Here is a 128,154-nt window from a genome sequence, read left to right on the forward strand (position 1 = left end):
CCCATTTGTAAGTGGTCCAAGCTGCACTGTCAAGGTGGGAGCTTGAGAATGGGCGACCTCACCTGCCGATCCTGGACTTGCCAGCACAGGTCTCTTCTCACCTTGCCAATCTGCGGCTTCCTTCCCTCCGGCGCCCCCTGGCTACGCAGGCTTGGAAACGGCTCCTTAGGGATCCAGCTGAACCGCCTCTGGGCTTGGGGTCTACCTCCCAGTGGGAGGGTCTGGCCTGGGGTCTGAGGGCCAGGGGCAGTGTGGTGGGCGGGGTGTGTCTAGCATCCAAGAATCTACTCCAAATAAGGGAAAATATGAAAGAGCTGGATTTTGGCTTCCCAGGACTGCCCGATCTGGGGGCTTTGGGATTGGGCGACATCTGGTGGTAATACTATGTCCTCCTAGGGACCAGTACCCTCTACACGCCCATTCCTTGTTTCCTCTAAATAGGGAAAAGCTAGGGCTGGAAGACAGGACACCCACCTCCTGACACCCTTTCTGCTGCAATTGACTACTGGTCACTCTGACCCAGTTTCTCTGAGCTCTGAAGATTAAGGAATGAGCCCAGACAACCCAGCTCAATGGTCCTTAGTGGAGAGAGAGTCAATTTTTGATGGAATTCCGTGCCTGGGAACTTGCTTTCCAGCGGGACAGGGGGACCGGAAGGACAACTTCGAGTCCGTCTTGAATGGGGCCCAGGAGGGAGGCGTCTGTATGGCATCCCCCTTCCCAGCCCCCGTCCCACCTCCACCCCAGCTCCCAGACGTGGAGATGCACTTGGTGCAGATGTGTCTCCAAGTGATCAGGAGAGGGGCCAATTTACACGGGTTGGCCTCGGTACCACCACCACTAGTGGGAAAAACCAGTGGGGCCACAGGCAGACCCGAAGTGAATGTGCTGGGCAGATCACAGCCCCACCACATGTCTTGTAGACACCCAGGGTGACAGGAGAGTCAACCATATTTGGGCATGACGTGGTGGCCAACCCAAGGCCTCCTCCTCTCACTGGTCTTTAGCAGATAAATTAATTATTACTAGAATTGAGCAGGAGGGACACAGACCTGCCTTCCTAGAAAAAAAACACATAGAGGAGGAAACATTCCGGAGACGGGAGGTACCCAGGACTAGGAGGGAGGGAGTGCAGAGCCGGGGAGGAAGCCATAGGCAGGCTGGCTTCTTCTGACTGAAGAGGTTAGCAGTCAGCGTCCCCAACAGTCCCCTGGCCCCGGTCTCCATCTCAGCACAGCAGCCTCTGCACCATCTTGAGTTATCTACCAGAAAATTTTGAGTGAATAGCCCCCACTGATCTGGGGACACAATCCCCCAGGCCTCCTCTGCACCTGCCACCACACCTGAAGCCCACCCAGCCCCAGATGCTCAGAGCCTGACAAGCCTTATGGTAACCTCTAAGCAGGCCCCTCTGGGTCTGGAATGCCATTCCCGTCTGCCCCTTGCCTGGCCACGCTGGGCGGGGCCATTCCGACCGGAGAGGACGCCCCGATTCAGCCCCCACCAGTGCCCCGGGTGAACGGCATCAAGGGTTAGCCGGGCACACGTCGTCTCTACACGCATTGCACGGCGCCCTCTGCCCGCGCCCACTGGCGTACCCGTTGGCATGCGCGGGCCCCTTCGAAGGCTGCTTGCTCCTGGAGTGCTGGCGACCTTCTGGCCCAGTGCCCCATTTCCTCCCACGTGGAGGGAAGCAGAGAGGGAGGCGGTGGGAAGCAGGGGGCGCAGGTGCGCGGGCGAGGGCCCTGCAGACTGGGAAGGCGGGCCCGTGGCAGGGGGTCTGCGGGGCCTGCGTAGGCGCAGGCCTTGCCCCGCAGTCCCTTCCCAGGTGATGCGCACACAAAGCGCCCTCGGCAGTGCCTGGCCCGGGGCCGGCGCTCTCCAAGAGTTCGCTCTTGGGGTCTGCCCCTTCCCGCCGCTGCCGGGCTGGCCGACCGGGATGCGGCCGGAGAACCCTAGGCCCTGGGGCTCGCGGAAGGGGGACGGTGGCAGGGGATAGGGATGTGCAGGGATGGGGAGGAGCCCAAGTGACTTAGGGACGAGAGCCACCCCCCCCCCGGGGGCCTCGGGGAAGGAAAGTCCCTTGTAAGGCCCGCCGGCTGCAGGCCAAGCAATCCCGCGCCAGACACTGCTCAGCCTTTCCTCGCTCTGGGGCGCGTTTCCTGTAGCGCCGACACGAGGCCGCGGAGCTGGGAGCATCCTTGCCCACTCCAGGGTCCAGCGACCCACCCAGGAGCCCGGGTTTCGTGTATGATCAGCCGAAGCTGGGGGCCTAGTGGGAGCATTCCAACGGGCGGGGAGGGGTGGGGCAGGCGCGCCCCCGAAGCCCCACCCCACGGCCCCTCCCCGCAGGAGGCCCGCCCCTGGCCCCGCCCTCCGCCCGCATTTAAAGGGCTCGCTCTCTCCGCAGTGCAACCTCTGCTCCCTGCCTCGCCTCCCGCGCGCCGAGGTGCCTGCGACTTTAATTAAAGGGCCGTCCCCTCGCCGAGGCTGCAGCACCGCCCCCCGGCTTCTCGCGCCTCAAAATGAGTAGCTCCCACTCTCGGGCGGGCCAGAGCTCGGCGGGCGCTGCTCCGGGCGGCGGCGCTGACACGCGGGACGCCGATATGCCGGCCACGGAGAAGGACCTGGCGGAGGACGCGCCGTGGAAGAAGATCCAGCAGAACACGTTTACGCGCTGGTGCAACGAGCACCTGAAGTGCGTGAGCAAGCGCATCGCCAACCTGCAGACGGACCTGAGCGACGGGCTGCGGCTCATCGCGCTGCTCGAGGTGCTCAGCCAGAAGAAGATGCACCGCAAGCACAACCAGCGGCCCACTTTCCGCCAGATGCAGCTCGAGAATGTGTCTGTGGCGCTCGAGTTCCTGGACCGCGAGAGCATCAAACTGGTGTCCATAGGTGAGGGTGCTGGCGCCCTGAAGCGCGGTCGGGCGGGGGCTGGGAGTCCATACGTCCTTCGATCCCCCTCTTTGCAGACCCCCTAAACCACCCCCTTCTGGGCCGCGGCGCAACTCCCGAGGCCCCCGGCTGCTCTGCTCCACGCGGGCCTGGAGAACAAAGGCGCGCAGGCTGCCTGGCCGGCGGGGCATGCAAACCGCTACGCACCCCCTCCTGCTGCGCCCCGCCTGGCCCGCGCCCAGACTGAGCTCACATCCTCCACAGGCCGCGCCCCCGCGGCTTCGCTCGCGGTGGAAGAGGGCCTGGGAGGTCGGGCACTGGGCAGGCTCCTCGCCCTGAGTCCCAACCCGGAGGAGGAGGAGGCCCGGGCTTTACCCTTACAGCGGCTTAAAGAGGGCCCTCTGGCCTTCAGAAACCCCTTTGGTTCTCAAGTGTGGGTTGGAGCTCGTGTGTTCCATTGTCTAGGGCTCTGGGCTCTTTCTGCCCCTGGAGGATGGGTCGCCCATCGGAGATGGCTCCAACCCCCAGTTAGATCTACCCCCACCGCAGGGAACTTGAGGGCATAGTTAGCTAAACTGCACCCGCTGTGAGTTGGGCCTGGTTGACTGAGGGACCTGGCTTGTAGACTACTTGGACGCCAACTTTTCTGTTCATCTTAGGCCAAACTCTGGCTTCCATGTAGGCCTTGCTTTTCTGTGTGTGGCACGGAGGAGTTGCTTGGTACATGTTCCAGCTTGCGCTGTGCCAGCCCAGTGTCTGTGTCACTGGACTGGAGAGGCTGGCATTGACTCGGCCTGCTGCAGCATCCCAGTTTTTTCTCAAGATAGGGGCTGCTTGGGAGGGCAGGCACCAGAACGGGTGACTTTGGGGTGATGTCGAACAGGGGGAGGAAAGGGATGATTCTTCTGTTCTTCAGAATTGAGAGGCCTTCCAGTTATCCCTGCAGCCCTGGAATGGCCCTTGCTGAACCCAAGAAAGTGAGGGACCAAGACTTGGGTGCCCCCAGCCACTCAGAGGGCAGGTCCCAAGAGCCGAAGTTCTTTCTTTGGAATGGCACAGGCCCACCGCCCCCCCAAGTCCCAGGCTCATTCTAGCCAAGCTGAGTCATCTCTGAGTCCTGGATGGGGGGGCGACCGGATGTGGGGAGGCGGGCCACACCCCAGCTCTTTGGGGGGGTCTCCTCCCTCCTCCCAGCTCCCCTCCTCCTTGTGAGCTGGCTGGAGCAGGCCTAGTTCCCAGAGCTTTGCCATATAAGGCAAAAAAATGTTGGAAAGCAGCGGTGATTAGGGGAGGGAGGGGGCTGGCTGGCCCAGGGGCTGGGGAAAGGGGGTGGGATGGGGCGGGGCCATGCAGCCAGGCAGTCTCCCAGGCCTGGGCCCTGGTCCTTTCCACCCTCTTTTGGGAGGGGGATGGGGACGGTGTAGGCTGGCCTAACATGGACCAGGGGGAGGGCCCAGCCCTACCTCCCAGGGCCGGTGGGCCTGGTTGCTCCACCTGCTGAGGTCATTGAGGGGTCTCAGGCTGGACTGGGGTGGGGGCCTGATGGGAAGGCCTGGCTAGCCTTGTTCCCTGGCCTTGCACGCTCGGTCCTCTCTGAGCCCCCCTCCCTGCTGCCATCTGGGAAGAGTGAAAAGCAGCCTCTTGGGGCCAGGACCAGCCTGGGAACTGGGGAGGCCACTCTACTTTGAGCGCCTCACCTGGCCCTCAGGTGCTGTCTGCTGGGCTGGGAAGCAGCTGCCATGGAAGGCCCAGCCCCTCCTCAGAGGCCCACCCCCTAGTTGACTCACCAGACAAGTATTTTCTCTGATTACAGGGGAGGCCGACGGGGGTTTCTAAAGATGAGCTTTTAGAAAGCCCAAGCTGCCCTGCTTTGAGGAGCCTGAGGCCCAGCAGTAACATTGGGTGGGGCCCGGAGCCCAGCAGGGTTGCCATGGCGATGGGGGGTGCCAGGGACCTGCCCTAACCACTTCCCCTGTGGCGAGCCTGCCAACGCCCAGAGGCCCGTTAGGTGGCAAGGGGGCTTCCCACAATGTGTCTTGCCTCCCGATGGGCCCCAGTGAATCAGGGCCATGTGGCTAACTGCTGGTTCCTTTGGGCTCTGGGCCCCACCCCTGGCCAGATCTGTGGCCTCCCTGGCTCTTCGAGATGGAGGAGGAAATAGGGGTGGAGGTGGGGGTCACACCCCTTCACCCAAAGGGTATTTGCCCAACACCCCCACTTCCCCTGTGTCACCCCGCCCACCTTGGAACAGCAGTTGTATTTCCCAACCACCCGGGGCCACCCGGCCTTCCTCTTCCTCAGCCCCAGCCCCACTCCAGATCATGGGCCCTCGCTTCTGGGCCAGCTGGAGCCAGCCTCCTCCTGGTTCCCCGTAGGCCGCCGAGGCGGGTGGTGGACTGTTGCAAACTCATCCAGCTGTTCTCCAGAGCTGCCCATCTGCAGGCTGGGTCTGCCTTCTGCCCTTCCTCTGGGCTGGGGGCTTCTGGCAGTAATCACGCCCTATCATCGTGTGTCTGTGGGTGTCTCCCCTCACTCCAAAGTCTTCACCTCTGAACACCCCCTGGGTCACTGGACAGAGAGGGCCTGATCCGCATCCTACCACTGGCCAAGAGGGGGCGTCTCCCTCCTCCTTGCCCCCCACCCCCACCCCGAGCTGCCAGATCGTGACCCCGCAGCCTGTGAGCAGCCCCTCCCGCACAGCTGGGTGCCTGGCACTGCTACTCTTCTCACAGACAGCAAGGCCATCGTGGACGGGAACCTGAAGCTGATCCTGGGCCTCATCTGGACTCTGATCCTGCACTATTCCATCTCCATGCCCATGTGGGATGAGGAGGAGGATGAGGAGGCCAAGAAGCAGACCCCCAAGCAGAGACTCCTGGGCTGGATCCAGAACAAGCTGCCACAGTTGCCCATCACCAACTTCAGCCGCGACTGGCAGAGCGGCCGGGCCCTGGGCGCCCTGGTCGACAGCTGTGCACCAGGTAAGGGGGCGCAGAGGCAGGGGAGACTGGGCTAGGGTCGCCCATGGGTGGCCTTGAGGGGGTTCTGTGGCCCCCCAGACTCACAGCCTTCCTTGTGCCGCAGGCCTGTGTCCTGATTGGGACTCCTGGGATGCCAGCAAGCCTGTGAACAATGCGCGGGAGGCTATGCAGCAGGCTGATGACTGGCTGGGCATCCCTCAGGTATACCCGCCCAGCCCTGCCTGCGGCTCTAGGGGACCAGTCGGTAGCGGGGAGAGACTCGAAGGACCGATGGCTCCTGTTTGCTGCTCCTGACAGGTGATCACCCCCGAGGAGATTGTGGACCCCAATGTGGATGAACACTCTGTCATGACCTACCTGTCCCAGTTCCCCAAGGCCAAGCTGAAGCCAGGGGCTCCCTTGCGGCCCAAGCTGAACCCAAAGAAAGCCCGTGCCTATGGGCCAGGTGAGTGAGTCCAGCCTCCTGTCTAAACGGGGAGGTCCCGAGAAGTCTTGGGTTACATGGCAGTTAGGTGATCAAGCCACCCGAGAGTCAGACAAGAGTAGACAACAGGATACTAGAGGTTCCTTCAGTCATAGACGCCTGCCGCGTGGGGTCCTGGGGTCCTGGGGGAGGTGGTACCCAGCGGACTTTATTATAAATGGAGCTGAACCAGGTCTTGGTAACAGTGCGGTGAGAATCAATGTTCCAGAAAACAGGCACGGGCCTGTCCCAGCAGCAAGAGCACAGCTGGGTCCCGAGGCCAGGCTCTGTGCCGCGGCTTGCCCAGTTTGGAATGTGCCCGACTTGGGGGCCAGCAGGGAGGGGCACTGAGCCTGCAGAGGCCTGGGGGCTGGCATGGCACCTGTCCTCTACCCGTCTGCCTTCGCGTCCGGGTGGAGGGGTGAGGCTGTGACCCTAACAGCTGGCCCGTGGCTGGCTCACCCTCCTCTGCCAGGCATTGAGCCCACAGGCATCATGGTGAAGAAGCGGGCTGAGTTCACCGTGGAGACCCGAAGTGCCGGCCAGGGAGAGGTCCTGGTGTACGTGGAGGATCCGGCGGGACACCAGGAGGAGGTAGGGCCGCCTGCTGGCAGCCGAGGGCCTGGCAGTGCTCCCTTTTGGTGGGGCTGCTCTTAGCAAAGGCTCATGGGCTCCTTCCTACTGCAGGCAAAAGTGACCGCAAATAACGACAAAAACCGTACCTTCTCCGTCTGGTATGTCCCTGAGGTGACGGGGACTCATAAGGTGAGCACTTGGCTAGCGGGGAGGCTTGTGACCTCAGGCAGTGGCTAGAGGCCCCCAGCCCCACCCTCACGGCCCACCCTTCTGGGGACAGGTCACTGTGCTCTTTGCTGGCCAGCACATTGCCAAGAGCCCCTTTGAGGTGTCTGTGGATAAGTCACAGGGTGACGCCAGCAAAGTGACCGCCCAAGGCCCCGGCCTGGAACCCAGTGGCAACATTGCCAACAAGACCACCTACTTCGAGATCTTCACGGCAGGTGAGGGGAGGCTGCCGAGGCCTGGCTGGTCTGTGGGGAGAGCCGCACTGGGGCATGGGAGCTGAGCAGGTGCGTCGTGGCAGGCGCTGGCACGGGCGAGGTCGAGGTTGTAATCCAGGACCCTACGGGACAGAGGAGCACCGTGGAGCCTCAGCTGGAGGCCCGGGGTGATAGCACCTACCGCTGCAGCTACCAGCCCACCATGGAGGGCGTCCATACGGTGCACGTCACATTCGCTGGTGTGCCCATCCCTCGCAGCCCCTACACTGTCACTGTTGGCCAAGGTAGGCGTGGCCCTGGACACCCTCTGCTGTGGCGCTGCAGCCTGGGCCTCCCACTGGAGGGGGAGCCCCCTGGGCCAGTCTTGCTGCAGCCCACCCCGGGACCCCATCTTTGAGCTTCACTGTCTGGGCACCCGCTGTCTTTCCTCCCTGCTGGGCCCTTCCTCCTCTCCTCTCGGCTCCTCGCCCCTCCATCTCTCTCCTCTCCACGCTTTCACCTTCGGAAGAGCTCGCTCCAGCTGTCTAGAAAGCTACCTGCTGCTCTCTGCTCTGCCCACAGGGTCAACGGTACTTGGATCTGTCTTCTTCTTGGAGGGGAGGGCTGGGGCCTCTGGGCTGGTGTGGGGCAGGTGGGAGGAGGCCTGCCATGTCCTGGCCCAAGCCACAATTCCTGTGGTCACAGTCCTTTCCAGTTCTTTCTTGCATGTCCCTCTCCAACCAAGCTCTGAGGGACCTCCAATCCTGACAGCCTGGCCCTGTGGGAGGCCGGGGAGGGGGTACCCAGCCCAGCCGTCAGCGCTCAGCTGGCCCCTGTGCCTACAGCCTGTAACCCAAGTGCCTGCCGGGCGGTCGGCCGGGGCCTTCAGCCCAAGGGTGTGCGAGTGAAGGAGACGGCTGACTTCAAGGTGTACACAAAGGGTGCTGGCAGTGGGGAGCTGAAGGTCACTGTGAAGGGCCCCAGTAAGTTGGCCTGGAGCTAGGCCAGGGTGGGTGGTGGCAGCCCCCAGGGTCACTGCTGGGCAGGCCTGAGGTCCTCCTTGTCTTGGCAGAGGGAGAGGAGCGTGTGAAGCAGAAGGACCTGGGGGATGGCGTGTATGGCTTCGAGTATTACCCCACGGTCCCTGGGACCTACATCGTCACCATCACGTGGGGCGGTCAGAACATCGGGCGCAGGTGAGAACCCCAAGCGTCCCTCTCCCAGCCCCGGCGGGCTCTCCAGCAGCGTGGTGATCCTCGGTGTTCCCCGTGTGGCTCTCCCATTCGCAGTCCCTGTGAGGTGAAGGTGGGCACGGAGTGTGGCAATCAGAAGGTGCGGGCCTGGGGCCCTGGGCTGGAGGGCGGCGTTGTTGGCAAGTCAGCAGACTTTGTGGTGGAGGCTATCGGGGACGACGTGGGCACCCTGGGTAAGTTGGAGACTGCAGCGTGGGCACGTGGGCACAGACAGTGGCGAGGACAGCCCACCCTGAGGCTCCAGGGCACTGAGGGGACTGGTGGCTGTTATCAGGCTTCTCGGTGGAAGGTCCGTCTCAGGCCAAGATCGAATGTGACGACAAGGGTGACGGCTCCTGTGACGTGCGCTACTGGCCGCAGGAGGCTGGCGAGTACGCTGTTCACGTGCTGTGCAACAGTGAGGACATCCGCCTCAGCCCCTTCATGGCTGACATCCGCGACGCACCCCAGGACTTCCACCCAGACAGGGTAAAGGGCAGCCAGTGATGGCCTGTCTCAGCCTGCTGCTTCGGCTTGGGGGCCCAGTGGGGGTGGCACAAGCGCCTTCCAATCAGCCAGGCGGGGGGGCCTGGGCACAGGCCCTGGGTTGGTATCCCCAGCAGTGTTCCTGGCACTGTGTCTCTGGCCGCCCTGCCTGGGTTGTAGCTCTGGTGGCCTATATCTGTTCCTCTGAGATCTGGCTGGTCTCCCACTAGGTGAAGGCACGTGGGCCGGGATTGGAGAAGACAGGTGTGGCTGTCAACAAGCCGGCAGAGTTCACAGTGGATGCCAAGCACGGTGGCAAGGCCCCGCTCCGGGTCCAAGTCCAGGTACCGCGCCTGCAGGTGTTGGGGGCAGGGCAGGCATGGGTTCCCAGGCCTGGGCACTGACCAGCAGGCCGCCTGCTCCTACCCACCTGGCAGGACAATGAAGGCTGCCCTGTGGAGGCGTTGGTCAAGGACAACGGCAACGGCACTTACAGCTGCTCCTACGTGCCCAGGAAGCCGGTGAAGCACACAGCCATGGTGTCCTGGGGCGGCGTCAGTATCCCCAACAGCCCCTTCAGGGTGAGCCAACCTCCACGGGCCATCTCAGTAGCGTTCACATACCACACGATTTGTGCATTTCAAGTGGACAAGTCAGTGATTGTAGCACTTCCAGAGAGCTGTGCGACCATCACCACCTAAGTTTAGGACGTTTACATCACCCCAGAAAGAAAGTCCATGCCATCCTGACTCCCCTCTCCCACAGCCCCTGGTGAACACGTTCTGGAGACAGACTCACATGCCATGTGACCTTTTGTATCTGGCTTCTTTCGCTCACCACGAAGTTTTCAGGGTTTTCCTTCATGTTTAGCATGCCTTGGCAATTTGTTCCTTCTTTTTTTGAGATGGAGTCTCACTCTGTCACCCAGGCTGGCGTGCAATGGCGCCATCTCAGCTCACTGCAACCTCCGCCTCCTGGGTTGAAACGATTCTCCTGCCTCAGCCTCCCAAGTAGCTGGGATTACAGGCCCACACCACCACACCCAGCTCATTTTGTATTTTTAGTAGAGACGGGGTTTCACCACGTTGGTCAGGCTGGTCTCCAGCTCCTGACGTCTCAACCTCAGGTGATGCGCCCGTCTCGGCCTCCCAGAGTGCTAGGATTCCATGCGTGAAGCACCACGCCCGGCTGCTTCATTCCTTTTTATGGCTGCATAGTACTCCGTTGTGTGGCCAGACCACATTCCGTTTGTCCGTTCACTTGCTAGCGGACATCGAGGATGAGCTTAGCTTTGGTGATCATGAACAGCGGGTCCAGGTGTTTGTGTGGACATTTGCTTTCGTTTCTCTTGGGTAGTTACCTCGGAGTGAACCAGAGCATCACATAGTGTCTCTGTGGTCAACTAAGGAACTGCCAGACTCTTCCCAAGGCAGCTGGACCATTATGTGTACCTGCCAGCGTGGCTGAGGGAGCCTCTGACTCTCCTCCAGGCTGGTCATGCCCTTGCCCTTGCCCCTGTGCCCTGCAGGTCAATGTGGGAGCTGGCAGCCACCCCAACAAGGTCAAGGTGTACGGCCCAGGAGTAGCCAAGTCAGGGCTCAAGGCCCACGAGCCCACCTACTTCACTGTGGACTGCACAGAGGCTGGCCAGGGTGAGGCCTAGCTGTGGGTGGGAGGGCAGGTGGGTGGGGTGTCCCTGCAAGGTCTCAGCCTCTGCTCCTGTCCCTGTCTCAGGGGATGTCAGCATCGGCATCAAGTGTGCCCCTGGAGTTGTAGGCCCCGCTGAGGCTGACATCGATTTTGACATCATTCGCAATGATAATGACACCTTCACGGTCAAGTACACGCCGCGGGGGGCTGGCAGCTACACCATTATGGTCCTCTTTGCTGACCAGGTGGGTGCTGCGCTTCTGGCCCCTAAGATGTCATTGCAGATGATGTCTGCCCTCCTCTAAGACCTCCTCCTCCCACCGCCTACAGGCCACGCCCACCAGCCCCATCCGGGTCAAGGTGGAGCCCTCTCATGACGCCAGCAAGGTGAAGGCTGAGGGCCCTGGCCTCAGTCGCACTGGTGAGGACAGGTACCCCGTGGCAGGTTGTTGGGCACTGAGGGTAGGAGGGGCAGGGGCAGGGTGCCCCTACACGGTCAGTGTGTGCTCCTCAGGTGTCGAGCTCGGCAAGCCCACCCACTTCACAGTCAACGCCAAAGCCGCTGGCAAAGGCAAGCTGGATGTACAATTCTCGGGGATCACCAAGGGGGATGCAGTGCGAGACGTGGATGTCATCGACCACCATGACAACACCTACACGGTCAAGTACACGCCTGTGCAGCAGGTAGCCACGCCCTCCATTGCAGTCACCCAGTCCCCAGCCTCCTCACACAGAAGTCTGGGGGACAGCTCCGAGGGACTCCTGCCCACTCTCATTCCTTACCTGGGAGAGGGCTGGCATGGAGGCCCAGGAGGGGTCTGGGAAGCAATTCTGGTGTCTCTAAACACCCCTTCCCTTCTGCACCCTTCCCAGGGTCCAGTAGGTGTCAATGTCACCTATGGAGGGGATCCCATCCCCAAGAGCCCTTTCTCGGTAGCAGTATCTCCAAGCCTGGACCTCACCAAGATCAAGGTGTCTGGCCTGGGAGAGAGTAAGTAGTTGGAGCCCTTGTCACTTAGGGACCCCCAGCCCAAGTCTCATCCCACAGACTGGCCGAGCAGGGTATCATGGCTCTCCGCTTTCTGTCGTCACTTCTACAGAGGTGGATGTTGGCAAAGACCAGGAGTTTGCAGTCAAGTCCAAGGGTGCTGGTGGCCAAGGCAAAGTGGCATCCAAGATCGTGGGCCCCTCGGGGGCGACGGTGCCCTGCAAGGTGGAGCCGGGTCTGGGCGCTGACAACAGCGTGGTGCGCTTCGTGCCCCGTGAGGAAGGGCCCTACGAGGTGGAGGTGACCTATGACGGCGTGCCTGTGCCTGGCAGCCCCTTTCCTCTGGAAGCTGTAGCCCCTACCAAGCCCAGCAAGGTAATTTGGGTGTGGGAGGCCCTGGGGTGGACCCCGTTGTGCTCTCTGAGGGCCCAGAGGACACCCCGTCTTCTCCAGACCTGCCCTCATCCTCCTTTCTGTCCTTATGACTGATGGATGGCCCATCCGGCAGGCAGCCTGGGCCCACCCGTGTCCCTGTGTGGTGGGGACAGGAAGCACGGGCAAGGTGAGGCAGGCGGAGTGGCAGGCAGGAGGCCCGGCATCGGGCATAGCATGGCCTTGATTCCTGTCGCCTTCTTCCTCCAGGTGAAGGCGTTTGGGCCAGGCCTGCAGGGGGGCAGTGCAGGCTCCCCCGCCCGCTTCACCATCGACACCAAGGGCGCCGGCACAGGTGGCCTGGGCCTGACGGTGGAGGGCCCCTGCGAGGCACAGCTCGAGTGCCTGGACAACGGGGATGGCACATGCTCTGTGTCCTATGTGCCCACTGAGCCTGGGGACTACAACATCAACATCCTCTTCGCTGACACCCACATCCCCGGCTCCCCGTTCAAGGCCCACGTGGTTCCCTGCTTTGACGCATCCAAGGTCAAGTGCTCAGGCCCTGGGCTGGAGCGGGCCACCGCTGGGGAGGTGGGCCAATTCCAAGTGGACTGCTCCAGCGCGGGCAGCGCAGAGCTGACCATCGAGATCTGCTCAGAGGCGGGGCTGCCGGCCGAGGTGTACATCCAGGACCACGGCGACGGCACGCACACCATCACATACATTCCCCTGTGCCCCGGGGCCTACACTGTCACCATCAAGTACGGCGGCCAGCCTGTGCCCAACTTCCCCAGCAAGCTGCAGGTGGAGCCTGCAGTGGACACTTCCGGCATCCAGTGCTACGGGCCTGGGATTGAGGGCCAGGGTGAGTGGCCCTGCTGTGGGGTATGTGGCAGTAGGGGCACAGGGACCAGAACCCCAGAACCCCAAGCCTCCTCCCTGTGTCCCTTTGCAGGCGTCTTCCGAGAGGCCACCACCGAGTTCAGTGTGGACGCCCGGGCCCTCACACAGACTGGAGGGCCACACGTCAAGGCCCGCGTGGCCAACCCCTCAGGCAACCTGACAGAGACCTATGTGCAGGACCGCGGTGACGGCACCTACAAAGTGGAGTACACCCCTTATGAGGAGGGTGCGTGCCAGGGCTCCTGCAGGCCGGCGGGCAGGGTTGGGTAGTGCAACCCGGGCTCCTCCTGACCCGGTCTGCACTCCTCCAGGACTGCACTCCGTGGACGTGACGTACGATGGCAGCCCCGTGCCTAGCAGCCCCTTCCAGGTGCCTGTGACTGAGGGCTGCGACCCCTCCCGCGTGCGTGTCCATGGGCCGGGTCTCCAAAGCGGCACCACCAACAAGCCCAACAAGTTCACTGTGGAGACCAGGTGAGGGGGCCCCGGGCGCCCGTGTGGCCGCTGGGCCTGGGAACCCTGGGAATGAGCGGCTGTCTCTTTGGACCAGGGGAGCTGGCACGGGAGGCCTGGGCCTGGCTGTAGAGGGCCCCTCCGAGGCCAAGATGTCCTGCATGGACAACAAGGACGGCAGCTGCTCAGTCGAGTACATCCCCTATGAGCCTGGCACCTACAGCCTCAACGTCACCTATGGTGGCCATCAAGTGCCAGGTGAGGATGTGGCGGCCAGCGCAGGGCTAGGACTATCTGCTCATCCCCACCCTGTCTCATATAGCCACCATCCCTTTGCCCCACCCCTCAGGCAGTCCTTTCAAGGTCCCTGTGCATGATGTGACAGATGCGTCCAAGGTCAAGTGCTCTGGGCCTGGCCTGAGTCCTGGCATGGTTCGTGCCAACCTCCCTCAGTCCTTCCAGGTGGACACAAGCAAGGCTGGTGTGGCCCCGCTGCAGGTCAAAGTGCAAGGGCCCAAGGGTGAGTGTTTGCATGCCTGGAGCCGGGAGCCGGGAGGGCAGCGTCCTCTGAGGGCCGGGAAAGGAGACTGCAGGCGCGGCGTGCAGAGGTGCTGCTAGTGTGCAGGTGTTTTTGGAAGAGCCTCAGGTGAGAGTGCAGCCAAGAGGGGGACTGGGAGGAGGTAGAACAGATAGGACTTCGTCACTGAGCACATGTGGCAGGAAGGCACGCAGGCAAGGGTCCCAGCTGGCACCCAGATGGGCGTCCTTTGTGCCAGAGAGGGTCAGGGCCATTCCCAGGGTCGGGCGGATGAGGACAAAGCAGGCTCTAGGCCTGGGGCTGAGTCCTGGCCATCGTGAGGTGGGGTAGCAGTGGAGGCCCAGGAGATGAGCTGAGGCTCTGTCCCTGGGGCTGGGGCCAGGCCTGGTGGAGCCAGTGGATGTGGTGGACAATGCTGATGGCACTCAGACCGTCAATTACGTGCCCAGCCGAGAAGGGCCCTACAGCATCTCAGTACTGTATGGAGATGAAGAGGTACCCCGGAGGTAAGAGGCAGGGCCCGCAGCCCGAGGGGAGGTCCAGGCCGGATGCCTAGAGCCTATCTAACTGCTCACGACACCCATGCCCACAGCCCCTTCAAGGTCAAGGTGCTGCCTACTCATGATGCCAGCAAGGTGAAGGCCAGTGGCCCTGGGCTCAACACTACTGGCGTGCCCGCCAGCCTGCCCGTGGAGTTCACCATCGATGCAAAGGATGCCGGGGAGGGTCTGCTGGCTGTCCAGATCACGGTGAGCTCCAGGCACAGGCAGGGGAGGCAAGGGGTCTGGGCCTGGGTGGCTGGAGTGTGCGCTGCGGGTGGCGCGGGCTGGCATCTGGTCTCCCTGGGGCACTGCACCAAGGAGGGCAGGGAAGGACAGGGCCCCAGCCTTTGGCTTCCTAAGGTTGTGACCAACTTAGTTTCCCCACCTGTAACATTCTCATGGGGCAGGGAGAAGCCTGAGATCACCCAGGTGCGCTCCTCCTAGTGCTGGACAGGCCCTGGGGCTGAGGAGGGGTGCCAGGCTCCCTGGCCGCGCCTGTTGTCATGGGGGCTGTTGGGAAATAAAGGGCAAAGCCAGGTGCCAGCAGCCCTTTTGGGCCGTAGCAGTTGAGAGGCCTGAGGCCCAGAGGCTGTCCCCGTAGCAGCGGCGCTGGCCACTCCGGGAGGCCAACTGTCTCCCCTGCCTGTGCCACACAGGACCCCGAGGGCAAGCCAAAGAAGACACATATCCAAGACAACCATGACGGCACGTACACAGTGGCCTATGTGCCAGACGTGACGGGTCGCTACACCATCCTTATCAAGTACGGTGGTGATGAGATCCCCTTCTCCCCGTACCGCGTCCGTGCCGTGCCCACCGGGGACGCCAGCAAGTGCACCGTCACAGGTGAGCCAGCCTGCGTCGGCCGCCGCTGCGCTCGGCACGGGGCTTGGGTCGTGCCTGTGTGCCAGGGCTCGCTGCTTGGGGCGGCGTGTGGGAGTGGGGGCCGCCCCCCTGAGTGACTCACCTGACCTTTGTCCTTGCTCTCTGCCCTCTCACCTCAGTGTCAATCGGAGGTCACGGGCTAGGTAAGCTGCTTGCTGGGGCCACTCCCAATGCCCCTCCTGTCCAGAGGGGCAGCTTCCTTTCCTCTTGGGGCCAATTCCCAGGACAGTTCCAGCTGCAGCTCTAGGCAGAGATAGAGTGGGGGTGGGGGGTGCAGAAGATGAGGCCATGGGCTGGAGGGCGAGGGCCCAGGGAGGCTTCCGGAGCTGAGCATGATCGCTCCAGCCCTCCCCTCTCTGGGCCTCTATTTCCCCATCTGAGAACTCGGGTTGCAGCTGAGAGCTTTGGGGTGAGGTGCATCCTGAGAGGCACCCCGCTGGGGACTTTGGGGTCTCGGGATCTTGGCACCCAGGGAATCACAAGGGCTCCTGCGTGGGCTGAGGGAACAAGGGGTCTCCCCGACTCAATGAGAGCCCCAGCCCTGGCCAGATCCACAGACTCCCATCCCCACCTTCCAGGGGCCTCTGCGTCCCGGGCTGGGGGAGGTGCATGAGCGGGTGGGGCTGGCTGGTAGTGCAGTAGCACCAGTGTCGACTGCTTGGGCGGCCAGCATGGCGGGGCCCGGCCCAGCCTCAGAGCCCCAAAGTGCATTCTGTGGCCCGTCTCCCTCCTTCCCCCTCCCTGATCCCCCAGCAGTGACGTTATTCAGACATTCAACAGGGATACCCAGGGATGCTGATAAGAGTGTGCAGGCCTGGCACTTGGGCAAGGTGGCCAAGGAGAGGGTTAGAGGGTGGCTAGAGTTTTGTGGCAGGAGCGAGATGGCTTTATAGAGCAGGCCATGGGGTCTGAGGTGACAGGTGTGTGTGTGCAGGGGAGGGGAGGCTGAGGGTTGCTGATGGCAGGGCCTTGAGGGCCAGGGGGTGGGAGCAAGACTCAGTAGCCTCAGTTTCCCTGGCTATTGTGTGCAGAAGGGAGCCAGGGAGCCCAGCGAGGGGCTGAAGTTGCTCTCAGGCAAGCCAGAGGGCTGGCTTGGTGGCCATGGGGCTTCAGTGAGCACCAGAGTAGGAGGCATAGTTTGAGGATGGGATGGCTGAGACCTGTGGCTGGTCTGGGGGCTGGGCCGGGAAAGCAGGGAGAGTCGGGTACCCGTGAGGTTGGGGCGCAAGCCACTAGCTAGATGGCACGGGGTGGGCATGAGTGAAGCCTCCCAGGGCAGCGTGGGCAGCAGGCAGCCAGGTCTGGAGCTCGGGAGAGGTGCCTGGCCACAGCAGGCCAGCATGGAGCCTAGTGCAACAGGAGCCGTCGGCTGACAGTGGGACTTGGTGGCAGGGCCCCTCAAACTTGGCCCTCAAGTGGGTTTCGTGCTCCTGGCTGCTTCCCTGGCAGGAGGCCAGGCTGCGGGGTCATCTCACTGCCAGGTCTCATAGGCCTCACAGCCCCCACGCCTCCACGGCGGAGCCCCAGATCATAACGTCACTGTCCCTCCCCTTTCCTCGGGCACTCTGGGACCCTGGAGCCTGCTCAGCTGCTGTGCCCTCGCAACCCAGCAGTGGTGCCTGTAGCTTGGGCCTCCTGTCCCCTGTCTCCCTGGGTGCTGCTCCCGCTCTGCCAAGCCTGCTGCGCTGCTCAGGTGCTAACCCCGCTGCCTCCCGCTTCCCCGCTCCCACTCCTGCCTGCACCGGGCTGCTTTTCACCACGAGCCTTCTCAGTTGTCAGGAAACTCCGGTTTCACCTTCAGGCCTGGGGGGTGGGGAGGCAAGTGTCACGTCCCCCCACGCTGCCGCAGGACTCCGCCTCACCGCGTCCACACACAGCAATGGGGGCCCGGGCCAGGCCACAGGGGCACAGGCAGCCGTGTGCCCAGCCAGATGCTGGCGTTCAGCAGTGTGGGCTGTGGTACTGGGTGAGGCTGAGTAGGCAAGAGAGTGGCTGGGTGAGGCTGCGAACACTTAGGCTGGAGTGGGCCCTTCCTTTTCCTCCCAGGCACCTGGGTGCCGACGTCGGGCCTCTCCCACGTGGGCGCTTGAGGTGGTCAGGAGAACCCTTCCTGCCTTCTGAGAAACCACTTGCCATCCCAGCTTCGAGGGGCAGGGCGGGGTGGGACAGGAGGGCTGGTGGCCTGGCGGCCTGGCTATGCTTGGTGGTGGCAGTGAGAGGCCTGTGTGGGCGGCAGGCGGATGGAAGCAACCTGAGCCCCAGCTCATACTCCGGCCCCCCTTCGGGGTCCCACCCTGCCCCACCAGGTGCTGGCATCGGCCCCACCATCCAGATTGGGGAAGAGACGGTGATCACTGTGGACACGAAGGCAGCAGGCAAAGGCAAGGTGACCTGCACCGTGTGCACGCCTGACGGCTCGGAGGTGGATGTGGACGTGGTGGAAAATGAGGACGGCACTTTCGACATCTTCTACACGGCCCCCCAGCCGGGAAAATACGTCATCTGCGTGCGCTTTGGTGGCGAGCATGTGCCCAACAGCCCCTTCCAAGTGACGGTGAGGAGGGGTGGGGGGAGATCAGCAGGGGGCATCTGGAAGGTCCTGGCCTATCCCCTTGGGGCCTCTCTGTGACAACAGATTCTCCAGCTCTGTGCTTTGCCTTGCAGGCTCTGGCAGGGGACCAGCCCTCGGTGCAGCCCCCGCTACGGTCTCAGCAGCTGGCCCCACAGTACACCTACGCCCAGGGCGGCCAGCAGACTTGGGTACGGCCTCGCCAGCTAGGGACACTGGGGCTGGCCAGCTGGGTGTTCTGTGAGGTGCTATCATACCAGGTGTGAGGAGGGGCCCCAGATACTCCCACTGCCCCTCACCCAGACCCTGTGTCTCCACTGCAGGCCCCAGAGAGGCCCCTGGTGGGTGTCAACGGGCTGGATGTGACCAGCCTGAGGCCATTTGACCTCGTCATCCCTTTCACCATCAAGAAGGGTGAGATCACAGGTGAGTGGGGACTGGGAAGAAGCCCTGGGAGCCAAGGAGGCCAGGTTATGCCGACAAGCTGCCCTGACCTCAGCCCCGCTGCCCCACAGGGGAGGTTCGGATGCCCTCAGGCAAGGTGGCACAGCCCGCCATCACTGACAACAAGGACGGCACTGTGACCGTGCGGTACGCGCCCAGCGAGGCCGGCCTGCATGAGATGGACATCCGTTACGATAACATGCACATCCCAGGTGGGCCTGCCCTGCCTCCGCCCACTGCTCTGTCACCACCTCACAGAAAGACGGGGCTGGGGGACACACAAGGCTGCCATTCCACAAGGCCCCTCTTCCTGCCTCAGGAAGCCCCTTGCAGTTCTACGTGGATTACGTCAACTGTGGCCATGTCACTGCCTATGGGCCTGGCCTCACCCACGGAGTAGTGAACAAGCCTGCCACCTTCACCGTCAACACCAAGGACGCAGGAGAGGGTGAGCAGTAGCTCTGCGCCTGGGATGCCCTCACCAGGTTAAGGGCTGGACCCGGGAGACACTCCCAAATGGGGCTCCCCGCCCTGCTGCCCTGGCCTCTACCTGGCTATTGGGGAACAACTGGTGTGTCCCCAGCACAGTTCCCACGCTTACCCACGGGTCTGTCCAGGGGGACTATCTCTGGCCATCGAGGGCCCGTCCAAAGCAGAAATCAGCTGCACCGACAACCAGGATGGGACATGCAGCGTGTCCTACCTGCCTGTGCTGCCGGGTGACTACAGCATCCTCGTCAAGTACAATGAACAGCACATCCCAGGCAGCCCCTTCACCGCCCGGGTCACAGGTGGGTGGCACTGGGAGCAGTGACAAACAGGTGGCAGGGTGGGCATGGTCTCCCGTGGCTGGGGACACAGTGATGGCTGCCCTGTTCCATGCCAGGTGACGACTCCATGCGGATGTCCCACCTAAAGGTGGGCTCTGCCGCCGACATCCCCATCAACATCTCAGAAACGGACCTCAGCCTGCTGACGGCCACCGTGGTCCCGCCCTCAGGACGGGAGGAGCCCTGTTTGCTGAAGCGACTGCGTAATGGCCACGTTGGTAAGTGGCTGAGGGGGTCCGGGTCCAGGGGGTTCAGAAAGGAGGCAGTCTGTGGGGACCCACGCCTTCCCTGACTGGCAGCCGTTCGCTGTGCCCAGGGATTTCATTCGTGCCCAAGGAGACAGGGGAGCACCTGGTGCACGTGAAGAAAAATGGCCAACACGTGGCCAGCAGCCCCATCCCGGTGGTGATCAGCCAGTCGGAAATCGGGGATGCCAGCCGCGTTCGGGTCTCTGGCCAGGGCCTCCATGAAGGCCACACCTTTGAGCCTGCGGAGTTTATCATTGATACCCGAGATGCAGGTAGGCAGTCGCTGCCCGCCAGCTGGGGCGGGAACACTGTGCATGGCACCCAAGCTCAGGGGTCTCCATCCCCCAGGCTATGGTGGGCTCAGCCTGTCCATTGAGGGCCCCAGCAAGGTGGACATCAACACAGAGGACCTGGAGGACGGGACGTGCAGGGTCACCTACTGCCCCACAGAGCCTGGTAACTACATCATCAACATCAAGTTTGCCGACCAGCACGTGCCCGGTGAGTGCAGCAGTGCCTTGGCAGCGCCCCCTCACCACACCAGGGCCCAGAGGCAGTGTGTGACTGGAGGGCATGGGCCATGCTTTTTTCCTACAGGCAGCCCCTTCTCTGTGAAAGTGACAGGCGAGGGCCGGGTGAAAGAGAGCATCACACGCAGGCGTCGGGCTCCTTCAGTGGCCAACGTTGGCAGTCATTGTGACCTCAGCCTGAAGATCCCTGGTAGGGGCTGTGGGGAGCCTGGGGAGGGGTCCTGGGGCTCAGGCAGCCCCAAGAGGAGGGGTGGAGCCCAGGGCTGCTGCTCACCAGCCTGTCACCACCCTGCAGAAATCAGCATCCAGGATATGACAGCCCAGGTGACCAGCCCATCAGGCAAGAGCCATGAGGCCGAGATCGTGGAAGGGGAGAACCACACCTACTGTATCCGCTTTGTTCCTGCCGAGATGGGCACACACACAGTCAGCGTCAAGTACAAGGGCCAGCACGTGCCTGGGAGCCCCTTCCAATTCACTGTGGGGCCCCTAGGGGAAGGGGGAGCCCACAAGGTCCGAGCTGGGGGCCCTGGCCTGGAGAGGGCTGAAGCTGGAGTGCCAGGTAGGCCTGCTCACCCCCGAGCGTTTGCTCTCCTGCGTTGGCAGGGATGGGGTTGGGGGTGGAAGAAGGAGCTGGCAGGCATGCCTACCTTGGCTATGCCTGGAGGGGGCCAAGGCTGGTGGAGCAGCCTTCAGTGAGGATGCACTTCTCCCACAGCCGAATTCAGTATCTGGACCCGGGAAGCTGGCGCCGGAGGCCTGGCCATTGCTGTCGAGGGCCCCAGCAAGGCTGAGATCTCCTTCGAGGACCGCAAGGATGGCTCCTGCGGCGTGGCTTATGTGGTCCAGGAGCCAGGTACTGGGAACCGGCTGGAGGGGAGGTGGGGTTGGAGGAGGTGGGGACTTGGGGTGGGCATTGGACCCAGGGGTCGTACAGGTGGCCCTGGCTGGCCTCCACCCTTCACCTGGAGGTCCCAGGGCCGCCCAGGCTGCTGAGCTGGTCTTATGCTCTTTCCCTGCCCAGGTGACTACGAAGTCTCAGTCAAGTTCAACGAGGAGCACATCCCCGACAGCCCCTTCGTGGTGCCTGTGGCCTCTCCGTCTGGCGACGCCCGCCGCCTCACTGTTTCTAGCCTTCAGGTGAGGCGCTGAGAGAAACCGCCCACCTGGGGCTCCTGGGCCCGGACAGACCAGAGCCACCAAAGAGCAGGCCTAGGCCCTATGTCGAGTGACCCCCCTGGCCCAGCTCTCGGTTCCAGGCCTCTGCTCTGGCCGGGTGCAGCCCACACTTGGGGTTGGCAGGAAATATCCTGCCCACCACGTGGAGTTTTTCTCGTGTCTCAGGTCTAAAGGCTTTGAACAGAAGCCTGTGCCCCTTGAGCACCAGGGCTGTGGTTTAAAGAGGGACAGCCTTCCAAGGCTGGGTGCTGCCTGCTGGGTGCTGCCCACAGGGTGGGGCTGCCCTCCCTTCCTGCCACCTGGGTGTGTGTGATGGCAGAGCATGGGGGCGGGGGCAGGGGCACGGACTTGTGCCTTTGGCTTGCTGCCTCTTGCAAATGAGTGGCTCTCCCTCTTTAAACCAAGTTGGACGCCAGATGGGTAAGTGCGACCTCGGGCCTCTCGCTCCTGGGGCCCTCTTCCTTCCTCCCTTGCCCTGGCCCAAGCCCCCCATTTAACCATGTCTGCTGTGCTTCCAGGAGTCAGGGCTAAAGGTCAACCAGCCAGCCTCTTTTGCAGTCAGCCTGAATGGGGCCAAGGGGGTGATCGATGCCAAGGTGCACAGCCCCTCAGGAGCCCTGGAGGAGTGCTATGTCACAGAAATTGACCAAGGTGAGCCCCTGTCCCTGCCCGGCCACCCTGCCCTGCTGGCTGGAAGCAGGCTGAGAGTACAGAAGGAATGGACCGCTTCTGTAAGCAGCCAGGACGGGGCCCCAACTCCTGGGCTCCGTCTGCCAGGCCACCCTTTCCCAATTGGTGACCCAAGCCCTTGCGGATGTGGCTTGTCGGCCATGGCCATTAGGAAGGCCTCCTGCCTACGGTACTCTCTCCACAGGGAGAGACCCAGAGTCCAGCCTCAGTGCTGCCCGGCCCTTTAGCCGCAACCATGGGACTTGCGGACAGGCCCGGGGCAACCTCGGGGGTAGGAGGAGCCCAGTGGGCTTTGTTTCACAGCCTAGTCCTGCCCTTCCCAGCTGCGTGACCTGAAGCAAGTTCCTGCCTGTCTCTGAGCCCGTTAACACACAGGGGATATGGTATTCACTGTAACCTTTCTTAGCAGGCAGTGAGGCCTGGGTGTGGCCTGTATAAGGTTTCTGTCCCAATGATCCCTGACAGCGGGTGGCTTGAGTGTCTAAAGCTTCGGGCCTGAGGAAGTCTGCTGCAGGGTGCAGGTGCCCAGCACAGCACCAGAAGAAACAGTGGGCCCCACTGAGCTGCTGGGCTCACTGACTGTCCGGCAAAATGGGAAGGGTGAGGGTTGAGGCTGTTCCTCACAGATACCATTTGCTGGTTTGAGGAGGGGCCCCAGGCCCACAGCATGGCTCTCTGCTCCTCAGATAAGTATGCTGTGCGCTTTATCCCTCGGGAGAATGGCATTTACCTGATTGACGTCAAGTTCAACGGCACCCACATCCCTGGAAGCCCCTTCAAGATCCGAGTTGGGGAGCCTGGGCATGGAGGGGACCCAGGCTTGGTGTCTGCCTACGGAGCAGGCCTGGAAGGTGGTGTCACAGGTGAGTCTGTGGACCCTGCCTCCAAGCTCTGGGCGATAACAGGAGGCATCTGGAGGTGACTAGCCTGTGCTGGGTGGCCAGGGACAGGGAGGCAGGCCAGTCTGGCTCTGCCTGACCTCCTGTGCTCCCAGGGAGCCCAGCTGAGTTCATTGTGAACACGAGCAATGCGGGAGCTGGTGCCCTGTCGGTGACCATTGACGGCCCCTCCAAGGTGAAGATGGATTGCCAGGAATGCCCTGAGGGCTACCGCGTCACCTATACCCCCATGGCACCTGGCAGCTACCTCATCTCCATCAAGTATGGTGGCCCCTACCACATTGGGGGCAGCCCCTTCAAGGCCAAAGTCACAGGTGAGCCTGGGGCCAAGCTGTTGGCACCTGCCCAATGCCTGGCACTGCGGCCACCTCTTAGCCCCACCCACTCTGTCCTACAGGCCCCCGTCTCGTCAGTAACCACAGCCTCCACGAGACATCATCAGTGTTTGTAGACTCCCTGACCAAGGCCACTTGCGCCCCCCAGCATGGGGCCCTGGGTCCTGGGCCTGCTGATGCCAGCAAGGTGGTGGCCAAGGGCTTGGGGCTGAGCAAGGCCTACGCAGGCCAGAAAAGCAGCTTCACGGTGGACTGCAGCAAAGCAGGTGGGTAACCCAGGCCCTCAGCCCAGCCTCCCAGCAACACGAGGACAGAAATCACAGGATGGCGTCTGGGGGAGCAGGGACCATCTTTGGGGCATGGTTGTCACTTCTAGAGCCACCTCCTGGACCCCTCAAACAAAGGCCCGGGAGGAACTGGAATCTGCTAAGCCAGCCTGGGTCGGGGAGGTGCCGGCAGCTCTTTAGGAAGAGAGAGCTGTCACCCCAGAACTGGCTAGGGACAGGAGAGGAGAGGAGGGAGGACAGCAGCGGGAGGAGGGGTTGGTGCAGTCCCAGCAGAAGGAGCGGGGCTGGGACCTATGACTGAGGGCCCCTCTTGCCTCAGGCAACAACATGCTGCTGGTGGGGGTTCATGGCCCGAGGACCCCGTGTGAGGAGATCCTGGTGAAGCACGTGGGCAGCCGGCTCTACAGCGTCTCCTACCTGCTCAAGGACAAGGGGGAGTACATGCTGGTGGTCAAGTGGGGTGACGAGCACATCCCAGGCAGCCCCTACCGTGTTGTGGTGCCCTGAGCCTGGGGCCCATGCCATCCAGCAGCCCCCGAGCCTGTCCCACTACCCAAGCAGCCCTGCCCTCCTCCCCTCTGTCCCAGCCCCTGGGCTACCCTGGTCACCTGCCCATCACTGCAGCCACCCCTGCCCTGCACCATGCTGCGCTCACCTGCCTCCCCCAGCCAGCCGCCGACCTCTCGGCTTTCACTTGGGCAGAGGGAGCCATTTGGTGGCGCCGCTTGTCTTCTTTGGCTCTGGGAGGGGTGAGGAATGGGGGTCCTGTGCACGACCACCCACTAGTTCTCGTCTCCAGCCAAGAGGAATAAAGTTTTGCTTCTATTCTCCTGTGGGTGGCTGTAGCTTTGTGGGGGCGGGGGGGGACCAGTCAAGGCCAACCTGACAAGGGTACCAATGGACAGATCAAAGCGCGTGGGCCAAGCACAGGTCACCTCCCTCCAGGAGGCCCGCTCCTGCTGCTCTATGGCCCGGGGCTCCTGCTTCACCCTACCCTGACTTCAGAAGACTGCATCTACACTTGCTTCCTCTCTGCCTCCCTGGGTTCAAGCCAATGCGAGGAGAGGGACGTGTGGCAACCTGGAATGGAGTCCAGGCTGCAAGGAGGCAAAGAGCTGGGCAGGAGAGTCCATTGCTGGGTAGGGTGGTGTCAAGGAAGGCTCCCTGGTAGGGGTGGCCAGATGATCAAGGCCCCTTTAAGCAGTCCCGAAAATCACAGCAGGCCCTGGCCACCTGCCAGGTAACTTGAACATGCCACCACTCCCCGCAACGATGGACTGGGCTGAGGCCCTCTCCCCAGGCTCTGGGTCTCAGGGCCACTCGGTGAACAGGCGGCAGTGGGCAGAGGTATTCAAGGTGCCGATCCCAGGTGCCCTGGGCCCCCTGCTGAATACCCCTCAACTGTGCCCCTGCCATGGACTCCCACACCAACCTATGTGTTTCTGACTGTGCAGACTGCCCCCAAACACATCCCAAGCCGTCCTGGCTCCTGGTGTGCCTACATGCTGTTTGGACATCCCCACTGCAGCCCACAAAGCTGCCTGCTCCCTGGTCCAAGGGCTGCAGGTGGCTTTGGCCCTCAATCAAACCCCTGACAAGGATACCACCATCCCAGACATCTGCAGACAAGGGCCAGGAGCCAAGGCTCTCGGGGGCAAGGCTCAGCTTTCACGCCAGGTCCTCCCTCAGCTCTACAGCATCTCACACGAAGCCCTAGGGGTCCCCATGACCTCAGAGCACACAGCCCAAGGCCAGGCACATGAGCGAGGAGGAGAGGACCAGGCCATAGCCTGCAGCCGTCGCACACGTCAACCCCAGGCCTCCTGAGAGCTCAGCACCCTGTGTGCCCTCGATCCCTGATGAGGGGGCAGAGTAGAAAGGGCAGCAGCAGCTCAGGCAGAATTGCTACTTTTCTGACTGAGGCTGGGCAGCTGGCCCCAGGCTCAGGGCATTATTGTTAAGGTAAAAGTATGAACATATCTTACAGACACTAAGATACAGATCATGGAACATGGTTATGTTTATAAAAGGTATGCATTGCCTGTTTAATCCAGAAATAGCAATATTCTGATCCCCTCTCATGTGTTTCATAATTAATTTAGTTACAATTTGAATCATGGCTATCTATGCTTAAGTTATCTCTTTGGTAAGTAGCTATGCACGATGCTCTTGTTAGCTTCCCAAACCTCAATTACTGACGTTTTTGCACCACAAGCCCAACACCAACCATGCGGAATACACCCTTTTACCCACAACTGGTGCTGAAGCAGCGGAATGAAGGGTGCCGTGTCCAGAGGCTGTGGAGAGCAGCAGGGGCCCTGGGCCCAGCGAAATGTGTCCCACCACATTTGGTAGGCTACTGCTCCACCTAGAATTTCTTAACAGGGAAATGCGCCAGTAGTGGGACCACGGCTTCCAAACACCATCATTTTAGTGTCTGTGGCCTGCTGTCTTACTTTATGTAGGTTGAGGATTCTAGTTCTTTCGGTCCTTTCAGTTGCTCACAGCATTGGGTGAGTTACAACCCACACCGCTATGAGGTATATGGCCTGGAAGTGGTGATTTTGATGTCTTCATTTTGGAAAGAGCGTCACTGTCACATACATACAATGAAGATCTTTTTATTTCATTTTATTTATTATTATTTTGGAGACAGAGTCTTGCTCTATCCCCCAGGCTGGAGTGCAGTGGCGTGATCTCAGCTCACTGAAACTACCACCTCTGGGATTTAAGCGATTCTCCTGCCTCAGCCTCCTGAGTAGCTGGGATTACAGGTGCCTGCCACCATGCCTGGCTAATTTTTGTGATTTTTTTTTTTAATAGAGAGAAGGTTTTGCCATGTTGGCCAGGCTGGTCTCAAACTCCTGACTTCAGGTGATCCTTCCCACCTCGGCCTCCCAACGTGTGTGGATTATAGGTGTGATCCACTGCATCCAGCCAACACAGAACTCTTTATATGCCCTTCTACACATTCATACACTCCAAGAAACATCAAGCCCTTTTCTTCCTCTCCTGTGAGATAAAATTTTAAGAAGAAAAATGGTCCCCAAGAATCAGACCTCCCCTAGTCCTTAGTTACAATGTCTGGCTAACTGTTAACCTGTGGGTCTGTCAACCAACCCTACAGAACCTCACACCCCTCCCTTACCAAATGCCTACTTCTCCCCTCCCATCTTCCCTACCATCAGAAAACAGGCAGAGATATACACAGTCGGTGGCTGACGTTTGATTTTATTATAATCATCATCATCAGTGGTGATGATTTGTCCACTTTGGTTTCTGTCAGCGGATTAATACTCCACATGCTCCTCTGAACTTTCTTCAGAGGAGTTGGCTGCATCTTCATCCTCTAGTGAAGATGTTTCCTGGAAGTCTGTATCTTCCTCCTCCTGGGAAACTTCTTCTTTAGATGAGTTTAGGTCGTCTTCATCCTTCTTCTTCTCTTGGACTGGATCAGCGTCTTTCTCTTTTTTCTGGTCATTCTCCAGTTGATTTGAATTTATTTTCTCATCCTTCTTGTTTGATATTGTTGAATATTTTGTTTTCTTGGTCTTCTTCAGACTTTCTTCAGTATCTAAGTCTGTTTTCACTGTCTCCTGCTTCTGGTAAGAAAAGAGGGGGAGGCCAGAAAGCCATTATTTTGGGTGAATAGAGTAGAGACTGGATAGCAGGGAGGGCTTTGTGAGGAAGAAGGCAGTTTGAGAAAGGGGTTTGTGCCAGAGAAACCGAGGTGAAACCATAGGGTAGGGATCTATGGGGAAGAACAAGAGGAGCATGGCTAGGGTCATCTGTGTTAGTCCAAACTGCGCCATTTTGTAAGCTCTTGGCTATTTTACAGGCCTTGTTCAAAGTGAAACATTCCATGGGGTTCAGGCCATGAGAAACATCCTGCCTAACCACCTGAGCACAAGGCAGACAAAGGCCCGACTAAAGAAACATCCCTATCACATCTTGCTTGGCAAAGCTCTGAGGAACACCACAATGATATACCACCAGAAAAAGGGCCAAACCACCTGATCATAAGAACATCTCATAAATAACCTGCTGGTCAGCAAACCATGCTGCATAGATCCCTCCCACCCATGTCTATAGGTACCCCAGCCTGTAAGCGGCGGTGGGCTATGACATTAAGCTGGCCCCCCACTTCCACAGGTTTCTGCAATATTTCTGTGCTGCTATTTGAGCCGCCCCCTCTCTATGTGTCCTTCTTTCACCCTAGCCTTCCCTACAAAACTGAACAATCTTACCTCATCACTTCCTTCATCACTAGATGCACAGGGACGCTTCCTCTTCAGCCCGCTAGAGCTTGGGGTTGAATCTCCCATAATTACGGCTGCTTGTAGGATGTCTCCTACTGTGCTCTTTTTTAGGGTAAATAAATCCCCAGCTATACTGAGGCTTGCCAGCGGGTTGTCCCAGAGCTCTTGCCCTCCCTATATATGCCCTCCTGGTGACAAGGCAGAGCCACGCCCTTGAGCTTTGTTTGATCATACAGGCAGTGTCCCAGCCAGTGGCAGTCCTGGGATGGCTCTGACATCACAAAGTGCCACCCCTGACAACTCCCTGGGCTTGGAGGGGTTGGGGTGAATGGGATGTAGAGAAAACCAAATGCTGCTGTTGTTTCACTTGAGCCCAGGAGGCAGAGGTTGCAGTGAGCCTAGATCACACCACTGCACTCCAGCCTTGGCGACAGAGTGAGACTCTGTCTAAACAAACAAATATATCTCACTTGGCACAGCTCCCAGCAAGTGCCTGCACATGTGCCCATCAAGCCAGGGCTGGGGCTGGGAGCTGCTCCTGACCATTTATCTTGGCTACATCTTAGTCTCAAGTGTATTTTTGGTCCTAAAATACTGCATGGTCCTTGTGCACAGAAAACATGCAGAAAAGAGTTGATCACTGCTAATTTTCTTACCACTCACAGTTTTAGCCTTTCTTGTTTGACTGCTATAAGCTCCTCCTACCTGGCTGTGTGGACTCTCTAAGCCCCTGCCCTCTGCCCCTCACCATCCCAGGCCCAATGCAAGGGACTGATGGCTGGCCCTGCAGCAGGCGAGAGACCTGGATGGTCCATGGCGGGTGGTAGACATGGGCAGGAGATGCCACCTCCTCACAGGTCTACCTTAGAGACCTGATGGTCCCATTAATGAACCTGTACCTGGGGGTAGAACAAGCAGTCAGTTTGCTACCGCCAGGACCCTAGAAGGACACGGTGACAGAGCCTTGTGTTTCAGCAGCTGGTAAAAACCAAGTACACTGACAGCAAGAACCGAACTCACCTCAGTCCAGTTCCCCCAGGAAGCACTCTACCTGGGACTGCGGCTGGACTGCAGCCCAGTGGGGACTGGACAGAGGCAGATGAGGCCTAGCAGGGACCTAAGTGGGACCTGGGGTGGTGGCAAGGTTGACATCCCAAAGCTCTGGAGTAATAGCCGGTGTCAGGGAGATGGGGGATGTGGAGTTGGGCTTGGGGCATCCCAAGGAGGAAAAAGAGATCTGGGCATCAGGACGAAACACTTTTCTAGGCCTTAGGTCAGGTCCTGGATCTGTTCCAGGTGAGGAGAAAAGAGGAAGCTGGGTGTGCTTGGCACCACCATGGTGTGTGGCATGAGGGAAGAGAGGGAAGGAAGGAAACAGCCACGACACCCTCACATAGCTTGCCCCTTTTCATTCATTCCAAAGGGGCTCCCAAGACTGGATGGAAGAGGGCTCCCAGAGTCCCCACCCCAGTTCCCCAGGGAAGGGAAGGACAAGCACTACGAGACTCCCCCAGGACTCTGCTCCTGCCACCTCCCTGAGCTCCCCCTGGACTCCTGAGGCCTCTCACTTGGGCTTGGTCACCAATCCCCAGGGCTCCATGGGCCTTGGAGTACTCCCTGTTCCAGTGCTCCTCAGGGCTCTGCCCACCCAATCAGGTGATCTGTCCAATCCCCAGGGCTTCGAGCCCCACGAGGGATCCCAACTGCTCTGAACACAGCCAAGTGTGCTGGGTGCCCCAACCAGAACCAGAAGGATTAAGAAGGTTCCATGGGCCTCAAGGGGCTCCAGGCCTCCACTTAAATGTTCTCCAGAGCTCTGAGAGGCCACTGTGGCCCCACTTTAAAAAGCTTCCAAGGAATCTGGGGTCCCCCACAGGGCTCCAGCAGTGCTTAGAGACACAGCAGGGGGCGGCAGCTGCCCAAGGTCCTAGCGGGAGGCCACTCTGGGCACTGTACAAGAAGACACTGGATTTTTTTCCTTCCCTGCCACCAGGCCCTGCCAGACCAGGAAGGAGAACCAGCTGAGGGGGCTAGGAGACTGTTGAGGTGGCCAGTGGAGAAGGGGACTGTGTAGAGGGCCCTGCAGGGCCAGGGTCCAGAACCCATGGTCCTGGCAAGGCCTTCAACCTCAGCCCCAAAAGGTCCAAAAGAGGAGAGCACAAAGACTGGTCAAGAAGGACACTTGCCTTGACCCTCATCTGGGGTAGAGGTAGGAAGGGTGTTTGCTGGGCCACCACCACCTCCAAGAAGAGAATGCCAGGGGTGTAGAACCTGTGACTTCATGAAGATGGCCGACCCCTGACTCTGATGGCCTAAAAGACAGGAAAATGGCAAAGGAGCCCTCCTTGATTTCCACCTGGGGCTGGGCTGCTGGCCCCAGGCTCAGGGCGTCCACTCACTGGGAGACACAAGCAAGCAAGACACAGAAAGGGTCAGTCCCACCCTCAGCCCGGGCCACTCTACTGCTCCCACTGGGCCCAACAGCATAGAGGCAAAGGGGCCAAGCACGCTCTGGAAGCCTCTAGAAGCCACCAGCTGAATGGGGGTGGCAGGCAGCAGAGCCAGGCCCAGAAAGATCCAGTGCCAGTGGGGAGGACGACAGGTCCCCCTGAGGCCCCGACCTGTCGGCTCAGCCCACGGTGTGCCCAGGACTCTGAACCTCTGGGGCGCCCCCTCCTGCCCCGAGTCACCCAGAGTCTCCTGCCCCCTCCCTGTGGCGGCTCCATCACATCCTCTCCCAAGCACGTGCCTGGCACGGCCACCGGGAGAACTGCCCTGGGGCTGGGCTAGGTGAACCAGGGGTACCCGTCCCCCAACCCTCCGGATGATACCCAGGCTGCAGGGACACATGTGGGGCGGCAAAGGCGGAAGATAAACTGGGGGATCCAGGCTCCTGGGGCCGGCCCTGGCGCGAGGCCACAGTCCTCACGGGGCAGTGAGCTGGAGGTCACCCAGGCAAGCAGGCAGCAGGGAAAGAGATCGGCATGGTCCTGGCCAGGGGCCTCCCCGGGGAGGCCCAGCAAGTAGGAGCAAAAACAAGAGCACGGGCCCCCACCCTGCTGGGGCTTACGGCCTGCGGACCCAGCCACACTGAGGAAGACCCGGGAGGACCCGCCACGCTACTAGGAGGACATGAAGGGTGCACAGGCCCCCAATCTGGAAGATGTGTCTGGACTGAGTCCAAGGAAGGCAGGGAGGGGGGCGGCCCAGCTGACCTTCCCTCGCCCCAGCCACGCCCCTGCACCCCAACCTTCCCTTCTGCCTCTTGACAGCCCCATCCCCGCTCTCCCAGGAAACTGGGAGGGGGCCTGGAGAGGAAAGGGAAGCAACAGCCCCTCAGAGCGGGGCTCCCCGAAATCTACGGCCAGGGACTGAGTCCAGCACTCAGACACCGTTGGGAACCCTGGCCAGGAGTCCCTCGGGGTTCCGGTGCGGTCCCCAGCACAGGGAGGCCTGGCCTCCACTCCAGGGCTCTGGGCTCCTCCGGGCGGACCTGGGAATCTGCCCGGGAAGCTTAGGGGACCGGCCCAGCACAGGGAGGGGCTCAGGCTGGAAACCAAGCAGACAGGGTACCCCCAGACCTGGGGCCCAGGAGGACAGGAAGCAGGTGACTATGGGAAGACCCCCGCCACCACCCACCCCCAACTCGGCACACAAAGGCCCAGAGAGGCCCCCAGACATCACCGTGGGGGTGTCTGCAAACACCCGCAGAGGGGCCGGGTGTCCCGGGCACACGGATGGCTTGCAGGGCCCAGCTGAGTCTAGGACAGCAGCAGGTGGTGGCCAGGAGGTGACCGACCAGGGCCCCAAGCTGCGTGGGGGGAGGGGGGCAGGCCCGAGGCAGGATCCCTCCGAAGAGGCGCCGTGCCCAGCCAGGGCTCCCAGAGACGCTGGTGGTGGGGCCGAGGGCCCCTCACCCTGTGCCTGGACCCCAACAAAGGGCAAGCATGTATCCTCCTCGGACACAGTGTCCAGGGCAGGGCACTCCCAAACCGGGACACCCCCTAGGCCAGAGGACCCCCAGCCCCAGCTGACAGCAGCCGGGGGTCTGGGGAGGCCCCCAGGAGGCAGGGCAGCAGCCAAGAGGAGCAAAGTCCCTGGGCCCACTCTCCAACTGCAACCAGGGCCCGGTCCCCGAAGGCACCAGCTCTTCCTGGGGGCAGGACCTTGATCCTGGGCTGCTGGTAGCTGCCGCGGCCTGAGGGGTCCGGAGTCCCCCAGGGTGCTCGGGGGCAGCTCCTTTGGGACCCTGAATGGAGCCAGTAAGTCCAGGAGGGCGCCGATCCGTCCAGGTGGGTGCACGGGCCGGGACAGGGTCTGGCTGCTGTCGTGACCATGCCCATCTGCGAAACAGGCTGCTGGAAGAGCATTCCCTGAGCGAGGGCACTGGGCAGCCGGGGGAGGGAGGACGCAGTCCCCGTCCAGGCCCCCAAGGCCCCCACAGCAGGGACAGTCGGCCCTCCTCACTGTTCCTTCCCGGGGGACCAGGCCGGCGCCTCAGCTCAGGGGAGAGAGGGGTCACAGAGGACAGCCAGCAGGCAGATGGCCCAGGAGCGTGGGGGTTCAGGGGGCCTGACCGTGTCCTGCGGTGCCCCAGGACCCTCTACCCAACACCCTGGGGGAGGGGCTGTCCCCACCTGCCAGGAACACATTCCTCAGGGAAGGCCCGGCAACCTGCTCTCCTCCAGTTCAAGGAGAGCCAGGCGGCTTTGGAAGGGGCCAGGAGCTGTCACCAAGGGCCCCCGTATTGCCCAGAGGCGATGGCGGCCAACAGGAAAAGCACTCGCCGCCCACAGAACCTCGGTGACAAATTCAGAGCCGCCGAGAGAGCGAGAGCGTCATCATGAAGTCACCTGCCAGTCCCAGGGGGAAGGATGGGGCGCGTCTCCAGGGAAACGAGATGCCAAGGTCCTCCCGGGGCCCCTTCCGGAACCCACCTGGCCCTCCACATCCCACCCCCCGACGACCAGGGGCTGCCCCCACCCCCCCAGCCCAGGATCCGGCAACCCGACACGTCAGGGAAAAAAGGAGCCGCTCTGCCTTCACCATGGCAACACGGCACACCCACACCCCTCCCTGCGCCAGCCCCTCCCCTTCAGGGCTGCATGGGGGAAGGAGAGGCCTCCTCTGTCTGCAGAGCGAGGTCCCCCACCTGGGGCAGAGAGGGGGCGGGGGCAGGAATGAGCCCCCGGGGGGGAGGGCGTTGGAGGTGCGGGGCACATCCTGCCACCCAGGCTGGCGTGGGGCACTCACACCGCGCAGAAGGGGCTGAGGTGACCAGAACGGGCCTCCCGCGGGCTCCTGGGGATGTAGGACCGGGACTCCCGGACCGGGGCTGGGAAAGACTTCCACGAAGGGCCAGAGAGCACACGGCGCAGACCCTGTGGGGCACACGGGGTCTCTGTGACAGAGTCTCCCTTCTTGGGGTTCTCTGTGATGGGTGTTGCAACCCTTTCAGGACGTCAAAGCACGCTCCGCCCTCAGAAATGCAGGCCCCGGCCCAGTGTCAGCCCCAGGAGGTGGCCTGCTGCTCCGGCTGACACCAAGGACACGCCCTTGAGGCGGCCCTCCCTCTGGAGGCCTCCAGCAGCCGACACAGGTCTACACGTGCAAGGTGCAAGGACGCTTCTGACTCGCAGCACGCAGGAACAGCCTCCACCCTGAGCATGGCGCCCTCTCCAGCGCGCTCCAGGGTGGACCTGTGAGACCACTGAAAACCACAGAGGAGGGAGGAGGTGAGGCGAGTCACTTAGGCTACCCGGTCACACACAGAGACTGTGGCCGGGTCTGGGGCGCCCTCTCCTGCTGGTTCGATTGGATTGCAGGTCTGCGATGGGGAGGAACTGAGGCCTCCTGCCACAGCCTCTTCACTCAGTCAGATAGGACGGCTGGGCCCCAGTGGACACCTTCACCGAAAGCAGCCTGAGCGGGACCCTGGGCCATAGTCCCTGGCTCCCCGAGAGCCCTCCCAGAGCCGGTCCCTCGGAACCCTGGGGATTGAGGAGCACCAGGTGGGGAAGGACCAAAACGTGGGGTCACCTGTTACCCAGCAGTCGGAACTGGTGCCCACCAGCCAGGGGCAAGACACGGTGTGAGCCAGAAGGAAAGAAACGGACAAGAACCCCCAGAAGCCGTCAGGAAAGCCTGGAGCTTCAGATGACACGAAAACTAAAATCCCCTGTCTGACCAAGCACAACCCGCAAACCACACAGTCAAGAGACAAGTGATAACATGGGGAAAAAATAGTAGCGAGAAGTGACTAAGGGCTCGCGTCGGTCACACACACACACACACAGAGACCCGGACACACGAGTGGACAAGGCAGAGTGCAAGGACAAGGGAGCCAGAGGGGGCGGAGGAGAGGAAGGGAGAGGTCGGGAAGTGTCTTCTCCACCGGGATGCAATCCCCTGGGGCAGACACCCAGCAGGGTCGCCAGAGCCGCCGCGGAGACGGGAAGTCACACCAGGCCTCGGAGCCCAGCAAAGAGGAACCAGAGCAGACGGGCCAAACCCAGCGGCCGGCTCCCGGGTGGGTGCCGGCGCTGGGGGGAGCCGCCTGGGCAGCATCGCCAGCAGCTGGGAACCCTCCTGGCGCGGGAAGGGTGGAGGGAAACGCGGGGCTTTCCCGGAAACCCTGGGCGGGGCCCCGCGGTCCCATGGGTGCCGGAATCCTCCCGCGGGAAGACCGGCCGGAGGGATGGCTCCGTCGAGGGAAGCCACCGCCTTTTCTGCGGGGCTCGCCTTCCCTACCTCCGCGAGGAGCCAGTCTGGCGGGAAGCGCCCCAGCCCACGGCCGCCCGCAGCAGAGCAGGATTCCCTCCCCGGCGGCCACGGCTGTCAAGGGACGGGGAAGACTTTGTTACCCCACCGCGCGCCACCCGCGGAATGGTGCACAGACACCTCTAGACGCCACCTCCCCCAGGACGCCTGACTGGGTCCGCTCTGCCCACCTCTCCCTGGACGCTGCCCAGTGGGCGGCTGGGGTCGGCCCTGCTTCCCCAGGACCCCCCAGACGCGCCCCGAGGCGCTTTCGGAGCACAGTGGCGTGGGAAGGGCGGGGCGGCCCCTCGGCGGCGCCCAGGCGAGAGCGGCTCACGGGGTTTCCCGGGCCCTGACCTCGGGGGACGCCTGTCCGCCAAGTCCCCGGCGGAGGACAGTGACCACCGGCCTGCGCCGGAAAGGGACTCGGCGCCTGCCCCGCAGGGCCGGCCCGAGGACCCGCAGGCGCGGAAGGCGGGGCCGACGCGGGAGCGGAGCGGGGCGGGACGGGACCGCCCTCGCCTCCGCCCGCCGGAGCCCACAGCTGCCTCGCTCCCCGCCTCCGCATCCGTCGCTCCTCTCAGCCTCCAGGCGCCCACGGGAAGCTCCGCCCCGCCCCGCCTATCCGGCCTCCTCTTCGCCTGTCGTCGCCAATGACCATGCGCAGGTTGAACGGAATTCCCGCCCCTCGCCCTTGACGGACGCCCCTGCTGCCCAATGGGCGCCACCCCGTCGCGTGCGCGCCGCTGCGGCCCTGCGGGGCGGGGCGCGTCCCTCTCTGGCTCCCAGGCGTCCACGGGGCGAGGGTCGGGACGCTGGCCGCAGAGTCGCGCGAGACCCTCCAGCCGTGCACGCGCAACACCGCCGCCTGGTGTTTTCAGTGTGGACCTGTGCTTCTCTAAGCGTTCCATTCCCGAGAACGGGCGAGAAACGTCCAGAGGCCGTGGCACCTGTCGGCCGGTGCCGGAGCGTTGGCCGTGGGCGCAACTGAAGCGCCCCGGGAGCGCGGCGCGACGTCCGCGCCCTCCGAGGGCCGCCCGGGTGTCGCCGTGGTGCGCGCGGGAGGGCGCGGCCGTGGGCATTTCCGCGCTTGCGCGGGTTCCTGTCCCCGGCACCGGCCCCTCCCTCCCGTGGGCCCGCGGTAGGCACGCCCCCTCCCTCCCGCGGTGCAGCGCAGCCAGCGCTCTGCTCCGGGACTCATCGAGTCCGTCACCGCGGAGCTTTATCTCCGCGGAGCCACGCGCTGTCCTCCGCTGTGGTGGGCCGAGTCCCCTCCGCCTCCCGCTCGCGAGATCCATCCCAGCCCTTGGGGCGGGGCCCGTGGTTCTTCCCGCTCACGGCCAGGGAAGGGTCCACGCTCGTGGAGCCGCAGGCTGAGCCTTTGCCTGATGAGGGACGAGGTTGCAGCTTCCCGTGGCTGGTGGCCCTTACGGAGGAGCCAGCTGGGAGCGCGCACGTGCAGGGTTTCCTGTCATCGGGTTGCCACGCCCGTCTTGAACGCTCGAGTCCACGCAGAAGTGAATGTGTAGCTTTATTTGTATTTGTATTTGTAATGGGTTTTCCTGAGGCAGGGTCTCACTCTGTCGCCCAGGCTGGAGTGCAGTGGCGCGATGTGGGTTCACTACAGCCTTGACCTCCCCACCCGAGCGACGGCCTCCACCTCCGGCCTCAGCCCTCCAAGTAGCTGGGACTACAGGCACACGCCACCACCATGTCCGGCTAATTTTTAAAGTTTTTGTAGAGATGGGGTCTCGCTTTGTCGCCGAAGCTGGTCTGGAATTCCCGGGCTCAGGTGATCCACCCCAGCCTCCCAAAGTGCTGGGATTCCAGGCACCGGCCGTCGCCGCGCAGGGCCTCGTGTAGTCTCGATGGAAACAGCAAATTCTTCAGGCGAATCACTGAAGGGTTTTTGAGGCCGGGCGCGGTAGCTCACGCCTATAATCCCAGCACTTTGGGAGGCCGAGGCGGGTGGATCGTTGGAGGTCAGGAGTTTGACACCAGCCTGACCAACAAAGTGAAACCCCGCCTCTAATAAAAATACAAAATTAGCCGGGCGCGGTGGTGCACACACCGGTAATCCCAACTTCTCAGGAGGCTGAGGCAGGAGGATCGCTTGAACCCAGGAGGGAGAGGTTGCAGTGAGCTGAGATGGCTCCACTGCACTCCAGCCTGGGTGACGGAGCAAGACTCTGTCTCACCAAAAAGCACCCAAAAAGTTTTTGAAACGACTTGAAGCAAGTTATCCCATGTGTAAAAAGTATAGTTATTTACTCTATTTTTCTGTGCAGTCACCCATATATCACACAATTTAAGACCCCTTATGCTACACATTTTGTAGCGACTTTCCTTTTTTTTTTTTTTTTTTTAGCTTTTTTATAATTTCAACTTTTTATTTTGTTTTTGAGATAGAGTCTCGCTCTGTTGCCCGGGCTGAGTGCAATGGCACCATCTCAGCTCACTGCAACAACCTCTGCCTCCCAGGTTCAAGGGATCCTCCCACCTCAGCCTCCCTAGTAGTTCGGACTACAGGTGTGTGCCACCACACCTGGCTAATTTTTCTATTTGTAGTAGAGGTGGGGTTTCACCATGTTGGTCAGGCTGATCTGGAACTCCTGGCCTCAAGTGATGCGCCTGCCTCAGCTTCCCAAAGTGCTGGGATTGCAGGCGTGAGCCACCACGTACAGCCTATAAATTAGATTTTTTTTTTTTTTTTAAGACAGAATCTCACTCTGTCGCCCAGGCCGGAATGCAGTGGCGTGATCTCGGCTCACCGCAACCTCCGCCTCCCGGGTTCAAGAAATTCTCTGCTTCAGCCTCCCAAGTAGCTGAGATTACAGGCGCCTGCCACCACGCCTGGCTAATTTTTGTATTTTTGTTAGAGACGGGGTTTCACCATGTTGGCCAGGCTGGTCTTGAACTCCTGACGTCGTGATCCACCCACCTCGGCCTCTCAAAGTTCTGGGATTACAGGCGTGAGCCACTGTGCCTAGATTTTTTTATTTTTATTTTTTGAGACGGAGTTTCACTCTTGTTACCCAGGCTGGAGTGCAATGGCGCGATCTCGGCTCACCGCAACCTCCGCCTCCTGGGTTCAGGCAGTTCTCCTGCCTCAGCCTCCTGAGTAGCTGGGACTACAGGCACGCGCCACCGTGCCCAGCTGATTTTTGTATTTTTAGTACAGACGGGGTTTCACCATGTTGACCGGGATGGTCTCGATCTCTTGACCTTGTGATCCACCTGCCTCGGCCTCCCAAAGTGCTGGGATTACAGGCGTGAGCCACCGCGCCCGGCCTTTTTTTTTTTTTTTTTTTTGAGACGAAGTCTCGCTCTTGTCCCCCAGGCTGGAGTGCAATGGTGCGATCTCAGCTCACCGAAACCTCTGCCTCCTGGGTTCAAGCGATTCTCCTGCCTCAGCCTCCCAAGGTAGCTGGGATTACAGGTGCCGGCCACCACGCCCAGCTAATTTTTGTATTTTTAATGGAGACGGGGGTTTCACTGTGTTGGCCAGCTGGTCTCGAACTCCTGACCTCGTGATCCACCCGCCTCGGCCTCCCAAGGCGCTGAGATTACAAGCGTGAGCCACTGCGCCCGGCCAATTTTTGTATTTTTGATAGAGACAGGGTTTCACCATGTTGGCCAGGCTGGTCTCGAACTCCTGACCTCGTGATCCACCTGCCTCGGCCTCCCAAAGTGCTGGGATTACAGGTGTGAGCCGCTGCGTCCAGCCTTGTTTTTTGTTTTGTTTTGTTTGTTTTTGTTTTTGTTTTTTTTGAGACAGAGTTTTGCTCTCGTTGCCCAGGCTGAAGTGCAATCGTGCGATCTCCGCTCAGCTCACCGCAACGTCCGCCTCCCAGGTTCAAGCGATTCTCCTGCCTCAGCCTCCCGAGTAGCTGGGATTCCAGGCATGCGCCACCGTGCCGGGCTAATTTTTTTGTATTTTTAGTAGATAGAGACAGGGTTTCTCCATGTTGGTCAGGCTCGTCTCGAACTCCCGACCACAGGTGATTAGCCTGCCTCGGCCTCCCAAAGTGCTGGGATTACAGACGTGAGCCACCTCACCCAGCCTGATATACTTTTTATTTATTTATTTATTTATTTATTTATTTACTTGAGATGGAGTTTCGCTCTTGTTGCCCAGGCTGGAGTGCAATGGCGCGATCTCAGCTCACCGCAACCTCCGCATCCCAGGTTCAAGCAGTTCTCCTGCCTCAGCCTCCCGAGTAGCTGGGATTACAGGCACGTGCCACCACACCCGGCCAATTTTTTATTTGTATTTTCAGTAGAGATGGGGTTTCTCCATGTTGGTCAGGCTGGTCTCGAACTCCCGACCTCAGGTGATCTGCCTACCTTGGCCTCCCAAAGTGCTGGGATTACAGGCGTGAGCCACAGTGCCCAGCCTGATGTACTTTTATTTAAACAACGACAAAAAATTTTTTTTGAGCAGAGTTTCGCTCTCGTTGCCCAGGCTGGATGGAGTACAATGGCGCAATCTCGGCTCACTGCAGTCTCTGCCTCCCGGGTTCAAGGGATTCTCCTGCCTCAGCCTCACGAGTAGCTGGGATTACAGGAGTGCGCCACTGCACCTGGCCCCCATTTGATGTAGTTTTAAAGCATTATTATTCCTACCTTCCATTTACTAGGAACACAGCGTTGAACATGCATCCATCTCTCTGTAGGATAATTACCTGTGAGCGGAATTGCTGGGTCCAGATATATGTACATACATTTTTTTTTTTTTTTTTTTTTTTTTTTGAGACAGGGTATCAGTCTGTGGCCCAGACTGGAGTGGAGCGGCTAGATCACCGCTCACCGCCGCCTCAACCTCCTGGGCTCAAGTGATCGTCCTACTTCAGCCTCCTGAGTAGCTGGGACCACAAGTGTGTGCCACCTCCCCTGGCTTTTTTAGAAAGCTTCTTTTTGTAGAGACGGGGTCTCACTGTGTTGCCCATGCTGGTCTTGAACCCCTGGGCTCAAGCGATCCTCCCGCCTTGGCCTCTCAAAGTGCCGGGATTACAGATGTGTGCCACTTTCTGTGGCCTGCATTTAAAATTGTAATAGACACTAGGGAATTGCCTCCCTAAAAGACCCTACCTTTGATACTGTCCCTTCCCCACACTGTACCCTCAGTGTTTACCCACAGCCTCACCAGCACCGTTTGGGCTAACAACTCTTTAGGTGTCTCAAAATTGGCTGGGAGAACAGTAGCTTTTTGCTGTTTCCTTCTCCCGGTTTCCTAGTCTCCCTCCCAAAGGCGCTGTGGTGCTTAGGACCTTCCATTTCTACAGATCCTTGTGAAATATGTGGTGTCATTTGGCATGTGTTCATTCAATTTTATTTATTTATTTTTGAGACGGAGTCTTCCTTCAAGCAATTGTCCCACCTCATCCTCCGGAGTAGCTGGGACTAGGCACGTGCCACCACGCCCAGCTGATTTTTGTATTTTTAGTAGAGACGGGGTTTCACCATGTTGGCCAGGCTGCTCTTGAACTCCTGACCTCAAGTGATCCGCCCGCCTCGGCCTCCCAAAGTGCTGGGATGGCAGGCGTGAGCCACCGTGCCCGGCTGCTTTCCCACTGTCAGTCTCCTCCATACCATTTGTCACACACCGCCTTTCCCCCATGATCGCACTGCCGTACTCCCGCTTAAACGTGCAGGCATCTGTGGTCTCCTCTGCACTGGTCCTTCCAGGGAACAATGCCGTGAGCCTCGCTTTGCATCTCGCCACACCTAGTGCACCTGCCAGCTCCCTTCGAGGGTCCTTGCAGACGGCTTCGCTCATTCTTGGGCATTTTCTTCTCCACGTGAAGTTTCCCATCATCTTCTCCGGGACCATTTGACACCCACATCCCTGGCTTCCTGGGACTCTGCTGGCGTGACGGGACGAGCCCACTTCTCAGCATTGCTTCTTTCGAGAAGACCGTGGCCTTAGTCCAGGCGGCAGGAGTGGACTTTGCCCTGCTGGCCTCAGCTCGGCTGGCAAGGGATACCTGCAGTCTGGGGCCTGGAGGTGGAGCGCTGCAGACACGGTCCCTTCCTTCTGGGAGTTTCTTTTTCGTGGGTGAGCCATAAGCAAACAGCTCATCCCCCAGTTCTGAGGGCCTGGGTGGGACCATCGCCCCGGTCCAGGTAAGAGACCGTGGAGTCCAGCCAGGCACGCTGGCTCTTGCCTGTAATCCCAGCACTTTGGGTTAGGGTTAGGGTTACGGCGGGAGGATCACTTGGCTCCAGCAGCTCAAGACCAGTCTGGACAACCTAACAAGGCCCCACCTCTACAAAAGAAAAAAAAAATTAGTCAGGCATGGTGGTGTGCGCCTGTAGTCCCAGCCAATTGGGAGGCTGAGGCAGGAGAATCCCTGGAGCCCAGGAGTTCCAGGCTGCAGTGAGTGTTGATCATGCCACTGCACTCCAGCCTGGGCAACAGAGCAAGACCCTGTCCCAATTAAAAAAAAAAAAAGACAACGGAGTCCTAGATGGCGAGGGTAGCAGTGGAAAAACCCACTTCAATTTCTTTGTGCCAACGGTTCATGTATTGGAAGGATTCCAGTGGGAAGGTCAGGAGGCAGAGGAGCCAACGGGTGGAACGCTGCCAGTCCCCCGTCCTCACCGTGTAGGGCTGCAAGATTCCTTGGGTGCCCGTCTGGGCTCCAGGGCCCCCACCCACCCGTGCAGGCTTGTGTGTGGATCTGCAAGACGCACTCTGCCCTCTGGGCAGGTATGTGGCTGGAGGCGAGGACACGGGAGGGATTTCAGCCCACTCACTCCCCAGGAAAGTGTCCTTGTGCAGAGAATCCAGCCTGCACAACCTTCTTGGGTACCCAGGCTTAGGCTGTATCCTCCCTCTGCCCAAAGTGGCTACAGAAAGTTCATCTAACACCCACTAGAGAGTGAGGAGACTGTCGGTGGAATTTCTTGTTTTTCTTTTTTTCTGAGACAGAGCCTTGCTCTGTGGTCCCAGGCTGGAGTGCAGTGGTGTGATGTCGGCTCACTGCAACCTCCGCCTCCCGGGTTCAGGCAATTCTCCTGGCTCAGCCTCCAGAGTAGCTGGGATTACAGGAGTGCACCACCATGCCCAGCTAAGTTTTTGTATTTTTAGTTAGAGAAGGGGTTTCACCATGTTGGCCAGACTGTTCTCCAACTCCTAACCTCAAGTGATCTGCCCACCTCAGCCTCCCAAAGTGCTGGGATTACAGGTGTGAGCCACCACATGTGGCCCTGTAGGCAGAATTATATGTGCCTGTCAGTCCCACTAGCCCAGTCAAGTGTGGCTTGGGGTCCAGATCACATGAGCCAGCACTGACTAGACAACTGGGGAAGCTCCCAGTCTCCCAGCCTCCCTTGGTGGTGAAAGGGCCTCAGCCTTCCACATCTGGGGGACTGGTGTTTCTTTGCTGAAGAACTCTGTCACAACTTTACCTGGGCAGGAACCTTGGGAGGGGACACTCCCCAACTAGAACATGAAACCCTCCATTAGACCCAGAACTAGTGTCCAATCTCACTGCACTCTAAGGAGAGAAACACAATGTCTGACTTAGTAGAAAATACCTGCGGCTGGGCGCGGAGGTTCACGCCTATCATCCTAGCACTTTGTGAGGCTCAGGCAGGTGGATCCCCTGAGGTCAGGAGTTTCAGACCAGCCTGGCCAATGTGGTGAAACCTCATCTCTACTAAAAGTACAAAATTACCCAGGCGTGGTGGTGTGCCTGTAATCCCAGGTACTCAGGAGGCTGAGGCAGGAGAATTGCTTGAATCCGGGAAGCGGAGCTTGCAGTGAGCTGAGATAACGCCATTGCAGTCCAGCCTAGGTGACAGAGTGAAACTCCATCTCAGAAAACAAACAAACAAACAAACAAACATAAAAGAGGGCCGGATGCAGTGGCTAATGCCTGGAATTCCATCACTTTGGGAGGCTGAGGTGGGCAGATTACGAGGTCAGGAGTTCAAGACCAGAGTGGCCAACATGGTGAAACCCTGTCTCTACTACAAAAATTAGCTGGGTGTGTTGGCGCACATCTATAATCCTAGCTACTCAGGAGGCTGAGGCAGAAGAATCGCTTGAACCCAGGAGGCAGAGGTTGCAGTGAGCCAAGATCGTGCCACTGCACTCCAGCCTCGGTGACAGAGTAAGACTCCATCTCAAAGAAAACAAAGAAAAAAAATAGGTGCCACATCAACAAGAATTTCTTTTTTTTTTTTTTTTCAACAAGAATTTCAAGGATTTGCCTTTGATTTAGCATGAGAACCCTAGGGAAATATATGTAGGAGTGGATTATCAGGTGCTTACACTAAGAGAGTGAACCGCAAGTCTCAGTGCGCTGGATGCGCTGATAGGTGGCCACTCACTACAGACTCCAGTTTCAATGTGTGTTCATGCAGATGGCGGTAACGCTAATAGTGCACTTGCCTAGGTGACTGCAGCTTGAACTCAATGGTGGCCTGCAGTTCATGGGTTTGGTGGACCTGGTATGAGGTAATGGAGGAAATCCAAAGGCTTAAGGAAAGACTAGTGTTCGAGTAGATTCATCATATGCAAATTTTCCCCCCAAATGTGTTTTCTGGGAAGGTCCAGAAGATGCTGTCTTCACAGACACACTGAGACAGGCAGTAGTGTAGGAGTACCTGCATCCTTGTAAAGATCTGCGGTGCTCTCCTCTGTAGGCTATACTGAAGTGGACTCCCTGAGGGGATGACAGAACCGTGGTGTAAGGCTGGGCACAGTGGCTCACATCTGTAATCCCAGCACTTTGGGAGGCCAAGGCAGGTGGATCACGAGGTCAGGGATTGAAGACCAGACTGGCCAACATGGTGATACCCCGTCTCTACTGAAAATACAAAAAATTAGCTGGTCGTGGTGGCATGCACCTGTAATCCCAGCTACTCTGGAGGCTGAGGCAGGAGAATCTCTTGAAACCAGGAGGCGGAGGTTTTGATGAGCGGAGATCACGCCATTGCACTCCAGCCTGGGCAACAGAGCAAGACTCTGTCTCAAAAAAATTAAAATTCAGAACCGTGGTGTAGAAGAGAGCATGTCACAACTCTAGCCTGCCCAAGACAAAGTGGCCATGTCTATCATAAAGGTGAGCATGGACATAGATTCAGTCAGAATGCCTTTGCCCACAGACATCTCTGGGAAGGGCTGACTGAGCAGTGTCTCTAAGGATGAAACAGAGTGGTGAGCTACTACAGCATTGCTTGAGGTATAACCTGGAATGTTCTAGGTCTGGGACCCCAAATACATGACTTTTTTTTTTTTTTTTTTTTTTTTTTTGAGACAGAATCTTGCTCTTTTGCCCAGGCTGGATTGTAGTGGCATGAGATCAGGTCACTGCAACCTCCACCTCCCAGGATTCAAGCGATTCTCCTGCCTCAGCCTCCTGAGTAGCTGGGATTACAGGCTCGCCACACCCCGCCTGGCTAATTTTTGTCATTTTAGTAGAGATGGAGTTTCACCATGTTGGTCAGGCTGGTCTTGAACTCCTGACCTCATGATCTGCCCACCTTGGCCTCCCAAAGTGTTGAGATTACAGGCGTGAGCCCCCGAGCTCGGCCATTTATGACTTTTTTGAGACAGAGTCTCGCTCTGTCACCCAGGCTGGAGTGCAGTGGTGCGATCTCAGCTCACTGCAATCTCTCCCTCCTGAGCTCAAGCGATCCTTTCACCTCAGACTCCTGAGTAGCTGGGATTAGGTGTGCCACCAAGCTTGGCTAATTTTTATTTTTTATTGTATGTAGAGGTGGTTTTTCGCTAAGCTGTGCAGGCTGGTCTCAAAATCCTGGGCTCAAGTGATCCACCCACCTCTGCCCCTCAAAGTGCTGGGATTACAGGTGTGAGCCACAGCGCCCCGCCGCAATCCCTGACTTGTATTGCCCCAGTGGTGTTACAGCCTCGAATCCAGTCACCTAAGTCACCACTGGGATCCAGAGACTCATGACGGAAAGGGAGGCTAGGTTCCCCTGGGAAGGACCTTGCACAGTGGCTGCAAGTGCACACCAGAAACCGTCCCAAGGTTTTCTCAAAGGGACCTGCAGCCAGTTATTGAAGCGACATATCATCCTGGAAAACAGGTGCGTTTGAGCAGGATTCCCTCCCATCCTTCTGTGAAAAGACAGGAAGACATTGTTACCCCACCTGCAGAATGGTGGACAGACATCTCCAAACGCCATTTCCCCCAGGATGCCCTCCCTCTCTGCGCACCTTTCCCTAGATGCTACCCCGTGGGCGGCTGGGGGCGGTCGTGCTTCCCCACGACCCCCAGACGCGCCTGGAGGCACTCAGAGCAGTGGAGTGGGAAGGGCGGGGCGGCGTGGAGGCGAGAGCGGCTCACGGGAGGCGGTGCCCGAGACGCAGCTGGCCGGGAAGAAGCGGGTCAGGGTGGGCGGAGCGGGCCTAGTGATGCCCCCAGGGTCTCCCAGGCCGTGGCTCTTTGTGGAGACTTCTCGGCCTCTTACCCGCGACAATGTGCGAACCCTGGGTCTCCAGGAATCCGGGGATACGGGGCACGGCTCCTAGCCCTTCCTCTCCGGTCGGGGAATGGGTCTGGGGGGCGACTCTGCTGCTCCGGCCTCCCGGGCTGACAAAAGGAACGCCGGCCTAGGGCCCGGTACGGCGCTTCACCGCCAGGCCCTCTAGCCTAGCAAGAGGCACCGAGCGCGTGTCCGGGGCCCGCGCAAGCTCGGGGATACCTCGCGGTCGCTGGGAGGCCCACCCAGGGGTACTTTCCTTTTTTCCATTCTCGGAAATATAAGTCTGTCATAGTTAACAGCAAAGCCTAGGGCAGAAGTTCTACGCCCAAGATGGCCAGCCGGAAGCGGGCTTCTCGTGACCAGGTGGCGAAGCCCCATTCGTCAGCTGGCCGCCCCGGCCCCGGTAGCCAGCCACCTCTCTGCGCATGTACTAGGCTACGCCCGCGTCTATGGTCATGACGTCTGACAGAGCGTCCATCCGCCTTCGCCAGGACTCTATGGTTCTTACGCGGGAAGCTAGACCGTCTATATAAAGCATGCGCAGGCGTAGGAGCGCCTCTTTTCCTTCGGCACGGTGAGTAAGTGTGCTCGTGTTATCTGGCCGTGCCCTTGCGGGTTCTGACCCCTTGGTTTTAGGCCTGTTCTCGTCTTCCATTCCAACTCTCTCTTTCGTTTCAGCCACTGAAGATCCTGGTGTCGCTATGGGCCGCCGCCCCGCCCGTTGGTGAGTTTTGAATCCATGTACTTTCACGGCTGGGAAATGAGCGGGGAAGGAACTGTCTTTGGCCCCTGAAAGCACCTGCGAGGTGGAGCCCGCCCCCCGCGGCGGCCCTGTCTTGGGAACTGACCCTGTGTTTTGCCTCACATCCCCCGATTCTTTTTCAGTCTTAAGTATTATTGTCTGTTGCTTCATTCCCGTGTTGGTGTAGAAGCGACGGTCCCCTCATATCTCTCCCTCTGTCCTGCAAGCTCGCCGCATTTTCGGACGCTAGATACTCTCTCGGGGCCTTTGTGTGCGTTCCCTGTCTTATTTCCGGGCGACGTGCCGCGTGCCTTCTCGGACCTGAAGGGCAGTCCGGGGAAGAGGGGTGCAGTCGCCTCGTGTGCCCGACAGGGGGCGGGCGCCAGACGCCTTGCCACTCGGCTCGGAGGTGGATTTAGTGCCACGTGCCCAGAAGTCTTCAATTGGGTGACCTGAGCTGTGGAATGATGATGCGGCGAATTTGTAGTGCAGTGTCTGAGAGAGCATGTTTAACTAGGAAAACTTGTTGCAAAGTGCTTACTTTCTAGGAAGTGTAAGGCAAAGTAACGGAAAAAGCTGGCTTTTAGGTTTCTACTCGGGTGCTCTCTGTGCTGCAGCAGCGAAGTGTTGCTTTGGAGCTCATTTCCCTGAATGGAAGCAGCTTAGAAGTGGACGTGCATTCCCTCGTTTGGGTTGATGGTTGAGTTTTCTGTGAACCTCACCTGACCTGGGTTTTCCACTCCCCTGCAGTTACCGATATTGTAAGAACAAGCCGTACCCAAAGTCTCGCTTCTGCCGAGGTGTCCCTGGTAAGTAGTGGAAGAGCGGCTGCACCAGCTTGGCCCTACTGACCCAGCATCCGTCTGCGACACCCCCTGCACACTTAACCAATCCTTTTTTAGATGCCAAGATTCGCATCTTTGACCTGGGGCGGAAGAAGGCAAAAGTGGATGAGTTTCCACTCTGTGGCCACATGGTATCGGATGAATATGAGCAGCTCTCCTCTGAAGGTAAGGCCGGATTCTCTGTGAATCACCCCCAGTTGTCGTCGTCCCTCAGCCCCATTCGCATGCACTGCACTGGTATTGGGAGTTTGAGCCTTTTCACAAAACTCGGCCAACACATTTCCCCCGAGCTGGAGATGCTCATGGTGGATGTTTCTCTACTGTCTTCTCTCACTTTGCTGCTTTCCTTCCCCACTACCTAGCCCTGGAGGCTGCCCGAATTTGTGCCAATAAGTACATGGTTAAAAGTTGTGGCAAAGATGGCTTTCATATCCGAGTGCGGCTCCACCCCTTCCACGTCATCCGCATCAATAAGATGTTGTCCTGTGCTGGGGCTGACAGGTGAGCTTGGTCTGGGGCTTTTGAAGCCAGTTATCCCATAATTTGGAGTCTCTACATTATTAGGCTTGCATTAATTTGTCAGAGCATAAAGGTGGCCCCAGTGACTCGGCCACCATGGCTGACTACTAGAAAAGCCAGGACACAGCTGGCAAGTGACTTCCAGTGGTCACTCAGTAGGACTCCTTCCTGTGGACAACATGAGTAAGTTTTAGCAACCTCTTAGTCACGGCTGAAGGGAAACACTTGTAGTGGGAATGGCTTTCCTTGCTTTGAGCTTGATGACAGCCGTCTGCCAGCAAGCAGGTAGAGCTGGCAGAGGAGCCCAGTGGTGCCTTGCAGGATGTATCGGTGGTTCTTGGGATCCTCCGCAGCCAATTAAGCCGACTGGGTTCCTTTCCTCATGGGGGCCCAGTGTGCAATGGCTGCAAACAGCAGCTTCCTTGGTAGTGTATGCAGCCTGTTTCTTGTATGGGTTGCTCTAAGGGACCTTGGAGACAGGCCTTCCAGATGTATGTTCATGTGTCTGACCTTGCACTGCTCCAATGTAGGCTCCAAACGGGCATGCGAGGCGCCTTTGGAAAGCCCCAGGGAACTGTGGCCAGGGTTCACATTGGCCAAGTGATCATGTCCATCCGCACCAAACTGCAGAACAAGGAGCATGTGATTGAGGCCCTGCGAAGGGCCAAGTTCAAGTTCCCTGGCCGCCAGAAGGTATGTGGTGCTGCAGCCCCCTTCTCCCACCTTACCTTGCCGCAGGCCTCCTGACTCTTTGCATTGCCCCCTAGATCCACATCTCAAAAAAGTGGGGCTTCACCAAGTTCAATGCCGATGAATTTGAAGACATGGTGGCTGAGAAGCGGCTCATCCCAGATGGCTGTGGGGTTAAGTACATCCCCAATCGTGGCCCTCTGGACAAGTGGCGGGCCCTGCACTCATGAGGGCTTACACTGTGCTGCCCCCCTCATAATATGAACCAATAAATTTACTTCCTGTCCACCTGTGTGTTTGTATCTGCATCCTTGAGGGGAAGGAACTGGGAACCTTGGAGTCATTGTTGCCCTTTGACTTCAGAAACTGGTTAACAACTCGGCCCTGCTCATGAATCAGCAGCAAAGCCTGCAGAGGGCTAGGGCTGGTGGCCTTGTGTCAGTTGTCTACTCTGGAACTTGACTTGGACCTCCCCAGGTCCTAGGCAGTAGGTTGAAAAGCATTGACGTCCTTTTCATAAAGCACAGCTGCAGCGAAGCCTTGCAGTCCCGGGCCGGAGTCAGCCTCTGATTGTGCTGCTTATTACAACACATGGGGATGAAGAGAGCTTGTGGGCTGGAGGCTGACCAGCAGCAGCCTTTATTATTTAGCAAGGGTAGATGAGTGTGTAATGCTGGGCGTGGTCTCAGCCATCTGGTTTAGCTAGTCTCCCAGGTGATGGTGTCACCTGGGATTTGTGTATCTCTGGCAGCCTCCTGAGCCCCATGCACCTACCATTTCTAGAGCCTGCATTCCCAGAACCCTCAACACCATTTGGTCTGGGCTGACCTTTGCTCCTTTGTAACAAAAAGACCTGGGAACAGATAGATGTGGCATGCTTTGGCCTGGGGATTCTGGATGTCTGACCTTGGGGAGCAGCGAAACGAGAACAGTGCTACGGAGGAGGTCTGAGCACCTGGGCCCGGGGACAGGAACTCCAAAGGCTTCTGGTTCCAGAGCTGGTGTATGGTGGCCCACTTGGCCCCAGCCCCCAGCCTGTGGCTCCCAAGAGGCCTCTTTTTTTGTAATCTCAATTTACAGCCATTTCTAAGGTTTTTAATTACCTTCATTTATTTATTTTTTTGTCAAACATACCTCGGAATACCTTTATTTTTGTTTACCTTGGGGCAATGGTTTCATACCGTAAATGTGATCTGAGTTAATACATGGCCTGTTAACTGCCCTTTTTGGGCAGTGGCAGGTGGGGAGGGAGGCCTCGGCACGCTGCTCACATTTTATTCTGTGTCCTGCAGCCCCTTTCCTGGGGCTCCCGGGTTCAGATAGCTTTTTAGATTACATAACTTTTGTGTGCACCTGTTGCCTTAACCAGCCTTGGCTGGACCTTGCCAGACAGGCAAAAGCCTGTGCCAACCCAGACAGCACCTGGGTGGCACAAGCACGGCTGCGTGACAGTTATGACAGGCCTGACTGCAGTGCTCACCGGATTACAATGAGCTGGAACATTTCCCGTTGTTTGCTGGTTTCAGGGAAGCGGTTTGATGGAGTGGCTTAATCGCCTTCCTTGTAGCTACTGGGGCTTCATGGTTTCCTGGTGATTCTTCCCAATCCACAATAAAGATGGCCCATGGGCATATGCACTAGTGCCATATCTCACCCATCGGGAGTTTTGTTCTCAGTAACTTTCCTTGTCATAGAAAGTCTTGATTCCTCTTTCTGAGCCCTCCCTTCCCCTCCCCCAACCCAGAGCCCACTCTGTCTCCACTCCTGATACTACACTACCTGGCGGGTGGCATGAACCAGCCTTGGAGACCCTGGATTCCTCTCCTAATCTAGGAACAAGCCCAACCAAAGAACAAGAGCCAAATCAAACAAAAGGTGGGGGTGGACTGCAGTCACAGGGTCGGATAGATGGGGAGGGGGGACACTGGGGTTTGAGTCCTAAAAGGCAGCAGGCTCTAGAGGGGGGACACTTAGGTGGTAGGGCACAGTTGAGGGGGCAGGAGTGACAGCAGCAACAGAACAGCAAGGCTGAGAGGCTGGACACTGTGCGCCTGGCTCAGCTTCAGCTCCACCTCCACGGGGTAGTGGTCACTGATGTCGAGGGCCTAGGAATGGGTGGTGGCGCAGTGTCAGTGATTGGGGCCGAGGGGCTTCCCGGTGACCCAGCTCCTGCCCTCCCTCCTTGGCCTCATCCCTTCACCTCCTCCTCAGTGAGCTGGAAGCTCGTGGGGAAGTCAAAGGCCGCCGCGGTGTGCAGCAGGCTCCGGCAGCGCTCCCCGTGCAGCACGATGCGGTCATAGGCGCAGTGGGTGCTGGCCCGCACCGTGGTGTCCTCCCCATCGGCAATCACCCAGTGGAAGCCTGGCTCCGTCCGCAGCTCCAGCTTGTCTAGGCGCTTTTTCGTCAGTGACGCACAGTCAGCGTTGAAGTCCCCAAGCAGGATCACATCCTAAAGACAGAGCAGCCATCGGGCTGGCCACTGAGCGGCCCTATCGTCCCTCCCCTGCAAACTGCCCAGGCCTACTTACCTTGGTCTGCCAGTGCTGGGAGACCTCCAGAAACACATGGTAGAGGGCGTTCAGCTCCTTCTCCACGGCCTTAGGAGTGGTGTGCAGTGGAACCAACACCAGGCTGGGAAGGACTGCAAGGCCCAGGGACTGAGGGCTGCCATCCACTCCTGGCCCTTCTTCCCTAGCCCCTCTGGGTGAGGAAGTCCCCAGTGGAGCCACCAGACCCCACCCTTCTGCTCCCACATACCAAGCCCACCCTTCTTCCCTTCCTACCCTTGCTGGGCAAAGAGAACTGGGCCACAAATGGCTCCCGGGCGAAGAAATCATCCTTGTCGTTGTACACGTAGAAACTCAGGACCTGTGTTTTATGTGACCTGGGAGGACCAAGGGATGGGCAGCAGTGGCCCCACGTCACTGATTTTGGCTTGCAAGTGCCAAACGGCACTCAGGGAGTGGCCTGTCTCTAATCTTAACCCTCCACCAACATCTGCCATGTGGCACAGCCCTCCTAGCCTGTCTCTAGAACTTTAAAAAAACAGACATAATTCATATGCCATAAAATTCACCTGCTTCAAGTATACAACTCATTTTTTTTGGACATTCACAAGGCTATGCAACTATTGCTACAATCAATTTTAAAACATCATCACCCATTACCCCTAAGAAAAACATAACATCCATTACCAGTTACTCGCCATTCTCCCTGCAACCACTATCTGTTCTCTATCTTGTACATTTGCCTATTCTGGATATTTCATACAAATGAAATCAGATCATCTGTGGCCTTTCGTTTCCTGCAATGTATTCCACGTTCATCCATGCTGTCGCACGTGTCTGTGCTTCATTCCTCTTTCTGGCTGAATAATATTCCGCAGACTGGGTATAGTACATTTTGTCATTTGGACACTTTGATGTCATCTTTTTTTTTGGAGACAGGGTCTTGCTCTGTTGCCCAGGCTGGAGTGCAGTGGCACAATCATAGCTCACTGCAGCCTTGAACTCCTGGGTTCAAGTGATCCTGCCGCCACAGCCCCCAAAGCGCTGGGATCACAGACATGAGCCACTGTACCCTGCCTACCCAGTTATTTTGGAGCAAATACTGGACCTCATGTAATTTTATTTATATAAAGAATTAGTTCTTCCCTGCAGCCTACCTCCCTTGCCCTCTGGATCCCGACTCCAAAGGGCTCACCACCAGCCTGTCCTCCCAGGGACTTAGGAGCTCTGATCTACCCAAGGCCCATAAGTGGCCCGCATGGAGCCTCTTGCCAGGAGCAGCAGCTACCACAGGAGAGAGGAGGAGGGACCCCATGTTTGTGCTTGGAGAAGGAAGGCCTCCTGCTCTATGGACACTCTGTTGGGGATCAAGGATGGGAAGAGCCCAGAATAAAAGGTGTTGAGAAGAGAAAGCATGCTAAGCAGGTGAGGCTGTCCCAGGATGGGGGGCCTATGGCCCTGGGGACTAATGAGCCACCTCACATTAGGGCCAAGGACACCCCTCCCCCCATGCCCCACTGCACTGCCAGCTCCATGCTTACCGATAGAAGTACACGTAGGTCTCCATGTAGGTGCTGCGCCCCAGCTGGGGGCTGCTCAGGGTGCTGTAGGGCCCAGAGCCATCAAATCTGCCGACAAAGGGGGAGGCGAGGTCAGGGCCTCGAGACTCTGGGTGTGCCCCTCATTAGACCCACAGAGCCGTCCTCACCGATTGAGCTCTCGAAGCAGGAGAGGGATGGCGCTGCCAGAGGAGTCCACCACCTCCTGCAGCACAGTGATGTCACAGCGAGCCAGGATCTGCGAGACACCGGGAAGGCCAGCCCGACTCAGTGCCAGCTGCCCTGAGAGGAGGCCGTGGGCCCAGGAAACTGGCACTGTTGTGGCCAAGAATGTTAAGGCTCACTGGCTGCAGCCCACAGAAAGCAGTAGGACTGGAAAGGCCCCAGAAGACTCATCCCACCCACACACCGCCTGCTTCACAGAGGAAGCGACTGAGACCAATGGCAGCCAAGCACCTGTGCTGCATCTCCAGGCCACACCTCTTCCCTCTTCCTGTCCCCTCTTCTCTGGGACATACCCCTGGCCAGGCAGGGCTGGGGACTTTGGGTCATGGTGATTAGGTACACAGCTTCCCTGAAGCGATGAACCTACCCGCACTAAGGTGTCCATCACCTGCTCCCTGGCCACCTTGGCCAGCGTCAGCCGCTGGGCATTGAAGGCGCAGATGCGAAAGGCCTGGGCCCCATTGGCCAGGATGAGGAAGAGGAGTGCAGCTGGGTAGTGCATGGCTGCGTGTGGCTGCTGGGCCCCCCCAGGAATCCAGGCTGCGCCAGGGTAAACTGTCAGCTGGGCTCAGTTCTGGCTCTGGAAGCGCAAGGATATGGAACAGAGAAACGGGCACCAGCTGCTGCCCAGCACCAGCCTCCCTGTGGCCGCCTGCTGATGTGCGGGTATGGCTTGACAGCATTTTCTTTCTTTTTTTTGTTGAAACGGTGTCTCACTCTGTTGCCAGGCTGGAGTGCACTGGCGCAATCTCGGCTCACGGCAACCTCCGCCTCCCAGGTTCAAACGATTCTCCTGCCTCAGCCTCCCGAGTAGCTGGGACTACTGGTGTGCACCACCATGCCCAGCTAATTTTTTTTTTAGAGAGAGTCTCACTCTGTCGCGAGGTGCCAGGCTGGAGTGCAATGGCACAATCTCGGCTCACTGCAAACTCCACCTCCCAGGTTCAAGCAATTCTCCTGCCTCAGCCTCCCCAGTAGCTGGGACTACAGGCGCACGCCACCACGCCCAGCTAATTTTTGTATTTTTAGTACAGACGGGGTTTCTGCATGTTGGCCAGGCTGGTCTCAAACTCCTGACCCCGTGATCCGCCCGCCTCGGCCTCCCAAAGTGCTGGGATTACAGGCATGAGCCACCGTGCCCGGCCTGACATCTTTTCATTTAAAAATTGTTTTTGAGGCTGGGCACGGTGACTCACGCCTGTATTCCCAACACTTTGGGAGGTTGAGGCGGGCGGATGAGGTTAGGAGTTTGAGACCAGCCTGGCCAACATGCAGAAACCCCGTCTGTACTAAAAATGCAAAAATTAGCAGGGTGTGGTGGCGGGCACCTGTAATCCCAGCTACACAGGAGGCTGAGGCAGGAGAATCACTTGAACCTGGGAGGTGGAGGTTGCAGTGACCTAAGATTGCGCTACTACACTCTGGCATAGGTGACAGAGCGAGACTCTGTCTCAAAGAAAAAAAAAATTCTTTTTGAGACAGAGTCTCACTCTGTGGCCCAGGCTGGAGTACAGTGGTGAGATCTCGGCTTACTGCAACCTCTGCCTCCCCCGTTCAAGCAATTCTTGTGCCTCAGCCTCCTGAGTAGTGGGATTACAGATGTGCGCCACTACGCCCGGCTAATATTTGTATTTTGTTGTTGTTGTTTTGAGACGGAGTCTCGCTCTGTCACCAGGCTGGAGTGCAGTGGCGCGATCTCGACTCACTGAAACCTCCGCCTCACTTGTTCAAGTGATTCTCGTGCCTCAGCTTCCCAAGTAACTGGGATTACAGGCATGTGCCGCCACGCCCAGGTAATTTTTGTATTTTTAGTACAGACAGGGTTTCACCATGTTGGCCAGGATGGTCTCCATCTTCTGACCTTGTAATCTCCCCACCTTGGCCTCCCAAAGTGCTGGGATTACAGGCGTGAGCCACTGTGCCTGGCTAATTTTTGTTTGTTTGTTTTTTTGAGACAGAATTTCGCTCTTGTTGCCCAGGCTGGAGTGCAATGGTGTGATCTCAGCTCACCGCAACCTCGGCCTCCCAGGTTCAAGTGATTCTCCTGCCTCAGCTGGGATTACAGGCATGCGCCAACACGCCTGGCTAATTTTTTGTATTTTTAGTAGAGACAGGGTTTCTCCGTGTTGGTTCGGCTGGTCTCGGACTCCTGACCTCAGGTGATCCGCCCTCCTTGGCCTCCCAGTGTTGGGATTACAAGTGTGAGTCATCGTGGCGCCTAATTTTCTTTTGTTTTGGTTTTGGTTTTGTTTGAGACGGAGTTTTGCTCTTGTTACCCAGGCTGGAGTGCAGTGGCGCGATCTCAGCTCACTGCAACCTCCGCCTCCCGGGTTCAAGCAATTCTCCTACATCAACCTCCCAAATAGCTGGGATTACAGGTGCGTACCACCACACCTGACTATTTTTTTGTATTTTCAGTAGAGACAGGGTTTCACCACGCAGGTCAGCCTTGTCTCAAACTCCTGACCTTGTGATCCGGCCACCCTGGCTTCCCAAAGTGCTGGAATTACAGGTGTGAGCCACCACGCCCTGCCTTTTTTGTTTTTGTTTTTGAGACGGAGTCTCACACTGTCATCCAGGCTGGAGTGCAGTAGTTCAATCTCCACTTACTGCAACCTACACCTCCCAGGTTCAAGCAATTCTTCTGCCTCAGCCTCCCGAGTTCAAGCTGGGACTACAGGCGCACACCACCATGCCCGGCTAATTTTGGTATTTTTAGTAAAGTCAGGGTTTCAGCGTATTGGCCAGGTTGGTCTCAAACTTCTGATCTCGTGATCCTTCGCCTCAGCCTCCCAAAGTGCTGGTATTATAGGTGTAAGTCACGACACCTGGCTTAGTTTTTGTAATTTTAATAGAGATAGGGTTTTGCCATGTTGACCAGCTGGTCTCAAACTCCCAACCTCAGGTGATCCGCCCGCCTTGGCCTCCGAAAATGCTGGGATTATAGGCATGAGCCACCAAGCCTGGCCTCTTTTTTTAAATTGTGGTAAAATACACATAGCATAAAATGGACCACATTCATCATTTTTAAGTGCATAGTTCAGTGGCATTAAGGACATTCATAGTGTTGTGTGACCATCGTCACCATCCATCCACAAAACTTTTTCATCTTCCCAAACTCTGTCCTCATTAACTACTAACTCCCCATTCCCCTTCTTCTAGCCCTTGGCACTCACCATTCTACTGTCTGTGTCTGTGAACTTCACTATGCTAGATCCCTAATAGAAGTGAACCGCCCCCCACAAAAAAAAGAAGTGAAATCTGGTCAGGCGCGGTGGTTCACACGTGTAATCCCAGCACTTTGGGAGGCCGAGGTGGGTGGATCACCTGAGGTCGGGCGTTCGAGACCAGCCTGACCAACATAGAGAAACTCTGTCTCTACTAAAAATACAAAAATTAGCCAGGCATGGTGGCGCATGCCTGTAATCCCAGCTACTTGGGAGGCTAAGGCAGGAGAATCACTTAAACCGGGAGGCAGAGGTTGCAGTGAGCCAAGATTGCGCCACTGCACTCCAGCCTGGGCGACAGAGCGAAACTCCATCTCAAAAAAGATTTTTTAAAAAAGAATTAAAATCCTACACAGCCAGGCGCGGTGGCTCACGCCTGTAATCCCAGCACTTTGAGATGCCAAGGCAGGCGGGTCACTTGAGGTCAGGAGTTTGAGACCAGCCTGGCCAACATGGTAAATCCCTGTTTTCTACAAAAACCACAAAAATTAGCTGGGCATGGTGGCATGCACCTATATTCCCAGCTACTCAGGAGGCTGAGGCAGAAGAATCAGCTTAAACCCAGGAGGTGGAGGTTGTAGTGAGCTGAGATTGCGCCACTGCACTCCAGACTGGGCGACAGAGTGACTCCGTCTCAAAAAAAGGTGAAATCCTACAGCATGTGCCTTTCTGTGACTGGCTCATTTCACTGAGCAAAACATCCTCAAGGGTCATTCCTGTTGGAGCACATGTCAGAATTTGTTTCCTTTTCATGACTGAATCATATTCCATTGTCTGGGTAGACCACATTTTGTTCATTCATTCATCCATCTGGTTTTCACTGTTGTTTTTTAAGTAAAGACGCAGTCTCACTATGCTGCCCAGGCTGGTCTTGAATTCCTGGGCTCAAGCGATTCTCCTGCCTGAGCCTCCCAAAGTGCTGAGACTGCAGGAATGAGAGCCCTGGTGCCCCGGCCTCATGCACCTGTTGACGGTCCCTGGGTCACATCTACCTTTTGGCTATTATGAATAGTACTGCTATGAATGTTGGGGTATACATATCTGAAGTTCTTGATTTCAGTTCTTTTGGGTATGTACTCAGAAGTGGAATTGCTGGATCACATGAATTCTATTTTTAATTTTCTGAGGAACTGTCATATTGGTCTCCGTGGTGATATGCACCATTTTACATTCCCACCAACAGTGCACAAGCAGTCAAGCTTATTCTTTTATTATTTATTTGAGATAAGGTCTTGCTGTGTCACCCGATTGGAGTGCAATGGTGCCATCATGGCTCACTGCAGCCTTCTGAAGTCTGTTTCCCAGGCTGGTCTCAAACTCCTGGACTCAAGTAATCTTCCTAACTTAGCTTCCCAAAGTGCTGGGATATTACAGGCCTGAGCCACTGCACCTGGCCTAGTCCACTTTTTCTTTTCCTTTTTTGAGATAGAGTCTCATTCCATTGCTCAGGCAGGAGGGCGGTAAAGTGATCTCGGCTCACAGCAACCTCCACCTTCCAGGCTCAAGTGATCCTCTCGCCTCAGCCTTCCGAGTAGCTGGGACTACAGGTGCACGCTGCCGCACCAAGCTAATTTTTTTTTTTTGAGAAGGCGTCTCACTGTCACTTAGGCTGCACTGCAATGACGTGGTCTCGGCTCACTGCAACCTCTGCCTCCTGGGTTCGAGCGATTCTCCTGCCTCAGCCTCCCAAGTAGCTGGGACTACAGGCGTGTGCCAACACAGCCAGCTAATTTTTTTTTTTTTTGTATTTTTAAAAGAGATGGGGTTTCACCATGTTGGCCAGGCTGGTCTCGAACTCCTGACCTAGTGATCCACCAGCCTAGGCCTCCCAAAGTGTTGGGATTACAGGCGTGAGCCACCACACCTGGCATTTTTTTTTTTTTTTTTTTTGAGAGGGAGTCTCACTCTGTCTCCCAGGCTGGAATGCAGTGGTGCAATCTCAGCTCCCTACAACCTCCGCCTCCCAAGTTCAAGCGATTCTCCTGCCTCAGTCTCCTGAGTAGCTGGGATTACAGGCGCGTGCCACCACACCCGGCTAAGTTTTGTATTTTTAGTAGAGATAGGGTTTTACTATGTTGGCCCAGCTGGTCTCAAACTCCTGACCTCAAGTGATCCATCCGCCTCAGCCTCCCAAAGTGCTGGGATTCCAGGCGTGAGTCACCTTGGCCAGCAAGCTAGAGACCCCAGTGCTTTTCACCTTCATTAGCAACTGCAGGAGCATCTTCGTTCATCTCTGCCTCCCTACTTGTGAGGTGTTCTCTTTAAGATAAACTCCCAGCAGTGAATTGCTGGATATAAGGGTGTGTGCATGTAACTAGATCTCAGATATGGCCAAATATTCCCCATTGCAACCTGTGATGGGGCCTCTTTCCCCTGTTCCTGTCACCACTGGGGAGCCCTTCTTGTTCATCTCACCAGCTGGAGCCCCCCTCTCTCTCCGTTTATCTTTGTCTCACGCTCACCTGACCTTGCTGGGCTCAGCCCCTTGCTCCACGCCCTGTCCATGTGGCTTGCATCCTGAGGCATGAGTTCCTCTGCTCTGCCTGCTTTTCTCCACCACACTGTCACCTTCCCTTCTGCCTCAGTTCCTGCGTCTCTGAGGCTCTGCCTGTCTCTGTCTCACCTTCCCTCTCTACTCTGTTTTCCCTTATCTGTCTCTCTGTTGCGGTGTCTCTCTCCTGGCTAGGTTTCATGTCTGTTCCTCCCTGACCACCTGCTCTGTCACTCATGCTAGTTTGGGTTCCCTGCCCTGGTGCCTATTCTGGGATATATGTGGGCATGTGGGCAGCTCTGGGCTGGTACAGGCAGCCTTGGCGGCTCTGGTGTCAGGGACCCCCACGAGGGCTACCAGCAAGAACCAGAGAGCAACTGTTTCTGGCCTCTGCCCCAAACGCTGGCTGTCAACATCAGCCTTGGCTGGAGCCATGGGCTTCCCTCCCCCTCCCGAGCCCTTCCCAGGCAGAGGCAACTTCCTCCCTTCTTCCGTCTCCCCAGGGGGCTCCCATACCTGCTCAGACCAGCTTGTCACCGAGCCTGCCTCATCCTTAAGTGGATCGAGACACTCCAGAAGAGCAGCTCCTGCCTGGATAGGGTTAGGAAGGGGAAAAAGAGGAACAGACTGTGTTCCTGAGCCACCCGGCCAGGCGGGAAGGGCCGGGCCGGGCCGGGCCGGACGCCCCACCCTGGCCTACAGCAGGCCCGCCCCGGCTCCACCCCGCCGCCGGCCAGGAGGGCGAACGCCGCGCCTGGGAACTGCTGACCTGCCCGCCCACCTTCCCACCCAGATCCCGCCTTCCCGGGCCAGCAGGACGTGACAGACCTGTGAGTCACTCAAGCGTGGCAGGCCAGCAGTCTCTACGGCTGAGCAGCAGCAGTCCCTTAATGAGCAGTTACCACGGCCCAGGGGCAAGGAGGACCTGGCGCCTGAGTGAGACCCCGAGCTTCACTCGCCCAGCCCATCGCTCAGCCCCCGGTCCAGGTTCCCAATCAGGAGCTGCTGGGGAAGGTGCCGTAGCTGGAAATCGTGCCCAACACTGCAAGACTGGGCACCCCAAGGACACGAGTCTTCTGTCCCTGTTCTCGGGTTCTGAGTCCCATTGTGGCTGCACACTCCTGAGTTAGGAGACCCAAAGTGAGGGACAGTCCGAACACGACCTGGCCATGGTCACGAAGCCAAGGGGACTGAGGATCTGCTCCAGAGAGGAGGAGACCCAGGGAGCTGGCAGTCCAACATCCCGTGGGGTCCTGCAGTGACGCTGTTGGGACAACTGAAGTGCTCCTACGGGGTCTGTGAGCCGGCAGTGGGGTCGAATCCACTCAGCTCCTCGTGGGCTAGCTGCAGCGAATGGATTGGACGTGGTGATAGGCAGAAAGCTGGAAAAAATTTTAAAAACCAATAAATTATGGCTTAAAAATAAAAAATGGAGGCCAGACGCGGTGGCTCAGCCTGTAATCCCAGCACTTTGGGAGGCAGAGGCGGGAGGATCACCTGAAGTCAGGAGTTTGAGGCCAGCCTGACCAACATGGAGAAACCCTGTCCCTACTAAAAATATATAATTAGCCGGTCGTGGTAGCACAAGTCTGTAATCCCAGCTACTTGGGAGGTTGAGGCAGGAGAATTGCTTGAACCCGGGAGGCAGAGGTTGCAGGAAGCCGAGATTGCGCCACTGCACTCCAGCCTGGGCAACAAGAGTGAAACTCTGTCTCAAAAAATAAAAAATAAAATAAAAATAAAAATAAAAAACTGGGCCAGGTGAGGTGGCTCATGCCTGTAATTCCAGCACTTTGGGAGGCCGAGGCAGGCGGACACCAGGTCAAGACATCGAGACCATCCTGGCCAACATAGTGAAACCCCGTCCCTACTAAAATACAAAAATTAGCTGGGCATGGTGGCACACGCCTCTAGACCCAGCTACTCAGGAGACTGAGGCAGGAGAATTGCTTGAACCCGGGATGCAGAGGTTGCAGTGAGCTGAGATCACGCCACTGCACTCCAGCCTGGTGCCTGGCGACAGAGTGAGACTGTCTCAAAAAATAAATAAAAAATAAACTGGCTGCTTAATGCATAGGGGGCTTTCTTTCTGGGTCATGAATATGTTTCAGAACTAGAGGTAGTAGCTGACAACATTGTGAATGTATCAGATGGCATAAAATACTGTTTCTCGGCTGGACGCGGTGACTCATGCCTGTAATCCTAGGACTTTGGGAGGCCGAGGCAGGTGGTTCATCTGTAGTCGGGAGTTCGAGACCAGCCTAGCCAACATGGCGAAACCCCGTCTCTACTAAAAATACAAAAAAAAAAAAAAATTAGCCGGGTGTGGTGGTGCCTGCCTGTAATCCCAGCTGCTCAGGAGGCTGAGGCAAGAGAATCGCTTTAACCTGGGAGGCGCAGACTGCAGTGAGCCAAGATGGTGCCATTGTACTCCAGCCTGGGTGACAAGAGTGAAACTCCGTCTTAAAAACAAAACACTGCTTCTTGTGTTACATACAACACACAATATATTGCTGTATATATTGTATATTCTGCCACAAAGTAGATTATATATTGCTACATATACATAGTCTCTATGTAAAATTGTTTGCACGGTCGGGCGCGGTGGCTCACGCCTGTAATCCCAGCACTTTGGGAGGAGGAGGCGGGTGCATCACCTGAGGTCAGGAGGTAGAGAGCAGCCTGGCCAACACGGTGAAACCCCGTGTCTACTAAAAATATAAAAATTAGCCGAGCGTCGTGGCGCGCGCTCTTGGTCCCAGCTACTCAGGAGGCTGAGACAGCAGAATCGCTTGAGTCTGGGAGGTCGAGGCTGCAGTGAGCCGTGATCGCACCACTGCACTCCAACCTGGGTCTGCCTGGACCCTGTGTCAAACAAAAAACAGAAATACTAGAGACAAAAGACTAGCGCAAATGGCTGCCAAGAAGCCGGAGCCCCCGCGGGGGCGGGGCCACTTCCCGTGGTCACCGGGCTGGCCTCGCTGCCGAAAAGCGGTCCGGGCGCGCTTTGCGACAGTCGGCGGGAAGCGAGGCACCGGCGCAGGCTCGCTTTACGGCGGGTGCGCGGGGCCAGGCCGCCAGCGCCCGCCTTCCCTTTCCCGCCTGTTCTGCAGCGTACCCACGGCCTGTGACCCCAGCGACCGCTCCTCAGTGGGGAGAGAGCGGGGCCGGGCGAGGCTCCGGCCTGACCTGCGAAAGGACCTCGGTCCAGTCCAGTCTCCAGTCGCGCCGCGCCTCCTGTCCGTCTGTGCGCGGGCCTGTCAGGGGCTGGTGTCTCCAGCGATCGAGGTCGCAGACCTAGAGGTGCCCTACAGGCCGGCCCGGGGCGCGGGGAGCGCCGGCCGAGTAGGGATGCCCCTGCACGTGAAGTGGCCGTTCCCCGCGGTGCCACCGCTCACCTGGACCCTGGCCAGCAGCGTCGTCATGGGCCTGGTGGGCACCTACAGCTGCTTCTGGACCAGTGAGTGGGCCCAGGCCGAGACAGGCCCGCCCGGGTACCCACGCCCGGCCAGAGGTGGACGCAGGGTGGGGGACGCCGCGGCCCTGGCCTGGCAGGCGAGCCCTGAGCGTCTGACCTCTCCTTCCCCGCCAGAGTACATGAACCACCTGACAGTGCACAACAAGGACGTGCTGTACGAGCTCATCGAGAACCGAGGCCCGGCCACGCCCCTCATCACCGTATCCAATCACCAGTCCTGCATGGATGACCCTCATCTCTGGGGTACCTGGGCCACTGTGCGGGGCAGGGGGAGGAAGGACGAGGACTCTGGAGGGGCCCAAATTCCTCAGAACAAACCCCTTCTCGCTGCCTTTTCATGGAGCCCTGGCACTCTGGTTTCTGGGTGTTCTGCCCCGGGGCTGAGACTTTGATGTGTGGCTCCTGCAGCATCCCCTGAGGGCCTGGGGAATGGAGCAGGGCAGAGGAAGGGCCACAGGGCAGGTCTTACAGCTCCTTTAGCGTCAGGCTGTGAAACTTGGTAAGAATAATCCTATTCAGAATTTTGGCCGAGGTCGGTGGCTCACACCTGTAATCCTAGCACTTTGGGAGTCCGAGGCAGGCACATCACCTGAGGTCAGGAGGTTGAGACCATCGTGGCTAACTCGGTAAACTCTCTGTTCTTTAAACCATCCACGGCCCCACAGTCTTGGGAAAAAATTGGGGTTGGTCATAGGGTATCCTGTGAGGAAGTTCTGAGCCAGGGACTGGAAACCCAGTGTCCTAGCTCCAGGTTTGCCCCTGGCTGGGTCTGTACCCTTCAGCCAGCCCTATGTGGGAGCCTGATTGCCACACCGAGAAGTTCCTGCTCTGCTGACTTCACAGGAAGTTGCTTGGCTCCAATAAACTGATGGCTGGGTGGAGGGGTACACGGGGCCTCCACTCCTGAACAGAGGGGTTAGACTGTCCTAGACCTCATGGGGACCCACCTGGCCACACTGGAGCCCTTCAGAGCTCACCCTGGCTGCTGGGTGGAGAAAGGCCTAGAGATGCCACAGGTGGCTCCTGAGAAGTCAGGAAGGAGGCCTTGGAGCCATCCAGTGGCCTACACTGGGCTGGTTGCAGGACAGTACAGGGAGAAGTATAGAAGAATGGCCACCGTCCAAGTATGTTGGGGAGGTAGGCAGTCCAGGTGCAGTAATGAGTAAGATGTGGAGGATGGGGGAGAGGGAGGAGCCAGGGAGAGCTGAACAGTCCGGACTAAGTGTCTGAAAGATGCCACTTTGGGCTGTAGGGAAATGGTAGTGCTGCTGTCTTTGTCCCTCATTCCCTGGAATGGGATGAAGGAAAGGCACTGCTTGGGTATAGGGGAAGTTGGGGCATGAAGCCTTTCCTCTCCTCTAGGGATCCTGAAACTCCGCCACATCTGGAACCTGAAGTTGATGCGTTGGTGAGGAGGAATGGGCCCCTCGAAGTGGGCCCAGCTGGCCCCACCTGCCTCTGCCCAGATTTGCCTTCCTCCTGCTCTGCCCAGGAGGTGGCGTCCAGCAGTCCAGGCAGGGCATGGGGTGGGGCCCTACAGGCCCTCCCCCTGTGCCTCCCTTCTGCATGCCAATGCTGGGGGCAGGGTGGCGGAGTGGGGTGTATGGGGCAGGACTGATTGCGTCCGTCCTCACTCAGGACCCCTGCAGCTGCAGATATCTGCTTCACCAAGGAGCTGCACTCCCATTTCTTCAGCTTGGGCAAGTGTGTGCCTGTGTGCCGAGGTGAGCTGCTCCTCCTGCGAGTGCAGGGAGGCTCTTCTGGGGCAGGAAAGCTGGTGGCCAGTGTCTCTGTTTTGGAGGGACTCATGTGGTCAGGGAGCCCAGGAGCCAGCATGAGGCCCAGCTTCCTCACATGGCAGCAGAAGGGACAGAGGCTGCGGGAGGAGGGACAGCTCCCTGGAGAGCCCTCAATTCTCTGCAACTGCCCAGGGATCATGTGGACCCAGAGCCTTGGCATTAAAATTCACGGAGGTATTATCCACACCCTGTTGTCTCAGGGAGGTCACTAAGAGACTCATCGAGAACAGTGCATTGTCATTGGTCCATGATGGCAGTAGCATGTGCCTGCAGGCCAGAGGGTTTTGCTTCTAGGAGAACAAACAGCCTTGTGGGGTGAGAACCCAGGGGATAGGGGCCATTTTGATCCCTATTCTCCAGATAGGCTCAGAGAGATTAAGCAGCTGGTTCAAGGTCATGGGGTGAGGAGGTGGCAAAGCCAGGATTTGAATCCAGATTGCTCTTTCCTCTGCGGGAACAGAATTTTTCCAAGCAGAGAATGAAAAGAAAGGTGTTAGACACAGGCAAGCACATGCTGGGTGCTGGAGAGAGAAAGGTACAATGCTTCACACTTGCCATCCCGGCACTTCGTGAGGTTGCAGAAGGAGGATCACTCAAGCCTAGGAGTTTGAGACCAGCCTGGGCAACATAGTGAGACCCGGTCTCTTTAAAAATAAAAATATTTTTAAAACAAAAGAGAGAAAGGTAGAAAGTATAAGTTGTGTGTAGAATGTGAAGGTTCTAGGATAATACTATTAAAAATTTTGGCCAGGTGTGGTGGCTCACGTCTGTAATCCCAGCACTTTGAGGCAGGTGGATCACCTGAGGTCAGGAGATTGAGACGATCATGGCTAACTCAGTAAAACCTGGTCTCTACTAAAAATACAAAAAATTAGCTGGGTGTGGTGGCACATGCCTGTAGTCCCAGCTACTCGGGAGGCTGAGGCAGCAGAATTGCTTGAACCTGTGAGGTGGAGGTTGCAGTGAGCCGACATTGTGCCATTGCACTCCAGCCTGAGTGACAGAGTGAGACTTAGTCTCAAAAAACAAAACAAAACACAATCGTTCATGCTTGTAATCCCAGCACTTTGGGAGGTTGAGGCAGGTGGATCACAAGGTCAAGAGATGGATGCCATCCTGAGCAATGTGGTGAAACCCTTCTCTACTAAAAATACAAAAATTAGCTGGCAGTGGTGGCGCACGCCTGTAGTCCCAGCTACTCAGGAAGCTGAGGCAGGAGAATCACTTGAACCTGGGAGGCGGAGGTTGTAGTGAGCCAAGATTGTGCCACTGCACTGCAGCCTGGCGACAGAGCAAGACTGTCTCAAAAAAAAAAAAAAATTTGGACTCTAGCTGGCTGCGTTGCACCTCAGCCTCCTGACAAGTGAGGATTGCTTGAGCCCTGGAATTTTTTTTTCTTGAAACAGGGTCTCTCTCTGTTGCCCAGGCTGCAGTGCAGTGGCATGATCATGGCTCACTGCAGCCTCCGTCTACTGGGTTCAAGTGATCCTCCTACCTCAGCCTCCTGAGCAGCTAAGGCATGTGCCACCACGCCTAGCTAATTTTATTTATTTATTTTGTGTGTAGAGATGGGGTCTTACTACATTGCCAGGGCTGGTCTTGAACTTCTAGACTCAAGTGATCCTCCTGCCTCGGCCTCCCAAAATGCTGGGATTACAGGCATGAGCCATTGTGCCCAACCTAGCCCAGGAATTCAAGGCCAGCCTTGGCAATACAGTGAAACCCCAGGTCTCAAAATAATAAATAAAAGGCTAGGTACGGTGGCTCACACCTGTAATCTCAACACTTTGGGAGGCTGAGATGGGTAGATCACTTGAGGTCAGGAGTTTGAGACTAGCCTGGCCAATGTGTCAAAACCTGGTCTTTACTAAAAATACAAAAATTAGCTGGATGTGGTAGCGCACGCCTCTAATCTCAGCTACTCGGGAGGCTGAGGCAGGAGAATCACCTGAACCCAGGAGGCAGAGGTTGCAGTCAGCTGAGATCACGCCACTGCACTCCATCCTGGGCGACAGAGTGAGACTTCATCTCAAAAAAAAAAAAAAAGATTTTTGTACTTCACTGTGCTCTCTCATCCAGGTGGATGAGCCCCCGGAGTAGTTTCTCATTCTGCTTTTGGAGGCTACTTCTGTCTGTAAAGGAACAAGCAGAGGCCATAGTGTCTTGACAAATGACTGTGGCATCGTTCATCCCAACCTGCCGCTCAGTTCCTCCAACAAAGAACTAATCATATGTCATTAAGGCAACGGACATATTTGGCACACTTAGCTTCTGTGTTCCAAAATCCCCTTTTTCTCCAAGCGTAGACTTTGATAGGGTATTTGACCCAAGCGATACGAGTGAGTGGTAGTAGCATTTGCAAAAGTTACAAATGATGAAGTCTTGCTCCAAAAGCATATTATTATTGTTTTTTAAAGTCTAGTTTCAAGCTCAGTGGATAGGTTGCACCAGTGGGTTTTAGTAGAGAAGGGCCAGGAGCTATGAAGACTCCCCGCTACTGTTACACATGCTGCATCCCAAGTAGGGAAACTGCTGCTTTTCCCATGCCCTGAGCAAACTCCAGTGGGTCATCGCCCCCTCCCTGTAGCCCAAGTAGGCTGCTGGGTCAGGGCCCTCTTTGGGTTGGGTTAAGACTCCTGGATCCCTAACTAGCACCTTCCAAAGGATTGGCCTTGTAGAGAACAAGTTCAAAGTTCATTGGTCAGAGGTATTCCCAATGTCTGGTCTCTCTGTCTGTGGTAGGGGTCTTTACTCCCCACTTTATAAGATGAGGATGTCTGCTGTACCCCATTCCTTCAACCTCTCCACCTCCTCTTTGCTGTTTTGTCCACCACGTGGTTACTTTTCCATCACCGAGGCTGATGAGATCCTTCCTGTGTACTTACTGTCTCCAAGCGTCCCCAGGCTGCCAGCCAGCACGCAGTGGCAGGCAGAAGGAAGGACGTTTGCATTTCCTTCTCCTGGGTCCACTGTCATAGTCTCAGGGTTATTATCTCCAAGGTGAAAGGTTGCTAGATCAGGAGCAGTTCGACTCCACTGTTTTCAGTCTAGCAAGTTTTTTTTTTTTCCAAGAGGCCTCCCTATAAGGAAGGGTCTAGTTTTCCGGGGCGCCCTGAGAAGGGGCCAGCAGGAGGGAGGAATGGTGGAGGCTGAGGCCTCAGGCAGGTGCCCTGTGAGGAGCGGCTGTGCAAGTGGCCGAGACCCCAGGAAAGGGTTGTTGCCCAGAATCTGGGGCCTATGTGAGGTTGGAAATTACAAATGCACTTGGTTTCTCCAGCAGCCAGCACATGGTAGGATCACCCCAGGACTGGCGCCTTCAAGGAGAAAGGAAGGCGTGAGGCTCCGAGAGCAGTCGGCTAGCAGCCAGGGCCTGGCCGGGGAGGGAGGGCAGCTGGTGTACTGACCTGGGGGTCTTTGAGAGTGTGCAGGGGTATGTGGCTGAAGTGGCCCAGCTGGTGAGCCCCTGAAGAGGGGGTCATAGGTGGATGGAGGGACTGCCAGGTCAGAATCTCAGTAGGAGATGGCTGGAGATGAGGCTGCCTGGCACGGAGGGGTTTAGAAGATACTAGGAAGGAAGCGCCACAGTGCCCAGGGGCCAAGCAGGCCCTGGAGATGGTCATTGGAGGGCATCTGTGTGAATGGCGCAGAGTGGGATGGGAAGTCCCTAATCTGCTGGGGCTTTCCCAGGGAGGAGGGACTGAGGGGGATGGGATAGTCCCCAACACATGGGCCCCAGGGAGAAGGGCCTGTTTCGTTGAGGTTTTGAGAGCGTTGAGGGTATGCTAACCCACCACCCCACGCTCCCAAGAACAGGGACTGATGGGGAGAGGCCTTTTCCTTGCAGGAGATGGCGTCTACCAGAAGGGGATGGACTTCATTTTGGAGAAGCTCAACCATGGGGACTGGGTGCACATCTTCCCAGAAGGTCAGCAGGGCTGACTGGGTCGAATCCCCCCAGTCTGAGCAGGATGGGCTCCCGAGCCTCGCCTCTGTGCTCTCTTACCAGGGAAAGTGAACATGAGTTCCGAGTTCCTGCGCTTCAAGTGGGGTAAGGGTGCTGGCCTTTGGCCACAGCCATCCTCCGGGCCCAGAGATGGTCCCGTGGGCCCTTGGCTCCTGTCCCCTCGGGCTGGGTTGTATGGGGGCAGATGGGCATGTTGTAGTGGCAGGAAGGGGATGGTGCTCAGACTGGGGCTTGCCCAGGGGAGCTGAAGCAAACTGGAGGATGCCAGTGGGGGGCACTGGACAGAGGCTGGCACAGAAGCTTGGGCCAGGGCCCAGCTTGTGCTAATATTTCTGCCTCCCCCCTGGGCAGGAATCGGGCGCCTGATTGCTGAGTGTCATCTCAACCCCATCATCCTGCCCCTGTGGCATGTTGGTGAGCCTGGGGATGGGGACAGAGATAAGACATCTGGGGTGGGGAGCCTGGGACTCCCTCTGGTCCCAGGCTGCCCTGCTCCACCCCATGTCTGGCCTTTTGTCCACTGTGCTGCAGGAATGAATGACGTCCTTCCTAACAGTCCGCCCTACTTCCCCCGCTTTGGACAGGTGGGTGGGGGCTGCTGACCTTTGGCTGGCTGACTTTCTGCCTGTCTGTCTGCCATCTGCCCCATGTCCCCCACTCAGCACTACAGAGACCAGATGCAGGAGGAGCTGAGCGTGAGGCTGCAGCAAGGGACAGAGTGGAACATAGGGACTTCCTGGCACTGAGGCATTAGAATGAGAGCAGAGGAAGTCAGGATGGGGCAGGGGTGGGCCATGGGGTCAGGACAGGACAGGTCATCTACAGCACAGGACCCAGGACCAGGACCTGCTTGTAGAGGGAGACTGGCCCCTGGGGAGCATAGCAGGGCCGGGCTTAGCTTCTGGCTCTGGCGTGGCTGGGGCTGGGGCTGTGGGCACTCCTCTTGCTCCTCCTCACTCTCGGCGGCCACCTCACAGAAAATCACTGTGCTGATTGGGAAGCCCTTCAGTGCCCTGCCTGTACTTGAGCGGCTCCGGGCGGAGAACAAGTCGGCGGTGAGTTTCCTCCTGGGTCCTGCCAGTGGAGCCCTTCCACCCTCTCCATCCCCTCACCCTCCCAGGGTGCCTTGGCCAAGCTTCACGAGGGGTGCAGGCCATTCCCTGTCCTTTCCCTCAGGTGGAGATGCGGAAAGCCCTGACGGACTTCATTCAAGAGGAATTCCAGCGTCTGAAGACTCAGGCAGAGCAGCTCCACAACCACCTCCAGCCTGGGAGATAGGCCCCGCCTGGCCAGCCCCGGACGCTGCCTCTGGGCCCTGGGGAGCAGCCAGGGCTGAGGCTGGGAGAAGATGCAGCGCCAGGGCCCAGGCCCAACTGTCCTTGCTCGCTGCCTTCTGGATTCTTGGCCTGCGCAGAGCTGGGTCTGTAGGAATGACTGATGCTCTTAGCTCAGATGCGGCTTTTAGACAGATTTGTTCATTGCTCCTCTCAAGTGCCCTTCGAGCTGGGGGCCATTATTCCAGCTCCTCCGTGCTTCCTCAGTTAAAGCAAGGACCTCAGCTGCTTCTCCCACTTGGCCAAGCAGGGAGGAAGAAGCTTAGGCAGGGCCCTCCTTCCTTCTTGCCTTCAGATGTTCTCTCTCGGGGGCTGGTGTCACGAGGGAGCATAGAAGGCAGGTGAGCGAGCAGTGGGCTGAGGGAGTGGGGGACCCACCAGAGCTGTGGAGAGGGCCCCAAAGACCCCTCAGCCTGGCTCCTACGCACGCGTTCTTGGCAAACCAGGAGCTGCTCACTACCTCCTCAGGGATGGCTGTCGGCCGCGTCTTCCTTCTACTCGAGTTCCCCTGCCACGGGCCCTTTCCTCGGGCAAGGTCTGGCCTCAGGTGGGCCGCAGGTGGAAGAGCAGCCCTTGGCCAGAAGTCGAGCCCAGCCACGTCGAGCCTAGAGCTGGGGCCACCAACTTCTCCATCCTTCTGCCTCCCACCATCACTTGAGTCCCAGGGCCTTGGTTTCCATGTTTTGGAAACAGAACAATAAAGCATATGTGTTGGCTTGTTGTATAATACCTCTGGCCTCTGTAGGGGTGGAAATGGGAAGTGACCGCTGGACACAAAGGCTGGACCCTTAGTGCCCCATAACAACCTTGCACAAATAGAGATTAATCTCCTTATTTTGCCACGGAGGTAGAGTGAGGCTAAGGAACTTGCTTCAAAACCCAAAGCTACCCAGGTAGATTGGGGCCACACTTCAGAGAACCCCGAGTATGGAGAACGATTGGATCCTACCTGGGCCTTGTCATAGGTGAGAGAAGAGCTTTGACGGGCCCAACGAGTAGCCAGACATGAGCGGTGCATGCTGCGATCAGGAGGTACGGGGGTGCCCAGATGGAGCTGGGGGTCCTGGGTGGCAGCAAAGGCAAATCCAGGATGGCGGTACAGACACAGTATTAAAAATAGTATAACGGAAACGTGGAAAGAAAGAAAAGATAACTTTGGGAGGCCGAGGCGGGTGGATCACGAGGTCAACAGATCGAGACCATCCCGGTCAACATGGTGAAACCCCGTCTCTACTAAAATACAAAAAATTACCTGGGCACGGTGGCACGTGCCTGTAATCCTAGCTACTCGGGAGGCTGAGGCAGGAGAATTGCCTGAACCCAGGAGGCGGAGGTTGCGGTGAGCCAAGATCGCGCCATTGCACTCCAGTCTGGGTAACAAGAGCAAAACTCTCTCAATAAAAAAAAAAAAGAAAGAAAAAAAAAAGAAAAGATAGAGCCAGCAACAAGAGAAGATTCAGAAAACCAGGTCTGTCTGCAGTGCTGCTGCCTCATTATTTCAAAATAAAAGGTTTTTTTTAAAAAATGACCAAAAAGGGAAAAAATTACCTGGGAAAAAACAAACACTTGTAACTAAATATGGATAAAAGCAGCTGGGCATTGTAGCTCACGCCTGTAATCCCAACTTTAGGAAGGCAACGTGGGCAGATCATTTGAGGTCAGGAGTTCAAGACCAGCCTGGCCAACATGGTGAAACCCCTGTCTCTACTAAAATACAAAAATTAGGCCAGTCGGGGTGGCTCACACCTGTAATCCCAGCACTTTGGGAGGCCAAGGTGGATGGATCACCTGAAACCAGGAGTTCCAGACCAGCCTGCCCAACATGGTGAAACCCTATCTCTTAACAAAAATACAAACAAGCCGTGCGTGGTGGCGGGTGCCTATAATCCCAATTACTTGGGAGGCTGAGGCAGGAGAATCGTTTGAACCTGGGAGGCGGAGGTTGCACTGAGCCAAAATCATGCCACTGCACTCCAGCCTGGGCGATAGAGAGAGACTCCATCTCAAAAAAAAATTTTTTTTAATAAAAATGAAAATAAAAAGGAATGACATTTTGATACACGCTACTGAATGGATACTCTAAAGGATTTTCAAGAAACATTATGCTAACTGCAATAATCCAAACACAAAAGGCTACTACATATTATATGATTCTACTTATATGATGTACTTAATGGCTTCAGATCAGAAACAAAAAGTAGAAGGGTGGTTCTAGGGGCTAGAGTGGGAAGCTGTGTGATGGGGACACAGCTCGAGTTTGGGAAGATGGAAAGAGCTCTGAAGACGGGTGGTGGTGATGGTTGTACAATGTGAACGTACTCGATGCCACTGAACTGTACGATTAAAAAGGGCAAAGGGCCAGCCACGCTGGCTCACGCCTGCAATCCCAGCACTTTGGGAGGCTGAGGCGGGTGGATCACCCAAGGTTAGGAGTTCAAGACCAGCCTGGCTAACGTGGTAAAACCCCATCTCTACTAAAAATACAAAAAAATCAGCCAGGCGTGATGGTGGGTGCCTGTAATCCCAGCAACTCAGGAGGCTGAGGTAGGAGAATTGCTTGAATTTGGGAGGCGGTTGCAGTGAGCCAAAATTGCACCATTGCACTCCAGCCTGGGCATCAAGAGTGACACTTTGTCTCAAAAAAAAAAGAAAAGAAAAAAAAAGGCAACACTAAAGGCAGTGTGCACTGTATGAGTTTCCCATGGCTGCAGTAACGAAGTGCCAGAGACTGGGAAATGTAAAGCAACAGAAATCTATTATCTCCCAGTTCTGGAGGACAGAAGTCCGAGATCAAGGTGTTGCCAGGGTGGGTTCCGGTGATTCCCAGCAATGCTCCGTGTTCCTTGGCTTGCAGAGGTATCATTCCAATCTCTGCCTCCAGCTTCAGGCGGCGCTGTCCTTCCTGTGTCTGTGTCTCTTTTTCTCATCCTTTAAAGACACCAGGCACTTTGCGAGGTCGAGGTAGGCGGATCACCTGAGGTCGGGAGTTTGAGATCACCCTGACCAACATGGAGAAACCCCGTCTCTACTAAAAATACAAAAATTAAATGGGCGAGGTGGCGGGTGCCTGTAATCCCAGCTACTCGGGAGGCTGAGGCAGGATAATTGCTTGAACCTGGGCCGCAGAGGTTGCAATGAGCCGAGATCATGCCACTGCACTGCAGCCTGGGCAACAGAGTGAGAATCCATCTCAAAAAAAAAAAAAAAAAAAAAAAAAAAAAGGACCGTGTCATCTGATACCAAGCATTGCTTTTCAGGGGATGCAGGAAAATGGGGTTTGGGGGACCCAGGTTTCTACCAAGGAACTGGCAGGGCTCTTCACTGACTGTAAAATCCAGTGGGGTGGTCTGAGTTTCCATTTATTCATTTAGAAGGAGTCTTGCTCTGTCACCCAGGCTGGAGTGCAGTGGTGCCATCTCGGCTCACTGCAACCTCCACATCCCGGGTTTAAGCGATTCTCCTGCCTCAGCCTCCCGAGTAGCTGGAATTACAGGCGCCCACCACCACACCCGGGTATTTTTTTGTATTTTTATAGAGACGGGGTTTCACCGTGTTAGCCAGGCTGGTCTTCATCTCTTGACCTCGTGATCCGCCTGCTTCAGCCTCCCCAAGTGCTGGGATTACAGGCATGAGCCACCACACCTGGCTGGGATTTCAATGAAGAAACGGTTTTACCCTAAAGATGAAGTGCCTGGACAGAAGGTACTCATTGGTGCTGTGAACATTTGGTGAATGGCTCAGTTTAGATGTCATGGGCGCCCTACTCCGCATGTCCCTCCCAGTCCCACGTCTCAACCTTTGGAACATTCTTGACCCTGTATCATCACCTGCTGTCCTGCATGTCCTCTAGGCTACGCTGTGAACTTCGGGGGCAGAATCTGGGTGCCTGGCCCCTAGCAGGTGCTTCAGGAAGCCTCAAGGGCCACCACTCCAGGGACCCTGGCAGCGCAGGGAAGAATAAAAGCAGCCACAGGTATGGAAACAGCTCAGCAACAGAGTGCTGGCCAAGGCAAGATTGCACTCCACATCCCGCTGGAAGACTTCTGAAACTATTTAACAATGGTAACAGAAACATAATAGGCTTGCTTGCTTTCTTTCCTTCTTTCTTTTTTTCTTTTCTTTCTTTCTTTCCTTTCTTTTTCTTTCCTTCTTTCTTTTCCTTCCTTCTTTTTTTTTTTTTCTTCTGCAGGCTGGAGTGCAATGGCCTGATCTAGGCTCACTGCAACCCTCCACCCCCCGCCCACCCCATTCAAGTGATTCTCCCGAATACAGGCACCCACCACCATCATTGGCTAATTTTTGTATTTTTAGTAGAGACGGGGTTTTGCCATGTTGGGCAAGCTAGTCTTGAACCCTTGACCTCAGGTGATCTACCCGCCTTGGCCTCCTAAAGTGCTAGGATTACGCGCCCCACCCATGCTTTCCTTTTCTAGTTTGCTGGCTTCTCCTGGGATACAGTGAAGCTCCAGTGAAAACCTCTCACCTCAGCTACTTCAGGCCTGGAAATGGCCACTTGGGGGGTCCTCTAAATACCCCAAACTTAATGAACCCCCAAGTGACCTCATCTCCTAGTCCCCAACTCAGAGAGACCTAAGAGCTACAATGTTGTTCAACTGTATCACATGAGACCCACTTCCTAGTCATAGTCTGAACCAAACCTCATGTGACAATCATGACCACATGACAACAACCTTTTTTTTTGTTGTTTTTTTTAGATGGAGTCTCGCACTGTCACTCACGCTGTAGTGCAGTGGAGAGATCTCGGCTCACTGCAATCTCCGCCTCCTGGGTTCAAGCAATTCTCCTGCATCAGCCTCCCGAGTAGCTGGGACTACAGGCGTGCGCCACCACGCCCAGCTAATTTTTTTGTATTTTTAATAGAGACGGGGTTTAACCATGTTGGCAAGGATGGTCTCCATCTTCTGACCTCGTGATCCACCCGCCTTGGCCTCCCAAAGTGCTGAGATTATAGGCAAGAGCCACCGTGCCTGCCTTTTTTTTTTCTTTTTGAGACAGAGTCTCAGTCTGTCACCCAGACTGGAGTGCAATGGTGCGATCTCGGCTCACTGCAACCTCCACTTCCCGGGTTCAAGTGATTCCCCTGACTCACCCTCCTAAGTAGCTGAGATTACAGCACATGCCACCACACCCAGATAATTTTTGTATTTTTACTAGAGATGAGGTTTCACGGTGTTGGTCAGGCTAGTCTCGAACCTTAGACTTCAGGTGATCCACCTGCCTCGGCCTCCCAAAGTGCTGGGATTACAGGCGTGAGCCACTGTGCCCAGCCCGTGAATAAAATCTTTTTAAATTTTTTTTTTTTTTTTTTTTTGAGACGGAGTTTCGCTCTCGTTACCCAGACTGGAGTGCAATGGCGCGATCTCGGCTCACCGCAACCTCCGCCTCCTGGGTTCAGGCAATTCTCCTGTCTCAGCTTCCTGAGTACCTGGGATTACAGGCACGCGCCACTGTGCCCAGCTAATTTTTTGTATTTTTAGTAGAGACGGGGTTTCACCATGTTGACCGGGATGGTCTCGATCTCTTGACCTCGTGATCCGCCCACCTCGGCCTCCCAAAGTGCTGGTATTATAGGCGTGAGCCTCCGCGCCCGGCCGGTTCGTGCGTTTTTTAAAATTTGTTTTTTTTTAAAAAATTTAAAAAGATTTTGGCCGGGCGCGGTGGCTCACGCCTGTAATCCCAGCACTTTGGGAGGCCGAGGCGGGCGGATCACGAGGTCAAGAGATCGAGACCATCCCGGTCAACATGGTGAAACCCCGTCTCTACTAAAAATACAAAAAATTAGCTGGGCACAGTGGCGCGTGCCTGTAATCCCAGCTACTCAGGAAGCTGAGACAGGAGAATTGCCTGAACCCAGGAGGCGGAGGTTGCGGTGAGCCGAGATCGCGCCATTGCACTCCAGTCTGGGTAACGAGAGCGAAACTCCGTCTCAAAAAAAAAAAAAAAAAAAAAGCTAAAAGCAAAAAGAAGAGAACAACAACAACAAAATAAAAACGGACGGGCGAACGCGACGGGTGGGCGCAGGGTTCCGCGGAGCCTCCCCGTCCGTCTTGTCCTGTCCTAGTCCTAGCCTGTGTAGATGGGCCCCAATGCCTTTCCCACTCGGAGCGTGAGAGCCTGGAGACGCGTACAGCCAACCAGTGAGAAGGAATGGCCATGAGTGGCATGCACTTGGTCCAATTACCTTCCGTCCTGGCGGGCAGGGCTGCGCTTCGGCCAATGGAGGTGCGAGGCGGGGCTCGGGCGGTGGCAGTAGTCACCTGATCCGCGGCAGTCGCGGCAGCTGAGGCGGGGAAGGCTGAGACTATGATGGCGGCGACGGCGACGACTCGAGTGCGGATGGGGCTGCGGTGCCTCTCGGTGCTCTGGCGGATGCGGTGGCTGCCGCTGTTCTTGTCGTTGGCGGCGGAGGCGGCGGAGCAGCAGGTCCCGCTTGTGCTGTGGTCCAGTGACCGGTGAGCCGGCCGGGGTGGGACGCACTGTGGCGGCTGAGGCGCCCTCGCCCGACTCCGGGGCTGTCCTCGGCGAGGGGTGGCCAGGCCCACAGGAGAACTGTTCCTTGCTCAGGGCCTCGCAGCGAGTCTGCCGGCGACAGAGCTCCAGTCCACATGCTTCAAACCATGGGCTTCGGGTCTGGAGCCGTGCGCCGCCCTGTGACAGCACCTTTTCTGTCCCCTGCCAGGGATTTGTGGGCTCCCGCGGCCGACACTCACGAGGGCCACATCACCAGCGACTTGCAACTCTCTACCTACTTAGATCCCGCCCTGGAGCTGGGGCCTCGGAACGTGCTACTGTTTCTGCAGGACAAGGTGCGCCCGCCCCAGCCCGCTCTGTCCCGTCATCCGGAGGCAGGCAGTCCCCCTCCCCCCATGACACTGACGCCCATTCCCCAAGGGAAGCTTCAGTGACCTTGTCCCTATTGTAGGGAGGTGTGGCTCTTCTCATGGGAAGCCCTGTAGGAAACGCTTCAGTGCAGAAACGACACCACCTTGATTGGAGGAAGCCAGGGGTCAGAGGCCAGGCAGCTACTGAGTACCAAGCACTTTCGGTGTCTGACGTAGTCCAATGTGCTGTGTGGGGATTGTCATCCCTGTGTGTTTACAGATGAGAAGCTGGATGCTGGTTAAGCGACTTGCCCAAGGTCATTCAGCGAATGGGTGACAGAGTTGTAATTCTAACTGTGATAATCATGATAACGATCATTGCAAAATGATCACCTGTTTAGTGCTTTGTAGGCCCTGTGCTACACTGATGTCATTGTCCGGGTTTCACTGCCAAGGAAAGTAACCTTTGCAGAGATACAATGTTTCACTGAAGTTCCACAGTTGATAGACAGGACTGTGGTGCCAGCCTGAGTCTGTCAGACCTCCCTCTCAGTTGGAGCTCATCACCCGCGTGCTGTTTTCCCTCCCATTCAGGATCTGTGCCCCCAAAGCAGGCCTGTGTGGCTCACTGCCCTTGCGGTGTGGGCAGATAGTGGTGGCCTGAATTCGTTTCAGGAGGGCACCTAGTCCTGTCCGCCATGTGACCACCACTGGATGCAGTGAAGGGGAATTCTTTTTTTGTTGTTGTTTTTCCAAGACAGACTCTCGCTCTGTCGCCCAGGCTGGAGTGCAGTGGCACAGTCTCAGCTCACTGCAACCTCCCGCTCCAGGGTTCAAGCAGTTCTCTGCCTCAGCCTCCTGAGTAGCTGGGATTACAGGCACCCGTCACCATGTCCAGCTAATTTTTTGTGTTTTTAGTACAGATGGATTTTCACCGTCTTGGCCAGGCTGGTCTTGAACTCCTGACCTCGTGATCCACCTGCCTTGGCCTCCCAAAATGCTGGGATTACAGGTGTGAGCCACCGAGCCCAGCCTGTGAGGGGGAATTCTTTTTTTTTTTTTTTTTTTTTTGAGACAGAGTTTCGCTCTGTCACCAGGCGCCAGGCTGGAGTGCAGTGGCAGAATCTCAGCTCACCGCAACCTCCGCCTCCCGGGTTCAAGCAATTCTCCTGCCTCAGCCTCCGGAGTAGCTGGGACTACAGGCGCACGCCACCACACCCAGCTAATTTTTGTATTTTTTAGTAGAGACGGGGTTTCACCATGTTGGCCAGGATGGTCTCGATCTCTTGACCTGGTGATCTGCCCGCCTCGGCCTCCCAAAGTGCTGGGATTACAGGCTTGAGCCACCGCGCCCGGCCTGTGAGGGGGAATTCTTCTAATCCAGATAGAACATCTAGCCAGAATTCTCCAGTCTTAGGACATTCAGCCATTCATTCATTTGCCCAATGTGGAAAGCCTACTATGTGCCAGGTATTGTGAAGTGTTGGGGATATAGCAGTGAGCAGAAAAACCCAGGCCCCACCCTCAGGAAACTGACAATCTCTTGAGGGTGACCAGTAAATACTAAATTGGTATATGATAACGATGTCAGTCTTCTACTCTCTAGGGAAGGAAGCAGGCTAAGGGGGCAGAGTGACTGGGATGCTGTTTTAGATAAGGATGGTCAGGCCAGGCATCACTGAGGAGGTGATATCTGAGCAGAGATCTTAATGGAGGGAGGGAGCCGCTGGGGGAAGGACATTCCTGGAACAGCAAATGCAAGGGCCCTGGGTGAGGTGTGCTCATCGGGAGCTCAAGGAACAGCCACTGTGGCTGGAGCACAGTGAGTGAGGGAGAGGGGGAGGAGACGGAGGAGATGGTTTTCAGGTGACCAGGCGATGAGGTAGGACCCTGTAGGCCACCAGGGGAAGGTGAGTTGCAGTTCTGGGTGTGTGAGAAAGCCTTGGGTAATGTGGAGCAGGGAGTAGTGTGCTCTCTTGATTCAATAAAATCCCAGAAGCCACCCGCAGTTCTGGCTTTCAGACTGAGAGCCCAGACGGCTGAACAGCAGGACAGTCCTGCCCACAAGGGAGAGGAGGCTGGGCGAGTGTACCAAGCAGTGAGGCCAGGGAAGCTGATTAGAATCTCCTCTGGGCCTAACTGGGAAAAGCCAGAGGAAGCCAGGGCTTGCAGTGGAGGGCAGGAGCGAAAGGACAAAGGACACCTGTAGGCTGTAGAGGAAAGGGAGGGGGTCAGGGCCACTGCAGTCCTAAGAGCTCAGAAGACTTCAGTGCTTCCTCAAGCGTGTTCTGAGATCCTCACCTCTCTCCCCTTCCACCAAAAGCAGGTGGGGTGAGGGTCCTGTCCAGACTGGACATAGCCGGATCTCCTTTTCTCTGGCTGGGAGGCCTGACACAAATGCTCTTGCTGCCCCAGCCCCCTCCCCGCAGCTTCCCTGTTCCCTCCCCAGTTCCTCTTGTCTGTAGGGTGGGCAAGGCAGCTGACTCCTACTCCTGAGGTTACCACAAGTCAGCTGCCAGCAGATCTCCCCACCCATGACCGCCTTCCGGGTCTCCCTGTGCCCTGACGGTGCTGCAGGGAAGAGGCAAGCCTCCCGCCCCACCCCACCCACAAGCCCTTGCGCTCCACCACACCGAACCTGACTCTTAGTGAGAAGTGAGACTTTGCTGGCCCTGGCCTTGGCCCCCGTTCCTTTCCAAACTTCCTGAGATGTCTCCCCTGTTTCCCTATTAGCTGAGCATTGAGGATTTCACAGCATATGGTGGTGTGTTTGGAAACAAGCAGGACAGCGCCTTTTCTAACCTAGAGGTAAGAGTCCTCTCTTAGAAGGACATTCTGCTCCTTCTCAACATTCTAAGAACTGTACTCTTGGCCAGGCGCGGTGGCTCACATCTGTAATCCCAGCACTTTGGGAGGCTGAGGCGGGTGGATCACGAGGTCAGGAGTTTGAGACCAGCCTGACCAACATGGTGAAACCCTCATCTCTACTAAAACTACAAAAACTTAGCCAGGAGTGGTGGCTCACACCTGTAATCCCAGCTGCTCAGGAGTCTGAGGCAGAATTGCTTGAACCCAGGAGGCGGAGGTTGCCGTGATCCTAGATGGCGCCATTGCACTCCAACCTGGGGGACAGAGTGAGACTCCGTCTCCAAAAAAAAAGAAAAGAAAAGAAGGAACTGCTGTACTCTTACCTCACATCAGGGTTACTTGGGTCTGAGTCTCCTCTTCTGGGCAAAAAAGAAAAAACCAATCGAAACCTTGTATCCTTAGGGAGCAGAAATGCTGGCTTTGGGGTAAAGGCCTAGGGCCTGAATGTCAGGGGCTGGGGTGTGGGCCATTTTCTTGGTGAGGCTTTCTGGATGTGGCTTGCCAGAGGAGAGCTGCCAGAGAGCTTTGGGGGCTGGCCCAGGCCCACTGGCCCCTGGCTAACTCACCTTTTGCTTCTCCCCTGCCCCCAGAACGCCCTGGAACTGGCCCCCTCCTCACTGGTGCTTCCTGCCGTTGATTGGTATGCAGTCAGCACTCTGACCACTTACCTGCAGGAGAAGCTTGGGGCCAGCCCCTTGCACGTGGACCTGGCCACCCTGCGGGGGCTGAAGCTCAACGCCAGCCTCCCTGCCCTGCTGCTCATCCGCCTGCCCTACCTGGCCAGGTACTGCCCACATGGCCCAGCCACCAGCTTCGGGGCCCAGGCAGCAGCAAGGACCTGGGCATGGCATGTGGTGGCACCATTCAGCCAAAGATGCCGGTACTCCCCACCCCTCACAGCCCTTCCAGAAGGTGCTCTATGCGGCCAGAAGAGGTGGGGAGGGCTCTGGCGCGTGCTGCGTCCCACACTGCACAAGGGTTCAAAGACCTAAGAGGGAACAGCGGGGCATAAAGAAAGACACAAAGACGAACATTACATAAAGAGTCGTGCCCGGCAGTCCGAGAGGTGAGGGTGTCAGTCTCCTCGGCCCCGACCTGCCTCAGAGGACTTTATTTTATATGTTTACAAAGCACACAGCAGAGGGAGTGTGCAGTTACTTAGAACAGCCTGTGGTTATAATTCTCACACTTCAGTTAACGTGCCTCAGCTAACAGCTATCTTGCAGCGAGGTCAGTGAGAGCTGGTCATCTTTTTCCAGGCCTCTCTGCTCTTCTCCAAGGCATACACACTCCCCTATGATGGTTTCACTGCTCTGGAGTTCCCCCGAAGTTCACAGCAGCCTTGCTGCTGACCCCCAGAGCGGGTGGGCTACTCTGGCTCTCTACAGAGGGCCTCTTCTGTGACTCAGCACTGAGCTGGGCCTCCAGAGATGAGGCAGATGTGAGCCCTGCAGCTGAGGAGCCTCCTCACCTAGCCAGGCCCTTGTCACAGAGCAGGTGGCCAGGACTTGAGTGTGACTGGGAAGCCTGGGGGAGGGCTGGGCTCCCAGGAGCGGGTACTGAGGTAAGAGTGTGCAGGCTTGGTGCGTGGGGCTAGTGGGGAGGAGGAAGGGTAGTGGACAGTGCAGGTTCAGGCCACCCGAGGACTCTGACGCTCTGTCTGTCTTCCATAGCTCTGGTCTGATGGCACCCAGGGAAGTCCTCACAGGCAACGGTGAGTGGAGTCAGGGAGGATACATGTCCTCATCCAGCCCTTGGGCAGGGACCACAGAGAGAGCTGGCCTGCAGTTCCTCAGCCTCCTCACTCCCAGGGTGGCCCGCCTGCTTCTCGAGGCAGCTGGCAGTAGAGCAGGGAAATGCTGGCTTCTGGGGCTAGCCAGGGACCACCTGGCAGAGGACCCTGTCCAGTCGGACCCCACTCGGCAGAGGGGGCCTCTGCACTGGAGCCTGTGCAGCCAGTTTCTGCACAGGCAGCAAGCATCCTAGAGTTATGGGTTTACTAGACTGCAGACATTTGGAAAAACAATTCTGGGACTTACCTATTTGCGATAAAGGACAGTCACTCCCCATGGAAAGGCAGTCTCAATCCTTTTGTGGGTGGATGGGAAGTTTTCTGTATCTACATGTATTTTCTCTTGTCACATAGGTAGGGCTTCACATTAGGGAGTAGATTACTAAAGCCACAGTTGTCCCCAGGGAAGGTGGAAACAGGGGTGGGGGGGTGGGGGGTGGGATGAGAAATAGCTGCTCCTAAGGACCCTCAGTGGAAAGTCAAATCACCACTTTCAGCTGGTCTAGAAAGTTTCTAAAGCAGGCGGTGGGAGTGTTTCTTTATGCAGGCTGCCTGGTGACCTGGGTCTCTGCTTCCTTCTTGACCCTCAGATGAGGTCATCGGGCAGGTCCTGAGCACACTCAAGTCCGAAGATGTCCCATATACAGCAGCCCTCACAGCAGTCCGCCCTTCCAGGGTATGTGCCCTTCCGGCAGGGGCTCTAGGGCATGTGGGGAGAGGCAGTGTGGTGAGTCTGCCTGGAGGTGGGGGTGTATGCCACAGGCAGGCCCCCCAGGGGTCCCAGCATAGGGGAGGCATTAGGCACAGAACACTTGTGGTGTGACTCTGGAGTGGCTGGTCCCTGGGCTGACTCTGGGGGAGGAGTAGGATGAGCACTCAAGTCCTGCCTCCCCATTCCAGGGGTAGCTTTCCATCTCGTCCTGTAGGCTTGTGGGTGGCAGACTCGGACTAAGTCTAAATGATCCTAAGTTTGAGGGACTACGAATGTCATCAGGGCTTAGGAGCCATCAGGGAAAGTGTCCTGGAAGAAAGGCTGGTAGGACTTTGAGATAGTGGACAGGGTGCCCTGTGGGGGGCATGACAGTCTCCCAGGGCTGCTGAAAGAAGGCTGGTTGGGTGTTTCTGCAGGTGGTCCGTGATGTAGCTGTGGTGGCTGAGGGGCTAGGTCGCCAGCTGCTACAAAAACAGCCAGCATCACCTGTGATCCATCCTCCTGTGAGTTACAATGACACCGCTCCCCGGATCCTGTTCTGGGCCCAGAACTTCTCTGTGGCGTACAAGGACCAGTGGGAGGATCTGACCCCCCTCACCTTTGGGGTGCAGGAGCTCAACCTGACTGGCTCCTTCTGGAATGACTCCTTTGCCAGGCAAGGGCACTAGGCCAGGGAGGACTGTGCCACCACAGGTGACCTTCCCAACACTGTGGGTCACAGGTGGGGTAGGGAGCCACGGTCAGGTCTGTGTGTTGTGCTGGGGATGGCCATGGTCTCTTTGGGGTCTGGGAAGCATGAGGATGCAGGAGGTTGCTGTTGGAGAGAGTTGTCCAGACCTCTGCCTCCCCATGCTTGTGAGTCTTTGTTTGGGACCTTCATTGTGAACATGTCAAAGTTACCTGGGAATCTGTCACCTCCCCCTTGAGCAAAACCTCTGGGACTGTGTATGGGTAAATACCAGGCCAGCTACCTGAGCCATTTATGAGGCAACCATGCCCTTACGTTTGCTCTCACCCCTAAAGCCCAGCCCAGGTACCTCAGTGACCCTAAGAGGGAGTAAAAGGGGCAGTGAGTCCAGGGGAACCAGAGGAAGGACCCCCGTGCTGGTGGCAAGGAGGACCTAGGTCCCAGCTTCCATCTCTGTTCTGGGCTTGGAATGTGACCGAATCCCCAGCTTTCCTATCTGTCAAGTGGCTGCAAGGACCCGAGGCAGCTTAGGTAGGAGCAGAGCTGAGGAACGTGTTCCTCGAAGGTGCTGAAGGCCCTCCCAGAGCCTCACAGTGCGCCCCTTTCTCTGGCCCTGCAGGCTCTCACTGACCTATGAACGACTCTTTGGTACCACAGTGACATTCAAGTAAGTCCTGGGGGTGGTTGAGGTGTGGGTGGGCTGGTGTGACCTCCGCCTCCCCAGCTCGCCTGACATCCCTGCCACCTTCCCCAGGTTCATTCTGGCCAACCGCCTCTACCCAGTGTCCGCCCGGCACTGGTTTACCATGGAGCGCCTCGAAATCCACAGCAACGGCTCCGTCGCCTACTTCAATGCGTCCCAGATCACAGGACCCAGCGTCTACTCCTTCCACTGTGAGTACGTCAGCAGCCTGAGCAAGAAGGGCAGTCTCCTTGTGGCCCGCACGCAGCCCTCCCACTGGCAGATGACACTTCAGGACTTCCAGGTATGGAGCGGGGGTGGCCCAGCTTCAGGTCGGGAAGGCAAGGCTGGTGGTCGAGAGGCAAGGAGAGGCCTGAAGAGCCACCAAATCGCTTGGGCTCCGGCTCAGGCATGTAGTCCTTGCTGGGCCTCCCGACGGTCCTTTCTGACCCGTGTCTGTGTGTCTGCCAGATCCAAGCTTTCAATGTGATGGGCGAGCAGTTCTCCTACGCCAGCGACTGCGCCGGCTTCTTCTCGCCCGGCATATGGATGGGGCTGCTCACGTCCTTCCTCATGCTCTTCGTCTTCACCTATGGCCTGCACATGATCCTCAGCCTCAAGACCATGGATCGCTTTGATGACTACAAGGGCCCCACCATTTCTTTGACCCAGATTGTGTGACCCTGTGCCAGGAGGGGGTTGAGGGTGGGACAGTGTCCCTCTTCCTACCACAGCATGAACCCCAAGCTCCCTTTAGCCCATCTTGCTCCCCCTTCAGCCCGCTGAGGAGCTTTCCTGGGGCTGCCCCCATCTCTACCAACAAGGTGTACATAATTCTGCGTAGATGCTAGACCAACCTCCCAGGCTCAGCCGCGGTGAGGCGTAAGGGACATGAATTCTTGCGTCCCCTTTCTCCTTATTTATTCTTGTGTCTACATCATCCCTGGCTGCAGATAGTGCTTTTGTGTAGCAAATGCTCCCTCCTTAAGGTTCTGGGGCTTCCTGAGTTTGGGGGTGTGGAAGTACTACTTAACTGTCTGTCCTGGTTTGCTGTCGTTATTGTTTTCTGGTGATGTTGTGCTCATGATAAGCAGTACACTGGGGTCTATTTCTGTGGCCTGAGAAGGAAGGGACCTCCACGCCAGGTGGGCTGGGTACAATCGCCGGCTGTCTGGCATGTTCCCATCGGGAGTGCCTGGCAGGAGCCTGGCGTGCTCGGTTGTCTCCTTCCTAATAAACGCGGATCGCCATGATTTGGGCCTCTTGTAGCTCATTTCTGCGCTGGGCTTTAGGTGCGCGCTCGCTGGAGGGATGCGGGAGGATGGAGCCCGGCGAGGAGGAGGTGAGGAAGCATCCGCGGAGACCCAGAGGGGCTTTAGCAAGGTGGGCCCTAACCACTTAGGGCAGGAAGGGGCGGTCGGGCGGAGTCCCGGTGCGCTATTGGCGACTCGGGAGGCCGTCGTGACAATGGCAGCCTTCGTGTCATGAAGGGGCCGCCCAGGCTGCCGCAGCGGCGCGCACCCGGCCGCGGGACCGCGCTGAGCCTCCAGGGGGCCGGGGCGGGGCGGGGCGGGGCGGGGCAGGGCAGGGAGGGTGGGGCGGGGCACGCGCGGCTCGGCGCACGGATCCTTTCCTAGCCGCAGCACCGGCCGCCAGCCCGCCCCGCCTGCAGCGCCCCGCGCCTCTCTGGACCCTCGGCGAGCAGCGTCTCCCTCGGAGCCGCGCTGGTGCTGTGGCCCGGGCCCTGGCAGGTCTCCCGGGAGGCGAGCTGGGGAGACGGTGGCTCTGGCCGGGCGCGGCGGGGCTCGAGAATAGGCGGGACTCTTTGACGTGGCGGAGGGGTCAGGCGGCGGCCGGAACGCCGCCATCTTTGGTCTAGTGCGGCGGCGGCGACGGCGACTGCTGCGGTGAAGGAGGAGGAGGAGCCGAGCGAGCACTGGCACCGAGGCCTGACCATGGACGAGGAATACGATGTGATCGTGCTGGGGACCGGCCTCACCGTAAGTGCGGCCCCGGGCGCTCTTGGCCCCGCGTCGTGCCCTCGCCATCCCCCGCGATGATGTGGCTGCCGGCCCACCCTCTGGTCACTGCCATCTAATGCGCTCGGTTCTCCAAAAAGCCGGCACCGTGCCCACCCTGCCGCTCCCCGCGCCGCTCCCCCCGCGACGTCTCCTCTGCTTGTTGCTATGACCCCGTCTTCCAGAAGGGGCCCCCTTCCTGGCCGCCCCCTGGGCTACCCGGGTCCGACCCCCGGTGCCCTCCCATCTTTCCTACCCCTGCCTGCTGGGCCGGAAAACGCACCCCAACTCGGCCCGATGCCCCCGACCCCGCCCACCCATCGCCCCCACCCATCACGGAGTCTCCCCCCGCCCCCGCGTTGCCCGCACCCATCGCCCGCCTAGCGTTCCCTCCTAGTGTCCCCTCCCAGCGTCCCTTCCCATCTTGCGCTAATCCCGGTGGGGACAGGGACCTGGGGTCAGGAGGCCTCCCTAGGGTAGGCCCTCAGCCTGCTTCCTTGTCTTCTGGGACCAGGGGATCCAGGGAATGTTCCAGAAGGAGCAGCGGTGGGGGCAGTAAGCACATTCCCTCAACCCCACCCCGGTTGCCTATGGAGACCTCAGGCTGAGTAGCATCTGCAGCCTTTGTCCTTGGGCTAGTGACAGTGACTGGTGAGGGTGTTTATCTTCCCCCTTTCCCCAAAAACCCCGTTGGCCCGCTCCCCAGAGAGCCTCTTCTTTCTCAGTCCAGGCCCAGATGCCCCTCCTCAGCAGCAGGGTCTCCCGCCATTTGAAGAAAGATCAGTCCAGGGTGGGGCCTCCAATTTCAAGGACTGTGCTAAGCCTTTCTTCGCCTCCCTTTCGAGTGTCCTTCGCAGTCCAGCTGGGTCCCGTCTGTGCCTCATGGTGTTTTAACAGCCTTTCTGTGCAGCTCTGCGTAGATACATGTCCATCGGCATGTGGGTACTGGAAGGCCATCCTGTGTCTGCTGGATGCCCTGCCTCCCTCAGAGCCTCCGTTATTTCACTGTCTGCCTTGTGAGGGGGACGGGACTCCTTTGCCCAGCAAGGTTACAAAGGAGACGGTGGTCGGATGAAGCTGTCACCCCAATTTTAGGCGAGGCAACTAGCCGGTTTGCGGGGGGTAGAAGGAGCTGTCCACTGGGGCAGGTTTCGGTGGGGAACGGAGGCAGGTGGGAGTGAGAGGATGGTATTGACCTCCCCCCAGGAATGCATCCTGTCGGGCATCATGTCTGTGAACGGGAAGAAGGTGCTGCACATGGACCGGAACCCCTACTATGGGGGCGAGAGCTCCTCCATTACACCCCTGGAGGAGGTGAGACACCTGGGCCCAGGCCCATCCCTGTTCACCTCCCACGTAGCGGCACAGGGTGGAAGAAGCTCCCCAGGTGCCTGGAGCAGGAGGAGGTGGTCCCTGAGGTGTCTCTCTTCTGCTTACAGCTGTATAAGCGTTTTCACTTGCTGGAGGGGCCCCCTGAGTCGATGGGCCGAGGCCGAGACTGGAACGTTGACCTGATTCCCAAATTCCTCATGGCTAACGGTGAGGGTCAGGAAGGACGTATTGCAGGTCGGGGGTGATGGGGAGGTGCAGCCAGACCAGCAGAACCTCTGGAGAGAGCAGTGCCGATATCACCCCATGCACACCCACAGGGCAGCTGGTGAAGATGCTGCTGTATACAGAGGTGACTCGCTATCTGGACTTCAAGGTGGTGGAGGGCAGCTTTGTCTACAAGGGGGGCAAGATCTACAAAGTACCGTCCACTGAGACTGAGGCCTTGGCTTCCAGTGAGTGTGGGCCCCCTGAGCCAGAGAGTCATGGGGTGGCATGGAAGTTGACTGTCCTTGTGATGTGTGGCTGTCCAGAGTAAGGCACCCACTTCTCAAAAGTCACATTCCCCATGAAGGACCAGAGGCCCTTCACTCTGTATTCCCTCTGCCCCATGCCATGCCTCACGGATGGCTGCCAGGAGAGAGGTCTACACACAGCAGGGATGTGACGTGGAGGAGGACAGGGCTCCTTTGGAAAGACTTGAGCTTTTGGCAGGGGCTCCACTGGATCCCCGAGACATCCCCAAATGTCCGAGCAAGGAAGGCCCTTAGAGCCATCCAGGCCAGTCCCCTCTTCATACAGGCAGGGAAACTGAGGCTGAAAAGAGCGGAGGGGTTGACCTAAGGTCCCACAACAGCTGCGCTGGGAGCGGGGCCCTGCCCTGTGGGAAGGAGAGTTTTGTGCTGCGCTGGTGCAGAACCTCTTCCTGCCGCCTGCCTTAGATCTGATGGGCATGTTTGAGAAACGGCGCTTCCGCAAGTTCCTGGTGTTTGTGGCAAACTTCGATGAGAATGACCCCAAGACCTTTGAGGGTGTTGACCCCCAGACTACCAGCATGCGTGATGTCTACCGGAAGTTTGATCTGGGCCAGGATGTCATCGATTTCACTGGCCACGCCCTGGCGCTCTACCGCACTGATGAGTGAGGGAAGCTGGTGTGGCGGCAGCCCCCTCGCCCGGCCTGCCTCCTCCCTCCCCACACCTGCCTGCTGTTCCCCTGCCCCGCATGTCTCTTGTACTCAGCCATAGGCTCACCTATCACCCTTTCCATTTTCCCCTTGCATTTGATCTTCATGTTCCCTAGGCCATTCAGGGTGGTGGGAAGACTGGCCTGGTACCTGGGTGGGGGTGAGTCAGGGGTGCTGCTATTGGAGCATCTTCCCTGACCCCTGTCCCCCAGCTACTTGGACCAGCCCTGTCTTGAGACCATCAACCGCATCAAGTTGTACAGTGAGTCCCTGGCCCGGTATGGCAAGAGCCCGTATTTATACCCGCTCTACGGCCTGGGTGAGCTGCCTCAGGGTTTTGCAAGGTGAGGACGTGGGTTTTTTCAGTTGGCATTGACTGAGTAGGACTAGGGCCAGGAGTGGAGATGGCCCCCTTGAGTATTTCCCTGCTAACATTTCCTCCTCTCCAATTCGTGGTCTTCATTGACTTCACTCCATCCTTGGCTGAGGGGGGCACAGCCCCAGTGTATCGAAGTACAGAGTTGAAGAACCAAGTCTCCACAAACAAGTTGCTCAGTTCCTGGCAGCACCAGGACTGGGCCCAGGGCCCTGGAACCTTGAGTCAGGGCCTAGCTGGGAGTTGACCTCCAGAGAGGCCTTCATTCTGGTCTCCTAGGCTGTCTTGGTGGGTGCGGAGCACTGCTCCTTCATGCCACCTGCTGCTGGCCCTTGGCAGTGTATTCTGGGGAGAAGCTCCAGAGAGGAAGAAGCCTGTCGAGATGGGGCCAGAGTTCACAGCAGTGACTGAGCTGGGATGAATCCCGGGGTCTCTTGCCTGCTGCCTGCCTGGGGCAGCCTTCTTTGCACCTTGGTGGAGGGAAGGGTGCAGTGGAATTAGTCCCAGTTTCTCCTGGGAGGGGCCCTCACCGTGGCTGTTCTCACCACAGATTGAGTGCCATCTATGGGGGGACATATATGCTGAACAAACCTGTGGATGACATCATCATGGAGAACGGCAAGGTGGTGGGCGTGAAGTCTGAGGGCGAGGTGAGCCTTTCCTGTGCACTGCCGTCACCATGGCTGAGGTGGGGTGTGGCCACTTGCTTCTTGACTGTGCTGTCGGGTCTGCTGCTGCGCAGCCTCGAGGGCCTTGGAGCTGGGAACTGGGGGTCCAGAAGTCTTCAGAGCCATGACTGTTGGTGAGGGGTCTCTCTCAGAGGCCACATGCCACGTCGGTGGTACGAAAGTGTTCTTGATAACAGTGGCTGTCGGGGGGCGGGGCGGGCACCCAGCCTGTGTGTCAGGGCCCACCTCTCAGAGCTGCAGGGCAGGGCCGTGTATTCACGAGGAGCGCCTTGTCTGCCACAGCTGCCTGCCCTTGCTGTGAGTACAGCCCCAGGACTACCTAGGGGAGTGATACGACACGGGTGAGGACTTCTCGTGCCTTTTCAGGTGGCCCGCTGCAAGCAGCTGGTCTGTGACCCCAGCTACATCCCGGACCGTGTGCGGAAGGCCGGCCAGGTCATCCGCATCATCTGTATTCTTAGCCACCCCATCAAGAACACCAACGACGCCAACTCCTGCCAAATCATCATCCCCCAGAACCAGGTCAACAGGAAGTCAGGTAGGCCAGGCGCCCGTACAGCTTCCTCTGGGGTGTTCTCTTTGAGAGTGCTCTTCATCTCCCCATCAGCGTCGGAGCTCCTTGCCTTATCTCTCCGAAGAAAAAATTTGACCCACGTTGCAGTCACCCCAAGTTGGACCCCTAGGGTTTGGGTGGCCTGGACTCTTCCCCTCTGGGAAGGTGACAGCTTGGGTACTACCTGCTCTGTGGGGCTGGGGAGGGGCAGGCGGGCCAGACTTGTGTCCAGCTGCTGGAACCCCTCTCTGCACACGGCTGGTGCCTCCAACCTGAGTTGACAGAGCTCTTCCTGTGGCCAGACATCTATGTGTGCATGATCTCCTACGCACACAACGTGGCAGCCCAGGGCAAGTACATCGCCATCGCCAGCACTACCGTGGAGACCATGGACCCCGAAAAGGAGGTGGAGCCGGCTCTGGAGCTGTTGGAGCCCATTGACCAGAAGTGAGGGACTTGGTTGAGCCTGAGGGGGAGAGGGAGGAAGCCCAGGAGCTGGGCTTAGGGACCAGAAAGGGCATGGCCCATTGTGAGGCCTGTCCCCTCCCCTCCGTCTGCCCCTCAGGTTTGTGGCTATCAGTGACTTGTACGAGCCCATTGATGACGGTTCTGAGAGCCAGGTAAGCAGCCTGTCCCAGCCCTGGCTCCTGGCTGCCCGCCCAGGGCACCTGCCTGACTCACCCTGGGCCCTGGGCTCTGGCCATTTCCAGGTGTTCTGTTCCTGCTCCTATGATGCCACCACACACTTTGAGACAACCTGCAACGACATCAAAGACATCTACAAACGCATGGCTGGCACGGCCTTTGACTTTGAGAACATGAAGCGCAAACAGAACGACGTCTTCGGAGAAGCTGAGCAGTGATCGTGGCCGCCCCAGCCTATCCGTTCTCCTCGAGGGCTCTAGCATCCTCTGCTTCCCCCACCACATTCCCATCACCCACCTCATTGATCCACTGACCAAATCCTTAACCCTAGCGCTGGTTTGGGAGATGGGGGGTTGGTTAGCATCCTCTTTCTTGGCCCTCCCTTATCCTAGGAAAAGAGGGTTCCTCTCCTTGTGTCTTCCCCCCACCCCTTCTGCCCCCGCTGCTCTTAACCCCACTGTAGTGGCCTTTGGAGATGCCCCACCTCCCCCCACCAACTCTTGCGTGTTGGAGAGAAGGGGCCCTCCCAGCACAAAGTTGCATTCCTCCCCCCCTAATTTATTCTAATTTATTAACCACCCCACCCCTTCTGAGCCTGCAGCCTTCCTGTGCTGCCTGGGGGCTGTAGAGTGAGACGCCCCAGCCCTTGCCCAGCCTGGGGAGTGGGGAAGGCTTGGGCGCGGCCCCGTTGGAGGTCGATTTACTGTTTTGTTTCTTGTCTTTGTGTTTTGTTCTCTGGTACTGGCTGAGAGAAAAGAAATGTGAGCAAAGCAGGAGGAGGTGGGAAAATGGACCGAAAGCCCCGTGTGCCCTGCCCCATGCCTTTCCTTTAGTGGTGGGAAACCCTTCCCTTGCAAAGTGAATGTGTCCCCTTCCCCCTCTCTAGTGTATTTCACAGAAAACAGAACCTCCCAATAAAACGGTTGAAACCTGAACCTCTGGATCTTTACAGTTACTTCCCAAAAGCTGGGTACCTCGCAGGGCTTTGGCTGCCTGGGTTGGGGCTCTGGCTTAGCTTCACTCTGCACTGTAAAAGGTGGCATTCCTCACCAAGGAATTCCTCACCCAGAGCACCCTGGGGCCGAATTGACCTGCGAAAGATCAAATTCACCGAATGAGTGAATGCTGGCACCAGGACTGCAAGCCCTTGGTGCTCAAAGCAGGGAGAGTGCGTCAGGCGCGGGTGTTAACGTGGAGGAAGCAGAGAGAGCTGGGGTCCTGGCCTCTGTCTTGAAAGGAGAGGGCAGAGGGGACCGGGGGCCAGCCTTGGGTGGAATTCGAAGTGAAGCAGGGGGACGGGTGCCAGTTTTCAGGTTAATGCACGGGGAGCAGGGCCTAGCCTCAGGCAGGAAGGCAGCAAGGGGACCAGGGAGTCCGGCATTGGGAAGATCAGCATCAAAGACGTGGAGGGGGCGGGGCCCAGCCTTGGGGTCAACAGGAGGAATTAGAGGTACCGGGACCCCAGCCTCGGGTCGGGTTAACGTCGAGGCAGCGCGGGGGACTGGAGGATTCAGCCTCTGGGGTCCACAGCAGCAAGCGGTGGGGGCTGGGGCGGGAGTCCAGGCGGGGTCAGGGGCGGTCTCGGGCGGGGCGGGAGGGCGGCGCTCACACTTCGGGCCAGCTGGTGCGCGGTGGGGCGGGGCGTCCGCGCGTCTCTGGGTGGCCGACGTCACGGCGCGGGCGTCAGCTGACTGTTCGGTCGCCACTGCCGCTGCCGCCGAGACCCGGTCGGGCTGCTGTCGCTGTCGCCGCCGCCGCTGCCGCCGCCGCCGCCGCCGCCGCCATGGCTCAATACAAGGGCGCCGCGAGCGAGGCCGGCCGCGCCATGCACCTGATGAAGAAAAGAGAGAAGCAGCGCGAGCAGATGGAGCAGATGAAGCAGCGCATCGCGGAGGTGCGGGCCGGGTCGCCTCGGAGCATGCGCGCCGCCCAGGTCCCCTGGCGGCCCCGCGCCACGCTCTGGCCCTGGAAGCCCCGGGGCCGTGGCCTTGGAGCGCGGGCTGCGCTCCGGGGCGGGCCCCTAGCTCGCTGACTTCCAGCAGGGCACAAAAGCAAGCCGGCGACAGTCTCATCTGTAAAATGGGCCCGGAGCGGGGCCTTCTCTGAGGCCGAGGCCACTAGCTGGGGGATTCCTCTCCCCGTGGAGAGGCGCGGGGAGGCCCGAGCCAGACCTGGCTAGTCCACCGTCCAGGAGGCTTCTTCCAGAACCCTCCTTCCAGAACCCCTTGTGCCTTTGAGGCAGGTGCGAGCCTCCGGGCGCCATCGGTTCACCCACCGCTTCCGTGAGTGGCCGGTCATGGTGGCTGTCAGGGAAGGAGCGTGGAGGAGCTCTCAGCTTGATCCTTTTGGACAGACTCACTCATCAGGACTCGGGGCTCCTGGAGAGAGCAGGCTCCTGCCTCGGGAAATGGGAAGCCTGGGCAGAGGAGCCTTGAAACACAAAGCCCTAATGCCCTGGCCCCACTGTCTGAGCCGGGGTGCCCAGCAAGCAGAAGGTGTATTTCTCTGCCAGCCACCTCCTTGGGAAGTTGCTGGTTAGCGAGGGCTTGACATGGGACCAAGTGGGATCGGGCTGGGGCCAAAGAGAATAGGCCTCCTGGGAAACCGTTGGTGACATTCTGTGGCCTGGAGGGAGTAAAATCACTCAGGGAGTGGGCAGACCCCTCAACCACTCTGTTCTTTGCCCTCTCTTTATGCCCCTTGACCTGGGTCTTGGGAGCTTCAGCTTAAAGGCTGATGGCTTCAGGCTACCGAGGGAGTGCTGATCCCCAGTAGGAGAACTTTAGGGCCAGAACAGCTCAGGGATGGAAGGGAAACGCACTTGAGGAGTCCTGCCCTGTCTCATGGAACCTCCCATCGACAAAGGGCACAGGGGCAGATACGGACTGTAACCCAGGTCCCTGATGGCCGGGCTGCTGTTTGCACAGTGAGGGGCGGCTCTCATGGTGGCTGTTCCTCCGCACAGGAGAACATCATGAAGTCTAACATTGACAAGAAGTTCTCTGCGCACTACGACGCAGTGGAGGCAGAGCTCAAGTCCAGCACCGTGGGTGAGCAGATTGTGGGTGACCCCCTCACCCAGACCCTGGGCCACTCCTCCACTGGCCCTGGTAACTACCTTGCCCCTTGTGTCTTCTTGCTTCGAAGGTCTCGTGACCCTGAACGACATGAAGGCCAAGCAGGAGGCGCTGGTGAAGGAGCGAGAGAAGCAGCTGGCCAAGAAGGAGCAGTCCAAGGAGCTGCAGCTGTGCGTCCCCTTGCCACAGCCCTCAACATGGAGCTAGTGCTCACGGGGTCCCGGGGCCGCTCAGGCTCTTTTTGCACCTTGGGGGACCCCGTCTCCTGCTTTGGGACAGGGGTAGCGTGTAGCTTGCTGTTTGCAGTTCTCTCTCCTGCCTCTTTGGCTCATGTTTTCTTGCCTTGGCGGCTCGTCTTCTTTCTGACCCTCTGCAGGCAGTGGCCCTGCCTGGGCCTTTTCCTTGCTCCAGTGCCTGAGCAGCCTGCATTCTCCCCATTCCTCTCGGTCCTACCGCCTGTGTGGCCCTCTGTGCTTGCTGTTTGTAACAGAGCCCTTGCCCATGAGCTTGAAGTGATCCAGGACAGCAGGACCCCTCTGGGGCACTGGGGACCCAGCCTGGGCTGGGCAGGCCCCATACCAGGCACACAGGTGGCTCAGGGTCAAGGAAGGGGCTGGGTTGGGGCCACGGAATGACATGGTTTGTGATGGGGCCACCTGCACCTCGCTAGGAAGCTGGAGAAGCTGCGAGAGAAAGAGCGCAAGAAGGAGGCCAAGCGGAAGATCTCCAGCCTGTCCTTCACCCTGGAGGAGGAAGAAGAGGGGGGCGAGGAGGAGGAGGAGGTGGCCGTGTATGAAGAGGAGCTGGAAAGGGAAGGTGAGGGCAGGCTTGAGTTGGAGCCCCACCCACCGCCCCTAGGGAGGGGACCCCAGTGCAAGAGGCTGTCAGCAAAGCTGATGCCCTGTCAACGAGGCTCCAAAAGCTGCCCTCTGGAGGCACCACGCACAGTAGACCAGGGAGGGGAGAAGCTGGCCCAGAGCAGGCTGGCTGGCTACGTTTTCTGTGATGATGGAAATGTGAGAGTCTGTGCCACCCAATATGGTAGCCACTGGCTGCAGGTGGCTTGTGTGACAGGGGCACTGAATAGTTAATTCTGTTTGATTCATTTCAGCATAAATGTAAACAGCCACAGAAATTTGTAGCTACTAGTCAGACACTGCGGGTCTCAGCTGTGAGAACAAGGGGCTGTCAGGGAAAACTCAGGATGGCCAGGGAGTGAGGGTGAGGCCAGCCTGGCCCCCGTGTGCGCCATACACCTGTGCTGTGCCTCTCCTGGTGGAAGTCACGGGTCACCATGCGCTCAAGACACTCAGGATTGCTGCTCTGCTCAGGACCCACAGGGCTAACCCAGGGGTCAGGGAAGGTGATCGATGAGGGGAGGGTTGAGTTAGCCCCTAAGGATGAGGGGAATTGGATTAGCCAGAGAGACAGGTGAGCCAAGGAGAAGCTGCATGTCAAAAGTCCAACAGGAAGGAGTCGGCACGTTTGAAGACTGGGAGCGAATTGTGTCATGGGCCCCTGGAGGGTGTGGTGGCAGTTCCAGAAATCACGATGCCCGGGGAATGGTGGAGGGAGAGACCCGAGGCAGGGGATGGTGCTGTGTGGCTGTGGGAACAGGCTGGGCACCGCGGCTTTGAGGGAAGTGTGGGATTGTGGGGAGGAAGGACCTGCCAGCCACCTGCCACAATAAAACAGAGAAAAAGTAAGCAGGATTTTAGTATTACATTGTATTTAACCTAGTGTATCCAAAATATTCCTGCTGCGGCTCTCGAGCCAGCTCTGTGTGCAGCTGCGGTTTGGGTTTCTGTTTTTACTGTTGTTTTTGAGACAGTGTTTCCCTGTGGCCCAGGCTGGAGGGCAGAGGCGTGATCACAGCTCAGTTCAGCCTTGACCTCCTGGACTCAAGGGACCCTCCCACCTCAGCCACTTGAGTAGCTGGGACTACAGGCGCTCTGTATTTTTGTGTTTTTTGTAGAGATGGCATCTTGCCATGTTGCCCAAGCTGGTCTCGAACTTGGGAGCTACTGGCGTGGACAGTGCAGGCCTTGGGGAAAGGTTGTCAGCCTCGCTGTGTGTCACTGGGGCTTTGACAAAACACTGCTCTTCCGTCCCTCCATAGGTTCCGTTTAGGGGGCCCAGCCACAGGACCTTGATGTCCATTTTTTTTAAAGCTTTCCATGTGATTCGAATGTGCGACCAGGCTCTAGAATCTCTGCTCTTGAGCATCAGGGCGGGCTAAGGAGTTTAGACTTACGGCCGGGCGCGGTGGCTCACGCCTGTAATCCCAGCACTTTGGGAGGCCTAGGCGGGTGGATCACGAGATCAAGAGATCGAGACCATCCTGGTCAACATGGTGAAACCCCGTCTCTACTAAAAATACAAAAAAAAAAATTAGGTGGGCACGGTGGTGCGTGCCTGTAATCCCAGCTACTCGGGAGGCTGAGGCAGGAGAATTGCCTGAACCCAGGAGGCGGAGGTTGCGGTGAGCCGAGATCACGCCATTGCACTCCAGCCTGGGTAATGAATGAAACTCCGTCTCAAAAAAAAAAAAAAAAAAAAAAAGAGTTTAGACTTGTCTTTTCTTTCTCCTTTTTTTTGGGGAAGAGGTCTCACTCTGTCGCCCAGGCTAGAGTGCGGTGGTTTGATCATGGCTGACTGCAGCCCCGATCTCCCAGGCTCAAGCAGTCCTCCCACCTCAGCCTCCCAAATAGCTGGGACTACAGGTACGCCACCACACCCCACTGATTTTTTTGAGTTTTAGTAGAGGCAAGGTCTGGCTACATTGCCCATGCTGATCTCCACCTCCCAGGCTCAAGCGATCTTCCTGCCTCAGCCTGCCCAAGTGTTGGGGTGACCAGTGTGAGCCTCTGTGCCTGCCCTAGGCGTCAGCCACATCAAACTCATCTTCATAATAATGCTATGATATTCTTGGCTTCTTTTTGTTCCAGAGATCACCACGAAGAAGAGAAAACTGGGGAAGAACCCAGATGTGGACACAAGCTTTTTGCCTGATCGAGACCGTGAGGTAAGGGCTGCCTGGCCCTGACCCCAGCCTCACCCTCAGCCCTGGCAGAGACCCTTGCTCAGGGAGCCAGGCTCTGTGTGCAGCTGAGCAGCCCTGGGCCTCAGCCCTCCTCCTGACCCCTCTCCCAGGAGGAGGAGAATCGGCTTCGGGAAGAGCTGCGGCAGGAGTGGGAAGCCAAGCAGGAGAAGATCAAGAGTGAGTGCGGCCACAGTCCCCTGGGCGGCGCGGCCGAGCCCCAAGGCTGCTCTCACTGGGGCGGGGCTGCCTGGGTCTGGAGACCAAGAGGCAGCTCTGCCTTGTAGGCGAGGAGATCGAGATCACCTTCAGCTACTGGGACGGCTCTGGGCACCGGCGGACAGTCAAGGTAGGCAGCGTGCAGCCTGCTTCCTGCTCGCCGTGGGCCCAGCCTCCCTTAGGTTCCCTGGGAAGGAACTGACCGTCCTGACTTGGGAAGCCCCGGGGATCCTGAGAATAACAGGCTCCAGGGCCTGGCCCCCCATCTGGGGAGTGAGGCCCAGGCCTGGGTGTCCTGCTGAGCCTCTGCAGTCTCTGGCAGGGCCCTCTGGGCCTCTGCCTTCTCGAGAGCCCTTCTGCAGGCTTCCGCCTTCCCTTCCCAACTCCTGGATTCCCGGATGCAGATGAGAAAGGGCAATACCATGCAGCAGTTCCTGCAAAAGGCGCTGGAGATCCTCCGGAAAGACTTCAGCGAGCTGAGGTGCGTGCGGTGCCGTGGGAGGCACTGCCTGGTCACGGAGGAAGTGTGCTGGGCGCTCTGCCCCCAGAAGAAGGGGTCAGGCTCCCCTTCCCATCCCTCCCACTGGAGAGAGCTTCGCTGGGAATGCCCTGCCTTGGTTCCTTCGCCCAAAGGTGGAGGACGCTGAGCGCCCGTCCTGGGCTCCCCAGACCATGGCGCTTCCCTCAGAGCCCACTGGCTGCCCCCTCCCTCTGCTTGCCCATGCCCTCCTGCCTTCCCCCCTCAGGTCCGCAGGGGTGGAGCAGCTCATGTACATCAAGGAGGACTTGATCATCCCGCACGTGAGTCCCTTCAGCCCCAGGCCCTGCAGTGTGTGCTGCGCCCTGGGCTGTGGCTCAGGCTGGTAGAGGCAGTGTGCGCAGGTGTGCCCCTGTCTGGCCTGCAGGCGGGGGGCGGGGAGGAAAGGCCAAGATGAGCCATCAAGGTGCCACTTTCCTGCCCTTGGCTTCCAGCATCACAGCTTCTACGACTTCATCGTCACCAAGGCACGGGGGAAGAGTGGTGAGCACCCCCGGCCCAGCCGCCCCCATGGCACCTCACTCCCGATGTCACCGGGGCAGCAGCAGACGCCGGGACATCTGCTTCTCCCCTGCAGGGCCGCTCTTCAGCTTTGACGTTCATGATGACGTTCGGCTGCTCAGTGATGCCACCGTGGAGAAGGATGAGGTACAGCGTAGGGGCCCTGGGCTGGGGAGGAAAAGCCAAGGGAAGGGGAGGTCGGCAGCGGCCCCATGCCCTCGCTCCCTCAGTCGCATGCAGGCAAGGTGGTGCTGAGGAGCTGGTATGAGAAGAACAAGCACATCTTCCCTGCCAGCCGCTGGGAGCCCTACGACCCCGAGAAGAAGTGGGAGAAGTACACGGTGAGGAGCAGCCCGGGCGCTGCGCAGGCCGGGACCGCCACGGCAGCCGCCCCTGCTCAGCCCTCGCCTTCCCTTGTCCTCGCACCAGATCCGCTGAGCGTCTGGGAGGCTACGTGGCCTCAGCTCTTCAGCTCCCTCCGTGTGCCCCGCGATGTCCCGGGACCCCAGGCACCCGCTCCCCTGCTACCATGCCAGGCACGCTGGGAGGAGGACGGCAGCTGCCCATGTCCTGCCCCCGGCACGTCAGTCACTGCTTTATTCTTTTACAATAAAGAAGTGCACACGTCAGAGCTGGAGCACCTGCAGTGTGAGAAGCCGCACTTTGTTTCAAACCGTTTGTGTCCGATCAAATTCACTTGTCATTCTGACCGTTTAAAAGTGTGTGATTCTGTGTAATCATCACCTTGGTCTCCTTCCAGGACATTCTCATCCCTCCAAAAGGCCCCGTGGCCATGGGCAAGCTCTCAGTCTGCTTTCTGGCTCCATGGATTGGCCTGTTCTAGACATGTCACACATGCCTGGGGAATCAATCCGTCCCCATGGCAGCCCCGCCATCCGTGAGGTGTCTGTGTGCCACTGTGCTTCCTGACCATGGGCAGCTTTCCTCGGGCTGTGGTGGCTCTGGTGGGTGGGAAGGGTGTTCCTTCCCAGGCCTCTCTCCCAGGCCCTTGGGCTCCTCTTGAATTCCCCACAGGGGACATGGCTGTCGTGTGGCCGTCCCAGCACGGTCGGTCTGCTGTGGTGCCCTGCACTCGACACTCGCCTGCCCTGCCTTAGCTGGCTCTGCTCAGACAGCCCTTGGGGCAGCATCCAGAGCAGGGATGGGTCCAGGACCGCCCTCTGCCACCTCAGCAGCCGCTGCCCCAGGTTCCACTTGGCTAAGCTGAGGCAGGCAGGCCTGGCTCCAGGAGGCTGAGGCCAAGAGGAGAGGACAGGGGACAGCCCCTCACTGGCCAGGAGCACCCCAGCCCTGGGTCTAGCCTCCCCTTCCTGGCAAATGTGGAGATCTAATGGCGCCGGACAGTGCAGACACCCAGCGTCTCATTCAGCATGGCCGGGAAGTAGCTACCTGATGTCACTAGGAAGAGAGATGAGGGCAGAGTAACGTATTTTTTTTTTTTTTTTTTTTTTTTCTGAGACACGGTCTCGCTCTGTCTCTCAGGCTGGATACAGTGGTGCAATCTCAGCTCACTGCAGCCTCCACCTCCTGGGCTCAGGTGATCCTCCCACCTCAGCCTCCTGAGTAGCTGGGACTCCAGGGGCCTACAGGTATGCACCACCATGCCTGGCTATTTTATTTTATTTTTATGTAAATGAAAATTGGAACACAATTTTTTTTTGAGCAGAGTCTTGCTCTGTTGCCCAGGCTGGAGTGCAGTGGTGTGATCTCGGCTCACTGCAACCTCCACCTCCCAGGTTCAAGCGATTCTCCTGCCTCAGCCTCCCAAATAGCTGGGATTATAGGTGCGCACCACCATGCCCAGCCTGTTTTTATGTTTTTAGTAGGGACGGGGTTTCACTGTGTTGGTCAGGCTGGTCTTGACCTCCTGACCTCGTGATCCACTGGCCTCGGCCTCCCAAAGTGCTGGGATTACAGGTGTGAGCCACTGTGCCTGGCCCAGAATTTTTTCGTAGAGATGAGGTCTTGCTGTGTTGCCCAGGCTGGTCTTGAACTGCTGGGCTCAAGTAATTCTCCCACCTCAGCCTCCCAAACTGCTGAGATTGAAGGTGTGACCCACTGTGTTTAGCAAAGTAGATATTTGATGCTCTGGAACCAGATAAGGTCACCAAGGATCAGTGTGTGCCTTGCTCACCCAGACCTCATTCCTGGGGTCTGTGTGTGTAGACAGCAGAGAGGGAAACCAAGGTGAACTGGCCTTTCCGGCATGGGGACATTTAAGCTGACATCCAAATGAGAAGAAGTCAGCCATTTCGATGTGGGAGGGAGTGTGCCAGGCAGAGGGAACACCAAATGTGGGTCAAAAGTAAGCTGGGAGCTGGGCACGGTGGCTCATTCCTGTAATCCCAGCACTTTGGGAGGCCAAGGTGGGTGGATCACTTGAGGTCAAGAGAACCAGTCTATCCTGGCCAATGTGGTGAAACTCTGTCTCTACTAAAAATACAAAAATGAGCTGGGTGTGGTGGTGCACGCCTGTAGTCCCAGCTACTCAGGAGGCTGAAGCACGAGAATCGCTTGAACTCGGGAGGCGGAGGTTACAGTGAGCTGAGATCACGCCACCGCACTCCAGCCTGGGCTGGAACAAGGGGAAGGAGGAAGCTTCGAGATGAGGGGCAGGGGTGGATGCTACCCTTTTCTCTCACCTTGACTGTCCAGCAGAGGCCCTGTGTTTATGTGGGTCCCACGTCAGCATGGAGGCGCGGGCAGCAGGACACCTAACATCCAGCTAGGCTGGGCCAGTTCCAGCAATGTCTCCAACAGAGATGTGCTTTTCTTCACTGCCTGCTTCCCTGTCCTCTTTCTCTATACGAAGACAAGCTCCTCTGGCTGCCCCTCATGACCCTCATCTTTCTCACACAAAAGGCACCATGCACCATAGCGTCCATTAGCGATACAGCCCAATACCCTGCATCTTTCCACATGGGTGCAGAGAGACTCTCCTGACTCTCTCTTCAGCTGCAGATTCATCATTGCAGGTAGTGGCCAAGTCCACTCCTAGGGCCTGCCCACTTTGCAGCCCCACGGGCAACGGCCTCGTCCACGTGATGCCCTCACTCGCCACTGCGGGACACATGCCAAGCTGAGATGGAGACATGGTTTCTCAGCATGGGGTTTTGTTTTTTCTTTGTGTTTTTAATTTTTTCAACTGAGGAAAAATTCACATGACAGACAAGTAGCCATTAAGCATTTTAAAATGTACAATTTGGTGGCATTTGGTACATTCATGTTGTGGTGTGACCATTGCCTTTCTACTGGAACACTTTCACCCCCAAAAGGAGACCCATTCCTCTACTCCCCAGGCCCTGGCAGCTGCTAATCTACTGTGTCAATGAACTGGACTGTTCTGGAAACTGCACATAAATGGAATCGTGCAATGCATGGCCTTTTGTGTCTGGCTTGCTTTTCTTAGCATCATGCTTTGAGGTTCCGTCGTCTGCACACACCACAGCTTGTCTACCCATCCGGCCACTGATGAGCATTTCAGCTGTTTCCACAGTGTGGTTTTGAATTTGTATTTCTCTTTTCACATGTTTAAAAACGATGTGCATTTTTTCTCCTGCAAACAACTGTCTATTAATTGTATGGTTGGTCTTCTTGTTTTTTTTTGTTTTTTTTTTAAACTAGTGACAGGATCTCACTATGTTGCCCAGGCTGGTCTTGAAATCTTGGCCTCAAGCGATCCTCCTGCCTTGGCCTCTTGCTGGTCTTTTTTATCTAGAATTCAGTTGGGTGCAGTGACTCATGCCTGTAATCTCAGCACTTTGGGAGGCTGAGGTGGGCAGATCACCTGAGGTCAAGAATTTGAGAACAGCCGGGCACGGTGGCTCACGCCTGTAATCCCAGCACTTTGGGAGGCTGAGGCGGGTGGATCACCTGAGGTCAGGAGTTCAAGACCAGCCTGGCCAACATGGTGAAACCCCGTGTCTATTATTTAAAAAAATAATAATAATTTAAAAAAAAAAAACTTTGAGACCAGCCTAGACAACATGGAGAAACCCCGTCTCTAGTGAAAATACAAAAATTAGCTGGACATGGTGGTGGGTGCCTGTAATTCCAGCTACTCGGGAGGCTGAGGGAAGAGAATCGCTTGAACCCAGGAGGCGGAGGTTGCAGTGAGCAGAGATCGTGCCGCTGCAGTCTAGTCTGGGCGACAGAGTGAGACTCTGTCTCAAATAAATAAATAAATAAATAAATAAAATATAGAATTCTGGGTAACTTCCATATATGAGGGAGACTAGCCCTTTGTGTTATATAGTGCAAATCCTTTCCTAGTTTTTCATTGATTTTATGCTGTTTTGGGGCGTGAAAAGTTTATTTTTAGCTAGTTGGACTCTTCAGTCTTCTATGCCTTCTGGGTTTTAGGTCATAGTTAGAAGGTTTTCTGGAAGTCAGTGTTATAAAGGAAGTGATTGCAGGAGTTTCCCAGGAGCAAGACATAATCTTGAGTTAAGTTTTCCAGTCATTCTCGTAGTAGTGTGGCAAAGGGACTGGAGGAGGGCAAGCGTGGGAGGCCAGCGAGGAGGCCACCACAGCCATCCTGATGAGAGGCTGGTGGCTTGGACCAGGGTGGGGACAGAAGGTCAGCTTCCGGATAGATTTTGTGGGGAGAGCCAACAAGATTTGCTGACAAATAGGACGTGGTATTTGAGAGAAAGAGAGGAGTCAAGAACTCCAAGACTTTGGCCTGATCAAGAGGAATAGCCTTTACTGAGATGCGAGGCACACGGAGAGAAGCAAGTCTAAGGTGAACAATGGAGGGTTTGCTTGTGGAAATGGTATGTCGAGATGCCTATTAGATCCAAGCAGAGATCTGGATCTTCGAGCCTGGCGCCTGGAGTTCACAGGAGAGCTTGGGAGGATGGAGTGAGAAATTGCAGAGCTGTCAAGACAGACATGATTGATGATCTGGAACTAGAGAGGAGATCACCAAGGGAATAAAAGCGTAACACCTACGCGTCCGGTCAAGCCAATGGATGAGATGACAAAGATGGGACTGAGGCCAGGCATGGTGGCTCACGCCTGTAATCCCAGCACTTTGGGAGGCCTAGGCAGGTGGATTGTTTGAGCCCAGGAGTTCGAGAGCAGTCTGGACAACATAGTGAGACTCTGTGTGTATAGAAAATACAAAAATTATCCAGGCATGGTGGCACATGCCTGTAGTCCCAGGTACTTGGGAGGCTGCGGTGGGCAGATCCGTTGAGCCAAAGAGGTGGAAACCAGCCTGGGCAATGAAACCCCATCTTTACAAAAAATACAAAATCTTGCCTGGCATGTTGGCATGCACCTACAGTCCTAGCTACGTGAGAGGCTGAGGTGGCAAGATTGCTCGAGCCTGGGAAGGCGAGGCTGCAGTGAGCAGTGTTGATGTCACTGCACTCCAGCCTGGGTGACAAAGTGAGACATTGTCTCCAAAAAAGATCATTATACAAAAATCAATCTTATTTATTTTATTTGAGACAGAGTCTTGCTCTCTATCGCCCAGGCTGGAGTACAATGGCATGACCTCGGCTCACTGCAACCTCTGCCTCCGGGTTCAAGTGACTGTCCCCTCTCAGCCTCCCGAGTAACTGAGATTACAGGCGCCCGCCACCACGCCTGGCTAATTTTTTTTTTTGAAATGGAGTCTTGCACTGTCGCCCAGGCTGGAGTGCAATGGTGCAATGTCGGCTCACTGCAACCTCTGCCTCCTGGGTTCAAGCAATTCTCCTGCCTCAGCCTCCCCAGTAGCTGGGACTACAGGCGTGCACCACCACACCCAGCTAATTGTTTTGTATTGTTAGTAGAGACGGGGTTTCACTATGTTGACCAGGATGGTCTCGATCTCCTGACCTTGTGATCCCCCTGCCTCGGCCTCCCAAAGTGCTGGGATGACAGGCATGAGCCACCGCGCCTGGCCCATCAATTGTATTTCTATACACAATCCAAAATGAAACTAAGAAAACAATTCTATTTATAACAGTGTCAAAAACGAATAAAATACTAATACAGTTTTAAAAAGAAGTGTAAGATTTGTACACCGAAAACTATAAAACATCATTGAAAGACGTTAAAGAAGACCTAAATTGGAAAGACATCTGTATTAGTCATAGTTCTCCCGAGAAACAGAATCAACAGGACACACACACACAGACACACACAGTTTATTTTAAGGATTTGGTTTACGCAGTTGTCGGGGCTGACAAGTTGGTGTGAAATTTGTAGGGACAAGCTGGCAGGCTGGAAACTCAGGGAGAATTTCTGTGTTACAGTCTTTTTTTTTCTTAGACGGAGTCTCACTCTTGTTGCCCAAGCAGGGTGCAATGGCATGATCTCGGCTCACTGCAACTTCTGCCTCCCAGGTTCAAGCGATTCTTGTCTCAGCCTCCTGAGTAACTGGGGTTACAGGTGCCCGCCACCGTGCCCAGCTTTTGTATGTAATTTTTGTATTTTCAGTACAGACAGGGTTTCCCCATGTTGGCCAGGCTGGTCTCGAAGTCTTGACCTCAGTTGGTCCACCCGCCTTGGCCTCCCAAAGTGCTGGGATTACAGGCAGGAGCCACCGCGCCTAGCCTGTGTCACGTAGTCTTGAGGCAGAATTTCCACTTCTTACCCAGGAAACCTCAGGTTTTGCTCTGAAAGCCATCCAACTAAATGGATGAGACCCACCCACATTATTGAGGGTGATCTCTTTTACTTAAAATCAGTTCAGGGCTGGGTGCAGCGGCTTATGCCTATAATCTCAGTCTTTTATTATTATTATTATTTTTTGAGACAGAGTCTTGCTCTGTCACCAGGCGCCAGGCTGGAGTGCAGTGGCGCAATCTCGGCTCACTGCAACCTCCGCCTCCCAGGTTCAAGCAATTCTCCTGCCTCAGCCTCCCGAGTAGCTAGGACTACAGGCGCGCGCCACCACCCCTGGCTAATTTTTGTATTTTTTAGTAGAGACGGGGTTTCACCATGTTGGCCAGGATGGTCTCGATCTATTGACCTTGTGATCCGCCCGTCTCGGCCTCCCAAAGTGCTGGGATTACAGGCGTGAGCCACCGCGCCCGGCTTTTTTAAAAATTTTTTTTTAAGATAGAGTCTTGCTCTACCTCACAGGCTGGAGGGCAATGGTGCGATCTTGGCTCACTGCGACCTCACCCTCCCAGGTTCAAGAGATTCTCCTGCCTCACCCTCCTGAGTAGCTGAGATTACAGGCGCCCGCCACCATGCCCAGCTAATGTTTGTATTTTTTGTAGAGATGGGGTTTCACCATGTTGGCCAGGCTGGTCTTGAACTGCTGACTTCAGGTGATCTGCCCACTTCGGCCTCCCAAAATGCTGGGATGACAGGTGTGAGCCACCGTGCCCAACATATAATCCCAGTACTTTGGAAGGCTGATCAGGAGGATTGCTTGAGCCCAGTAGTTCAAGACCAGCCTGAGCAATGTAGCAAGTCCGTTTCTCTCTACAAAAATATGAGAAGTTAGCCACACTTGCCTGCGGTCCCAGCTACCTGGGAGGCTGAGGCAGGAGGATCCCTTGAGCCCTGGAAGTCGAGGCTGCAGTGAGTTGTGATCATGCCACTACACTGCAGCCTGGGTGATACAGTGAGACCTCAATTTGGGGTTTAAAATATATATATATATACAGACACACACACACATATATATATTTAATAAAAATGGGCAAAAGACTTGAATAGACATTTCTTCAGAGATGATATACAAAAGGCCAACAGGCACATGAAAAAGATGCTGAACATCATCAGTCATCAGGGAAATGAAAAGGAAAACCTTAGCGGGGTGCGGTGGTTCACACCTGTAGTTCCAGCACTTTGGGAGGCTGAGGCGGAAGGATCGTTTGAGCCTGGGGCAGTCGAGGCTGCAGTGAGCTATGATCTCACCATTGCACTCCAGCTCGGGTGACAGAGCGAGACTCTGTGTCAAAACAAAACAAAATAAAACAAAACAAGGAAAAAGAAAGCAAGGGAAGGAAGAGAAAACCCCCGGTTCAGGGTCGCCGGGGAAGGGGCTGGTTGGGACGGCTGTCGCTGCAGGCCCTCCAGGTTAGGGACCGTCAGGGGCGTGACCTGAGGTGGGAGCGCGAGTCCTCGGCGGGGGTGCACCTGAGAAGCCGGGACCAGCAAGGCGGCCCCCCGGCGGCAGGTGACCCAGGGCTCGTCCCCGAGCGCCAAGGTGGGGCGGGGCGGGCGCGCACCCCAGGCCCGAGGGGGTGTGGCGCGGGCGCGCGCGGGTTCCAGGGTCGCCCGAGGCGGCGGGCGGGGAGTCGGGGCGCCGGGGAGGCGCGCGCCGCGGACGCGGCCATCGAACGAAGGGGTCCGGCTGGCCAGGCGGGTCCCCCTGCAGGTCGCGGAGGTCGGAGCTGCGCGCGAGGTCCGTGGCCGCGGGAAGCAGCGACCCCGCCCGCGCCCCCTGCCGCTGCGGCTCCCCGGCCGGGCGTCCCCGCGCGCCCCCGCCCCGCGCGGTGGTACGGTCCGGGTTTAAAAGGCTCCGGCGGCCCCCAGGCCGGCCCAGTGTGTGGGCGGCGGCAGCGGCTGCGCGCGCTGTACGCGGGGCGCGGGGTGAGGCAGTGGGTGTACGCGAGCGGTGCCGCGGTGGGGCTCGGGAGCGCGTACACGTGGCCAGAGGGCGGCCACCCGGAGCCAGCGGAGGGACAGGTAGGTAGCCGTAATCTTTGCCGTCCATGTGGGGTCAGCCGCCTTGGCGGGGCCCGGGGCTCAGGCAGCCCGGGGGTCTGGCTCGGCCTGAGGGGGTCAGGCCCTACGCTTGCCCGTGGCGCTGGCCTGCCTGGCCACTCGTGCGCCGCGTGGTGGGGACTCCAACCCAAGACCAGCCCCCTACCCAAAGAGGACCCTTTGTCGCAGGGGAGCAGCCTCTTGGAGGATCGCCGCTGTACTTCCCCCCGCTAAGGGCTCCGAGAGTCCGTGAGGGGTGCGCTGGTGGGGCCCGGGCTAACTGGACCAGCGGCACGGTGGGGGTTGTGGAGGCGCGGCCGCTGGACCCGCCTCTCTGCGTGGGGCTGCCCCGGTCCTCAGGCTCTCTGCTGGCCCTGCCGTGGCAAAGTGCCGAGTGTACCTGTGATGCCCGAGGGTGCCACTTACAGGTGGGGGCTGGGCCTGAAATTCTGCTTCCCAGGTCTCCCTACCGACCTGTCCCCAGCCTGTCCCTAGGCTTGTGTTCCCGGTGTGTAGAGGAGGTGAGGACAGGATGTGGCCTTCCTTTCTTCTTCGCTGTTGTATGAGGGGTCCAGCTGACAAAAGAACCCTGGAGACATGATCAATCCGAACTAAAACTTCGCGGTTTCAGGCTGGGCCTGCCCCTTGTTCGGGCAAACGCATTTTGTTCCCTTTCTCTCTACTGTGCCTCCTTGGTTTGCTCTCTGCATCGGCCCCCCTCCCCCAAGCTGGGCACCTCCTATCTCCCCAGGGGGCTCTGGAACTGAGAGGGTGGCTCTGAGCCCTGCCCTGTTGGCTGCCACGACACTGCCCTGCTGTCTTAGTAGTCTGGGGCTGGCTGGGTGTGGTCTGGGGGCTAAGTGCCAGTCCCAGCACTGTCCCTATGTCTCCTGCCCTGTCTACCCAAGGCCTTGACTGCATTTGAGGACATTGGTCCTCCTTTTTAAGGCTCCTGGGACTCTGAAGGGCAGGTAGGGCCCTCTGCACATTCCCTTCCACAGTGAACCTCTGGGTCTGGAGGGGGAGCCGCGCAGGCTGTGCCGGAGCTCTCTGACTTCTGTGTGTCTGGGCGCGTGGCTAAGGGGAGACAGGTGCAACGCGGCTTTGTGTTGCATCGGGGAGGCCGAACAGCAGGCTCCTGGACAGCCAGCTGAGGCCCTTGTCGGGGAGGCAGCTTGGGCCCCTGCAGGGGACATGGTGGTGCTGGGTCCTGCATCACGCCCTCTGTCTCAGGGTTCCCAGTGCCATGTACCTCTCCCCCATCGTTCTGTCCCTGCCTCCTTCTCCCCTCAGCTCAGGCGTGGAGGGGCAGCCTGGCAGCCTGGGGCTTGCTGTTGGTCACCCTGGGCTCTGGGATGTGCTGTCCAGGGTCTCAGGTTCTGGAGGGCCTCCTGCCTGGCCTTTCCCAGCATCTGCTCTGCTGCCCCCTTGGGTGTGGCCCAGCTGAGGCAAGGCCTCCTGGCTCCTTTCCAGCATGGGGGCTGAGGGACGATTGATGGCCCCCAAGCCTGCCCGCGCTGGCTGCTCACTCATGCGCCCTGGCGAAGGCCCCTCCTCTTTCCCAGTCAGGGTGGCCATCTGGGGCTCTGTTAGCTGAGTCGGTGGCCTCTGACTCCCATGCACCGTCTCTCTCCAGGTCCGTCCCCAGGCGCGGCTGCTGGCCATGCCCTCTGTCTGCCTCCTCCTGCTGCTCTTCCTTGCTGTGGGGGGTGTCCTGGGCAACAGGCCCTTCCGTGCCTTCGTGGTGACGGACACCACGCTTACCCACCTGGCTGTGCACCGGGTGACTGGAGAGGTGTTTGTGGGTGCAGTGAACCGAGTCTTTAAGCTGGCCCCCAACTTGACTGAGCTGCGGGCCCACGTCACGGGGCCCGTCGAAGACAACGCTCGCTGCTACCCACCCCCCAGCATGCGCGTGTGTGCCCACCGCCTGGCCCCCGTGAACAACGTCAACAAGCTGCTGCTCATAGACTATGCGGCCCGCCGCCTGGTAGCCTGCGGCAGCATCTGGCAGGGCATCTGCCAGTTCCTGCGCCTGGACGACCTCTTCAAGCTGGGTGAGCCACACCACCGCAAGGAGCACTACCTGTCAGGGGCCCAGGAGCCCGACTCCATGGCTGGCGTCATCGTGGAGCAGGGTCAGGGGCCCAGCAAGCTCTTCGTGGGCACCGCTGTCGACGGCAAGTCAGAGTACTTCCCCACTTTGAGCTCCCGCAAGCTCATCAGCGATGAAGACAGCGCAGACATGTTCAGTCTCGTGCGTGAGCCTTCCTTTCCTCCTTCCTCCACCCAGTCCTGGCTCTGCCTCCTGGAAGAGCCCTGTTCTAAGAGGGGACTTTTTGACATGCAGACAGGTTGTGGAGGGTGGGGCTCCTGTGATTGTCCAGGCAGGAGGGGGATGCAGAGGGAAACTGGTGACGTCCGCGATGTTGGCGCAGGGTGTCACCTGATGCTCTGTCCTCCCCTTGTTCCCCAGGTGTATCAGGATGAGTTTGTCTCTTCCCAGATCAAGATCCCCTCAGATACGCTGTCCTTGTACCCCGCCTTTGACATCTACTACATTTATGGCTTCGTCAGCGCGTCCTTCGTGTACTTCCTGACGCTGCAGCTGGATACCCAGCAGACGCTGCTGGACACAGCGGGCGAGAAATTCTTCACATCCAAGATCGTGCGCATGTGTGCGGGGGACTCAGAGTTCTACTCATACGTGGAGTTCCCCATCGGCTGCTCCTGGCGCGGTGTGGAGTACCGCTTGGTGCAGAGCGCCCACCTGGCCAAGCCTGGCCTGTTGCTGGCCCAGGCCCTGGGCGTGCCGGCTGATGAGGACGTCCTCTTCACCATCTTCTCTCAGGGCCAGAAGAACCGAGCCAGCCCACCCCGGCAGACCATCCTCTGCCTGTTCACCCTCAGCAACATCAATGCTCACATCCGGCGCCGCATCCAGTCCTGCTATCGTGGGGAGGGCACGCTGGCCCTGCCCTGGCTGCTGAACAAGGAGCTGCCCTGCATCAACACCGTGAGCCCCTTGCCACCCCACACTGGTCCTCTGCCCTGCCCCAGGTCTGCCGTGCCCGGCCTGGGCTCACGGCCAGTCCTTCTGTGCCAGGCTTTGCATGGCCTCGAGAGTGGCACCTTTGCCCTGCCACCTGTTTCTCCCTTCCAGGGGTCCCTGCCCTCTCATTCCCTCTCTCTGGCCTGCCCAGTGCCCCACTCCTGCTCCTGTTCCCAGCTCATTCTTCCTTGCTCCGTCTCCTCAATGCCTGCTGTCTTGAGCCAGCGAGAGTCTTGTGGACCCAGGCTTTGCCCCTCCCTCCCTGCTGTCCATCCTCTGTCTCCCTCCGCAGCTGCCAATTTCCTGGAGCACCCTAGGGCGAGCAGTTGGGCCTAGCTGGAGGGGACCGGGTTGTAGATCCCGCTCTCTTTCGGGACGCAGGGTCTGCCAGCCTGCACCCAGCTGCTGTGTGCCTGAGCCTGGGAGCTCTCACTCTCATGGGTCCCTCCTCTGTTTCACCAGCCCATGCAGATCAACGGCAACTTCTGCGGGCTGGTGTTGAACCAGCCTCTGGGCGGCCTGCATGTGATCGAGGGGCTGCCCCTGGTGGCCGACACCGATGGCATGGCCAGCGTGGCTGCCTACACCTACCGCCAGCACTCTGTGGTCTTCATTGGCACACGCAGCGGCAGCCTGAAGAAGGTGGCCCCCAGAATCTTGGGCATGTGGGGGTGGGGACATCTCAGATATGGGACAAGGCTGGTGCTGGGCACAAACGGGAGGGGACAAGACAGGACGCGGCTGGTGCGGGGAGGGTTTCCCTGGCTGGGTCCCAGGAGCCTGGCACCCTCACTGTTGCCAATTCCCACTGTGGACTGAATTGCCAGCTTCCTGTGGCTCTGGGGACAGAGAAGTGACCTATTGTGGGGTCTCCCTGCCATGTGAGCAGGGCTGGGGCCGAGCTGTGATTGCTGGGTCCTCCACTGAATAAATAAGGGAGAAAACACAGATGTTGCCATGTGTGCTGTGGCCTGGACGAGTCCCCTGCCCCTCGAGCCTCCCCACTTTCCTAGAGAGAGCTTTCCAGATCCATGCCCCAGCCCCGTGGGCCCCGGGGCTGCGGGTGCTTCCATTCAGGATCTGGGGGTATCTTGGCATGAAGGGGGAGGTAAACTCCTGGGCACTCCGGTAAGTTCTGAAGGCACAGAAGTCAGGGGGACTCGTAGATGGAGTGCCGTCCCCAGGGAGGGCAAGAGCTGGTCTGGGGGCGAAGGGAAGGGTTTGCGGAGAGGGATGCTGAGCGCTCCTGGCCCACCTGCTCTGTTCCCAGGACACTTTTTTCCTCTGTAGTGGCTTTGTTGAACACCTGCCATCCAATTCGCCCATTTAAAGTGCACAGAGGCTTTCAGGGGTCTCGTTCCCCTAATCAGTGCCGTCCTTCCGTCTCCTGGGGGCACTTTCTGGCTTCTGCACCCTCCTTTTTCGGCCTCTGGGCTGTGGGCATGGGAGCCACAGGCAGGCGGCCGAGTGCTGAACCCCACCAGGCCCTGACTTCAGCTTGGCCACAACCTCCAAAGTCTGGCTGGAGAAGACGATGTCCTGGGTGCAGGAGGCTGTGGTGGCATCAGGCTGGTCTTGTGGCTCAGGTACGGGTCGATGGCTCCCAGGATGCCCACCTGTATGAGACAGTGCCCGTGGTGGATGGCAGCCCCATCCTCCGAGACCTGCTCTTCAGCCCCGACCACCAGCACATCTATCTCCTGAGTGAGAAGCAGGTGGGCCCGTGGGGGGTGGTGGTGGGGGGTGGGGCAGGGGTGAGCTGGGTGCTGACATGGCTGTCCCCAGGTGAGCCAGCTCCCAGTGGAGACCTGCGAGCAGTACCAGAGCTGTGTGGCCTGCCTGGGCTCCGGAGACCCGCACTGTGGTTGGTGTGTGCTGCAGCACAGGTGAGGGCGGGGCCCCTGCTCGGGGATTGGAGGGCCCCGCTGGCCAGGGGGAGCCAACCGTACCCAGCCCTGCCCTTGCGGCCTCCCCCCGACCCTCCTCCACTTTCTCCAGCGAATGAGCAGAACTTCCACCCCGAATGACGTCCCTTGGGCCCCAGGGGACGAGGCCAAGGCTGGCTGTTGCCTGGCACTGTGAGCTGGACAGGCCTGGGCCCTCCCAGGGCAATGGCAGGACTGGCTGTGGCCCGACCCCGTGCAGGTGCTGCCGTGAAGGGGCCTGTCCAGGCGCCTCTGTCCCACACGGCTTTGCTGAGGAGCTGAGCAAGTGTGTCCAGGTGCGGGTCCGGCCCAACAACGTGTCGGTGACGTCGCCTGGGGTGCCGGTGAGCAAATTGGGGTGCCGGGCTGGGCGTGCACATGGTCGCTGGGAGCGCGCCCTGCCCTGAGCCCTCTGCCTCCCGCAGCTGACTGTTGCCCTGCACAACGTGCCAGATCTCAGCGCGGGTGTGAGCTGCACCTTCGAGGAGGCGGCGGAGAGCGAGGCGGTCCTGCTGCCCTCCAGTGAACTGCGCTGCCCCTCACCCTCCCTCCAGGAGCTCCGAGCTCTTACCAGGGGGCACGGTCAGTGGGCTGGGGCTGCCCAGGGCGGGGCAAGGTGGGGCCGCTCCCTGTCCTTAGAGAGTTCACAGCCACCCCGGGACTGCTGCAGGGGCCGTGCGCACCGTGCGGCTGCAGCTTCTCTCGAAGGAGACCGGTGTGAGGTTTGCCGATGCGGACTTCGTCTTCTACAACTGCACCGTCCTCCAGTCGTGAGTACCTGGCCAAGCACCTGTCCCTACCTCTGGGAATAGAGGGGACCTCTGGGACAGGCGACACCTGCAGGGCACCCTGACCTCCCCACATCTCCCGGCATGTCCTGCTGGGGAGCGCTGAGGGGCAGTGCAGCCTCTGTTCTTCCTGAAGCCACTTCCTCTGCAGGTGCATGTCCTGTGTTGGCAGCCTTTACCCCTGCCACTGGTGTAAGTACCGCCACGTGTGTACCAGCCGCCCCCATGAGTGCTCCTTCCAGGAGGGCAGGGTCCACAGCCCTGAGGTGAGGCGGGCACCACGTGCAAGGGGCTGGGTTTTGAGACACGGGCTGGCTTTTATGTGTTCTGGGTTACTTTGGAGAAGAGTGGCCCTGTGTGCACCTGACAGGCGCTTTCCCCCCAGGGCTGTCCTGAGATCCTGCCCAGCGGGGACCTCCTGATCCCCGTTGGGGTCATGCAGCCTCTTACCTTGCGGGCTAAGAACCTGCCTCAGCCGCAGTCAGGCCAGAAGAACTATGAGTGTGTGGTGTGGGTGCAGGGGCGGCAGCAGCGGGTGCCCGCCGTGCGCTTCAACAGCAGCAGTGTGCAGTGCCAGAATGCCTCGGTGAGGTCCCACCCGCTGCCTCCCTTTGGGGTCTGGGCTGTGGCATGGTGGGTATCGTTCCTTTCTATGGCCAGCTTCCTGGCTGGGAACTCTCTGAGTCTCCCGTTAGGGCTTCCTGTGCCTGGAGGAGGGGGGAGTTGGCAGAAATTTTGGGGTGGGGTCTGCACATCGTATCTGAGGTCCCATGGGTTCCTTTGCTCCAGTACTCCTATGAAGGTGATGACTATGGTGACGCCGAACTGGACTTCTCCGTGGTCTGGGATGGACACTTCCCCATAGACAAGCCTCCCAGCTTCCGAGGTGAAGGGCAGCATGGGCCAAGGAGCCTGCCTCCCGAGGCAGTCGGCACTACTGGGGTCAGGTCTGGGGGCCCTGGTGCTCCCTACTTTCCACTTTTCTGCTGCTACCCCCTCCATCAGCAGTGCCCTCTGTTCCCACAGCCCTCCTGTACAAGTGCTGGGCACAGCGACCCAGCTGTGGCCTCTGCCTCAAGGCTGATCCCCGCTTCAACTGTGGCTGGTGCATCTCACAGCACAGGTGCCAGCTGCGGACCCACTGCCCGGCCCCCAGGACCAACTGGATGCACCCGAGCCAGAAGGGCGCCCGGTGCAGCCACCCCCGCATCACGCAGGTCAGCCTCCCTCACCGCCCCTGCCCACTGCCAGCCGGGCACCCGGGAACCTGGGCCGACCCTCTCACTGCCCATCCTGCTCCACAGATCCATCCTCTTGTGGGGCCCAAGGAGGGAGGCACCTGGGTCACCATTGTGGGTGAGAACCTGGGCCTCCTGTCCCGAGAGGTGGGCTTGCGGGTGGCTGGCGTGCGTTGCAACTCCATCCCGGCCGAGTACGTCAGTGCTGAGAGGTGAGTGCGGCCGTGTGGGCGTCTGGGCCATTTGTGGCCGGGCTGGCCCTGACACTCTCTGAGCCCTAGGATCGTGTGTGAGATGGAGGAGTCGCTGGTGCCCAGCCCGCTGCCGGGGCCCGTGGAGCTGTGCGTGGGTGACTGTTCGGCTGACTTCCGTGCGCAGTCTGAGCAGCTCTACAGCTTTGTGGTGCGTGGCTGCTGGCCTCCCCCTTCCTGTCCCTTCTCCCTCCCCAAAGGGGTACGTGGAGCAGCCCCTCAGGGCAGCTTCTTCCACAGACCCCAGCGTTTGACCGAGTGAGTCCCAGCCGCGGCCCGGCATCAGGGGGCACACGGTTAACCATCTCGGGCAGCTCTCTGGATGCTGGCAGCAGGGTTACAGTGACCGTGAGGGACGGCGAGTGCCAGTTTGTGAGGTGGGCCAGGTCCCTGCCAACTTTGGGCTGGGCATTGTGTGGGGGCCATGGGGATGCGTGGCTGAGGGCCCTGGGCCACCTGCTCCAAGCACCCTGCTTGCCAATGTAGGAGGGATGCCCAGTCGATCGTGTGCCTCTCACCTGTCTCCACCCTGGGCCCCAGCCAGGCCCCCATCACACTTGCCATTGACCGGGCTAACATCTCCAGTCCTGGGGTCATGTACACCTACACTCAGGACCCCACTGTCACCCGCCTGGAGCCCACCTGGAGCATCATCAAGTAAGACCCTGGGGGAGAGGGGCGCCCGGCAGTGTCCAGAGGGCTCAGGGACTGGGTGGTCTCTGAGCTCTAGTGGGGCCCCTCCTGGAGCCTTGGGCCCTCATTAGTTGCGGGGGTAGAGCTGTCCTGGCTGCATAGTACCCGGCACCCACTGGGTGATCCGGGGTCAGGGAAGTCCCAGGCTGTCACGGCAGCCTCAATCACTCTCCAGGGCTGGGTGGGTGCAGTGGAGGATGGAGCCTGAGGGTCCTGCCCTGTTCCTAGTGGAAGCACTGCCATCACGGTGAGCGGGACCCACCTGCTGACGGTCCAGGAGCCCCGGGTCCGCGCCAAGTACCGCGGCATCGAGACCACCAACGTGAGTACCAGCTGCTTTGCCCTGCCCTGACCCTGCAGCCCATGGCTTCATGTGCCGGGCTGTCCACCTTTGTCCCCACAGACATGCCAAGTGATTAACGACACTGCCATGCTGTGTAAGGCCCCTGGCATCTTTCTTGGGCGGCCTCAGCCTCGGGCGCAAGGCGAGCACCCTGATGAGTTTGGCTTCCTGCTGGACCACGTGCAGACGGCCCGCTCCCTCAACCGCTCCTCCTTCACCTACTATCCCGACCCCAGCTTTGAGCCGCTGGGGCCCTCTGGTGTGCTGGACGTCAAACCGGGCTCCCATGTGGTGCTGAAGGTGCGGGCGGGGTGGGGGTGGGGAGGGCAGGAAAGTGAAGAGTCCTGGACTGACTCTATCCTCCACCCCCAGGGCAAGAACCTGGTTCCTGCAGCCGCTGGCAGCTCTCGTCTCAACTACACAGTGCTGATCGGAGGCCAGCCATGTGCACTCACAGTTTCGGACACGCAGCTCCTGTGTGACTTACCCAGCCAGACTGGCCGGCAGCCTGTCATGGTGGGTATGGAGGGGGAGACCCCCCCACACGCAGTCCAGGGTGGGCATGGTGGTCAGCTCACCTCGAGCCTGTCCCCACAGGTGCTGGTGGGTGGCTTGGAGTTCTGGCTGGGCACCCTGCACATCTCAGCAGAGCGGGCACTGACCCTACCGGCCATGGTGGGGCTGGCAGCAGGGGGCGGGCTCCTGCTGCTGGCCATCACGGCCGTGCTGGTGGCCTACAAGCGCAAGACTCAGGACGCGGACCGTACCCTCAAGCGCCTGCAGCTGCAGATGGACAACCTGGAGTCCCGCGTGGCCCTGGAGTGCAAGGAAGGTGCCTGAGGTGGGGCGGGGCATGCCGCGGAAGCCGGGGCCTCCTTCCTGCCTACTCACTCACTGTCTCCACGCCCCAGCTTTTGCAGAGCTGCAGACAGACATCAACGAGCTGACTAACCACATGGACGAAGTGCAGATCCCCTTCCTGGACTACCGGACCTATGCTGTGCGCGTGCTCTTCCCGGGCATCGAGGCCCACCCGGTGCTCAAGGAGCTGGACGTGAGCCTCTGCCTGGCCTGCCCCCTTCCCCGATTCCCTTCAGGGCCACCCCCACCCTCTGAGACCCCTGCTCCCCACAGACACCGCCCAATGTGGAGAAGGCCCTGCGCCTGTTCGGGCAGCTGCTGTACAGCCGTGCCTTCGTGCTCACCTTCATCCACACGCTGGAGGCCCAGAGCAGCTTCTCCATGCGCGACCGCGGCACCGTGGCCTCGCTCACCATGGTGGTCCTGCAGAGCCGGCTCGACTATGCCACAGGGCTGCTCAAGCAACTGCTGGCTGACCTCATCGAGAAAAATCTCGAGAGCAAGAACCACCCCAAGCTGCTGCTGCGCAGGTGCCTGCGTCGCTCCATCCAGGCCACGCCCCTGTCCTGCCTGGCCCTGCCCCCTGCCGAAGCCCCGCCCTTGCCAGGCCTGAGCGCCCCTCTTGTGCCCTAGGACAGAGTCAGTGGCTGAGAAGATGCTTACCAACTGGTTCACATTCCTGCTGCACAAGTTTCTGAAGGTGCGCTGGGTGGGTGGGCTACAGGGAGGTGATGGCGGAGGACTGGCCAGCATCAGGCAGGCAGCCAGCTATGCACCTCTGCCCGGCTGCAGGAGTGCGCTGGGGAGCCTCTCTTCCTGCTTTACTGTGCCATCAAGCAGCAGATGGAGAAGGGCCCCATCGATGCCATCACGGGCGAGGCGCGATACTCCCTGAGTGAGGACAAGCTCATCCGGCAGCAGATCGACTATAAGACGCTGGTGAGCGTAGGGCCAGGTGGGCAAGAGGTGTGGGTGGGGAGAGAGGCCTCACCCTGGGGTCTGCTTTCCCCTCAGACCCTGCACTGTGTGTGTCCGGAGAATGAGGGCAATGCCCAGGTCCCAGTGAAGGTTCTCAACTGTGACAGCATCACCCAGGCCAAAGATAAACTGCTGGACACCGTGTACAAGGGGATTCCATACTCTCAGCGCCCCAAAGCTGAGGACATGGACCTGGGTGAGGCCCTGCCCTCTCCTGGCTCACACACCCTCTGAGGGGGCTCGCAGCCCCTGTGCATGTGAACTCCATAGGCTCTCCTGCTCCCTACCTGAACCCTGTTCTCTAAGAGGAGTGTGCCAGGGACTTAGGGGATGCCAGCATAATCTTAAGGGCTGTCTGTGGCCCACAGAGTGGCGCCAGGGCCGCATGACTCGCGTCGTCCTCCAGGATGAGGATGTCACCACCAAGATCGAGTGTGACTGGAAGAGACTCAACTCACTGGCCCACTACCAGGTGAGGGGCTGGGGCCCACTCCCCGCCAGGGCCACCTGGGAGCCAGGACCCTGCCTTGAGCGGCAGCAGGACACAAGAACAGTGTCCCTGGCTCCAGCCCGTCTCCCTGGATTTGTGGGCTCCCCTCATGGGTGTGGGTGGGTGGGGGCTCCTTGGCTTCTCAGCTTCCTGCAGTGCCCTCCTCTGTCTCTGGGGCCTCCAGGTGACAGATGGTTCCTTGGTGGCACTAGTGCCCAAACAAGTGTCTGCCTATAACATGGCCAACTCCTTTACCTTCACCCGCTCCCTCAGCCGCTACGGTAGGTGTTCTTGGCATGGTGGCTGTGTGCCCTTCAAGGCTGGGTAAGCCATCCCAGGGAACCCCCACTTCCAACTAGCTGCTCTGGCTCTGGAGGCCTTCCTGGGCTGTGCTGTCGGGAGGTCTGCAGTTCTGTGGAGTGTACACAGAGGGGCAGTCAGCGAGGGCAGATGGGTCCCCACAGGCTGCTGGGCTCCTGGGAGCGAGTGGGGCAGGGGCCAGGTGGTGGCCTGAGGTCACATGCATTCTCTGCTCCAGAGAGCTTGCTCCGCACGGCCAGCAGCCCTGATAGCCTCCGCTCACGGGCGCCCATGATCACGCCCGACCAGGAGACGGGCACCAAATTGTGGCACCTGGTGAAAAACCACGATCATGCTGACCATCGCGAGGGGGACCGTGGCAGCAAGATGGTCTCGGAGATCTACCTGACGCGGCTGCTGGCCACCAAGGTGTGGTCCTGCCTTCTGCCTTGGCCTCAGCCCAGAGGTTGTCCTGGCCTTGCACGGGAGGGGGCCCTGAATCATTTGGGTCCTGTAGGCCTTTCTTAGGGCCTTTGCTAGGGGAACTCAGCCTTAGATCAAGGCCAAGTCTATCTGAGAAGCCACTGGCCCTATAGGGAAGGCCCGCTCTTTGCCGAGCCTTTCTGCCTCCATCTGTCCTGCTCTGGGCACATCCCCACCCGGCTCCCTCACAGCATGTGACCTGTCTGCCACACACAGGGCACACTGCAGAAGTTCGTGGATGACCTCTTTGAGACGGTGTTCAGCACAGCCCACCGGGGCTCGGCCCTGCCCCTGGCCATCAAGTACATGTTCGACTTCCTGGATGAGCAGGCAGACCAGCGCCAGATCAGTGATCCCGACGTGCGCCACACCTGGAAGAGCAACTGGTACCGCCCGGTGCTGGGCTGCTGCCAGCCTGCCTGGAGAGGGTGGGCGGACGAGGCTGGTGGCTGTGCTGAGACCCAGGGCCCGGAGTAGCCATCCAGGCAGGAGGACACTGATGGTGACGTCAAGTCAAGGGGCCCGTTGAGTCAGGTTCTGGAGCTGGACTGCCTGGGTGGTTGGGATGGTGGTGGTGAGGCCTTTGCCCTCTGCGGCCTTGCGGCAGGTAGAGATGCTGGCGGAAGCTGCAGAGGGGCTTGAGACTGAGGACAGTTGTGCATTAGAGACTTAGAGGAAAGGCCGCTCACCATCTCTGGCCAAGATGTGAGCCAGCCGACAGGAAGGAGAGCAGCCGTAGGAGGGGCCCTCAGGGCTTCCTAGTTGTCCCTCTGTCGCCCACAGCCTGCCGCTGCGCTTCTGGGTGAATGTGATCAAGAACCCACAGTTCGTCTTCGACATCCACAAGAACAGCATCACGGATGCCTGCCTGTCGGTGGTAGCCCAGACCTTCATGGACTCCTGCTCCACGTCCGAGCACCGCCTGGGCAAGGACTCGCCTTCCAACAAATTGCTCTATGCCAAGGACATCCCCAACTACAAGAGCTGGGTGGAGAGGTGCGCTCCTCGCTGCTGCGGGGGCGGGGACAGGACCTGCCCCTCCCTGGGCTGTCTGTCCAGGGAAGGCCAGCTACAGGCAGAAAGCTGGAGCGCTGGCGGGGCAGTGAGGGCAGGGGTTCAAGCTTTTGTGACATTGCCTGAGTGACAGACTCAGGGTCCCAACAGGTATTATCGAGACATTGCAAAGATGGCGTCCATCAGTGACCAGGACATGGACGCCTACCTGGTGGAGCAGTCCCGCCTCCACGCCAGCGACTTCAATGTCCTGAGTGCGCTCAGCGAGCTCTATTTCTATGTCACCAAGTACCGCCAGGAGGTGTGTGTCATCCAGTGTCAAAGGCAGGAGGGTTGGTGGGGGTTGGGGACAGAACGGACACAGAGTCTGTCTCTTAAATTGTTCATGGTCCCTCCCCTGACCAGCCTTGGGGCTGGCACAGGTGATACTCTCAGGGATCACAGGGAGATGCTGGAATTTGAGGGACCCAGGAGATAAGCCACTGGCTGGGTACAAAGTGGCCATTGGGCAAAAGTTCAGGGGCCTGAGTGCTGGAAAGGATGGGTCAGGCTTTCTGATGAGAGCTGCTGGAGGCAGGAGGACACAGAGAGGTGGATTTTTAGGATGGAGCCTAGGCTGAGGATACACATTTAGAGCCCGGAGCCTGGATGAGCTCACAGAGAAGCCACAAGTGGGTGTAGAGAGAGAATCGGCCCAAGCCCTGAGTCCCTGGCCCTGGGACACAGAGAGAAGGAGGGGAGGCGCGGCGGCGACGGGGGAGGCCTGAGAGTGCCCGGTGGTGCCCTGCAGCCTGAGCCAGGGAGGGGCAGCGGCCGGCTGTGTGTGTCCAGCGGTGCTGCTGGTGAAGGCTGCTGACCTACAGAACGCTCACTGGGTCTGGCGAGGGTCATGGGGGCCTTGCAAGGGAGGCTTGGGATGGAAGGAAATGGGGAGGGGGAATCCCACATGGTTAGTCCAGAGTCCAGGTCACTCTAGGGAGAGGAAGAGGAGGAGAAAGTGCTGTCGTTGGAGGGGCACTGGGGGCTGAGAAGCTGCTGGGCTTCTACGGGGGCTTCGGGTGAGGATAGAGGGGTGAGGCATGTGGGAGGGAAGAGCCCAGCTCCAAGGGACCCCTCTCCCCCAGATTCTCACGGCTCTGGACCGAGATGCATCTTGTCGGAAGCATAAGTTGCGGCAGAACCTGGAACAGATCATCAGCCTCGTGTCCAGTGACAGCTGAGGGTGCGGAATCGGTGAGGAGGGGGCTTCTCAGTCCTGAGCTGTCCTCCCGTCCAGGGGAGTGGCTGGCTCAAGCCTGGGCACCTGGGCTGAGCCCTGAATTGGGTATCGTGGGGCAGGTCACCCTGGCCAGGATGCCCCCCGCACACCCAGGCCCCCTTCATTAGTGCCTTGCTTTGGGCCCTGCAGGGGGAGGGGTGACAGGATGAGCCCCCACCCAGCAGCAGCAATACCCCCACCCTCCTGGCCTGTGCCCAGGTGTTGGGCCAGCCCCCACCCTCCCTGCTATTTATACCCCTCTGCCTATTTATTGACTCAAACTCCATCTCCATCTCCATCTGTAAATACGTGTCCCCCACGGGATGTTGCCAGCCTCACTCACCTGCCTCTCCTTGAGCTGTCTGGGCCCGGCCACTCGTCTTTGGCTCCTTTGTGACGCATTATCAGTCTCGGTCCGGCCCTGGCACCTCACCCTTGCCATGGCTGACCCCACCCACTCCGAGGCAGGGCCACAGTACCAGCAGCACTTGGGGTGAGGCCTCCAAAGCTTCCTCAGAATTGTGGCTTTGCCATGCTGGGCCACAGGGTCCCCCTTCAGCATCTTGAGGCCCTGTTCTCTCTGAGCACCTGGAGGGCTAGACCCAGGCCTGTGTCAGGGCCTGACGGGCCTGGAGGCCCCAGAACGCTCCTCCTGGGCCTGCTGCCAAACACCCTCAGTGTTGTCTGCGGCTGCCCCAACTCCCTTCTCAGCCACACACTCAGCGCCCGCTCCGTCCCATGCCCGCCCCAAGGGGCCAAGGCGGCCGTGCCTTACTGCTCCGCGTCTTCTGCCTCTGAGGAATCTGGCCCCGTCTCACGGTCCTGGACCTCCCATTCTCTCCTCTTTAGTTGCATGAGTTTTTCTTTGTTCATGGAATGTTTTTTCCTAATTAAATGTTGGGAAAATGCCATCCACGTGGGGCTCTGTCCTTGGGGCAGGTCAGTAGACCTGTGGATGCTGTGTGAGCTGGAGCCCCCTGTGGAGAAAGGACCACTCCTTACAGGGGCGCAGAGGATCTGGGGAGGTCCAGGACCATGCCTGACCCATCAGCAAACCCCAGTGACTCTACCTTCAAGACAGATGCAAGATAGATTGATTCTCCTCCCCTCCATCACCCCCACCCAGCTGTCCCGTGCCATCATCTCTGCCCAGATGCCAGTCTCCCTGCTTCTGCCCTGGCTCTCATCAGCCTATTCTCAGCGTGGGAGGCAGAGAGATCCTGTTGCCTCACAGCTTAGAACCCTCCAGTGGTTTCAGCTGCGGCCAACTCCTTCGAAACCTGACATTGCGTACTGTCCAGGTTGTAGCACCCATCATGGTTCACCTACCAAAGTCTTACCCCCGGGCCTGTTAAGTAATGCAGGTGGAGCCAGGTGAGGTGGCTCACGCCTATAATCCCAGCACTTTGGGAGGCTGAGGCGGGTGGATCACAAGATCAGGAGTTCGAGACCAGCCTGACCAACATGGTGAAACTCCATCTCTATTAAAAAATACAAAAAAACTTAACTAGGCATGGTGGCACATGACTTTAATCCCAGATACTCAGGAGGCTGAGGCAGGAGGATTGCTTGAACCCGAGAGGTGGAGGTTGCAGTGAGCTGAGATCATGCCACTACATTCCAGCCTAAGCAACAGAGTGAGACTCTTGTCTCAAAAAAAAAAAAAAATGCAGGTGGGGAGAAGGTGACATGCAATTTTTTTTTTTTTTTTGAGCCAGTGTAGCTCTGTTGCCCAGGCTGGAATGCAGTGGCATGATCTCAGCTCAGTGAAGCCTCAAACTGCTGGGCTCAAGTGATCCTCCCACCTCAGCCTCCTGAGTAGCTGGGTGTGTAAGTAAGTGCACTGTGCTCTACCACGTGTTTTGTTTGGTTTTGTTTTGTTTTTGTAGAGATAGGGTGTCACTATGTTGTTCAGGCTGGTCTTGAATTCCTGGCCTCAAGTGATCCTCACCCCTCAGCCTCCCAAAGTATTGGGATTACCAGCATGAGCCGCTACACCTGGCCGGGTGAGATCGAATCTTACTATTTTTTTACTTTTTATGGGTTTGTGTTTTTTTTTTTTGAGACAGGATCTTGCCCTATTGCTCATGCTGGAGTAAAGTGGCAATATCACAACTTACTGCAGCCTTGATTTCCTGGGCTCAAGTGATCCAGCTGCCTCAGCCTTCTGAGTAGCTAGGACCACAAGTACTTGCCACCATACCCAGCTATTTTTTTTCCTTCCTTTAGTAGAGATGGAGTCTTGCTGGTCTTGAAATACTGGGCTCAAGTGATCCTCCTGCCTTGGCCTCCCAAAATGCTGGGATTACAGTTGCGAGCCACTGTGCCCAGCCAAGTGAGATGCAGTTTTAAATAGGGTGGCTTGGATGGCTTAGAGCAGAGAACTGAGGCCATCTGACTTGGGTTTAAAAGCTGCCAGCTCCAGTCGTCCAGCTATGGGGCCATGGCGCCAGACAGTGGTGGGGGTTACAGGACTGTTGGTGTTTACCAAAACTCTTAGACCTGTCCATGCAGCAGAGGGGAAGTTCACAGTATGTAAATGAGGCCTTAATAAGCCTGAGTTAAAAAACAACCAACTACACAAATAAGGAGTAAAACAGTAAAGAGAAGGAAGGACATGGAAGGCAGGACTGGATTCTGACCCAGGATAAAGAGAAGTTGCGGGATGGCAGCTGTGCAGTCAGTCAGCCCGGACAGAGCCAGCCAGACAGAGGACAGAGGGCAAGGGAGACGCTTTACAATATTACCGTCGTATGATAATGATAACTAAGCCATGGGAAAACAGGCAACTTTTAACCTTAGGGGAAATGCCTCAGCAATGAATGGAATCTAACAGAAGCATCATGAGAGGAAGAGGAAGGGAGACAGAGCGAAACCGGGGCCAGGTATGAGTTACATGGGGCTGGGTGCGGTGGCTCACACCTGTCATCCCAGGACTTTGGGAGGCCCACGTGGGACGATCACTTGAGCCCAGTTCAGAACCAGCCTCGGCAACATAGTGAGACCCCTCTCTATAAAAAAACACAAAATTAGCCAGGTGTGGTGGCATGTGCCTGTGGTCCCAGTTACTCAGGAGATCCAGGTGGGAGGATTGCTTGAGCCCGGAGGGTCAAGGCTGCAGTGAGCCATGACTGTGCCAGCCTAGGTGACAGAGCCAGACCCTGTGTCCAAAAAAAGAATTTTTAAAAAGTAAAATTAGATCTAAATTGCCAACTGTTCATCAATAATTAACATTTAAAAATATTAAGAAAGGAAAAAGAGGAAGGAATGAGTAAAACAGGGAGAGGACAAAGTGTCATCTTCATAAGCTCAAGACCAGTGCCACTGTCACCACTGGCAGAGCTCCCCAGATTCTGCAAAGGGAAACTGTTCCTCCTTATGGAGTAATAGGGACTGAATATGTACTGCCACATGAAAGAACCCCCAAATCAGACCAAACATACGGAACACAGAATAAACTGGCTGTGGAGCAGTGAGGGACAGTGACGGGTGGGAGCTGGGAAACCATTTAGGTAAGCCATGCGACTGGCCCAGTGTCCTGTGTGGAGTTTCCTGGTGGAGCCAGTCAGATACCCGGACTTTATGAGTTGAAACTCTGAATCAGATGATCCCAGTAGCTGGAGTTTGCAGGGCAGGGAGCTAGAGAGAAGAGAGCTGCACAGGGAAAGAACCCTGGATATCCACAGAGGGTCCTCTGGTGTCAGCAGACCACCAGTGAGCACAGGCATGTAAGGAAGGACATCACCCCAGCAGGAGAGGATGAAAGGTGACTCCAGTATGCAGGCAGGACAGGGACTAGCAGCTGTCCCCACCCACCAGGCGCCCTGAATGGTGTTTGTTGCCTGCACTACGAGCTGCTCCAGTCCCATGCGGCACATCTTCAGAGAAAGACTAAAAAGGATCAAACCATTGCCATGTTTTCTGAGGATGCAAGCAGTTGTTCCTCTTTCCACTCTCAGAAAATCCAATTGAATCTACAAAAGAGTCCTAAGACTGAGTTTAGTGTATTTACAGGGAGCCAACTCCTTCCCCCAAACACTAGTCAATTGACCAAGCACTTTCTTCACTGATTGTTAGAGGAAAGAAGCTCATGTTAGATTTAAAATTCAGGAAAAAAAATTTAACGCTAAACTTGCAAAAATTATATGGTGTACATTACAGTTACACGTTTATTAATATTCAGGGGAAATCAACTGTACATAAATGCAACTTTGACAGTAGTTGATGCTGAATGACAGAGCCCAGCTGATTTTCATTTTCTTCCATTTCCTAAATTGTCTTCAATTTCCTTGAATATCTGAATTCTAGAACCTTCCCTGTAACCCAAGCACAATGACTAGAATATTGGGAGGTGCTGTAGCTGAAAATAAACTGAGACTTGGAATAGTAGCTCAGTTTTATTTTCTGTAGTAACAAACATTTAAGAACCAGATCAAACGAGGGGCCCCTGAGCATCCACAGGCCAGTACAGGCCGACCATGAGGCTTTCACAGGAAAGTAGCAACTTGTGGGAACTCCTGACCTAGTAGGGAGACGCAAGATTAGACCTCACCCCATTTTCCCAGGCCAGGCTTAGCGAGGAACGGGGGGCCCAAAGCGCTGCATGGTCCGCAGCACCACGGAAAGCTGGTCGAGAAAGTTGACGACGGAAATTCGGAGCAGGCGACAGTCTTCAGCTTTCCAGCAGCTAAAAGTGCGGGATAAAGAAAATCAAATTGGAGGTGGCAGCTCCTGGTCCGTCACTGCCGCTCAGGCACCCATTACAGCAAAGCCTCGGGAGCCCATGACACAGCCCCTCCGGTGGAGACCGGCCCGGCGCACCTGGCGCTCCTTAGGGTTCATCCATGGGTGCCCCCCCCCCACGTCTCCATCGGTCGCCTCCCCCAACTCCAGCCCCTTTCAGAACTTACACGGTCAGGATCCTGCCGCTCACTGTGAGATCCTTCCCAATCACCCTTTGGTGGGGCTCGGCATCTGGAGCCAGGGACCCATGGGCGATTTCCGCCTCCAAGGGGGTCGGGAAAGGCACGCTAAGGGTGCTGGGGGGCATTCGGTTAAGGTGCCATCTGATACGACTTTGCCTACGTCTCAGGTTTTCTTGATCCTCTGAAGCCCCCTCTCAGGTTACCCTGCCTAGCGTCACCCGCTTTACTCCTCACGTGGCCCAGGCCACCGTTGGCAGGGCTTCTCTCCTTCCATTTCTATTTCTTCCCCTCCTCCGAGCCCGAGCACCCCTGCCCGTCTCCCCCGGTCCCCGCCCGCCCTCCTTTCTGTCTCCCCGAGTCCAGCGCTCGCCCCGGCGCAGGCAGCCGCCAGCCCGTTCTCCGGCCTCCCCTTGGAGAGGATACAATATGTGCGGCCGCATTCCTGAACCCCTGGCCGCAGATGCGGCGTCTCTGCCAGGAGCTGGCGGGTGCGGTGGGGAAGCTCCGCCGGCCGGAGCTGCCCCTGTGTCCGCGCCCCCGGGGCAGCTGTGGCCACCCTGGCCACCCCCGCCAATTGCGCCTCCGCCGGCGTGTACATCCGCGTCCCGCATGACCGCCGCCGCCACGGCGCTCCGACTCCACCCCCGAGGCGCAAGCCCCACGCCCCTCCCTCTCTCCCTGTCCCCTTCCCGAATCCCCGCCCCCTGCGCCCGACTCCGCCCACACGCGCCGGCGCACGTTCTTGGGGAGCCTGCCTGGCGCGTGGTCAGTTCCCGCCAAGCGGCCCTGCCGGGGGCCTTCTGAGACCGAGTCAGCGGTTGAGAGGCCGCGGTCTCCTCCAGAAACTCTGTCCCTTCGCGCGTAACTCGATCCCAGGCCGCCAGTGCAAAGTGACCCACAGTCAGTCAGGCCCAGGAAGCCAGCCCTGACGGGGTTTTGAAGACCCCGTGGTCGCCTAGCCCAGAGGCGCACCCTGCAAGGCTCCGCCCCTAACTGCGCCTTGTGACCCCAGCGCGCCTGCGCCGGCAGTGCCTGCGGACTCGGCCCTGCACACACCAGTGAGACCCGGGGGTGTCTGGGCGCTTCCCGCCGTTTCTTACCCGTACCCAAAATCCCCAGGAGATGTGGCATTAACGTCCATGCAGCGACTCGCGGAGGGACGGTGGCGGGGTCTGATACCCTCCCACAAGGATACTGCTCTTGCCCACGACCCCATGGTCCAACCGAGGGGGCTTCACAGTGGACGGTGAAGAGTCGGATTTGCATTTTAGAGCGGGGCGGGGGCGCTGTGCGGAGCTGGAGCCTGTCAGCAGAAGGCCTGCACGGAGGCGAAAAATGACGGCCTTGAACGCAAGTATTGCCGGTGTGCCTCGGTCTCATATAATGTGGAAAATCACACTGCGCAACTATGACTATGAAAATGCCACTTTAGGGCAGGCGAAGTTGCTCCCGCCTGTAATCCCAGCACTTTGGAAGGCCAAGGGAGGACGATCACTTGAGCCCAGGAGTTCAAGACCAACATGAGCAACATAGTGAAACCCTGTCTCCAGAAAAAAATGCACACCTGTGGTCCCAGCTACTAGGGACGCTGAGATAGGAGGATAGCCTGAGCCCGGGAAGCAGAGGCTGCAGTTAGCCGTGATCACCCCACTGCACTCCAGCCTGGTTGATAGAGTGAGACCCTGCCTCAAAAAATAAAAAGAAAAGAAAAGGCCAACTTAGTCTCTTACTGTCCACATGTAGAGAAATCCTACAGCATACAGCAATATGTAAATCCTCATGATCTCTGCATAATAGGATGGGGGTGATTTTAATTTCCTTTTAGTTTTCCCTCCAATTTTTCCAAAGTGTGTTTTTATGACATTTACAGTAAAAAAAAAGTATTGGCCGGGCGCGGTGGCTCAAGCCTGTAATCCCAGCACTTTGGGAGGCCGAGGCGGGTGGATCACGAGGTCAAGAGATCGAGACCTTCCTGGTCAACATGGTGAAACCCCGTCTCTATTAAAAATACAAAAAAATTAGCTGGGCATGGTGGCGCATGCCTGTAGTCCCAGCTACTCGGGAGGCTGAGGCAGGAGAATTGCCTGAATCCGGGAGGCGGAAGTGGGTGAATCATGAGGTCAAGAGATCCAGACCATCCTGGCCAACATAGTGAAACCTCATCTCTACCAAAAATACAAAAAAAAAAAAAAAAAAAAAATAGCTCGGCATGGTGGTGTGCACCTGTAGTCTCAGCTACTCAGGAGGCTGAGGCAGGAGAATCTCTTGAGCCTGGGAGGTGGAGGTTGCAGTGAGCCGAGATTGTACCACTGCACTCCAGCCTGGGCAACAGAGTGAGACTCCATCTCAAAAAAAAAAAAAAAATTGCGTGGGATCACATCTTTGGTTAAAACCCTAGAATGATTTCCTTTTGCACTTGGAATAAAGTCCAGACTCCTGCTATATCTTATAAAAGTCCAATGTGACCTGACTCCCAGCTGCTTCCCTTGCCTCTTGCCCCACCTGCCTGCTCCCTCATTCTTTGTGGCCTCTGGGACCTTCTCTCTGCTTCCGACCAAGGGCAGCCTGACCCCAGCCCTTTGCACTTACTCTTCTGTTTGTAAGACTGTCCCCAAACTTTCCCATGGCTAGCTCCTCCTCATTATTAGGACCTTGGCTCCAATGTCGCCTCCAAGAGGCCTTCAGGATCACCAGTGTAACTCAGCACCCCCAGGCACTCTTCATCACATTTGCCCATTTCAATTTGCTATAGAGTATTTCTTTCCTCCCTCTTCTCCCTCTTTCCTTCTTTTATCTCTTTCTTTTCTTTCTCGCTTCTTCTTCTTCTTCTTTTTTTTTTTTTGATGGAGTCTCGCTCTGTTGCCCGGCTGGAGTGCAGTGGTGTGATCTTGGCTCAGTGCAATCTCTGCCTCCCGTGTTCAAGCGATTCTCCTGCCTCAGCCTCCCAAGTAGCTGGGACTATAGTTGTGCACCGCCACACCAAGCTAATTTTTGTATTTTTAGTAAAGATGGTGTTTCACCACGTTGGCCAGGATGGTCTCGATCTCTTGACCTTGTGATCCACCCACCTCAGCCTCCCAAAGTGCTGGGATTAAGGTGTGAGCCACGACGCCCAACCTTCGGCATTTTTTTTTTTTTTTTTTGAGACAGAGACTTGCTCTGTTGCCCAGGCTGGAGTGCAGTGGCACAATCTCACTCACTGCAACCTCCACTTCCTGAACTCAAGGGATTATCTTGCCTCAGCCTCCCAAGTAGCTGGGACTACAGGTGTGGTACAGCTGTGTGCCACCATGCCCAGCTAATTTTTGTAATTTTTGTGTCCCCAACCCCTAATTGTTGTATTTTTGGTAGAGGTGGGGTTTCACTATGTTGCCTGTGCTGGTCTCCAACTCCTGGGTCCAAGTGATCGCCCACCTCGCCTCCCAAAGCGCTGGGATTACAGGCATGAGCTACTGAGCCCGGCCGTATGGTATGTCGAATAATCTGAAATTACCTTCTTGTTCTGTTCACTTCTTTTTTTTTTTTTTTTTTTTTTTTTTTTTTGAGATGGAGTTTCGCTCTTGTTACCCAGACTGGAGTGCAATGGCGTGATCTTGGCTCACCGCAACCTCCGCCTCCTGGGTTCAGGCAATTCTCCTGCCTCAGCCTCCTGAGTAGCTGGGATTACAGGCACGCGCCACTGTGCCCAGCTAATTTTTTGTATTTTTAGTAGAGACGGGGTTTCACCATGTTGACCAGGATGGTCTCGATCTCTTGACCTCGTGATCCACCCGCCTCGGCCTCCCAAAGTGCTGGGATTACAGGCGTGAGCCACCGCGCCCGGCCCTCTGTTCACTTCTTAATCGTTCATCGAATCTCCAGCACCTTTGTTTTTCTTCAGTGCCAGAACCCTAATGCTTAGGATGGTACAGTATATACAGTAGGTAGTTTGTTGCTTCTTGAATGAAACAGACTATTTTTTTTTGAGACAGTTTCACTCTTGTCACCCAGGCTGCAGTGAAGTGGTGCAATCTCGGCTCACTGCAACCTCTGCCTCCCGGGTTCAAGTGATTCTCCTGCCTCAGCCTCACAAGTAGCTGGAATTACAGGCATGCAGCACCACACCTGGCTAATTTTGTATTTTTAGTAGAGATGGGGCTTCACCATGTTGATCAGGCTGGTCTTGAACTCCTGACTTCAGGTGATCTGCCCACCTTGGCCTCCCAAACTGCTGGGATTAGGGCCTGAGCCACTGCACCTGGCCTTTTTTCGTTTGTTTTTGAGAGACAGGGTCTCACTCTGTCACGCAGGCTGGAGTGCAGTGGTATAATCGTGACCCTCTCACCTCAGCCTCCTGGGTAGGTGGAACTACAGGCATGCACTGCCATACCTGGCTAATTTTTGTATTTTTTGTAGGGACTGGGATCTCTCTCTGTTGCCCAGGCTGCTGTCAAACTCCCGGGCTCAAGCTGTCTGCCCACTGTGGCCTCCCATTGCACCTGGCTGCCTATTTTTTTTTTTTTTTTTGAGACAGAGTTTTGCCTTTGTCACCCAGGCTGGAGTGTGATGGTGGGATCTCAGCTCACTGCAGCCTCTGCCTCCTGGGTTCAAGCAATTCTCCTGCCTCAGCCCCCTGAGTAGCTGAGATTGCAGGCATGCATCACCATGCCTGACCAATTTTGTATTTTTAGTAGAGACAGGGTTTCTCTGTGTTGATCAGACTGGTCTCGAAGTCCCAATCTCAGGTGATCCGCCCACCTCGGCCTCCTGAAGTGCTGGGATTACAGGTATGAGCCACCGCGCCCGGCCTTTTTTTGTTGTTGTTGAGATGGGGTCTTACTATATTTCCCAGGCTATTCTGGAACTCCTAGCCTTCCAAA

The 128,154-nt window shown here is 57.7% G+C and overlaps 10 protein-coding genes and 1 non-coding gene across 20 annotated transcripts; 8 read left to right on the forward strand and 3 right to left on the reverse strand.

Moving 5' to 3' along the window:
• The first annotated feature begins 2,410 nt into the window (after window positions 1-2,410).
• On the forward strand, window positions 2,411-24,231 carry LOC105709173 (filamin-A). 2 transcript variants are annotated; one of them, XM_064371524.1, is made up of 47 exons: window positions 2,411-2,898; window positions 5,631-5,879; window positions 5,983-6,080; window positions 6,177-6,324; window positions 6,818-6,936; window positions 7,030-7,107; window positions 7,199-7,361; window positions 7,445-7,645; window positions 8,186-8,323; window positions 8,413-8,536; window positions 8,630-8,766; window positions 8,868-9,061; window positions 9,289-9,402; window positions 9,496-9,639; window positions 10,587-10,710; window positions 10,793-10,953; window positions 11,039-11,129; window positions 11,223-11,392; window positions 11,582-11,699; window positions 11,809-12,071; window positions 12,339-12,936; window positions 13,027-13,200; window positions 13,286-13,448; window positions 13,525-13,685; window positions 13,777-13,947; window positions 14,348-14,471; window positions 14,558-14,714; window positions 15,164-15,353; window positions 15,512-15,535; window positions 17,699-17,946; window positions 18,057-18,152; window positions 18,285-18,387; window positions 18,477-18,617; window positions 18,725-18,853; window positions 19,023-19,196; window positions 19,292-19,453; window positions 19,552-19,755; window positions 19,832-19,984; window positions 20,081-20,203; window positions 20,309-20,575; window positions 20,732-20,869; window positions 21,038-21,153; window positions 21,711-21,843; window positions 22,569-22,745; window positions 22,877-23,095; window positions 23,179-23,382; window positions 23,723-24,231. In XM_064371524.1, exons 1-47 carry the CDS (start codon window positions 2,526-2,528, stop codon window positions 23,908-23,910), a joined length of 7,944 nt encoding a protein of 2,647 aa, XP_064227594.1. In that variant the 5' UTR covers window positions 2,411-2,525; the 3' UTR covers window positions 23,911-24,231. The 2 variants fall into 2 exon arrangements, with proteins under 2 accessions (XP_064227594.1, XP_064227595.1); XM_064371525.1 differs by lacking the exon at window positions 15,512-15,535.
• Window positions 24,232-26,614: 2,383 nt separating this feature from the next.
• LOC135272831 (sperm protein associated with the nucleus on the X chromosome N1-like) lies at window positions 26,615-34,664 on the reverse strand. Of its 4 annotated transcripts, none has more exons than XM_064371491.1 (3): window positions 34,613-34,664; window positions 27,651-29,974; window positions 26,615-27,005 (listed from the first exon to the last, which is right to left on the reverse strand). In XM_064371491.1, exons 2-3 carry the CDS (start codon window positions 27,726-27,728, stop codon window positions 26,694-26,696), a joined length of 390 nt encoding a protein of 129 aa, XP_064227561.1. In that variant the 5' UTR covers window positions 27,729-29,974; window positions 34,613-34,664; the 3' UTR covers window positions 26,615-26,693. The 4 variants fall into 4 exon arrangements, 3 of the variants coding, with proteins under 3 accessions (XP_064227561.1, XP_064227562.1, XP_064227560.1); XM_064371492.1 differs by lacking the exon at window positions 34,613-34,664 and adding an exon at window positions 34,413-34,430; XM_064371490.1 differs by lacking the exon at window positions 34,613-34,664 and adding an exon at window positions 31,829-32,797.
• A 10,765-nt stretch (window positions 34,665-45,429) lies between these two features.
• Window positions 45,430-47,966, forward strand: RPL10 (ribosomal protein L10). Its single transcript, XM_012467034.2, has 7 exons — window positions 45,430-45,456; window positions 45,561-45,606; window positions 46,375-46,433; window positions 46,527-46,634; window positions 46,832-46,970; window positions 47,519-47,681; window positions 47,756-47,966. The coding sequence occupies exons 2-7, from the start codon at window positions 45,584-45,586 to the stop codon at window positions 47,906-47,908; spliced, it is 645 nt and encodes a 214-aa protein (XP_012322457.1). The 5' UTR covers window positions 45,430-45,456; window positions 45,561-45,583; the 3' UTR covers window positions 47,909-47,966.
• On the forward strand, window positions 47,336-47,470 carry LOC135272850 (small nucleolar RNA SNORA70). The gene has a single exon (XR_010340814.1). It is a non-coding gene; the product is annotated as a small nucleolar RNA SNORA70 (small nucleolar RNA).
• Window positions 47,967-48,770: 804 nt separating the features above from the next.
• On the reverse strand, window positions 48,771-59,379 carry DNASE1L1 (deoxyribonuclease 1 like 1). 2 transcript variants are annotated; one of them, XM_021668834.2, is made up of 9 exons: window positions 58,516-59,379; window positions 58,204-58,278; window positions 52,337-52,549; window positions 51,894-51,982; window positions 51,727-51,813; window positions 50,462-50,562; window positions 50,207-50,319; window positions 49,879-50,127; window positions 48,771-49,783 (listed from the first exon to the last, which is right to left on the reverse strand). In XM_021668834.2, exons 3-9 carry the CDS (start codon window positions 52,469-52,471, stop codon window positions 49,649-49,651), a joined length of 909 nt encoding a protein of 302 aa, XP_021524509.1. In that variant the 5' UTR covers window positions 52,472-52,549; window positions 58,204-58,278; window positions 58,516-59,379; the 3' UTR covers window positions 48,771-49,648. The 2 variants fall into 2 exon arrangements, with proteins under 2 accessions (XP_021524509.1, XP_012322456.1); XM_012467033.2 differs by lacking the exon at window positions 58,516-59,379 and having other exon boundaries at window positions 58,204-58,350.
• Window positions 59,380-61,032: 1,653 nt separating this feature from the next.
• TAFAZZIN (tafazzin, phospholipid-lysophospholipid transacylase) lies at window positions 61,033-69,112 on the forward strand. Its single transcript, XM_012467037.2, has 10 exons — window positions 61,033-61,147; window positions 61,280-61,408; window positions 62,528-62,573; window positions 62,804-62,889; window positions 66,809-66,889; window positions 66,971-67,012; window positions 67,280-67,342; window positions 67,460-67,512; window positions 67,906-67,983; window positions 68,105-69,112. The coding sequence occupies exons 1-10, from the start codon at window positions 61,039-61,041 to the stop codon at window positions 68,204-68,206; spliced, it is 789 nt and encodes a 262-aa protein (XP_012322460.1). The 5' UTR covers window positions 61,033-61,038; the 3' UTR covers window positions 68,207-69,112.
• A 5,470-nt stretch (window positions 69,113-74,582) lies between these two features.
• On the forward strand, window positions 74,583-83,099 carry ATP6AP1 (ATPase H+ transporting accessory protein 1). Its single transcript, XM_012467039.2, has 10 exons — window positions 74,583-74,735; window positions 74,963-75,089; window positions 77,838-77,912; window positions 78,563-78,756; window positions 79,646-79,686; window positions 80,355-80,440; window positions 80,893-81,131; window positions 81,784-81,831; window positions 81,919-82,150; window positions 82,318-83,099. The coding sequence occupies exons 1-10, from the start codon at window positions 74,587-74,589 to the stop codon at window positions 82,525-82,527; spliced, it is 1,401 nt and encodes a 466-aa protein (XP_012322462.1). The 5' UTR covers window positions 74,583-74,586; the 3' UTR covers window positions 82,528-83,099.
• A 613-nt stretch (window positions 83,100-83,712) lies between these two features.
• GDI1 (GDP dissociation inhibitor 1) lies at window positions 83,713-89,577 on the forward strand. The gene is made up of 11 exons (XM_012467040.2): window positions 83,713-83,846; window positions 85,071-85,178; window positions 85,304-85,403; window positions 85,514-85,648; window positions 86,135-86,333; window positions 86,592-86,723; window positions 87,306-87,405; window positions 87,811-87,982; window positions 88,300-88,444; window positions 88,563-88,617; window positions 88,708-89,577. Exons 1-11 carry the CDS (start codon window positions 83,802-83,804, stop codon window positions 88,858-88,860), a joined length of 1,344 nt encoding a protein of 447 aa, XP_012322463.1. The 5' UTR covers window positions 83,713-83,801; the 3' UTR covers window positions 88,861-89,577.
• A 750-nt stretch (window positions 89,578-90,327) lies between these two features.
• On the forward strand, window positions 90,328-96,906 carry FAM50A (family with sequence similarity 50 member A). Of its 5 annotated transcripts, none has more exons than XM_012467043.3 (13): window positions 90,328-90,536; window positions 91,608-91,692; window positions 91,790-91,889; window positions 92,390-92,535; window positions 94,668-94,744; window positions 94,873-94,939; window positions 95,047-95,108; window positions 95,383-95,459; window positions 95,725-95,779; window positions 95,951-95,999; window positions 96,094-96,164; window positions 96,248-96,358; window positions 96,447-96,654. In XM_012467043.3, exons 1-13 carry the CDS (start codon window positions 90,426-90,428, stop codon window positions 96,453-96,455), a joined length of 1,020 nt encoding a protein of 339 aa, XP_012322466.1. In that variant the 5' UTR covers window positions 90,328-90,425; the 3' UTR covers window positions 96,456-96,654. The 5 variants fall into 5 exon arrangements, 3 of the variants coding, with proteins under 3 accessions (XP_012322466.1, XP_012322464.1, XP_064227563.1); XM_012467041.3 differs by having other exon boundaries at window positions 90,418-90,536; window positions 96,313-96,358; window positions 96,447-96,769; XR_001109736.3 differs by lacking the exon at window positions 96,447-96,654 and having other exon boundaries at window positions 90,418-90,536; window positions 95,328-95,459; window positions 96,248-96,335.
• Window positions 96,907-104,649: 7,743 nt separating this feature from the next.
• On the forward strand, window positions 104,650-119,278 carry PLXNA3 (plexin A3). The gene is made up of 33 exons (XM_012467046.2): window positions 104,650-104,678; window positions 106,333-106,953; window positions 107,173-107,712; window positions 108,211-108,390; window positions 109,335-109,463; window positions 109,534-109,634; window positions 109,894-110,017; window positions 110,099-110,255; window positions 110,344-110,443; window positions 110,613-110,727; window positions 110,847-111,047; window positions 111,251-111,347; window positions 111,488-111,678; window positions 111,766-111,911; window positions 111,981-112,101; window positions 112,191-112,327; window positions 112,437-112,607; window positions 112,872-112,965; window positions 113,047-113,286; window positions 113,359-113,502; window positions 113,584-113,818; window positions 113,898-114,040; window positions 114,121-114,377; window positions 114,481-114,547; window positions 114,640-114,786; window positions 114,862-115,021; window positions 115,194-115,297; window positions 115,500-115,596; window positions 115,854-116,044; window positions 116,315-116,484; window positions 116,882-117,094; window positions 117,263-117,413; window positions 118,237-119,278. The coding sequence occupies exons 2-33, from the start codon at window positions 106,360-106,362 to the stop codon at window positions 118,330-118,332; spliced, it is 5,613 nt and encodes a 1,870-aa protein (XP_012322469.2). The 5' UTR covers window positions 104,650-104,678; window positions 106,333-106,359; the 3' UTR covers window positions 118,333-119,278.
• Window positions 119,279-122,502: 3,224 nt separating this feature from the next.
• Window positions 122,503-123,906, reverse strand: LAGE3 (L antigen family member 3). Its single transcript, XM_012467047.3, has 3 exons — window positions 123,719-123,906; window positions 123,281-123,409; window positions 122,503-123,057 (listed from the first exon to the last, which is right to left on the reverse strand). Exons 1-3 carry the CDS (start codon window positions 123,904-123,906, stop codon window positions 122,943-122,945), a joined length of 432 nt encoding a protein of 143 aa, XP_012322470.1. The 3' UTR covers window positions 122,503-122,942.
• Between the last annotated feature and the right edge of the window lie 4,248 nt (window positions 123,907-128,154).

This window comes from Aotus nancymaae, unplaced genomic scaffold, assembly GCF_030222135.1.
Source record: "Aotus nancymaae isolate 86718 unplaced genomic scaffold, 86718_ANA_hifiasm-v0.15.2.pri h1tg000138l, whole genome shotgun sequence".
In the NCBI taxonomy this organism is placed as follows: domain Eukaryota; kingdom Metazoa; phylum Chordata; class Mammalia; order Primates; family Aotidae; genus Aotus; species Aotus nancymaae.

Coding starts and splice junctions, on each gene's coding strand:
- LOC105709173 (XM_064371524.1), top strand. CDS start 2,526: ATGAGTAGCTCCCACTCTCGGGCGGGCCAGAGCTCGGCGGGCGCTGCT. Junction 10,711..10,792: donor CTGCACAGAGGCTGGCCAGG/GTGAGGCCTAGC, acceptor TCCCTGTCTCAG/GGGATGTCAGCATCGGCATC. Junction 15,536..17,698: donor AATCGGAGGTCACGGGCTAG/GTAAGCTGCTTG, acceptor CTGCCCCACCAG/GTGCTGGCATCGGCCCCACC.
- LOC135272831 (XM_064371491.1), bottom strand. CDS start 27,728: ATGGGAGATTCAACCCCAAGCTCTAGCGGGCTGAAGAGGAAGCGTCCC. Junction 27,006..27,650: donor GTGATGAAGGAAGTGATGAG/GTAAGATTGTTC, acceptor TTTTCTTACCAG/AAGCAGGAGACAGTGAAAAC.
- RPL10 (XM_012467034.2), top strand. CDS start 45,584: ATGGGCCGCCGCCCCGCCCGTTG. Junction 45,607..46,374: donor GGCCGCCGCCCCGCCCGTTG/GTGAGTTTTGAA, acceptor ACTCCCCTGCAG/TTACCGATATTGTAAGAACA. Junction 47,682..47,755: donor AGTTCCCTGGCCGCCAGAAG/GTATGTGGTGCT, acceptor ATTGCCCCCTAG/ATCCACATCTCAAAAAAGTG.
- DNASE1L1 (XM_021668834.2), bottom strand. CDS start 52,471: ATGCACTACCCAGCTGCACTCCTCTTCCTCATCCTGGCCAATGGGGCC. Junction 51,814..51,893: donor CTGCTTCGAGAGCTCAATCG/GTGAGGACGGCT, acceptor CTTTGTCGGCAG/ATTTGATGGCTCTGGGCCCT. Junction 50,563..51,726: donor ACCTACGTGTACTTCTATCG/GTAAGCATGGAG, acceptor TGGTCCTCCCAG/GTCACATAAAACACAGGTCC.
- TAFAZZIN (XM_012467037.2), top strand. CDS start 61,039: ATGCCCCTGCACGTGAAGTGGCCGTTCCCCGCGGTGCCACCGCTCACC. Junction 66,890..66,970: donor GGTGCACATCTTCCCAGAAG/GTCAGCAGGGCT, acceptor CTCTCTTACCAG/GGAAAGTGAACATGAGTTCC. Junction 67,513..67,905: donor ACTTCCCCCGCTTTGGACAG/GTGGGTGGGGGC, acceptor GCCACCTCACAG/AAAATCACTGTGCTGATTGG.
- ATP6AP1 (XM_012467039.2), top strand. CDS start 74,587: ATGATGGCGGCGACGGCGACGACTCGAGTGCGGATGGGGCTGCGGTGC. Junction 81,832..81,918: donor GGTACCACAGTGACATTCAA/GTAAGTCCTGGG, acceptor CACCTTCCCCAG/GTTCATTCTGGCCAACCGCC. Junction 82,151..82,317: donor TGACACTTCAGGACTTCCAG/GTATGGAGCGGG, acceptor TGTGTCTGCCAG/ATCCAAGCTTTCAATGTGAT.
- GDI1 (XM_012467040.2), top strand. CDS start 83,802: ATGGACGAGGAATACGATGTGATCGTGCTGGGGACCGGCCTCACC. Junction 85,404..85,513: donor CAAATTCCTCATGGCTAACG/GTGAGGGTCAGG, acceptor GCACACCCACAG/GGCAGCTGGTGAAGATGCTG. Junction 88,618..88,707: donor ATGACGGTTCTGAGAGCCAG/GTAAGCAGCCTG, acceptor GGCCATTTCCAG/GTGTTCTGTTCCTGCTCCTA.
- FAM50A (XM_012467041.3), top strand. CDS start 90,426: ATGGCTCAATACAAGGGCGCCGCGAGCGAGGCCGGCCGCGCCATGCAC. Junction 96,165..96,312: donor CCACCGTGGAGAAGGATGAG/GTACAGCGTAGG, acceptor CTTCCCTGCCAG/CCGCTGGGAGCCCTACGACC. Junction 96,359..96,446: donor AGAAGTGGGAGAAGTACACG/GTGAGGAGCAGC, acceptor TCCTCGCACCAG/ATCCGCTGAGCGTCTGGGAG.
- PLXNA3 (XM_012467046.2), top strand. CDS start 106,360: ATGCCCTCTGTCTGCCTCCTCCTGCTGCTCTTCCTTGCTGTGGGGGGT. Junction 114,548..114,639: donor TGCTGCACAAGTTTCTGAAG/GTGCGCTGGGTG, acceptor GCCCGGCTGCAG/GAGTGCGCTGGGGAGCCTCT. Junction 114,787..114,861: donor AGATCGACTATAAGACGCTG/GTGAGCGTAGGG, acceptor CTTTCCCCTCAG/ACCCTGCACTGTGTGTGTCC.
- LAGE3 (XM_012467047.3), bottom strand. CDS start 123,906: ATGCGGGACGCGGATGTACACGCCGGCGGAGGCGCAATTGGCGGGGGT. Junction 123,410..123,718: donor GGAATGCGGCCGCACATATT/GTATCCTCTCCA, acceptor AATGCCCCCCAG/CACCCTTAGCGTGCCTTTCC. Junction 123,058..123,280: donor AGCGGCAGGATCCTGACCGT/GTAAGTTCTGAA, acceptor CCGCACTTTTAG/CTGCTGGAAAGCTGAAGACT.